The sequence below is a fragment of the Halichoerus grypus genome, chromosome 5 (genome assembly GCF_964656455.1).
Source record: "Halichoerus grypus chromosome 5, mHalGry1.hap1.1, whole genome shotgun sequence".
Taxonomy (NCBI): Eukaryota; Metazoa; Chordata; class Mammalia; order Carnivora; family Phocidae; genus Halichoerus; species Halichoerus grypus.
Window position 1 is genome coordinate 186,916,335 of NC_135716.1, and position 119,791 is coordinate 187,036,125.

Genomic DNA, 119,791 nt, shown 5'->3' on the forward strand with positions numbered 1-119,791 from the left:
GGCTGGGGGCCTCTGGTCTCCTTTGGGTTCCTTGGCCTCTGCCACCTCATGGGACGCTGAGTGGGGTAATCAGGAAAGGATGGCTGGGAGGGTGTGCTCTGGCAGGATTCGGGGTGGCTGAGAAAGTGGTGCTGTTTATGGAACTGGAGAAACCCTGGAGCCTTGGCGTGAGCCAGTGGACCACTGCATCCAGGCTTGGCGAGGGCTGGGCTGCAGGCAGGGGAGCTTGGTCGGAGTGCCATGAATGTGGCAGACGCTACTCTGCTCAGCCTCTGCCCTGCTCCCTGACGGCTGACTTAGAGGATAGGAAAAGCGGTGCATCTTTCCTGAGCTGTCCAGTAGAGACACGCGTGATGCTGGTGTCCTCCCTCGATCCCCTCCACCCTGTTAAGGGCAACACCACGTCTCAGCAGGTTGTGGGGATTTCTTGCCTTGTCACAGAAATGTGTCTGGGAGTGGGGTTGAGTTCTCTGCCAATCAGGCAGATCTTGGGGAGGGCTGGAGCAGGGCTTACCCAGCAGCTTCTCTGGAATGGCACAGACCACATTGTGTTGCTCACCCCACATTCTTTCGGTGCGCCAGGCGGGCCCCTGCCCTGTGCATGGCAGCCAGCCAGCTAGGTAAGCAGGGTTCTAACCACGGGGCCGGTCTGAGTCCCTGCCCGTTAGGGGACACAGCCCACAGAGGTGCTGGGTGTGGTGGAGGAGGGTGACGCTGGCCATGACCTGGGGGGGACCTGACACCATTGAGGGTGCAGGCCTGCTTCCACATGTGGCTGCAAGGGGGCAGCAGTTGGGCTCCCAGCAGCCCCTGGGGTTGGGGCTGAGGACCAGGACAGCCAGAGCACCCTGCCAGCCCAGTCACCTGGGAGGGCACCAGCTGGGGTCACAGTCATCCTTCCTGGGTCTTGGTCTCCCCATCTGGGGGTGGGGCGGGGGCAGAGGCGCCAGGGCCCAGTGGTGGAGCCTGCTGGGGTGGAGTGGACCGTGACCTGTTAGTACCAAGGCTGGCCTCCGCTCCACCTGGCCTCTCAGCTGGGCCTCTGTCTGCCGCTGGTGCCCTTGGCGGTGCCCGTGGCTGCCGGCTAGCCGCTCCCGTGTCTCCTCCCAGTCCTGTCGCAGTAGCTGCCCCGTGGCTCACTCCACCCTTCCCTGGCGGCTGAGAGGAGCAATGGGGTGCTAAGCTGATCTGCCATCTGGAAGCAGAGCCTCTGTCGGGAGCTTGGCTGGGCAGCGATTCCGGGAGGTATGACTGGCTGGCCTGTGCAGGAAGCCACAGACCCACACTCCTGGAGGCTGGCAGCTGGCAGAGCCCCACAGGGCCCTTGCTCCAACTTCTTCCACCGGGGTGGGTGCCAGCTTGGGGGGGTCCCTGGAGGTAGGGCCCCTGGCCACATCTGGAGACATTTTTGGTTGTCTCAGTGGGGGGGGGTCCCACTGACCACAGTGGGCGGAGACTGGGAATGCAGCTGTAAGTGCCCCATAACGCACAGGGCAGCCGACACCTGAAATGAGTTGCCCCAAACCTCGGTGGTACTACGGTTGAGATCTCTGCTGCAGATGTCACTGATCCTGTGGGGTCTGGTCCTGAGGCAGCCCGACCCCCACTCCCTTCTTTGTGCAGAGCTCGTCCTGTCTGTGGCTTGGATGTATCTGGGCCCCAACCACGACTGCAGGAGGCAATTTTGGTGCTTTTATTTTTATCTCTGCAGTTCCTCCCAGGCTGTAAGAAACTGCCCTTCCCTCTTCCCTATGGGGCCTCCACCCTGCCCCCCAGCCTGTGGGATGAGCAGCCCCTTTTCCCTGCTGGCCCCGGGCGGCCCCACAGTGAAAGGGCAGAGGCAGGAGGGGTGTGGCAGAGTGCCCTGCTGGCATCGCATAGGACTTGGGTTCTGGCCAGAGGGGGCCCCAGCCAGGGCCAGAGCTACTGGGGGTGTTCTTGGGCACTTGCTGGGAGCCCTGCCTCTTGGGCCCGATGTGGAGGCATCTCTGAGCTCAGCCCCTGTGCCTTGTCACTCTGCCGCTCTGTGCCAGCCAGTGTCTTCTGGCCATACAATGGGCCAAGGAAGGGGCCAGGCAGGCTCTCCAGGCAAGGGAGGATGCTGAGGCTGGATGCTGGGTCCTGGGAGGGGCTGGTTGTGGCCTGCCTACGGCAGATGCACAGGACACAGCATGTGAGCTGTGAACGGCTACGCTCCCTGCTGTCCAAGGAGTATGCAGGCTGGGGAGGGTGACAGAGGCTGGAGAAAGAAGCCTGCTCCCCGGGCCTGGCCACGGCCAGCTGAGCTCACGGAGAAGCTGGAACCTGGGTGGGCAGGGGTGGGAGGGAATCTTCCTCTCTAGGGCTGAGTTGTGGGAAAAGCCCTCGAAGGGCCCTTGAGGTGTCGCCCCTGGGATGGGGCTGAGGAGTCCAGAGCTGGGTCTGGAGTTAGCCTCAGGGTGGGGGCCAGTGGATGACACCCCCACCACCTGGCTGCACACCCCGAGGCCAGCCCATGTGCCCGTCAAATTCTGTCCCTTGCTGACCTCAGCCTCATAGGGCCATTTGGATTCTTAGGTAGGACTTGGGTTCTGGCCAGAGGGGGATTGGGTCACACGACAGCTGAGTGCTAGGGCTGGGACTAGAGTCCAGGCTGAGACCTGGACACTTCCAGGGGGTTGGGAGGGGGTTCTGAACAGTGTCTGGAGGCTTGGGGTTCTCTTTAGGATGTGGGGTGGCCAATGTGTGTCTGTGTGTATGTTGAGGACCACTCCTGGATGCACAGGGGAGGGAAGCACTGAACACTCCCCGGTGACCTGTGGGGTAGGGGAATGGCTCTGGGAATGTGTGTGGGGGGGCAATGGCAGGGCTGTCAGGGCTCCCTGAGGCCAAGGTGTGGGGAGGCCTCAGGCCGGGCACAAGCTTGTGCCAACTCCTAGAGAACCTCCAAAATGTGGCCAAGACCAGGTGGCATTAATTGCGCATGCATCTTGTAGAGTGTAAATTGTAGAGTATACTTGTCCCAGTAAATTTGGGAACACAGGGTTCAGCTACAACTGGACATGTGGTGAGTGCCCTGTGACCTGGCACCGTGTGCCCCACATCCTTGCCCACCCCGGGCTGGCCTCACTCTGCTGTGGACAATCTGGTCCAGGAGGAAACTGATCAGCCCAGAGTCCTGCTGAGCAGAGCTGGCCGACCTCCAGGATCTGCTGTGGGTGGAGGGGGCCTCTGAGGCCACCAAGACCCTCGCATGGACAGGGGTCTCCTGCCCCCCGTCTGTCCCAGCTGAGGTGGGTCCGGTAACCACAGGGTCCTCTGGGCTCAGACACGGGCCCTTCCCTCTGCACCCAGACAAGGGGGGCTGGGGGGGGATGCGCTCTGGGCCCCTCCGCTCCTCCAAGGGGAGCCCATTCACTTTGATTGGTCCTGTTGGTTGCATTACTTTGTATTTACAGTTAAATTTTTATTTTTTAACTTTCCAGCCAAGTAAGATTGTAGCTCCATGTGAAGTTGATGCAAAGCTAATAACAAAACAGCAGCTCTGCCTCAGCCAGTGGAGTCCGTCACAGAGGTGGTGCCCACAGCTTCTGCAGAGGACTCCCGTGCCCCCGGGTGCGGCCCGCCATGGCCTCTGGGCTCAGCAAGATCACACTTCCTTTCTCATACAACTGTTTGTTTTCCTGTTTTGTTTTTGCATGTTTGGTTTTTTTTTTTATCTATCAAAATTCAGCCCCAGACTTGCTGATAGAATTTAAAAAGTCATGGTTTGGTCCAGTTTCTCAAATGATTCTCCTGCTGTCCCCTGTCTGGGCTGCCCTGGGCCCCACCCGCTGGGTCCTGTTTCTGGGTCACCACATTCTCCTCTTGTGCAGTCTTCTCCCTTCTTTTCATGGAGTACATTTTTTTTTCTTTTCTTTTCTTTTTTTAAGATTTTATATATTTATTTGACAGAGAGAGACATAGTGAGAGCAGGAACATAAGCAGGGGGAGTGAGAGAGGGAGAAGCAGGCTTCCCGCTGAGCAGGGAGCCCAATGCGGGGCTCGATCCCAGGACCCTGGGATCATGACCTGAGCCGAAGGCAGACGCTTAACGACTGAGTCACCCAGGTGCCCCTCTTTTGTTTTTTTAAAGATTTACTTATTAGAGAGAGAACGAGGGGGTGGAGGGGCAAAGGGAGAGAATCTCAAGCAGACTCCCCACTGAGTGCAGGGCCTCGATCCCATGACCCTGAGATCATGACCTGAGCTGAGACCAAGAGTCGGATGCTCAACTGACTGAGCCACCAGGTGCCCCTCATGGAATGTTTTTCCGAGAAAGGGCACACGGGAGCTAGAGGGTAGAATAAGGACTAATTGATGTGTGTGAGTGGATTCCCTGCACCACAGGTGTTGTGCTGGGTTCCTTACAGGAGTGACTTCATTTCCCAGCAAATCTACGATCAGCTTCCAGAGGGGACCTTGCCTGCTGTCATGTAGGTAAAAAGCCATTCATGATTCAGCTACAAGTCTGTCTGGCTCTAAAACTTATTTTTAAAAATTATTTTAATAGAAGCTATGCCTGTGTATGCCTAACTAGTTCAGTAGTTCAGTAGTGCTGATGAAAAATAACCACACCACTTTTCCCAGAGGCAGTTTTAGCCCTCTTAGATGATTCTTTTGACAATACGATTTATTGTCATATCTTTAAATTGGTGGCTTTTAGATTTTTTTGACAAAAACTCAAAATAAGAAATACATTTGATATCACGACCTGGTATGTAAACACATACACACACACAACTGAAAGATTTCAAAAGCTATACTTAGCCTTCCTAAGTGCAATAATCTCAGATACATTCTATTTTGTTACCACCATGTACGATCGATCCACTAAACTGACTGTGGTCTGAGAAACTTGGCTGCACTTGCTTTCACTTCAGGTGTCTCAGTGGACTTCCTCCCCCACCCCGGTGACGCCCATGGTGGTGGGGGCCGTCGTCAGTGCCCTGTCACAGCCCTGACACCAGGCCATCAGCCCAGGAAGCAGCACAGAGAATGTGAGCCCTTGCATATCCGCAGACATCTGTATTGTGTCCTGTGACTTGGTCGGCGGTTTGGCTGATTCTAGAATTCTAGCCTGAAAATTCTTTCCGGCAAAACTCTGCAAGCATTTCTCCCGTGTCTCTGGCTCCCAGCTCGAGGGTTACTGCTGAGGAAACTGGACCCATTTTGAGTCCGAGCCTTTGTAAGCGACCAACTTTTTCTCTTGAAGCTTCTCTTTTTCTTCGTTGCAGCAGATGTTCACAGTGACATAGTTCAGTGTGGATCTGTTCCCACCCTGGAGGAGCCCGGTGCCATCTAGAAAGTCCTGACCTTCATGAAGTTCTGGGAACCCCCCCTGAGCTGCTGTGCTGTCACCCGCCCGCCCTCGCTCTCCTCTCTGAGGCTCCTGCTATCAGCGTTCTCTCCTCTCCCGCCTCCGATCTTATTGGCATCTTCCACATTTTTTTCTAATCCACTTAATGAATTTTTTAAAAAATATCTGTTACGCCATTTTTATTTTCTAAGAGACTTTTTGTTTTTTGGGTATTTTATGGGGGTATTTTTAATAGCACTCACCATGTTTATGTTTCACAGGTGTGATGTCATCTCTTCTGTGAGGGTATTAATGATACATGTTTTCTCGAGCATGCTGCCCCCATCACCCCTGTCCAGTTTCTGCTTCCCAGTTGATTTTTTTCTGTTTGTTGACTTTGGTCTCTGTTTTTCATGTTAGTGGGTTTCCTTTGGTAGAACTTGGTTGTCTACTTATGTTTGAGTGTGGTCTACAAAGCAGTAGCAAGAAATGTCCAAGACACCCAGAAATGGTCTCGAAGCACCCTTTCCACTTGTAGTGGAAGCCAGGATGCTTTGGAGACATGGCTGGTTCCAGGTGCAGCTGCCAACTTGAGGAATAAAAATACAGGCCCTCTCGCTCAACTGGAATTTCGGATAAGCAATAGTAATTTTCATTATAAGTATGTCCTGTGCGGTATTTAATCTGGCAACCCTGCCGCCAGGTCCATGGCAGGAAGCGTACAGAGCCAGGGTATCTTTTCGTACCAGATGGCAAGAGAGCTGTTGAAGACTGCTGTGGGTGTGCCAGGGGGCTCAGGAGTCAGGGTGGAAGGCTTTCACTGGTTAAGTGAATATTCAGGAGAATATTAACCACACTAGGTCAAAGCACAAATCATATTGGGATCCACTGGACGACTTTGGAGGACTGATCGAGAGGACTCGAGGCATCTAGCTCTCCTGAGATTGATTAGATTCTTTGATTGTATGACTGAGAACATTTTATGAGCATATTAGTAAAACTATCTTACTGGAAACCAAAAATAATGTATAAGATTATAAAGTCTCTGAAGTTTGATGCTTAAGTAGACTAATACATGCTTGCATAGATTTAAAATAGAGAACATGACAGTTCCAAAGGAAAAAAAAAAAAAGAAATTGAGCTTCTAATGCCTTAGGAATGTTCACCCTTTAAGAAAGGTCATTTTCTTGGGGTGCCTGGGTGTCTCAGATGGTTGACCGTCTGCCTTTGGCTCAGGTCATGATCCCAGGGTCCAGGGTGCTGGGATCGAGCCCCACGTCGGGCTCCTGGCTCAGTGGGGAGCCTGCTTCTCCCTCTCCCTCTGCCTCTCCCCCTGCTCATGCTCTCTCTCTCTCTCTCTCTGTATCTATGTGTCTCAAATGAATAAATAAAATCTTAAAAAAAAAAGGTCATTTTCTTGTAGAATCCACAGCTTAACCCCCCCCCCCCAAAAAAAAACCCGGGGATAATGGTTGATTGTTGGATAAGAAGCAAAGAGATGTAAATTCATACAGGGAGCAAATAATGCCAAGAAGACTTCATGCAAACATTAATTCAATGTTGTTTAAATGTCAGGCTGAAAAATGTGGAGTTTAACAATTTCTATTAGAAAAAGTTCAGGTCATTTTTTTTTTTTTTTTAAGATTTTATTTGTCAGAGAGAGAGCACAAGCAGGGGGAGTGGGAGAGGGAGAAACAGGTTCCCCGCTGAGCAGGGAGCCCGATGCGGGACTCCATCCCAGGACCCTGGACCCTGGGATCATGACCTGAGCCGAAGGCAGACGCTTCACCGACTGAGCCACCCAGGCGCCCCTCAGGTAATATATTTAATCAAGATGAATCCTTGGACAAATTAGACTGGTTTTATAATTTTGGTTTAAAACAACTATGTGGGTATAAGATAATAGGAAGTTATAGTGTCTGGAAAAATTAGGTTATTTACTGATGATGCAAAGCTCACTTAAACTTTACTAAATTTCCTGGTCTGGTTTTATGGGTCAGGTAAGTTATTTTTCTTGAACTCTTTTTTTTTGAGTAGTCTTCACACCCAGCAGGGGCCTGACATGGGGCTTGAACTCAACCCTGAGATCATGACCTGAGCTGAAATCAAGAGTCAGACATTAACCGACTGAAGTACCCAGGCGCCCCAGGTAAGTTATTTTTCCAAAAAATATTTAAGGTCATGTAAATGCACACATATATGTTTAACTATATTAAAATAAGTGTTCTCTGTCATTAAACGTGTCTTCTTAGAGACCTCAGTGTTCTGAATCTTTTGCATTTCATAATGCCACGTATCTCTCACCTCCTGTGGTGTATTATCTCTGAAGATGCCATAATTATCTCTGTGCACACTCTTTCCCTGTGCACACTCGGCAACAGGATTTTGCTGATTTTCCTCCTATTGAAAGCTGGGGTCTGTCTCCCCTCCCCTTGAGGGCTGGGTCCTGCTCTGACCCACTGAGTGTGGTGGAAGTTGCCAAGCCTAGGTGTTAGGGGCCCGGCAGCTTCCACCAGTGGAAGGAAGCCTGGGCTAGACTACTGAGTACCAAGAGGTTGTGTGGAGAGAAGGGGTCCATGGACAGAGAGGGAGTGGGTCACGCGGACAGAGAGGGCCATGTGGATGGGGGGCCATGTGGACAGAGAGAGAGGGCCTCGGGGAGAGAGGACCCACCTGATGGCCACTCTGAGGCCCCAGGTGCCGGAATGAAGCTGGCTGGATCCTCCAGCCCCAGTTGAGCCATGCCGACCAGCACCACGTGGGACACAGATGAACTGTCCTGCCAGAATTCCTGACCCACGGAATCACGGGTGGTAAAAGATCTGCACTGTGCTGTGTGGTGGGGGCTGGGATGCTGCACGCCACGGTTCTGCTTTATCTGCATATATTATCTGGGATTCTCCTGCCTTCATTTAATCAGTATGGACTCGTGGATGTTTACTTTATATTTGGATTATGATCCAGAACACCTGTACTGACTCTGTCCCTGGGGCCGTCAGTTGCCCCCTGTGCTCTTTGGCACATCCCATCATTCTCCATTAATTAATTAATTGATTAATTTGCACTTCCTTACTTTCGGGCACCACAGATTCTCCAGGCTTATCTTGTATGTTTCTTCCCCCAGTCCTAAAATTAGCCATTTCTCCAAGGAGCCATGGTTCCTTTTGTTGGAAAACAGTCTTAGAAACCAGGATCTGGGCGCTGGTGAGCTTGTTGCTTCCCGGACAACAGAGTTGTCTGCTCATGCGTGTGCTGTCCCGTGTACGCGCGCACGTCTGTGCTTCTGCTCGTGCGTGTGCTGTCCCGTGTGTGCGTGCACGTCTGTGCTTCTGCTTGTGCGTGTGCTGTCCCGTGTGCTTGTGCGTGTGCTGTCCCGTGTACGCGCGCACGTCTGTGCTTCTGCTCGTGCGTGTGCTGTCCCATGTGTGCGTGCACGTCTGTGCTGCTCGTGCGTGTGCTGTCCCGTGTGTGCGTGCACGTCTGTGCTTCTGCTTGTGTGTGTGCTGTCCCGTGTGCTTGTGCGTGTGCTGTCCCGTGTACGTGCGCACGTCTGTGCTTCTGCTCGTACGTGTGCTGTCCCGTGTGCTCGTGCGTGTGCTGTCCCGTGTACGCGTGCATGTCTGTGCTTCTCGTGTGTGTGCTGTCCCGTGTGCGCGTGCATATCTGTGCTTCTGCTTGTGTGTGTGCTGTCCCGTGTGCTCGTGCGTGTGCTGTCCCGTGTACGCGCGCACGTCTGTGCTTCTGCTCATGCGTGTGCTCTCCTGTGTACGTGTGCACGTCTATGCTTCTGCTCGTGCGTGTGCTGTCCCGTGTGCTGTCCCGTGTATGCGCACACGTCTGTGCTTCTGCTCGTGCGTGTGCTGTCCCGTGTGCTCATGCGTGTGCTGTCCCGTGTACGCGTGCACGCCTGTGCTTCTGCTCATGCGTGTGCTGTCCCGTGTGCTCGTGTGTGCTGTCCCGTGTACGCGCGCACGTCTGTGCTTCTGCTCGTATATGTGCTGTCCCGTGTACACGCGCATGTCTATGCTTCTGCTCGTGCATGTGCTGTCCCGTGTGCGCGTGCACGTCTCTGCTTCTGCTCGTGCATGTGCTGTCCCGTGTGCGCGTGCACGTCTCTGCTTCTGCTCGTGCATGTGCTGTCCCGTGTACGCGTGCATGTCTATGCTTCTGCTCGTGCGTGTGCTGTCCCATGTGCTGTCCCATGTGCGCGTGCACATCTGTGCTTCTGCTCGTGTGTGTGCTGTCCCATGTGCTCGTGTGTGTGCTATCCCGTGTACATGCACACGCCTATGCTTCTGCTTGTGTGTGCTGTCCCGTGTGCTCGTGCGTGTGCTGTCCCGTGTGTGCGTGCATGTCTGTGCTTCTGCTCGTGTGCGTGCTGTCCCATGTGCTCGTGCGTGTGCTGTCCCGTGTACACGCACACATCTGTGCTTCTGCTCGTGCGTGTGCTGTCCCGTGTACACGCACACATCTGTGCTTCTGCTCGTGTGTGTGCTGTCCCGTGTGCTCGTGCATGTGCTGTCCCATGCGTGCGCGCACGTCTGTGCTTCTGCTCGTGTGCACCGGTGTTTACCCCACACTGAACGCAAGCTGATACTGGATCTCCAGCTGTCACCCGTGACCGCACAGGTCATTCTAGCCGCCTCTCCTTGCTTAACCCCAAGTAGTGAGAAACCTGGCTGCCACTGTCTGCCACCCGCTTGCTGAACTGTTTGATTCTGGTGGACACATTAGAAATGATAAACCATAGCCCATGGGGAACAGTCTATCAGCTAGCGAGCAGGGCTGTGCACACTTCCGTGGCCTCTCGTCTTGCAAACTCTTCTCATCCCCAAAGTGACTTGGGTCAGCACTTCCCCACCCCCTTCACTGAGGTCATTTCATTTGAAATGTACTTTGTCTGCTTGCTTGCTTTTGCCACATTCTGATTCTCCCAACTTCCTAAAAGAGCTTTTAAGAATTTGCGTCCATTGGGGTTCACACCAAGCTATGCTGTTCTGTGAATCTTGATAAACACATGGTGCTACTTACCCTAGAAACAGCTTCCCTGCTCAACCCCCAACCCCGGTTCATAGTTGGAGGCCCGTTCGTTTCAAGGTGGTTTGTTCTGCATCAAAGGATACAGGAAATAGCTGGATAATTTTTTTTTAAAGATTTTATTTATTTATTTGACAGAGTTAGCGAGAGCAGGAACACAAGCAGGGGGAGTGGGAGATGGAGAAGCAGGCTTCCCGCGGAGCAGGGAGCCCGACGCGGGGCTCGATCCCAGGACCCTGGGATCACGACCCGAGCTGAAGGCAGCCCGCTTAACAGCTGAGCCACCCAGGCGCCCCTAGCTGGATAATTTTTAAAGATACTGAGATTCCCATAGACAGGGACTACAGAAATAGTGATCACTATATAAAAACATTTGTTCTTTTTTCAAATTGTGTCTAGTTTGGATGGTAAAGTTTGACATATATGTTGTGTCACATACAGTTGAATAGAGACGAACTAAAGCGGACAGCGTAGATATGTCATGTAGAACATGGAAACACATTCACAGAGAGGCAGACAGATGCTGTTAAACTGAGCAGGTGTATCTAGAATAATAAAGAGAAGGCAACCAGTTGCTTCCTGTTTGGATCAGGAAGAGCATCTCTCTCACCCAGCCTCGGCCTCCTTGGGGCCTCCCTGTGGGTCTCAGGCTGATGCCCACCACGGCTCGAATCTGTTACCAAATGGTCCTCATATCTTAGGGGGCAAAGGCTCCTGCTAATCATTTCAAACCCTGTGCTCGTTTTACATATCTCCACCGTGATTAAAACTACAGCTGAGACGACTGTGTTCCTACCAGGCCCCTTCTCACAACTCCCGGTGTTGCCTTCCCAAAATTCAGGCCTCATGTCAGAAATGGAAAAACGAACAGCATGTGCTCAACCTCACCTGTCTCTGTTGGCAAAACAAAGGCCACCTCTCTTGTTGTACAAAAGGAGGACTAGTACAGAGAAGTAAATGATTTATTAACATATTTTAATCACCTCATCACATAGTATGAAGCCTGAGTGATGGGAAAGTCAAGTAAGAAATGTTCCATCTTCCTAGGCTGTTTATATACAGAAGTCGTGCTGTTATCGTTGCTGTGTTTGAGCAGCTTTGCCGGTTTCTGTTGAAGTGAAGGACTGGCGTAGTCTTGTCCACAGACGAGCTTCGTTTCTGTTTCCGTGCTCTTGCTGGGCAGTCAGGACACCACGGGGCCAACTAAAAGTGCCTGGTAGTTTTTAGTGTCCTCCCAGCCCGTTAAGTGTTGTAATGCTCAGAGTCACTGTTGACCAAATCCTTGGAGAGTATGTTGCACCTCTCAAGAGAGATTCTGCCCTCTGACCTTTGCACGTTCTGTCCAGCTTGGTGAGCCAGTGGTGGTTTCTGCTTTCCTCACACTTACCTGCTACAAACTGCAAATCAGAAATGGACTGTTCTGGAAGAAAGATCAAAAGGGCCGGTATATGAGTGGCTGTTTCAGGGACTTTTGACTGTCGATACTGTGGGAAACAGCGTCCTTGGACAAGCTGCCATGTGACCATACCTGGACACCTGCCACACTGTCTCAAGGGACCACGTCAGGGCTCTGGGGCCCCTTTGTACCAGTTGCTTCCTCTTTGGATCAGGAAGAGCATGTCTCTCATCTAGACTCAGCTTCTTTGGGACCTCCCTGTGGGTCTCGGGCTGATCCCCACCATGGCTCGAAGTAGGCAGCCTAGGAACACATTCAGCTTAGCCCAAGATCCACATGATGAGGCAGAGTACGTGAGGGTATGGGTGGGGGTGCTGGGCATGCGAGGTGATGGGAACCTTCCAGGCTGCATGGGCCCGAGGCACACTGCGGAGAGGGGCGGGGTGCTGGTTTCCCTGTTGAGAGCACTGCAGGAAGATTACTGCGGCCAGGTCAAGGCTTCGAGATGGCCGAGGGACAGTGTGTCGTGGGCATGACACCACTGAGCAACCCAGCCCAGCCCGACACACAGGAGAACCCCTTCCTCCTGCAGCATTCCTGCTGGGAGAGCTCGACCCCACGCTCAATGTAAAGCTGAGATGCTCAAAGGAATCACGTGCACGGGGCGCCTGGGTGGCTCAGTTGTTAAGTGTCTGCCTTTGGCTGAGGTCATGATCCCAGGGTCCTGGAATCGAGCCCCGCATCAGGCTCCCTGCTCTGCGGGAAGCCTGCTTCTCCCTCTTCCACTCCCTGTTTGTGCGCTCTCTCTCTCCTGTCAAATAAACAAAATCTTAAAAAAAAAAAAAAAAAAAAAAGGAAAGTTTGGCTGGTCCATGACACAATGTTTCTATATTTCCATATTCTTGTCTGTATTTTTGCTTATTTTTTTAAGTGTTTTTTTTTTATTTTTTGAGAGAGAGTGAGGGCATGAGTTGGCGGGGGCAGAGGGAGAGAGAATCTCAGGCAGACTCTCCAGTGAGCGCAGAGCCCTCTACCCTGAGATCATGACCTGAGCTGAAATTAAGAGTCGGACACTTAAACGACTGAATCACCCAGGTACCCCTATTTTATTTTAAGTCCTCTCTACACCCAACTCGAGGCTCAAACTCACAATCTGGAGATGGAGAGCACATGCTCCGTCGACCGAGCCAGCCGGGCGCCTGTCCTCTCTGTCTTCTCAAATCAGTGTCTCAATGCCTCGACGACCTCTCAGCCCGACCTGACAGGTCATCGACCTGTGGTCCTCACCAGAAGGCAGCCAGAGCCCTCACAGTCAACAGCTCTCCTGAGGGACACACTCAGCTCTTCAGACCCCGGATGTGCGGAGTTCCCTGCCTCGTGGCGTGAGAGGCCACGGTGTGGCAAGCCCTCGGGCCTCCAGAGGAAGGGCCAATGCATATGCAAGTGGCCCTTCCCAGAACTGGTTACAACTGGCAGAAACTTGTCAGTGAAGTTGGGCGAGCTTGCGGTCTGTGACGTGGCTCTCCATGTGGCCTCAGCCTCGTGGCCTGCCCCGCACCACATGCTGCAGCCAGCAGCCAGCCCCAAACTGAGGAACCGGTCCCTTCTCCTTGTGAAATGTGTGCCTTTTGCTGGGTTAAGCCCTGGCCTCGCTCTGTTCCGGAGATAGTTATGTTTGTCTTCTCTTGCTGTACCACAAATTGCCACAAATTGAGCAGCTTAATGCAACACATTCACTATTACACGGCTTCCCTGGGTCAGACATGTGGATGCGAGTTTTCTGGGCCCTCGGCTCAGGGCCTCCCAGGTGAAATCGGTGTCCGCGGGGGCTGCGTCCGGGCCTGAGCGCGGCCCTCTCCCACGCTCACGTGGGGGGCGGGCGGAGTCCAGTTCCTTGTTGTTGTAGGCCTGAGGTCCACTTTCTTCTTGGCTGGTGGCTGGGGGCCGCCCACATGGTCCCTGCAAGGCCCTTTCAGAGTGGCCAGCTGACTGCAGGCAGCAGGACGGAGACCCTGTCGCAGAGTGGCGTCCCAGCACTTCATCATGTGGGTGCAAAAGGCCCTTCCGGCATTGTTTCGGCTCCTGCCCACACTAAAGGGGAAGACACGGGGTGTGCCCCCGGGGGGCCCGGACAGCACGCCACCTGGCCCTTGGAGGACTGTTTTCCTTGTGTGTTCATATAAACCCTACCAGCTCTAAGCCATCGCACACTCCTGCACCCCCAGACCACATCCTCCTCACTTAGACCCTCCAAGCCCCTATCTTGCTCACTGAGCATGAGAGCCAGACTGGGGTCCCCACAGACCTCCCCATGCCCCCAGCTCTGCTCTCTCATCTGGGAGGCAGCTTCCCCAGGCACCGGCCTGACATTTACCCGTGGGCGTCACTCCCTCGGAGGCCGTCCCGGTCAGTCCTGTGGAGGGAGAGTCTGCCCTGTTTTCGTCTCTTGACGACACTTCTCCCAGGGATGAAAACGATCTTATCTGTCCGTGAGCTGGCCTGCCGTCTGCCTGCCTCCCTCCGACAGCTTCCAGTTCCCTGGCACACAGTAGGTGCTCAGTGAATATTTCTCGAGTGACAGAACGGGGGGCGTGAGCACGTGTCTCTGTGTCTGGTGGCGTCTCTGAGTGCCTGTGGTTTCTCCTCCCAGTGAGCCTGGCTGCCTGGAATGTCCGAGTCCCCGGGAGCAGAAGCCAGAACCAGATTCTTAGCGGGGCTGGTTGGCTGACCCCTGCCTTGTCCAGCCACGCCTCCTAGAAGAGGGGAGGTGGGTACAGGGCTCCAGTCTGGCGGGGGGGTGGGGGTGGGGGGGGTTGGCCAGAGCTCAGGGTGGGACCATGGTGAGGTCAGTGGCTTTGTCCTGGTGTGTTCTCTTCCCGAGGAATGGACGTGCCAGGCGAGACTGGGAAATGAGCAGGAGGTCTCAAGCCTTGGCCAGGGGAGGGGCAGGTGGCCCGCTGGACCTCCACTCTCATCTGTGGCTACTAACTGCCAAGAGCGGGGACAGGACACCAGCTCTTTGCTGGCCTCAGGCAGAGAGGGGCTGGGAAGAGGGGGTTGCAGCTCTCCACTGCCTCTGTCCATTCCTGCCCAGTGGTGCATGGGGGCCAGCTTCCCCCCAGTGGCAGCCCCCGCAGACTTATGCATTTGGGCCGAGCTGAGGGCTGAGTCTCCACCGTGAGGGCCCCACAGGGCCCGAGGCCAGGGAACCTGCTGGGAGAGGGAGGGCGCCCACAGGCTCCTGGCTCAGGGCTGCGAGCTGACCCCGTCCCCTTCCAGACAGAGGGGCAGGCGCTGGGCCATTTCTGCCTCCCCCCAGCACTGCCTGGACATCTTCCCTCCATGGGGGAGAGACAGCCCAGCCGACAGAGGAGGGAACAGAGGACAGAGACGGAGAGACATGGGCGAGGCACAGAGAAGGGAGGTCACCAGCTAATAGAAACCAGTTAAAAAAACAGGAGGAGAGCCCAGGCCTCAAGGCCAGCCAGGCGGGGCTTGTTTTTCCAGAATGAAAGGCCCAGGGAGGGGCTGAGACCAGGATGGGCTCTGATTCCAGTTTGGAAACGGGGCTCCAACCCCAGGGGCCTGAGTCTTGCTGAGGAAATGGGTCCATTAGGGGGTGCTCCTCACATCCTCATGGCCGGTCCTCATTCCCTCTGCTGCAGCCCTGACAGTCTCCCCACCTTGCCTGAAGCTGGAGAGTCCAGCCACACTGGGGCCCTTGTTTGTCTGAGGAATTGGGAACCAGGACAGGGTTCAAGGGCGAGGTCCTTGCCCACCAGGGACTGGGGCCTGTGACCATAATTCTATTCAAATGGGTAGTCTAAAACATGCACTGTGGGTTTTGGTGGTTGTTTGCATTTTTTTTTTCCTTTTTTTCTTTTTGAGGTTTGCTTAACTAGAAAGAGTGGGTTTGGTACACAGTGTGTGATCTGTTATTTTGCATTTGTTTATGTGACTTTGTAAGTTTTCCCAGAGCTTCAAATTTGTGCCTTCCATGGGGGAGGCTCCCATACCCGCCTTCCCTCCTCCACTCTGGGCGGGGAGCATCTTAGCCAGGGTTTGGTTTCAGGGACACCAAGCTCTGCCCTTGATGGTGGGCAGATGCGGGTCCAGGCCAGAGGGGAGGGGCTGGTCAAACGCTGCCCCTCAGTGCTCAGGGTCTCCACCCTCATGCCCTGGCAGGTCCCTTTGGGTGGTAAAAATGACTGATGGACAGCAGGGCCCATCATGCTGTCCTAAGGGAGCCCCCTGCCCGGCTTACCACCGCGCCCCCCCCCCCCAGGGCTGGTGTGACTGTTCTTTTCCTTTCACAAATGAAGAGATGCAGCCCCCAGAGGAGGCTGAGAGGAAGAGGGGAAGAGCTGTAGGTGTGGCACCATGGGCTTCTTGGGGGTCCCAGCCCCCAGATGCCTTTCTGCTAGGAGGGATGCCTCAAGCTCCACAGCAAGCACAAAGCGGGGGTCCTGCCCACACTGTCCACACAGGGGAGCACCCTGGGCCAGGGTTCCCCGACAGAGGTGGACGTGAGGTGATGTCCACCCCAGAGCCCCAGCCCTGTAGCAGCCCCAAAGGGCCTCATAGGTCACAGCCGCCCCCACAGCATCCGGCGTCTGGAACCAGGCCCTCAGCCCTCCTGCCCCTCCAAGGGCTGGGCTCCTGGCCCCTCTCGAGGACCTGGGCCAGAGGAGGGGCAGGGTCTCTGCTCTGATTTCCCCTCACTTTGTCAGACACGGAGCCGTGTTCCTACCCCTCCCCACTGGGCCAGCCAAGGATCTGGGGAGGACTAGGGGCCAGCAGGAGCCAGAGGGGGCGGTCTGCAGACTGTCGATCCCGCCCAGGGCTCCGTGATGTCATGGTGGGTGCTAAGGAGGGGGAGGGGGCCGGGCTGTTTTTCTGGAGAGTTGGAGCAGAAGTGAGACAAAGCGAGGCAGGCGGGCCAGGCGGGCGCCATGGAGCTGCGGTCCCAAGTTACGGTCTGGGAACTTGTACTTCTGCAGAGTGAGTGCGGGGTGGGTGGGGGTCCGCACTGGAAGCCCGAGCGTCTTCGGAGTTTGTGTTCTGGTCAGAGCTGCCTGTCTGAGCTCGAGTTGGGAGGAGTGCGACGCTCCCGCTGCCGGGAAGGGGCTGGGTCGGGGTGGGGGTGGGGGGCTCAAGGTGGCAGCTCACCAGGAATAAGGGGCCCCCAGAACGCAGGAGGGTGTGAGGTTTTATGTTAGATCTCCACCACACGGATTCGGGAGCCAGAGGGCCAAGAAGGGCAGGGAGGCTGAGGTGGCGGGTACCTCTCCCTGGGGTCCCTCCCCCACCCCACTCTTCCAGGAAGCCCCTCAGGTGGCCAGAAGAGGAGTAGGTTGGGGACTCTAGTGGGCCTGGGAATGGTGGGGCTCACAGGGTCTGCTCAAGTCCCCCCTTGGCTCCCAGGCCCCCTGAGCCCGCCTCCTGGGCTGGCCTGCTGACCCGGCACATTCCTCCTGGTCCCGGGCGCTCAGCCCATCTCTGGAGCAGGAACTTGCCTGTGGGGTGCGGACAGTCCAGCCTGCTCGTGCTTCAGACCTCTGCCCTTCAGGACGGCTGAGGGGGCTCCAGCCCTGAGACCTGGGTGTGGGGCAGGGTACCCAGATGTCTGAGGACTCTTGAGGGCGTGTGTGGCATGGCTCTTGGCAGGTGCATGTACCTTATTGGATACGAATGTGCGGGAGCCCCCGAAACCAGCCTTGAGCTTCACGCTTTGGCACGCTGGTGGCCTTGCTGCAGGATGGTGACAAGGGCCACCATTCCCGAGGGTGGCCCTTGGTGACAAGCACACACTCCACAGCTGGTTCCACCATTCACCCCCTAAAGGGGAAGAGCCGTCCCACGGTCTAGGCAGGTGGCAGTGAGGATTAGGTGGGGACCATGGGAGACGTGCCTGCACCATGTGGGGCTAAAGGAGCCCCTCCCCCATCCTGTCTGCTTGGCTTCTCTGACTTTATCCCCGCCTATTAAGAGGGTGTCATTGCTGCACACACAGCGCCCCCACCCCCCCCGCCCCTCAACCTATGCCTTGCCCTATGTATCTCCTCCATCTGGCTATTCCTGAGTTGTATGCTTTGTAATAAACTTGTAAATGCAAAAAAAAAAAAAAAAAAAAAAAAGAGGGTGTCATTAACGGGGCACCTGGGTGGCTCAGCTGGTTAAGCGTCTGCCTTCGGCTCAGGTCACGATCTCAGGGTCCTGGGATCCAGCCCTGCCTTGGGCTCTCTGCTCAGGGGGGAGCCTGCTTCTCCCTCTGCCTCTGCCCCTCCCCCCCTTTGCCCTCGCATGCGTGCTCTCTCTCTCTCTCAAATAAATAAAACCTATATATGTATATAAAGAGGGTGTCATTAACACCCACCTCAGCAAGGACTATAATGGACCCAGGCAGCCAAGTGGGGGGCCCGGGGCTGGGTGGGTGACCTGGATGCAAAGGCTCAGGTCATCCCCTCCCCAGTGCGACTCTCTTCTTCTTCTAGGTTCTGCTGTCCTTCTGTCCTCAGGTTAGTGACCACCCTCCCCTGGAAACCACAACAGCTCCCCTCCTGTGTTGGCAGACCCACCCTACACCTTCTCCTTGGGTCCTATCCCTCGCCCAGTGACTCCTCCCCGCCCCCCCCAGTGCCCTCAGGGCCCGTGCCAGCCGCCAGCTCCGTGGTGTCCGAGTCCACCGTGAGCTGGGCGGCGGGCGCCCTGGCCGTACTGCGCTGCCAGAGCCCGAGAATGGTGTGGACCCAGGACCGGCTGCACGACCGCCAGCGCGTGGTCCACTGGGACCTCAGCGGCCGCCCGGCCGGCGGACCGGCCCGCAGACTCGTAGACATGTACTCTGCGGGCGAGCAACGCGTGTACGAGCCCCGCGACCGCGGCCGCCTCCAGCTGCCGCTCTCCGCCTTCCACGACGGCAACTTCTCGCTGCTCATCCGCGGTAAGGGGCCTGGGCACCGCGGCGGGCGACGCAGGGCGGGGTGGCGCGGGCCGGCTGCGCGCCTCACCGCCGGGCTGTCTGCCGGCCCGCAGCGGTGGAGGAGGCCGACGCGGGCCTGTACACCTGTAACCTGCACCACCATTACTGCCACCTGTACGAGACCCTGGCCGTCCGCCTGGAGGTCACGGACGACCGTGAGTGTGCCCCCCCCCCCGCCCGCCCCGGGACGTGCCCCTGCGGGCCCCCTCCCCGCCCGCCGGCGCTGACCCACCTGCACCCCCAGCCCGGGAGGCCGGCGCGCACTGGGACGGCGAGAAGGAGGTCCTGCTGGTGGAGCGCGGCGCGCCCGCGCTGCTCACCTGCGTGAACCGGGCGCACGTGTGGACCGACCGGCACCTGGAGGAGGCGCAGCAGGTTGTGCACTGGGACCGACAGCCGCCCGGGGTGCCGCACGACCGCGCTGACCGCCTGCTGGACCTGTACGCGTCGGGCGAGCGCCGAGCCTACGGGCCGCCCTTCCTGCGCGACCGCGTGGCGGTGGGGGCGGACGCCTTTGCGCGCGGCGACTTCTCACTGCGCATCGACCCGCTGGAGCCAGCTGACGAGGGCACCTACTCCTGCCACCTGCACCACCACTACTGCGGCCTGCACGAGCGCCGCATCTTCCACCTGAGAGTCACCGAGCCCGTCGCTGAGCCGCCCCCGCGGGACTCGCCGGGCAATGGCTCCAGCCACAGCGGCGCCCCTGGCCCAGGTGCCGCGTGGCCCCTCCCTGTCCCCCCCCCCGGACCTGGGTGTTAGCCGAGGGGAGGCCCCCTCCCGTCCATCCCCTCCTGAGCCCCGCGCCGCAGGGGCGGCCTCGATCGGGTGCACGCTTAGGGGGTCACGCGCGCGCTCCCTGACCCCGCCCCCGCACGGCCCGTGCAGATCCCACCCTGGGGCGCGGCCGCAGCGTCATCAACGTCATAGTGCCCGAGGGCCGGGCCCACTTCTTCCAGCAGCTGGGCTACGTGCTGGCCACCCTGCTCCTCTTCATCCTGCTGCTCATCACCGTCATCCTGGCCACCCGGCAGCGTCGCCGCGGAGGTGAGCTGGGGCTCCATCCCGCACGGTTGAGGCCAGAGCTAGGAAGCCTTCCCTGACCAGAGGCGGGGTGTGGGGTGCGGTGGCTTGAGCAGAGAGTAAGCAGGGATGGGAGGCTTCCTCAGGGCTGAGGGAGCTGGGGAGGGGGTGAGACTGGGCCCAACATGAGTCTTCCTCCCCAGGCTACGAATACTCCAACAAGAAGTCGGGGAAGTCAAAGGGGTGAGTGCCCCCTCCAGGCTCTCCTGGGGACCAGACCCCCACCCCCACCCCGCTCTGCTCTAACTGCCCACCACCCTCCCACCTCCAGGAAGGATGTGAACATGGCAGAGTTTGCTGTGGCCACAGGAGACCAGGCTCTTTACAGGAGTGAGGACATCCAATTAGGTGAGGGATGGCCCCAGAACCAAGGTGAAGGCTGTGGTTCCCAGGCCTGAGCTAGGGGAGGCACATCTCTGGGGGTTGAGCTAGGGGAGGCACATCTCTGGGGGTTGAGCTAGGGGAGGCACATCTCTGGGGGTTGAGCTAGGGGAGGCACATCTCTGGAGGTGGGGGGGCCTCACCCTGCTCTTTCCCTGCACCAGATTACAAAAACAACATCCTGAAGGAGAGGGCTGAGCTGGGCCACAGCCCACTGCCCATCAAGAACATTGACTTGGACAGAGGTGAGTGACTAGGAGGGCTGGGCCCATACCTCACCCACCCACACTCACTAGCCAGCCCCAGGGGCAGGAGTCCCTGGGCAGTCCTGCTAGATGTCTGCCTTGTGTTTACCCCTGTGACAGAGGGATAGAGGGCAGACACCCGCCTGTTCCCTTGGCTTCCAGAGTTCCGAAAGGAGTACTGCAAATAAGGTGATCCTGGGCTCCTGGCTGGGCCAGCAGCCCTGCCAACTCCTATCTGTCCATCTTGGAGGATGACCTCCTGACCCTCATGTGGCTCACCCGACCCCCTTCCAGCGGCTGGTCCCGCTGTCCTGGAACTTGGCCTGGACTGGCACAGAGCAAGGCTGTCTCCAGACCCCTCTCCCGGGAGCCATCCCAATCCTCACAAGCAGCAGCGGGCTCTGGGATTCTGCTGGAGCTGCAGCTGCCCCTTCACCAGCGCTCAGCAGGTGCCTGCTGGCTCCCACGCTCACTGGTGGTCCTGCCCTCCCCCAACCCAGGCACAGCCCTGACCCTGCTGATGTTCACCAGTCCTTCAGGCTCTCCTGGCCCCTGCCACTATGGGCTGGGGCTCAGTGGGGGCTCTTGGAGCTCAGGTCAGCCTCAGGGCTAGCACCCTGGCCCCTTCTTCACCCCTTTCTAGGGGGAGCCTACGGCTGGGATCTGAGGATTGCACACTCCAGGCCCCAGACTAATTCCCCTCTGCTCTGTGTTGGGCTACCTGGGGCTTCTTCTCTGCCTTCCACCCTATTCCAGCTTTGTTTCCAGCAAGTGCCTTGACAGTCACTGGGCTCCATGTGACTTTTGACTCTGACCCCCCTCCCGCAGCCCCTCCTTGGGCTGGAGTCTGGGGCTGGGACCTCATTTGGCTTCTGTTTTGCCTGAGGACAGGGGAGGGGTAAAGATGGTTCTAGAGTGGCTTGTGCTGCCACCCCCAACACCCCACATTTGCTCCTGGGAAACTGCCACCATCACAATAAAAACTCCATGGTTTTTAGACTTGGCCCCAGGTATGCCTCTGCGGCTCCTACTTCATGTCCTGGGGGGCGGAGTTTGGGCCTTGGGAACCTCGAAATGCTTTCCTTCATCTGAAGCCCTGCTGTCACCACCCATTTCTTGGAGTGGAAAGTCTGAGTCCAGGTATCCTGGGAAGAGCAACATCCGGTCCAATCCTATGGCACTATTCCTGGTTGTAAAGGAGTTCTAGATTCTCTTCTGAGGGCTTATTTGGACGTGGGGGGGGGGGGGGCTGGACATGCTCAGAGGACAGCCCTCTGAGAAGCAGATGCCAAAATGGGATTAGATGTGTGAGGATAAAGGGGGGGAAGCAGGAGTAGGCACCAAAGGCTTGTGAGGGGGATGGGAGGGGGCTGCAGGAGGAAGAAGCCCTTGTGTTTCCCCAGCCCTGACCCCATCCCCCAAAACTCTTCCAGGGCAGCAGGAAGCGGGAAAGGATGTCTGTCACCCTGTGCTGGAGACCCTGGGGTGGTGTGTGGAGAACATGCAGATTATGTCTGGCTGAATTAGGGGCACAAGCCAGCCACACGGGGCCAGCAGGTGACCTGGCATCGGAGCTCCCACTCTGGGGAAGTGAAAACCCCGGGGCCGCTGTGAGGAAGGCACAGGACACTCACGTGAAGGGAGTAAAGTCAAAAGATATGTTACTTACAGATCCGAGGACAGGGGTGCGGTGAGCAAGGCTTCAGAAGGGCAGTTCTCCATTCCAGATCAGGAGAGAGACAGCAGGGTAGCATGCTCCTATTACTTATAAGGTGGGTGGGATGGTGGTCACTAATTTTTTGTAGGCTCAATTCTGAGTGGTCATTTTAAAAGATACCGCAGGAGACACAAGGCAGGAGTTTGTGGTGGGCATCCTAGGTTCAGGCTTTTATCTGAATGTCCAGACTCTGGATGTGAGATGCTCAGACAGCACCTCAGTGTGGCTGTCTCCTCACTACACACCTGCGAGGGTCCCACAGTGGCAAAGGCAGGGAGGGAGGCTGGGCCAGGGAGCTGTGGCTTGCTTGACAATGTGCCTCCCTCCCAGCCTGTGACCCCTGGCCCCATAGTAGCTGCACTGCTCGGACCACAAACTCACTCCCCCTTGCAGTGTGCCTGGCTGACCAGAGAGTCAGCTCTGGCCTCTGGCTACCAGCCTCTCTCATAGGACTTGGGCAGCCAGGTGAGAAAGAGAGGCTTGGGGGGGCGGGGCAGAGCACAGATGGGGCATCAGACCCTACATCTGTGAGACCAGCAGTCATTCATGTCTGGCCTGGGGGATGCTGGTCCCCTGGGAGCTCTCAGGGGGCCTGTCTCCCTCCCCTAGATGCCCAGCAGAGAGCCAGCCACTACCTGGCTTCCTCAGATTACCTCTGGGGAAACCGAGACCCAAGGGGAGACGGTGCAGGCTTTGCTGAGCAGGTGCCCACCTCACAGAGCCCTGTCCACTCTCCCCACCAGAGCCTAGGGGGATGGAGGTCAGCGCCCTTGGCCTAGGCTGACCTGGGGATGGTCCCTAGCCTGGGCTCAGGGGCTTTCCTTCAAAGTCTGGCTCTTCCAGTCACTGGTGGACTGATGGGCTTTTTCCTGTGCGGATCCACTGCCCAAGGATGGTCATGACTAGGCAGCTAGGACAGCTCCAGGCTCCAACCAACTTCAGGGGGAGTGCTGGGCACAGGTCGCAAGGGGCATCATGCATCCTCCACCTTCATCACTCTTGGGGCCTATCCTAGAGACTCTCCTTCACTCTCACCAGTGTGGGATTCCCTCTACTGGCCTCAAGTCTTCCTCCTGGGATGGGGGAGACCCTCTACCTCCAGTGGGGTCAGCGTGTGGTTGGAGCCTCCACAGCCCGAGGGGCGCTGCTCTGGGTCTCCCTTGGTCCACACAGGACCCCAGGCTGGCTGGATCGACAGAGGCGGTGGTGGGGGTGGGGGTGATCTTCACCTGCTGCCAGCACCAGCTTCCCCGGGCACCTCTGTGCACACGTGCGTGCGCGCCGTTGCCCTCCGCTGTTGCCTTCAGCCGCACACACACATGTTCACACTCGCACCCCGCCTCCACGCGAGCACCCGCACGCACTTGGCCCGTGTTTCGCGGAGCCTCCGTGGGGCCCGGTAGAGGGCGCGCGAGCACGCAGTGGGCGCCGGGGCGCAGAGACCGAGTTGTCTTTGGCTCCCGGCCCGGACCGAAGTATCCTCAGCTTCCCGTGCTGCCCCCCTGCTGCCCGCGGATGTGACCAGGGCGCCCCCCGACTCTGAGCACCACGGACCCCGGAGCCCTCGCGAAGGGGCGGAGAACCGGAACCTTCTGGGTTCTGTAGTCGACCCCTGGGGGCCTCGGCGGGGGACTTGGCGTTGCCTGGGGCGGGGTCTCCCTTCTGACAGCAGGGCTGCTTCCGGAGGGTCCTCAGCCGTCTCCCTCCGGAGGACGCGCCCCTGTCCGCCCACGGGCCGAGACCCTAGGCCCAGCAGGGGCTACGGCCCGAGCACATTGTGGGCGCCCCCGCGCGCGGGGTGGGGGACCCGGGGCCCGAGGCAGGGGTCAGGGGCGGGGCCCGGGAGAGCGGAGGGAGTTCTGCGCGGGCGCCGACACCGCGGCCCCGCCACCCACGCGCGCACCCCGCCCTCCAGCCCTTCCGCGCGTGCGCAACCCCGCCCCGCGCCGCGCCGCGAGCGGCCCGGTGACGTCAGGCCCCGCCCGCTCTCGGGCGCCCCCCGGCGGGCGCGCTCAACCCGGGGCCGGCGGTCCCTTTAACTGCGCGGCCCGAGGGGGCGGCGGCGGCGGCGGGGCGCACGGACGCGGCCGGGCCTCGCACGCCCTCCCTGCCTGCGTCCCCGGGCCGGGGCGGATGGGCGGCCGCGGGCCGCGGGGCAGCAGCGGGGGCGCGAGCGGAGCCGGGGCCGGCGGGGCGGGTGGGGCCGGGGCGGCCGGGCGGGGCGCCGGGGGCCTGGTAGCGGCCGGGCGGGGAGCGGCGGGCGGGCGGGCGGGCGGGGCGCAGGCCGGCAGCGGGGAGGCGCCGGCGTCCGAGCCCCGGGCCGGGCCGGGAGCGCCGCGCAGGCCCCGCGCCGCCGCCGCGCCATGGCGGAGACCAAGATCATCTATCACATGGATGAAGAGGAGACGCCGTACCTGGTCAAGCTGCCCGTGGCGCCCGAGCGCGTCACGCTGGCCGACTTCAAGAATGTGCTCAGCAACCGGCCCGTGCACGCTTACAAATTCTTCTTCAAGTCCATGGACCAGGACTTCGGGTCAGTGGGCCGTGGGGGCCTGTGCGCGAGGACGGGTGTCCGCACCTGTCCGCGCCCGGGCAGGGTCTTGGGGAATCTTGGGACTGTCACCGGGGCAGTGCCTCCGCTCCCCGGGGGTGCTGTGCGTCCAACCTGGCTGTGCCCTGAGCTGGGGACGCATGGGGCCCTGGCTGCCTGTCCAGGAGCCTGAGAGCGCTGGACGGTGGGGAGGCGAGGGTCCTGGTTTCTCCACCCACTCTGGGCCTGGGCCTGTGTGGCAGAGTGTGTTTGACTTGCGGGTGGTCAAGGTCCGTGGCCAAGGGTGAACTGAAGTCCCACCTTGGCACTTGTCAGACTCAGGGTCCCACTGCCTCCCTTCTGTGGAGAGCAGGTGCTTATAGGGCTGACCTGGAAGGCTTGTGATTCATGGCGCCTGGAGTCAGAGGAGTGTCAGGGGGGAAGGTAAGGGATGGGGGCAGGGTCGTAGCCGCCTAGTGGGTCCACTGTAGTTAGTATGGGGGAAATGAGGTGATCTCAACGGGCACAGATTTGTCTGTTGGAGTCTGCAGAAGTTTTCAGAGGCTCAAGACAGCTTCTCTCTGGATCCCTCCTCCAGGGTCCTGAGGATAGGGCAGAGATCAAGGATCACTGGGGACTATGGGTTGTCACTCCACCTGCCCCTGCCTGAGGGTTGCTGTCTGTTGGGTCCCTATTCTTGTTGAGCCACATAGTACTTGGGTTCCTGGGAGCAGCCTGGGCCATCTGCTGACTCCAGCAGCCTCTGGGTCAGTGTCCCCATGTCCAGCCTTAGTGGTGGCTGTCTTGGCTGAGGGGACTTCCCGCCTGCACTGGGCAGGGCCTCTGGGACAGTGAGCTGGAGGCTGGCTGTCCGCTTGAAGCTCTGTCCGAGGCCTGACCCAGCACAGCCATGGGTAACTTGAGTCCCCAGCTCAGCAATGCTGTGGGGGGTGGTTACTCAGAGGCCTCATGGGCTGAGCAGGTGTGCCTGGCCGCCCTCAGGGAGTCTGTGTCCTTGTGTGTGACTGTGTCTCGGGACTTTGACATTGAGGCCATTTCCTGGATTCTCTGATTTGCATGGACCCTGGGCAGCCCCAGGTCAGGTCAAGCTGGGGCCATTCAGCAGTTCTCTGGGGGGCCTGAGGGAAGTTTGGACAATTAGACTTTCTTGTTCTCCACCACCACTAGGGAGAGGCAGAGAGGGAGCGTGTGTTCTCCGCAACCCTGGGTGGGCTGGGGAGCAGCCCGGCCCCACCATGAGAGGGGTACCCTCAGATCAGGGGCTGTGAGGACCACCCTGGTGAGCCTGGGCCTGCTGCCCCAACCTACCATCCCACTGCCAGGCCTTGAGTACCCCGAGCCTCCGTTCCTGGCCATAGTTGGCCACCTAGTAAGGGAAAGGGGAGTCTGAGGTGTGGCCACGGCCACCTGCTCTGGGCCGGGTCCCACTCCCATCTTTGGCCAAGTGGGTGGGGGGTCCCGTGCCTACCTCCCACTTTTCCCATGCAGGTCACGGCAAAGCTGGGGAAGGTCCCTGGGTCTATGGCGGGTTGGTGCGGTGGTGCCAGGCTTTGGCTTTGGTGAGCGGTGGTGCAGGGAGGAGTCTGGGCCCAGCTTTTAGACTGTGAGGCAGAGGTCGGAGTCCCTTGATATCAGGGCTGCCTTGCTGATTCCAGGCCTGGCTAGACTTGGCACTTAGCTCATCTGCCTGGCAGTGGCCCTGGTCCCTCCATCTCTGGGCCAGGAGTTCCGGTCTCTGAAGCCACCTGCCTGTGGGCCATGTGAGGGCTGCAGGGCAGGGGGTGGGGGCTGGGCCTGACCCAGCCTGCCTGGGTGAGTGCCCACTCTGCCCTTTGCAGCCGGTCTGTCTGGGGTCAGTGCCCCCAGTGGTGTTGGGAGAGTCTAGACAGGTACCTTTGGAGCTCGTGGCGGGGTGTAGATGGCTGGGACCCGCTTGCCCTGGAGCCTGCAGAGCTTCAGCCTGGGGGAGCTCTAGGGTCAGGAGGCGGGGGGGGGGGGGGAGAGGCAGCCAAAGGCATGGTGGGAGCTGAGGATCCCTGACTTGTGGGGGCACAAGGGGGGTCTCTTAGAGATCTCCCCTGTCATGTATGAGCTTGCTCTGCCATCGTCCTGCTTCGTGGAGGGGAGGTCTAGTGGGGGAACCCTGTGCCTCTGGGGACCCACTGGCAAGGGTTGCCCTGTGGCATGCTCTGGCCTCTGGGAGTCCTGGGGGTCCCCCTGTGGCTGTGCTTGGCTCTAAGGGCCCTGCTCTGAGCAGATTCCTTGCCAGGGCGAGTCTGCGGGGGCGGCGGGCGGGCGGGGCCGGAGAGCCACAAGTTTGAGGTTAACCGGGATCTCGCCAGGAATTCTGAGGTTGGGAGCATGATGCCAGTGGGGGTGCCCCTGGGTGGCCACCCCTCAGGGTCGGTGGAGACTGCTTCCGAGGTCTGCTCTTCCACCTGGTGAGGCCTGGCCCAGGAGGGAACCCCAGAACGGTTTGGAGGCATTTCCCCCAGGCTCCAGTGAGGCCTCCCCTGCCCTTGCCTGTAGCTCCCGGAGATTATGCTGGCCAGCGATGGGCTTCCTGAGGAGAGCACCTGCGCCCTTGTTCTGGAGGCGCTGGCGCCCCCTACCCTCCCCTCCTGGCTGTCTTGGCCTAGCTGGGTGGGGGTCTTGGTGCCCAGGCTTCAGATGGAGGGCAGGATGTCCTGTCGTGCTGGGTTGGGGGACTTGGGTTCCTCAGGCTGGGGGCGGGGCAGGGGAGCAGGGACTCTGGGCCCTGGGGGCTCATTTATGCAGGGGTAGGGGGCACAGAGGCTCGGGCAGCCCTGGGTGATTGGTCATCTGGAGGCGCTGGCCAGGTGGGCAGTCCAGCCCTGGGGGGGCCAGGTGGGCCCTGTGGTGTGAGGGCTGGGGAGCTCCTCTGCCTGCCTGGGGGTGAGTCAGAAAGGGCGGGGGCTTGGGAATGGCAGAGGAGGCTGGGCCACCCGGGCTGAGAAACAGGAATCGGGTCCCTCCCGAGTCTCGGTTGCTGCTTTCACTCAGAGACGTGCTCTCGCCTGCCGGGCCCCCAGGAGGGCTTGCTGCACGGCTGGCAGTCGGCTGCGGCTGGCAGGGCCCCAGGTGGTGCTGGGCCCCTCAGGTCTTCCCGTGGTGGCCCCTCTTGCGGGGACTTCAGCTGAGCGCCGGGCTGGGTCCCGGCCTCCCCGGGGAGTTCAGTTCTGTGGGGCTGTGATGCCTGCGTAAGTCAGGGCAGCAGACACGGGGGCTTCTCTTCCTGTTGGGTGCCCACCTCGCTGCCCCTGTGTGGCTGGCATGCCGGGGGTGTGTCTGAGGGGCTGCTGCAGGGTGCGGGCCACGTGCCCCCTCCTGCCCTGGCTGGCCCTGTCTTTTCTGTCCTCTGAGGCCTGGGTGGGGGGTGGTGGACCTGGGCCTTGCTCCCCTGGGGGAGTACGGGATGCCCGCTCTGTGGAGGCCTCCTGTTGCTGCCCAGGACTGGCAGAGTCCAGGCGTCCAGGCTCAACAGGTCACAAGGCTGCTTCCTGCCGGTTCTCCTGGCTCCTGTTTTTCTCCTGGGCCCGAGTCCCGGGTGTGGAAATCCCGCCGTGTTGGGCAGGGCTGGGCTCCCGCGGGGTAGGGCATCGGGGTGCCTCCTGCTGCAGGCCTGGCCCTGCCTGCCCTGATCCCTGGGCCTCAAGGGGGCCACAGTGTGGGGTGCGTCTGGGCCATAACCACTGCCCGCCCTGCCCCACGGCCCCTCCCCGGCGGCCCCTGCGAACCGTGCTGGCCGCTGTCCTCCTCAGGCCTTTGAATCGGACAGCTGACCCATCCCCCACCTGTGTCTGAGCACGGCATCGTCGGCTTCCCTCCCAGTTCGCGTTGCTTTGGCTCTCTGGGTCCTGCCTGGGTACCTTCCCCACCCCCAAACCGACCTAACTGGGGGCGGCACCAAGACGCCAGCCAGGGGCTGGATGCGGGGCGTGTGGCTGCTGGGGTTTGCTGGCCTCTGGGGCTGGGGCTTCTCCGTGGGCCCCGCAGCCCTGTGCCTGGCTGTCCTTTCAGGCCTTGAGTTGGGCCGTTGTAGAGAGTGGGGTCTGCTTCTGTCTCCTCGGCCAGGTGGACGGGGCAGGAGGGCAGTGGCCTGCCTTCCGTGTGCACGTACGGGTCTGCATGCAGTCCCATCTTAGTCTGCCTGTGTTCACGTGGTCTGATTGTCCTCACGTGTGTATCGAGGCCTGCTGTGAACCGGGCCCTGTTCTGGGTTGGGGCCAGGTTTGGGGGGTGGGGAGGTGGAGGGAAGAAGCCAGGCAGAGCCCTGCTGTCATGGATCCACACTCTGTGGGGCACGTAGACACAGAGCAAGGCAGGTACTTGCATTATAGGGTGTTACAGGAGGTGACCCTCTGCTGCTCGAGGGTCTGGAGTTTGGCCCTCCCTCTGACCTGGGCCCTGGAAGTGGTCTGCAGGAGGATGGCAAGGGTCCCCAGGAAGGGATTGCGCCAGGCAGGGGCATCCACACAGACGGATATCTGGGCATGTGGTTGGATGGCCTTGGCTGGCATGCACCCTGGACAAGAATATGGGGAGCTCTTCCCTCCAGGGCCCACCGGTGGGAGCCGTCCCTCGTGCAGGTGGTCTCACGGCACTGTCTGCCCACAGGGTGGTGAAGGAGGAGATCTCCGACGATAATGCCAAGCTGCCCTGCTTCAATGGTCGTGTGGTCTCCTGGGTGAGTCCATGGGGTGTTGGCAGAGGATGCTTGGCTAGGGTGGGGGCTGGGCTGGGCTGAACCCATGTGGGTGGGTGGGGGCTGGGCCTGCAGGCTGGCGGTGTCCCTGAGCCATTCCTGTCCTCTGCAGCTGGTCCTGGCCGAGGGCGCACACTCAGATGCAGGCTCTCAGAGCACTGATGGCCACACAGACCTGCCCCCACCTCTTGAAAGAACGGGCGGCATCGGGGACTCCCGGCCCCCCTCCTTCCAGTAAGGACTGTGTGTGGGGGGCTGAGCCTGGTGGTCCTGAGGGGCCTGCTGCCTACCAGGCCTGTTGGGGGAAGGGGCGACTAACCAGGGACCCGTGGTCAGTAGAAACTGGTCAGTGGAGGAGGGGCGGGCAGAGAGGCCCAGTCTGGGCAGGTGAGTGGGTGGGAGAGGAGGCAAGGAGCTGGGAGGGTGTCGCACGCAGTGTGGGTGGCCCAGCCTGCCCCAGCCCACCCCATCTTGTGGGCACAGCCCTAATGTAGCCAGCAGCCGCGACGGGATGGACAATGAGACTGGCACGGAGTCTTTGGTCAGCCACCGGCGGGAGCGAGCCCGACGCCGGAACCGCGAAGAGGGTAATGAGGCCGCACCCTAGACTTGCCCGGGCCCCATGGTGCACCCTATGACCCTGCCTACTCCCAGTTACTGCCCCCCCACCAATGGGGGTCCCAGAGTAGAGGTCCTAGGCCTGTCTGCCCAGGACCCCAGGGACCCCCCCAGCAGCCCCACAGTCACCTGGCCGGCTCCCAGGTCAGTTGGTGCTTGAGGCCACACAGGCGACCCCACAGCCAGCTCCCTTCTTGCTGTCCCCACAGCTGCCCGGACCAATGGGCACCCAAGGGGGGACCGGCGGCGAGACCTGGGGCTGCCCCCCGACAGTGCGTCCACCGTGCTGAGCAGCGAACTTGAGTCCAGTAGCTTCATTGACTCGGACGAGGATGACAACACAAGCCGGTGCGTGGGTGTGTGTGCGTGCAGATGCGTGTGCGCAGGTGTGACAGGTACGCGTGGGTGGGTGTGCCCCGAGGTATGTGCACAGGTGTGCGTGGACTCACATCCAGATGTGTGTACGAGTGTAACAGGTGTGCACGCACGTGCGCGTGGGCGTGCGTAGGAACAGATGTGCACGCCGTCACGTCACGTACGGGCGTGCAGGTGTGTGGGGGCTGTGAGTCCACGGGCGTGTGGACGTGGACGGGCGTGTGCACGCGTGCTGTGGAACAGGCGTGTGTGCACGCACGTGCTGGCCTCCTCGGTGTTCGTGTCTCCGTTTTGGCTGAGCACAGCTGCACGTAGCTGTGGGGTTCGCACGTGTCGTGTGCGTAGGGCCGTGTTCCGCCCGGAGCTGAGCCTTCTCCTGAGCCAGCTCTACCCCAGCTCTGTGTCCCACAGCACCCGACGCCCATCCTGTGCGCTCCCTGTCTTGTGTGTGTGTGTGTGGGGGGGTGGGGTGCCCTGCTCTCCACCCTGCCGCAGCCCTGCAGCCTCTGGCCTGGCCCCTGACCTTCATGCCCCCCAGACTGAGCAGCTCCACGGAGCAGAGCACGTCCTCCCGGCTCATCCGAAAACACAAGCGCCGGCGGCGGAAGCAGCGCATGCGGCAGGCGGACCGTGTAGGTGGTGTAGGGGGTAGCCAGGTGTGGGGTGGGGTCCGCCCCGGTGAAGCCCCTGCCTCCGTCCCCTCACTCGCGTCCCTCCGCAGGCTTCCTCCTTCAGCAGCATCACGGACTCCACCATGTCCCTGAACATCATCACCGTCACTCTCAACATGGGTGAGGCCTCACTGGGGTCCCCCGTGGGGTGCGGGGTCCCTGGGTGGGGTGCACCCCCACAGCAGGCACCTGCTCACCCCTCGCCCCTGCAGAGAGGCACCACTTCCTGGGCATCAGCATCGTGGGCCAGAGCAACGAGCGGGGGGACGGCGGCATCTACATCGGCTCCATCATGAAGGGCGGGGCCGTGGCGGCCGACGGGCGCATCGAGCCGGGCGACATGTTGCTGCAGGTGCGGGGCTATGGGGAGGGACTGGGGGGCCGAGGGGCCGGCACCCCTGCCCCGCCGCGCTGAACCCCTCGCCCCCCAGGTGAATGACGTCAACTTCGAGAACATGAGCAATGACGACGCGGTGCGGGTGCTGCGGGAGATCGTGTCCCAGACGGGGTGAGGCATGGCGGGTGGGCGGCATGGGGCGGGGCCCCATGGGGCCTCGCCCGTGTGACCTGCTGCACCCCACAGGCCCATCAGCCTCACGGTAGCCAAATGCTGGGACCCGACCCCCCGGAGCTACTTCACCGTCCCGAGGGGTGAGTGACCCTGCAGGGCTCCTGGGGGGGGGGGTTGAGGGCGCCCGCCCAGCCTGAAGGTCCTTTCCTCTGTGCCCCCGCGCTCCATCGTGCGCTACCATGCATCCGTCTGTTTGTCTGTCCATCCGTTACCACCCGGCGGCCACCCAGCTGACCCGGTGCGGCCCATCGACCCTGCCGCCTGGCTGTCCCACACGGCGGCGCTGACTGGAGCCCTGCCCCACTACGGTACGAGCCCCTGCTCCAGCGGCATCACGCGCACCAGCTCCTCCTCACTAACCAGCTCCGTGCCCGGCGCCCCACGTAAGTGGCAGCTCAGGAGAGCAGGGAACTGAGGCCCCAGGGCGAGGGGCCTGGCCGAAGTGCCCGCCCCGCACGGTCGCACTCGTGTGGCTGTGTGGCCAGCGCGCACACGTGGATGGACGCTGCTGACATGTGTGCGTCGGACCCAGCACCAACACACGTGTCTGCCCTCACGCACACCCTCCTTCCAGCCGGCTGTCTGTGTGCTGGGACTGAAAGTTGCCTAGACGGGCCAGGCCAGCCCTGGGGCCCCTTTCTCCTGGGGAGGAGAGGCAGTGCACGCGGGTGACCCCCACCCGGCTTTCCTGCGGCTAACACGACTAACAGCCCTGAGCTGGCGGACGGGGAGGGGGGAAGAGGCCTCTCCCCGTGGGGCTCAGGGTGGGGGTGGCCTCACCTGGGTTTGGGCCCAAGATCCTGATGAAGCATCTGCAGGGGTAGGGGACAAAGATTCAACCCCCCCCGACCCACCCCTGCTCCCCGCTGCTGTGAGGGTCCATCCTGTGGTGGGATTGGACCCTGCGGTCACCGGATGGCCTCACGGTCTGGGCTCCAGGACCACAGACCCGACCTGGAGCCTGGGCTCAGCTGGGCTGCCGCAGCGGGGCCTGCAGCCCATCCCAAGGCCTCCCCCTGCCCTCGGCTGCGCAGGGCTGAGGGGGGGGCTGTGCCTTACAGAGCTGGAGGAGGCACCTCTGACGGTGAAGAGCGACATGGGCGCCGTGGTGCGCGTCATGCAGCTGCCAGACTCGGGCCTGGAGATCCGTGACCGCATGTGGCTCAAGATCACCATCGCCAATGCCGTCATTGGTGAGGGGCCCGCCGGGCTGGCTCCGGGTGGGCGGGTGCGCCCCCCGGGCTCTGTGCCCTGATGCGTGCTCCGGGCCAGGGGCGGACGTGGTGGACTGGCTGTACACACACGTGGAGGGCTTCAAGGAAAGGCGCGAGGCTCGCAAGTACGCCAGCAGCATGCTGAAGCGCGGCTTCTTGCGGCACACGGTCAACAAGATCACCTTCTCGGAGCAGTGCTACTACGTCTTCGGGGACCTGTGCAGCAGTGAGTGGGGGCTGGGGGGCGGGGATCCCCAGAGGGCCTGCCCACACTGCCCTCACCCACCCTCCCCTCCCACCAGATCTCGCAGCCCTGAACCTCAACAGCGGCTCCAGTGGGGCCTCGGATCAGGACACGCTGGCCCCACTGCCTCATCCGGCCGCCCCCTGGCCCCTGGGTCAGGGCTACCCCTACCAGTACCCGGGCCCCCCGCCCTGCTTCCCACCTGCATACCAGGACCCTGGCTTCAGCTATGGCAGCGGCAGTGCTGGGAGTCAGCAGAGTGAAGGTGAGAGCCTGCTGGGCGCCCAGCTCCCCGCTGTCCCCGCCGCCTGGCTCTGCCCTGTGTGCCCACCCCCTCTGCCCCACGCGCTCCTCCCTGCTCTGTGTCGAGGCCCTGGGTGAGCTCCTTCTGGAAGGGGTGAGTGGTTCAGGGGGATGGGGAGAGCCCTGCAGACTTCGGGGTGTGTGTGTGTGTGTTGGGGGGTGCTGGTGTTCCCGGTGCAGCGGAAGCAAAAGGCCAGGAGATGGCAGAGAGGCCCCAGGCCACGGTGGAGGACAGACACTGCCCCCAGCACCTGCAGCCCGGCCGGGAGCTGGAGGTGGACAGTCCCACAGACAGCTGTGGACCCACCCTGGGATGTGTGGAGAGCTGAGCCGGAGGATCGAGGGGCGTCCCTGAGGAGGGGACTTGGAGGACTGGCCTGAGGCTGTCAGTGTCACTGAGGCCAGGGGGCCGAGGTCAGGCAGCTAGCCCAGTGAACCCAGACAGGGATGGGAGAGAGAGGAGAGCAGGTCAGAGGGCAGCGGTGCCCCAGGGGAAGCTGTTGCTGGGCGCCTGTGGACCCTGGACAGGCCCAGCTGGTGGCCGCGTGCGCCGTAGGTGGGAATGGGTGTCCGGGCCGGGCCTGCTGTGTAACTCGTGCTATCCCTTGCTTTGTGCTGAGCAAGCCTTAGACTGAAGGACTAGCGGAGTGGACCCTCCGGGCCGGTAAGCCAGGGTCCTGCCCGGCGTCCCTCTCGGCATGTTCCCAGCCAGCTGGCCTTCTCAGGCTCCCCGCTCTTCCTGGGAGCCCAGGACGGGGGCTGAGCTGAGTAGCTGGCCAGGGCCTTGGGGCTGGACGGAAGGTGGGTCTTGGGGGTGGGGGGGATGCCCAGGATGGCCGACGGGAGCACCGGGCACACAGGGCCTCACTTGTGCGTCAGGCTCTCAGCTGCAAGATCAGGCATTGGGGTGAGATGGGGGGCACTGAGCTGGCCCCAGAGTGTCCCTGCCTGCCTGCCACTGCCCGCCCCCGCCCCCCGGCCTGCTGCAGCTGTTCTCGCTTCTCGGAGTGGGGCCAGCCCTGCTCTCCTGTCTGCATGGCTGCCCCCCCCCACACCCGCCCTGCTTGAGACTACCAGGTTCTGCCCCTGGTTGCCCTGGCAATGGCTGGTCGTCCTGGAAGTGACGTGGCCTGACACTGACCATCTCATTCCTCTCCCTGTCCTTGACTCCAGGAAGCAAAAGCAGTGGGTCCACCCAGAGCGCCGGCGGGAGCAGCCGGCGGGCACTGGGCCGTGAGAAGGAGCGCCGGGCGGCTGGAGCCGGGGGCAGCGGCAGCGAGTCAGACCACACGGCGCCGGGCGGGGTTGGGGGCAGCGGCTGTCGGGATCGTCCAGCTAGTCAGCTCAGCCGGGGCTCGGTGGCCGCCCCGGGGCTCCCCCCATCGTATCCCTTAGCAAAGGCGTACTCGGTGGGGGGGGGCCCGCCGGGGGGGCCGCCCGTCCGGGAGCTGGCCGCTGTCCCCCCAGAGCTGACAGGCAGCCGCCAGTCCTTCCAGAAGGCCATGGGGAACCCCTGTGAGTTTTTCGTTGACATCATGTGACTGAGGAGAGAGTGCCTTCAGCTCGGCCCCACAGTGGGAGAGCCGGTGGTCCTACCCGCTCCTGCAGGAGGGCACCGCCTCTGGGGCTTCTGTGGGCTTGCCTTACTGGTGGCTGTCCTGGGTCAAGCGAGCCTGTGCTTGCCTGCACACGAGGGGTCGTGTCGGGGCACGGGCCTGGATGGAGAGCGGGAGCGGGCTGGGCGAGGAGCTGAGGGCAGCCCAGGCCACCGTGGTCTCAGTTTGGCAGTCCGTCCATTCCTGTCCGGAGCAGCTTGTGTCCGTGCAGACCCTGTGCCCTTGGGGTGTGCCTCAGGGACCCCCACGTGCCTACAGAGCTGTGCACAGGGCCCCAGACTAAGCTGAGAAGAGGCTGCTGGGCCTGGGCCCCCTGTTGGCCCAAGTCATAGGCCCCACCACTCTTGCCTGGGCTGGGTTGGCCCTTCCCGAAGGGGGAATCGGAGCCCCCAGGCCCCTCTGTGGACGTCCGGGGTAGGGATCTAATTTATTTATTTATTGCCTGGCCTTGTGTGCTCTGGGGGAGGTGGTGGCCAGGTCAGCTGCCCCCCACCCCCCACCGGGTCTCAGACTTAATGCAGGGACACAGGTCCTGTCGGAAAGTGGGAAGGGTTGGTGAGGGGAAGATGGGAGGGGACGTGCTTCAGCTGGTGGTGGTGGGGATGTGACAAGGGGCAAGGGGCCCGGGTGCACACAGCTGCTGCAGGGGCAGGGTGTGGGGAAGAGGGGGTAGCCAGCCCACCCCTCCTTGCTGTCCTCGGGTGACTGCCCACCCACTCACGCCGCTTCCTTCCTGGCGTCTCTGGCCTGCACACATCTGCGCTGTAGATATGTATCAAGTCGGAGTGTCCGTCCAGATAGTTAATAGAGCTGCTTCTGTGTAAATGCTATTTTAAAGACTAAAAAGCATTTAATTTTATGGGACTGATGTGTGGCCTGTGTCTCTTCTCTTCTGCCGGGTACCTTAGAAGGCTGGGGTGCGGCTGTCCTCTGGGTCCCTGGTCAGCGCCAGGCTCTGTCCCCCGTGCTGGTTGCCGGCGGGGTCCTTGGCGGCTGGTCCTCTGTCCGTGGTGCTAGCTCCTGGCTCCAGGGGTCTTGGCTGTGGATGCTGGCCTTGGTGCTGACCCCCAGGACTCTGTCCACGGTGCTGGTGGCCATCTGACCCCATTTTACGCGCTCGGGCCCGGCCACGGAGAGAGGAGGAGGTTGGGTGTGCGCCCCATCCCCCCTCCCCCCCCCCGCAAGGAGGCCTGTGCTCTGCTCATCATTCCCGTCCCACTCGGGCCCACGATCAGTCACATGTCCCTGCAAAGGGGTCAGAACAGCTCCCATCACCCACCAACCTCCCTTCCCTGTGATGCTTGGATGGGGTGCGGGCTGGAGGCTCCAGGCTGGGCCTGGCCAGGCAAGTAATGCCCAGCTTGGACTTCAAGTGATCTGACTGGGGGCTTTCCTGAGCTCTCGGCAGGAGCTACAGGAGCCCCAAGGAACCTTTTTATGGGCCTCTTTCTGGAACAGTGGGGCTGGATCACCTGGGTTGGCCCTGGCCAAGGCTTGGCTAGGACAGATACAGAGCTGCTCTCAGGCCCCAGGTGGGTGTGAGGCCCTTCGTGAATGCTGCAGGCCTGAGGATCACTGTGGTGTCAAGGTCAGCAGTCAGCCTGCAGTCAGGATCCACAGCTGGGGTGGTCTCAGCAGCTGGGGTACAGTCTGGGGGTTGCTTCATAGGAACTTGGTTTGGGGGAATCTCAACTAAGTCTGGGTTCACTGGGTGAGGTCACTGGGTCAGGGGTCACTTGTTTTTGCCCCGAGTCTCCTTCCCCCCGGTACCACTGCTGCCCCGCCCTCCAGCATCATCTCCCAGGAAGAACTCAGGGGTGTTGAGCTCCAGCCGCCGCAACAGCAGGTAGCACTTGGGCAGGTGGAAGGTGGCCAGGATGCCCAGGGCGCAGAGGAGGATGGCGCCCATCTGCACAGTGGGCTGGTGGGCCACGTGCACATTTGCAAAGAGGGGCACAAAGGAGATCCAGGTGACGAAGTAGGCCAGCATGGCAAAAGTGAGGCCGCGGGCGCCGTTGCAGTGGTCTGGCCGGCTCTGCACCAAGAAAGTGCCCAGGAAGCAGAGGAGGGCCAGCGTGGCATTGGCATGCGCCAGGCCAAAGCTGATCCAGGAGCGCACGCGGCATGCACCAGCGCCGTGTGGGCAGCACCCACCAGTCCGTCACCACCTCCGGCGGGAAGACCGCCAGGTACCAGGTACACAGTGCCGCTTCCGCCAGCAGAGCGAGCAGCACCACCAGCCAGGCCCGGGGCCCCTGCAGGCAGCCACGCAGCTGCTCTGCCCAGCTGGGTGGCAGCTCCGAACCCACAAATATCTGGGCCACCTGCAGGAAGAGTGTGCTCAGGCAGCCAGCGAGGAAGGTGGAGCAGGGGCTGCTAGGACAGGCAGCTGGCCGGGGAACAGGAGGACGCTGAGGCAGACGAGGCCCAGGCAGGCCAGGCCAAAGCAGGCCCGTGGCCCGCCTGAGGCCTGAACCAGCGGGCTGTCCCAGTACCAGATGAAGAGCCCCAGGGCCGCCAGCGCCAGGCCCAGCGCCAGACCCAGCAGTATAAGCAGTACCAGCACGCTGGCTCCCCCCACGCCAGGATCGTGGGCCTGCGGGGGAAGCAGCGTGTGCTCCGGTCTGGGGATCACTGGTCCTGGTCACACTGGGTGCAGAGGAGGTCATCTATGGTGTGGGAGCAAAGAGGGGACCCTGGGGGGGGGGCACGGGCTCCTCGGCCTCACTGCCCCCCACTTGCTCTGGCCTCAGAGTTGGCCTTGGAGCCGGGACACGAGGCCCCGTGGGTCTCTGCCCGCCCCCCCGTCCTCAACTTGTGCAGGCCTGGGAGAGGGGCTCACCTGGGCTGCGCTGGTAGCTGCCAGCCTTGCAGCCCACGCAGTCGTAACAGCAGGAGTGGAAGCCCTTCACTCGGCACACCTGGCCCTCCCGGCACTGCCGGGAGCCCTGGGACACGGGTGCCTGGCACGGGGCCTTGGGGCTCAGGTTGTGCTCAGCCGGGTGCACTGCCCAGACCTGGGGATGGTCCCCCCCGCAGCCCCTGCCCCGGCAGAACCAGAACTTGTTCGTGGCCGGGGGGAGCACAGCTGGGGCTCACCTGGTCCCCAGCCGTGTGCCAGGACAGCTGGGACTGCCAGAGCTCCAGCGGCCATCGAAGGCTCCTACAGTGTGCAGCTTGGGCGTCGGGTCCTGCCACACCCACAGTTTCAGGTCATAGTCCATGTTCACGTTCCCGCTGGTATCGAACCACAGCTCCAGGCCGCGAGCGCGGAAGCTCGTGTTGTACATGTTCTCCAGGAGCTGGTGGGTGGGTTGGAGCCAGTCGGGGGCGCTGGGCCAGTAGCTGCCTCCAGCGCACACTCCCCGCTGAAGCTCCTTCTCGGGAGTGCCGGGGGGCTCCCCGCCCTCACCTGCCAGGGCTGCACAGGCTCCTGCGGGGGCAGCCTGAGGCATTGCAGAGCAGCGTGTTGTGGGGGGCCTGGGCCACGGCGTACACGGCCGCGTGGGCAGCGAAGGTCTGGTGGTGCAGCAGCCCCGCAGATATGTTCTCCAGCGTGATGTGGTCACACTGGGGGCAGCGTGGCCCCACCACGTGCTCCTCCAGGCCCGGCTGTTCAGCGTCCAGGAGGCGCAGAAGGCGGGGTCGGCAGCCAGGGCCAGGCGGGTCCACACGTAGGATGGGGACTCGGGCATCGGGGCGCCCTGCTGTAGGAAGCCGAGCACGGTGCCCACCTCAGCCATGCCGGGCAGTGTCATGACCAGGTCCGAGGTCAGCCAGGCCTCACTGGCCACCCACACCTTGGGCGAGAGCCTGTAGCTGGAGGGTGCGGGCGGCATGGGCAGAGAACAGCACCACCACCCGCACTCTGCTCTGGCTCACCTGGTGCAGCAGGTCCTGGACGGTGCCCAGCCGCAGGCTGCCCGCGTGCGCAGTGCAGATGCCCCTGGCGCTGGCCAGGCTGGAGAAGAGGCTCAGGCCCTGCCGGCCGTCCTCATCACTGCCACGGCGGCCACCCAGTTCCAGCCGAGCTCCTGCAGCAGCTCCACCGTCACCACTGCCTGCACGCGGTCGCTGGGCACCGTGCGGAAGAAGGACGGGAAGATCTCCCGGTTGCTCAGCCGGTCAGTGCTGGCACCGTAGCTGACCTGCAGTGACCGGGAGGCAGCTCCTGATGCGGGGCTCCTGCGGGCAGGGCCAGTGGGGGTGGGTGGGGGGCGCACCTGCGGCCTGAGGAAGAAGCTGAAGAACTTGCCGGGGACGAGGGCGCGCTCGGGTGAGTGGGGTCCGGTGACAGCCAGCACACGGGGCTGGTACTGCGTGTAATTGCAGTGGGCGGCAACGTCGCAGCTGCCCGCTCTGGCCATGAACATGAGGCTGGGCTCCATGGCCACCACGGGCTCTGAACACGTGCCAAAGGGGTCGTAGCCCAGGTGCAGCCCCGGCAGCAGGGCAGACCCGTTGTTGATCTCCTCCACAGCCATCTTCATGGCCAGCGCCCAGAGCAGGCCAAGGGACGAGAACCTGGGGCCACACAGGGCTGCGGGTGCCGACACCTCGTCCCCACTCAGGAGCACCGCGGACCTGAGCCACCTCCACCCTCGTCACCCCTCACTCCCCACCTGGTGCACACGGCATTCCTACCTGGTGCACACGGTGGCGCTGGGTTGAGTCCTGTCGCCGAGACCTGCATCCTCGGCCGTGCCCAGGGGGAAGAGCCCGCCCAGCACATAGTCCCCTTGCATCCTGAGCTGCTGGGATAAGCACAGTGGGGTGCCTGCTCCGAGGCCCGAGAGAGCCATGAGGCCCGGGAGAGTCAGGCCTGGCATGGCAGGTGGCAGCTTCCAGCAGGGATGGCAAATGAGAGAACCGGGGGGGGGGGCCCTGATATGATGACTTGGGTCAGGGGAGGGCAGAGGATTTGCTTAGCAAAATCCTCACCTGTCCTCATCTGCCAAGCCCAGGGGCCCCTGGGGACACCCTTGCTTTCCTGGGCCCTGTAGGTTTGTGCTCCTTGGACTCTTTTATCCTGATGTCACCCACCCACAGGCTCTCTGGCTGAGTGACCTGGGCAGGCGGGCTCTGAGCAACCACTGACCATGATCTTGTTACCTGCCTGTGCCCAAGCCCCTTTGCACCCACCCCATTCCTGGAAAGGAGGAGGGACACTCAGGACTTCTCCGCCAGAGGGCCCTGGGGTCTCTAGCTGCCTGGGGGAGGTGCCAGCGCCCCGAGGAGTAGGTACAGAAACACCTCTTCCAGCCCTGGGGAGGACTCTTAGTAGCCGGGGGTGAGGGGTGAGGGGTGGGCCGCAGGGGTGGCTCCACCTGCAGGCTCGGGGGGCAGACCAGCCAAGAGGACAGCGGCCAGCCAGCCCGCCTGCTCTCCATCCTGTGGCTGGGGTGGGGAGGGCCCCAGGGTGGGGGCTGTGGCCTCCCAGCTTGTCTGAGAACAGGGCTGGGCTGTTGCCTAGAAACTTCAGGGACCCTGAGGCTGGTTCTGCCCACACCCTGCCTGGGCTCTTGACCCAGCAGGTGCCTCCCTCTGGGGACAGAGGGCACAGCTGGGCGCGCAGGGAGGAAAGGCTACAACCAAATGGGCCTCTGAAGCTGGGTCAGCACCAGGTGTGTGCGGGCGAGCCCCGAAAGATGTGCCAGCAGCAGTTCCTACTTAGCCTCTGGGTGCCCCGGGGACCTGACACGGGGCTCAGGTGTGGGGGTGCCCAGTAGGCACCCAGAGGAACTGGGGGAGGCTACCGATGCCCCTGGAGGGGAGTAGGAGGTCTGGGTGGTCTTAACGCTGGCAGATGTTTATAGGAGGTGGTCTGGGATCTGATCTCTGCCGCCTGTGGGGAGGGACCAAGCTGCGTGGCACGCTCGGGGCACGCACATACGTGTGCAGCACACACACTCGACACGCTGCACCTGCACACACCACACACACGCAGGACACCTATGCCGCGGGGCCCTGTACGTCTGCGTGCACCTGGGCGCACACGTGTGCGGCCCTCACGGTCATCTCCAGCCGCAGGATGGACGGCAGGCGGGCTGGCTGCGGCCCCTGCGGGACCGGGCGAAGCGGCAGGCCTGGAGGCGGCGGAGGGGACCTGGCATTGGACACTGCTATTTGGGTCTGACATTGGGGTGTCCAAGAGCACGCTGCCTGACACGTACCCTCCTTCTGTCCCAACCACTGCTGTGGCTGAGCAGCTCCCCTGCACAGGCTCTGTAGGTCGTTCTCCTCCCTACAGCCTGTGTGCTTGGCCTCAGACCTGCCCTTCCAACCCAGCCCCTTGGGTGACTCTGTCTTCTCACCTACAATGTGGGGATAATGACATGGACCTTGGTGGGGGTTCAGGGGACCAAGCTAAAGGCCACACAAGCACACACAGGCAGCATCCCCCTGCCTCATGCTGGCTGGGACAGGCCACCCGCCCCGTGGGTGACACTGCCCTGTGAGCCTGGCAGTAGGGCCTCAGCCCCATGGGGTCACGCCCCTCCTCCCTCCAGTAAGCAGCGGCCTGACACACAAAATACTGCCCCCCCCCGGAGTGCACTGCCTGCTCTGTCAGTGGCATTTATTGATGTTGGAAAAACAGTTACACATTCCCAGGGTCTCTGCAAGCTGACACGTACGCACATCTGCCGCACAGTGGGTACGGTCCCCTTGGCATCGAGGGGCCTGAGCTCACAGTGAAGAGCCAGTAGGACAGGCCAGGCCCCCACGTGCTGGGTGACGGCTGGCCTGTCAGCTGGGCATCTGGTCCAGGCTCTCTCCATGTGCCATCTCATCCTGGGTCTCCTGAGCTCTGTGGGGCTGGGGCAGTAAGGGACAGGCAGGAGGGAACGGCCTCTCCCTGGGTGGCGGGGAGGGAGAGGCTAGCCCTGGACCGGCAGAGCTGTGGGCTCCGTAGAGCTCTGGGCTGGGCTGCGCACACTCGCAGGCAGCTCCCTGGGCGGGGGGGCACCCGACTGACAGCGTGGCCGCGGGGGGGCAGCTGATGAGAGTGCAGAGAGGCAGGGCAGGCCTCCGCTCAGGGCTTCAGCTCCTGGCTGTTGCTGTCAAGGACATGTGGGCCCCTGGCTAGTAAGGACGTGAGGGACAGGGAGAGAGCCTACACTGCCAAGGGCTGCCCAAGGGTTCTATCCCTGTCCTGGGGATGGTCAGCCTGGGTGGAAGGGCCCGGGGATACCTGGGTACGGACACCGAGGTGGGCCAGGGATGGACAAGCACCTGCTGAATGTGCTTGCTGGCAAGCAGGATGAAGTCTCTGTGCCACAGGGACCTGTGACTTGGCCCCATTTCACGACTTGGCTCATAGGCAGCGGGCAGCTTCTCCGGCTTTTCCATGAATGCTGATCCTGCCCCTTCCCCGCCCTGCCTTCTGCACCTCACCGTCTGGGTGAGGCCTGATTGGACACATATGTAACTCAGCTGAGGGTAAAGCAAAGATGTCCCTGGGCAGAGCAAGGTGATAAGGGCAGAGCAGATTGCCAGGGCCCACAGGCCACAGGCCAGAAGCACAGCCCGAGAGGGCCGTGCTGTGCCCGTGGCTCTGATCGGGCTTGGCTGGCAGAGGAGAGTGTTCTTCCCATTCCTGGGGCACTCACAGATCTCCATGGTGAGACTGGTGGGTGCTGGCTGCCCCAGCCCAGCTCTGCAGGGGAAACCTGCCCCACCTGGCCCGCTGGCCCCTAGGGCAGATCCAGCAGGGAATGCTCAGCGTAGAGTTTCTGGGAGACATTGTAGACATGCTCGATGAAGGGCAGGGCCTCGCCCAGCATCTCCACAGCCTGCTCCGGGGACCCCACATTCATGGCCTCCAGGAAGACCTGGCGTGTGGGCAACGTACAGAAGGCCACAGTGACAGCCCGGCGGATGATCCAGGGGTGGTAGGCCGCCAGAGAGGCGTTGTAGGAGTCCGTGCAGAGGACGGCCGTGCGGGCATCCTCGGGGCTGGTGCGCAGGCCTTCTAGGAAGAGCTGCAGCCAGCGCAGGGCACGGTGCAGCCGAAGCACCGTCCGGCAGCCCGAGTCAGGGTGGCGGGAGCGCCGCTCCAGGTCCACCAGCTGGTTGCCCACCTCGTAGGCCACCATGGACTGCAGACTGCTGTAGTGCTCCCGCTGGGGGCCGCTGCGCAGATGCTCCATGATCTGCAGCTTCGTGGTGACATCCTTAGAGATGAAGGAGAAGATGGCTCCCAGGCTGTTCAGGAACCTGCTCGAGGGGAAGTAGGAGTTCAGCCCAGGTGCAGGGGAGACCGCCCCCGACCTCCTGGGGCACACGTCCCCCTGCAGGCAGGGGTAGGAAGGCTCGGTGCTGCCGGCCAAGTTGTGTGTGAGAACGGCTGACCAGCCCCAAGCGGGCGGAAGCTGGGTGTACACAGCGCCTAGCACAGCACGTGGGAAGTGTGGGGACCCCACAAGGCAGTGCCCCCCGAAGGTACCTGACCAGCCCCCTCCAGCCGGCGAGGTAGTGGTCCAGCAGCACCTCCTCCCTCTCATTGAGACACTGCTTGAAACTGACTAAGACGACTTTCAGGTTGAAGTCCGGCTCCAAGCCATCCATTTCGCAGTTCGTACTGAAACACACGGGAAGTCAGGCTGGCGGGCTGTCTCCCTGTGAGTCAGCTCCCTTCCTGGGTCACTATTTCAGGGTGGCGGGAAGAGCAGTCACAAAGCAACTGAAAGCCCACCGTGGGCCCCATCCCCGGGCAGCCCCTTCTCCCCGGGAGCCTACTTCACTCTGCCCGGGCCACATGCTCGGACACAATGACCTGGTGCTGCCGTGCCCTGGGCCTGGAACACTCGTCCACAGATCTTAGCACGGCCCCCCGGTCACTCAGCCTGGTCAAACCACTCTGCTCTATCTGACCTACGGCAGACATCTCCACTCATGTTTTCTTGCTTGTTCATCGTTTGTCTCTCTCACCAGAGCGTGTGTGTTTTTACCAGCTGGAGAAATATCTGCTGAGTCTCTGCCCAGAGCCAAGCACCCTTCCAGGGTGGATGCCCTATGAGACAAACATCCCCGCCTATCAGGGCGTTATTCTTGGAGAAAGCCAGGAAAGTCCAACATGGTAGGTAAAAAAAAGATAAGTGCTATGAAAAAAGAGACAGTAGAGCGAGGTGGAGGGCCAGGAAGGGGGGCCAGCCGGGCTGGGCCCTTCCTAGCTTTACTGCTGCATCTGGGCCCACAGCAGAGACTGCGAGGGCAGCACGGCCTGACAGACACCAGTCTTCACTCCTACTGCAGCTGTACAGGTGCCACAGGGAAGGGCGGCTGGGCCAAAGGTCTCCTACCCTCTGAGGATAGCCATAGGCCCTCCCCCAGCCCCAAGGAACCTTCGGGAAGTGCTCTAGGCCAGAGGCTTGCCCTGGATTCTGCTCACATTCATGCAGTCACTCCATAAATGTTCAAGGGCCCACACGCTGAATGGGTGCCACAGAGCAACCCAGCCTCTGCCCTCCTGGGTGCCCAGGGCGGGCACTGGGGGTGGGCTCTGACGGTCCCTGGAGACGCAGCAGCATCTCACCACCCAGGATGCCAGGAGCATCTGATGGGGCCTAGTGGTTGCTGAGGCCCTGGAGGCCCCGGCACTGGGCGGAGCTCCCAGAGGTGAGCTCACCCTGTCTTCAGGTGTGGGGGACAGTCGTGCCTGGCCTCAGGAAGACGGTGCTCCAGAGACTTCCGGCACGCCCCTCCCCTCTCTCAGGGCCTGTCTTCCGTCCACTGAGCAGATGGCCTCCGAGGCCTTCAGGGCTACCTTCCTGGACACCAGACATCCTGTGGGCCTGGACTTCCTGTCTAGAACCTGAGCCAGCAGCGCAGAGGAGCTGCTGGGAGCTTTTCAGAACTTGCAAACAACAGGAAGGACACTGGCTGTGCAGCCCGGGGCAGGCAGCCTGCCAGCTCTCGGGAGGTGATGCAGGGCACCACCAAGGCTCCCCCAGGGTCGGCCTACAGCCCCAAGGTCAAGTCTCGGCAGGAGGGCTGCCTGAGCCCCGCAGCTCTCTGGCTGACAGCAGGCTGAAGGCCCCCAGAAGAGGGCACCCCAGGCCCAGCGGGTAGGAGTCAGGCCCTGTCCAGGAAGCCCTGCAAGTCTTGCTCGGGAAGGGAGCTCCAGGTGGCGCCGGGCTCGGACCCCGGGCTCGGGTAGGGTGGGGCCCCAGTCCTGGGCGGGTCCCGCTCCAGCTGAGGCCCAGGGATCGAGCAGGGGCCCCGGGTCCGGGGAGGCGTGGGAGCCAGGCCCTCGGCCGCCCCTCCCGCGCCTGGCCCCTTGGCGATGCCCAGACCCACCTGCCCAGTTCGGTTGGGCTCTGCTCCCCGGCCCCGGGCCCGAGCCTGCCGCCCTCCCGCTCACCCGTACCGCCGCCGCTCACCTGTCCGGCCGCCACCGCTGCCAGGGGACTCGCTGCCCCGCCCCCGGCCACCTCCTTGACGCCCGGGATTGGTTGCCGGCTGCCCAATCGGAGGCTCGACGCGTGGGCCGGCGTTTCCGGCGGGCGCACCGGAAGCTGGCGCCGTTGGGGCCGCACCTGCGCGGTACGTCGCGGCGGGTCGTGGTCCGGCCGCGGTGGTTCTGCGGGCTCGGTGAGGGCAGAGGCTTCGGGGCCTGGGAGCGCGCCCGGCAGCATGCCCGAGATCAGGGTCACTCCCCTGGGTGAGTGAGGCGCGCTCGGCCGGCCTCGCGGGTGCGGGGCCGGGCGGTGGTCTGGGGACGAGCCGCGGGGACGCAGAGGGCTGGCCAGGTCCGCGGAGCCCCCGGCTGTCGTCAGCGGAGGCCTCGGGCCGGGCTCCCCGTCCCGAGGGAGGGCTCGGGGGTCGGCCCGCTGCTGTGCTGCTGCGTCCCCAGCTCTCCTCACCGTGAAAAGGGGGTGGGTCCGAAGGCGGGCAGCTGCTCCTGGGGGCCGCCCTTCGGACGCCGTCCCCGAGAGCCACGGGGTCTCTCCTCGCTGCGCCGGCGTCTGTCCGCATGGCCTGGTGCCTTACGTGGCCTTCGCTCCCCGCCTCTGCTTCTTCCCCCTCCTGCGTCTGTGTCGCACCCGCTACCTGCAGCTTCCCGTCTGCCCAGGCCAGCCGTCCACTCTCAGTTCAGCCTTGTCTTACTGTATCTCTGCAACGTTGTTTTTTTTTAAAGAAACATTGCATTTTGGGGCACCTGGGTGGCTCAGCTGTTAAGCGTCTGCCTTCGGCTCAGGTCATGATCCCAGGGTCCTGGGATCGAGCCCCGCATCGGGCTCCCTGCTCAGGGGGGAGCCTGCTTCTCCCTCTCCCACTCCCCCTGCTTGTGTTCCCTCTCTCACTGTCTCTCTGTCAAATAAATAAATAAAATCTTAAAAAAAAAAAAAAAAAAAAAAAAAAAGAAACATTGCATTTTGTAAAAGCTATAAATGCACACTTTTAAAAGCCCAGAGAGTGCAGAACAGTGAAGGAGGAAGGGTCGTTGAGAATCCAGGGTCCCAGAAACAACTGGGGTTATCATTTTGCATTCTGGTGGCCAGCCCTTAGAGCTCTCTGGGCACTCTTCCTGCACTCGTGCCCTGGGCTGTCCCAGAACCTGCCTCCTGCACTGGGCCATGTGTGGGAGCATTTTCTATACAGATGCTCCACACAACTCCGTATCCTTTCTCGTGGTGTGAGCTCTTCGTCACATAGCCCCCCCCCCCCCGCCCCCCAGCTCCCAGTGTGGACACTGAGCTGTTGGACACCCCTGCTCCTGGCCTTCTAGGTCAGGGTACACATCTCCACGGTGCCATACAGATCACCCTTGCAACAGCCTCTCCTAGCTTTTGGCACGGGGTCCCCTCTGGGTGCTGTGACCCCACACTCCCCTGCCTTTGGTGCCCTTCCAGGGGCCTCCTCAGATCACACTTTGCAGCCTGCCCCTTCACGATTTCGCCCACTTTCTCACCACTCACCCTCTGAACAGTTCTATCTGCCGCTTCTGTTACCCAGTCTGCACCTGGGCGTGCTCCCGAGGCCGTAGCACCATCAAAGCAGAACTCCTTCTCTATTGTCTTCCTTTGTCAGCTTCTGCCTTATGGGCTCCCTGGTCATGTGGGCCAGGTACAGAGAGTCCTGGGTCCCTCCTGCCACACAGCCTTTGCACAGCTGCCCCTCCCACCTCCTGACTGTCTCTTTCCACCCTGCTCAGGAGTCATTTTAAGGAGGACTTGCCGGGTGTGGGTCTGCAAGTTTCTGTGTCCCCTCCCCTGCCTTAATCTTCTCCAGGGCCTAAACTCTACCTGATGGACTCAGTGTGTGTCTTACCTACGTGGTCATTGTCTCCTTGCCCTGAAACATAAACTCTTGTGGATATGAAGTCACCTTTGTTTTCTCCTGAGTTCTGCCTCCTTTTGTGTGCTCTAGACTCTGTTTCCCATATCTGCTGCCCAGGGTGGGCCACTCTCCTTGCTCCCTGGGATGGTTGTGAGTCCTGCTGGGAGCAGGGGCCATCGCCTAAGAGCTGAGCTCTGGAGTCCAGAAAACCATCCCTGGCCCCATGCTTAGGAGCCATGTGTCCATGGGCTGATCCCATGACTTCTGTGCCTTCACGTCCTCTGTAAAGAGGGGCAGCCCTCCCCTTCCCCCGCCATAAATGTCTGGAGGCCTCTGCACTGGGCTCAGCTTTAGGGCTAAAGGTGCAGTAGGGAGCAGACAGCTGAGACCCTGCCGTTGTCCTGGTGGGGCGGGAGCAGGCTTATGAGAGACCTCCGGGCCTATGGCTGGGCTGCCTGAAGCACGCACACGAAGCTCTTGGCTGGGATCACCGACTGTTGTCACGGGTGACTGAAACTTCTCAAGGACCAGCCTGGGTCCTGTTCTGGGCCACCTTGATGTGTGTGGCGCTAACAGAAGGTTCAGGTGGCTGGCAGAGGGAGGCTTGTAGATCAAGATGGAAAGCAGGTCATTTGCTGTCATCAGGCCCTGCAAGGCAAGGCTGTGTCCCTTTCTTCTTGGGCCTCCAGACCCCAGAGGAGGTGACAAATGGCTAGAGGAGCTGGCTGGGATATGCCCTGCTGGGGCTGAAGCAGATGGGTAGGGCTTGAAGTCCGGAACATGGATAGGACTCAGGTTAAGTTCTGGGCTGTGGGTGGCCTGAGGGGGTGTGGTGGTGGGCCATATGCACTGTGGCTACTGTATTTGGTCATTGCTGGACGCTGGGGCTGTTTCTCGCCGTGGCTGGGCTAAAGCCTCACAGGTGTCCATCTGCAGTGAAGCCACCTGGAGGTGCATGATGCCTTCTGAGAGTAGGTCCTGGGGGAGAGGGCCCCATAGCCCAGATGTGACCCCAGTTGAGTTTTCAAGAGGGGTGGTGATGCCCTGTGGAGCGCCGGCTTACCCCTATGAAGTGCCAGGACCACAGTCCAGCACCTGTTACACAGCCCTGGCCTTTGAAGGCTCCGGTCAGCCGCAGCAGGTGGGCTGCTCCCTCAAGAGGTGAGGGTCTTTTTCCATCTGACCTAGGTGGTAGTAGCAGGGCCTGAGGCTGGAGGTGTAGTGGGGGAGGGCCTAGAACTGGCTTGGCAGTCTTGGCACTTTGCCCCTTCCCTGCACATTTCCCTGGCCTGTGTGTAGAGGGCCTGGTGATGGTGCCTACACATCATCTGCACAGCAGCCGTGGGGCTCTACTTTCCCAGCCCACTGAGGGCTCTGCAGCGGCGGGGACCCAGCGTTCCCAGTGGAGCTTCGAGGCAGGCGGCTGGGCCTTGGTCTTGGGGCTGGGGCCATCGCTCGCGGCAGCAGGAGAAGGATGTGGGGGTGGCAGCACCTCGTCCCATCTTCCTTTTCAGGGGCTGGCCAAGATGTGGGCCGAAGCTGCATCCTGGTCTCCATCGCGGGCAAGAACGTCATGCTGGACTGCGGGATGCACATGGGCTTCAATGATGATGTGAGTCCTGAGGGAAGGTAGCCTGGGGGGACCTCATTCAGCCTGCTCCTTGTTGCTGTTCTTAGCAGGATCCCAGGCCTCCGAGCCTCAGGCTCTGACCCATGGCATAGGGAGTCTGGGCAAGTGGGCAGTGGTAGGAGGCAGGTGGGTCTGGGGTCATTGCATTCCCTGGCAGTCCCCTCGCCTCACTTGACAGACGGGGTGCCCTCTGTGGAAGGCTTGGTCTGTACCAGAGCAGGGCTCTTGGCTCCTGCAGAGTCAGAGGGGGCAGCTCGGCACTCCCCAGGCAGGGCTTCTGGCTTGGTGACTGGTGCTGGCAGTTTGACCCCGCCCTGTGTACTTGGAGGCTGTGAGCAGTCAGTGGTCCCGGTGTGGCTGGCCAGGCTCAGCCTCTGCCCTCATTCCCCACTCCTGAGAGCCGTTCTCCGGAGCACTGGCAGACCCAGGGCAACTAACTGCATTCTGACCCTTTCTCTTGGCTCGTCAGAGGCGCTTCCCTGACTTCTCCTACATCACCCGCAACGGCCGGCTGACCGACTTCCTGGACTGTGTGATCATCAGGTGGGCACCTGTCGGCTGTTAGTGAGAGTGTTGTGTGGGCTCACACCTAGCCCCACCTGGAGGACCCTCAGGAGCCTAGGAGAGCCACTCGCGGCCCGGGGAGGCTGCAGCTGCGGGGTGTTGCAGGCCTGGGTTTTGTTCCAGGTTGTTGGCGTGGCACACCCCGGGGGCTGGCCCTCCCTGCCTCTGGACAGCGGTCCTGGAGGCCGTATATTTACATGAGGTTATAGGTATTCACGGTTGCTCCTTGATGGGCTTCGGTCAGCACCATGGAGCCAGGGGGCACACTGTGCTGCATGCGCCTATTGGCTCTGCCCCTGAGTGTCATGGATGAGAGCCCCAGCTACCCCAGGAAGGTGAGGCTGTATTAGGGCAACAGGCCTATGGCAGGGAGGCCGCTCCTCCCCCTCCCCCCCATGCAGAGGTGGTGCATTTCATGTGTGAGCGCCTGGGCTACTTCGCAGGCCTCCTCACTCAGCCTCTCAACAGCATTGGGCAGCAGTGACCATACCCTCCCTTTTGGTCCTCGATGCTCCCAGATTCCTGTACATTCCCATCCACCCTGCCCCTGACCTCCAGACTCATGGTCTGGCCCCCCTGGTGGCGGTCGACCTTCCCAACCTGGCTGAATGGGGCTTCTGCTTTCCTCCTATTCCTCACACTCCACCCAGACAGTCCACAGTTTGTGGGGTCCAGTCTTTTTCCTGACCCTGACCCTTGCCATGTGGCCAGATGACCACAGCAGCCTCCTGCTGGTCTTCTCCCTGCATCCTGCAAACCAGAGGAGCTGCTGACATGAGGCAGCCCCATCCTCAGCTGCTCTGAGGCTCTTGTGGTCTCGGTTCCTTCTTGGACATGGGCTGGCATGCAGCGGGTCTGCTCCATTCGTGGACACACAGCACTCTCTTCCCTCTGCCCCTGTGCCTTCCTGCTGTGGCTCCCATGCCATGGGGTCTTCCTGCCCATCCACCAGAGATGGTAACTGTCCCGATGCCCTGTCCCCTTCTTAGCTGTTTTTCGTTTCTCTATAGAACACGTGCCTGTCCGATGCAAGCATTACCTTTAACGCGCCCTGCTTTATTGGACATTTAGATTCTAAGTTCCAGGGAGGTAGTAGTTTTTATCTGTTTTGCTCACTCGTCACTCTGTGGTACTGAGAATGGCATCTGATACACAGCAGGCAATCAGTGTAGAAATGAATGAATGGGTGGAATGACCACGAGCCTATGCTGGTGTGGAGGAGCTGTGGGGGGCAGGCTTGTCGGGGAGCAGTGGCCTTGGACTGACCTGTGTTGCACCTGCAGCCACTTCCACCTGGACCACTGTGGGGCACTTCCCTACTTCAGCGAGATGGTGGGCTATGATGGGCCCATCTACATGACCCACCCCACCCAGGCCATCTGCCCCATCCTGCTGGAGGACTACCGCAAGATTGCTGTGGACAAGAAGGGCGAGGCCAACTTCTTCACCTCCCAGATGATCAAGGACTGTATGAAGAAGGTGGTAGCTGTCCACCTCCACCAGACAGTCCAGGTCAGGGTCCTAACAGACCCCATCTCGCTCTCTGTCGGGTACTGTCCACCAGGAGGCAGCATTGGGCAAGCACATGGGGTCCCAGCCCAGAATCTGGGTCCCAGCCCAGATTCAGGTGCACACAGGGCAGCTTGCCAAGCGCCCATCAAACATGTGGAACCTCTGCTGCTCACCCAGCTCTGAGCCTGAGTGCATCCAAGAGCGTGTGCCGGCCAGGGGCAGTGGGGGGCGGAGACTGACGGTGAGGTGGGCAAGCCCCGAAGGGCAGCCAGTCCTGGGCTGTGGAGTTTGCGTTTTGTCTCAGTAACTGGTGTGTGTGGGTCAGCAAGGAAGTGAAGGGTTTTAAGTAGGCAAATGCAATCAAATTGGGTAAAATTTATCACAAAGATTATAGATTGTCTGTTTCTTCTTAGAGTCAGCGGGTATTGCTTGTTAACAGGTATCTATGTATTTTCAGTTATTTCTGGTTGAATTTCTTGTCAACAGGAAGTATGTGTGTTTATCCTTAATGCCTTTTACTTCAAAGTCTGTGTTTCTGGTAACATCACACCATTCTCAGGTTTCCCATCTTTGGTTATTTGCGTATGTATGTCTTTTTCCATTGTTTTACTTCCAGCTTTACTGCATCATGTTTTAAATGTAGCTCTTTTAAGGGGCGCCTGGGTGGCTCAGTCGTTAAGCGTCTGCCTTTGGCTCAGGTCATGATCGCAGAGTCCTGGGATCGAGCCCCACATCGGGCTCTCTGCTCAGCGGGAAGCCTGCTTCTCCTTCTCCCACTCCCCCTGCTTGTGTTCCCTCTCTCGCTGTGTCTCTCTCTGTCAAATAAATAAAATCTTTTAAAAAAATAAATAAATAAATGTAGCTCTTTTAAGTGGCATATAATTTGTTTTTTTGTTTGTTTGCTTGTTTTTTGTGGGTTTTTTGGCATATAAAAATTTATTATTGTCATGTTTTCACCATCAAACTTAGGATCTGGGTTTTCCCTTCTTGCCTTTGTATGAGGGTTAGCTATAAGGGTTGGCTGTTTTGACAGTCCTAAAACAGACTCCAGGAATGTCACTGACAGCATGACCTTTGTGACCAAATCCAGCAACTACAGCTTCATCATTTTCCTCAATAAAATTCAAACATCCATCTTTGGGTACAAAGGCTGCAGTTTTTTTTGCCATTCTTGATCAGCTGGACCCTGACACACTTCCTGATGGCAGAATTTGGCTATTTGGCATCAACTCCTACTTCTTCCAGCACAATTCCCTTTGCATGGGAAGCGCCTCCAAAAGGGTTGGCCTTCAGGGCTGTGCCTAAATGGGTTTTCTCATACTGTTCATAACGTCCCTTCTGATCTCATCGGTGGCTGCGGAGCTTCCTGGCAGTGTGAAGACTGCAACTCTTGCCCATCCTGCCAGTGCCATGGGCCAGAGCAAAAGAGGGTTTTGTTGTTGTTGTTTTTAATCTATTCTGATAACTTGTCCAGATGCAGCATTTGGACTCTACATTTAATAAGAAAACTTTGAGTTTAGCTCTACTCTATTACCATTTGCTTCCTATTTGTCTTGCCTGTTCTCCGTTTTTTCTTTCTCTTACTGCTTTCTTTGGATTGATTTTTTAAATTTCTATTTCTCTCTCTCTCTTTTTAAAGATTTTATTTATTTATTAGAGAGAATGAGCGAGCGAGAGAGAACATGAACAGGGGGAAGGGCAGAGGGAGAGGGAGAAGGAGACCCCCCTGTGAGCAGGGAGCCCGACACAGGGCTCCATCTCAGGACCTCGGGATCATGACCTGAGCCGAAGGCAGACGTTTAACCGACTGAGCCACCCAGGTGCCCCTCTATTTCTCCTTTTATTTGGTTAGTAATTTTATACTCTTGTAATTCTCATAGTGGTAGAGTTTACAAATGCATCCATGACAACAAAAATCTAAGGTACTTGGAGGTTTTGCCTCTAAATAATGCAAAGGTCTTAGAACATTTTAAATCTTTCTATCCCTTCCCTGACTTAGACTATTATTTGCCCTTATTTTAATGTGCTCAGTATATGTGAAATCTAGCAGGACATCATTAATACTAATAAAGTCAGGTTTGCTAGGCGTCATCTCTGTATTTACCCTCTCTATTTCCTGTGTTCTTCACTTTTTATTTGAGATAATTTACCTTCTTCCTGAAGAACACCAGTATAGATCTGTAGGCAGTGAATTTGCTTTTATTTGTCTGCAGATGGATCTGCTTCACCCTCATTCCTCAGAGAGAGAGCACAAGTAGGCAGAGCGGCAGGGAGAGGGAGAGGGAGAAGCAGGCTCCCCACTGAGCAGGGAGCCCGATGCAGGGGTTCAATCCCAGGACCCTGGGATCATGATCTGAGCCTAAGGCAGCCGCTTAACCGACTGAGCCACCCAGGCACCCCTTCACCCTCATTCCTGAAGGACTTTTTTCATTACGTGTGGAATTCTAGTTTGGCAATTATTTCTTCTCAGTACTTTGAATATGTCTTTTTATTCACTGTTTGAAAGAGAATCTTTAATCTTAGGCTACTTGTAGGATTATGCCCTTTTCTTTGGTGGGAATGCTATGATGGACCTGCATGTTGTTCTTATTCAACCTATCCAGGTGTGAAGCCTCTTGCATCTGTGACCTGATGTCTTTCATCAGGTTCTTCCAGTGTTGCTCCTGCCCATTGTCCTCCTCCAACCCAGGGCCCCAGACCTTCCCTCATGCATTTGTCTTTCTGTGCTCTGTGCTAGATAGTCCTTTCTATATATTTTAGTGCGTTAATACTCTTCAATTATATATAACATGCTATTAAATTCATCCATTCAGTTTTTTCTGGCTTTAGAATTTCTACTTTTTAAAATAATTTCTAGTTTTTTGGTTAACATTCTTAATTCTATTTTTTATTTTTCTGAATATATTAATCACAGCACTCTTTTTTTTTTTTTTTTTTTAAGATTTTATCCATTTATTTGAGAGAGAGAGAGCACATGAGAGGGGGGAGGGTCAGAGGGAGAAGCAGACTCCCTGCCGAGCAGGGATCCCGATGCGGGACTCGATCCCGGGACTCCAGGATCATGACCTGAGCCGAAGGCAGCTGCCCAACCAGCTGAGCCACCCAGGCATCCCTGATCACAGCACTCTTAAACTCTGTGTCTGAAAACTCTAGGAGTCCTGAGTCTGCTTCTCTAGACTGTTGTTTCTCTTGTTTTTCATGGTGTTGTCTCATCTCGTATGTCTAGTTGCTTTTGGTTGAGAACTGGACATTGTGTGTGAGAAACAGGAAATGATGAAAGGCTTGGAACCATGTTTTTCTTTTCTGCCCTCTGCCTCCCAGGTGTCCACCTCCCTGGTCCCTCTGCCATCCTCTAACTGACCACCTACCCAGCATAGCCTGAAGACCTGACTTGAGCCCTCTCCTCTGTAGGTGGACGATGAACTTGAAATCAAGGCCTACTATGCAGGCCACGTGCTGGGGGCAGCCATGTTCCAGATTAAAGTGGGCTCAGAGTCTGTGGTCTACACGGTCAGTGGAAACACTTGGGGCACAGGGGTACTGCTTGGCCGGGGAGAGGAGGCACCCGTTTTACTGCCACATTCTTTGCCAGGGTGATTATAATATGACCCCGGACCGGCATTTGGGGTGAGTAGGCTGATGTGTTTGAGTGCAGTGATGCTCGTGGATGTGCTGGGTGCTTGAGCAGTCTGTGCACTGGTTTCTGCCACGTGTCCTCTGTGCACGGCAGAGTCTCTTCCTCCTGTCTCCCCTAGTGTGCTGCTTGACAGAGGGTCCAGGGAAGCTGTGGCTGGGGTCCGTTGTGTTGCTCCTAGCCTTGCAGCCATGTGGATTGTCCACCTCCGGTCACGCCCACCTCTGTTATAGAGCTGCCTGGATTGACAAATGCCGCCCCAACCTGCTCATCACAGAATCTACATACGCCACAACCATCCGGGACTCCAAACGCTGCCGGGAGCGAGACTTTCTGAAGAAGGTCCACGAGGCCGTGGAACATGGCGGGAAGGTAACTGGTGCAGGCAGGGTGCCAGGCAGAGCTCTGGGCCATGTGCCTACCCTGATCATGCTACGCAGTCCTTTGGCAACCTCTGGCATGTCAGGAGATGGGTGCTGTGTGTTCTGGGCATGCAGGGAGGAAGACTTGCTCAGCGTTAGGAAGAAAAACTTCTCCGAAGACTAGCAGGGTGTTTATTCACCCCTCACCTCAGATCCCAGACCAGGGCTGGCCGGAGTATCCACCATGGTCGTTTTGGGACAGACTGGGGCTGGGAGCAGGACTTGTGGGCAGAGTGTGGGCGCCTTACCTGTAGCTCACAAAGGGCCTCTGCTCTCAGGGATGCTGGCTGTGACCTCTCGGTGGACGCAGCCTCTGACCCTCAGCTACCAGCGGGGCCAGTCTTTACAGCAGCTGCTCCCTGGGAAGCCAGCCACAGGGCACAGCTGCCTGCCCATTATGGCCGGATGTGGGCTCAACTTGGGTGGGCAGCATGGCCAGGGATTCCTGCCTGAGCCAGCCTTGTCGTCCCCCTGCAGGTGCTGATCCCTGTGTTTGCGCTGGGCCGAGCTCAGGAGCTCTGCATCCTGCTGGAGACGTTCTGGTAGGTGCAGCCCGATTGGTTTCTGGGAACCCTGGCCTGAGTGGGCACTAGTGGGATGCCGGTGTCCGGGTCCTCAGTCCAGCTCTGGGCAGAGTGTAGGCGGTAGCACTGGCAGCTGTCGGGCACAGCCAGGGTGCCTGATCTCGGGGGGTGCCCGCCCAAGCCAGGAGGCCTGTGTCATGCTGTTCCACACCCCCCCCAACCACACTCTGTGTCCCTTCATCAGAACCAACGTTTTACAGAAGGAAGTAGGCTGAGGTGGGAGACATGCGGGAGTTGTTCCTCCCACCGGACACAGCCCAGGCTGTGGGTGTGAGGGGTGACATGGGCCGCTCCTTCCCTGGCAGCCTCCTCCACTGTGTCCCTGCGCTGTCCACAGGGAGCGCATGAACCTCAAGGCCCCCATTTACTTCTCCACGGGCCTGACGGAGAAGGCCAACCACTACTATAAGCTCTTCATAACCTGGACCAACCAGAAGATCCGTAAGACCTTCGTGCAGAGAAACATGTTTGAGTTTAAGCACATCAAAGCCTTCGACCGAGCGTTTGCGGACAACCCGGGTCCGATGGTGAGGTCCTGGCCAGGAGGGGCTGGGGATGGCTATCCTGTGCCTGCCCCAGCCAAGTCATGCCTGCCCCACACTGCGGCATCTGGGGCCAGTGCTGACTGTCCACACGTGTGTACTTCCTCCACGTCTGGGACATGCGGGGGGACCTTGCCTGCAGGTCTCCCTCAGGGAGCGGGGTGCACGGTGCTGGAGAAAAGACGAGGGGAGGTCAGAAGGTAGGGCCTGTGGCGGGTGCAGGGTCAGAAGGCTCTGAGGGCAGAGGAGGGGCTGGACCCATGGCCAGTACTGGTTCCCTGACAGACGGGTGCTATGCCGTCCCTACCCCACCCCACCCCTGCAGGTCGTGTTTGCCACACCAGGCATGCTGCATGCTGGCCAGTCCCTGCAGATCTTCCGGAAGTGGGCAGGGAATGAGAAGAACATGGTAAGAGGTGTAGCTCGCAGGAGGGCCTGTGAGGTTGGGCAGAGGTGTGGGAACAGGGGCTCTGCTTGGCTTGGGGACACTGCTGTTTGTCAGGACAGGGCTCGGTATCCTGGGGCCCGGTGTCTCACCCACGCGGCTCAGACTCTTGCTGTGTCAGCCCGTTGCATCAGGCAGTGAAGTCTTCTGGCCCCGAGCTGATGTGGTACTCGGCCTGGGTGGGCTTGTGCCAAGACCCGAGACTGCCTGGGTCTGTAGTGGGGCCTGGGATAGGGAGCTGCTGGCAAAGGAAAGGGGCTGTTGACGGTATAGGTTCTGATAGGAAGGGTAGGGTGGAGAGACATACAGGGAGGAAGCCCCCCCGAAGCCGGACGTGGGGGGGGCCGTGTTGCAGGGTGGCTGCCAGCTCCATCCCCCCTCCCCCACAGGTCATCATGCCTGGCTACTGTGTGCAGGGCACTGTGGGCCACAAGATCCTCAGTGGGCAGCGCAAGCTGGAGATGGAGGGGCGGCAGGTGGTGAGTCCCAGCTTCCCCAGCAGCTCGGTGGGCCCCCTTTTGGGTTGGTGGGGAGCCCCTGGAGCCTGCTGCTCGTGGTAACGGCCTGTGTGCACTGTGACGCTGCAGTTGGAGGTCAAGATGCAGGTGGAGTACATGTCCTTCAGCGCCCATGCCGACGCCAAGGGCATCATGCAGCTGGTGGGCCAGGCAGAGCCCGAGAGCGTGCTGCTCGTACACGGGGAAGCCAAGAAGATGGAGTTCCTGAAGCAGAAGATCGAGCAGGAATTCCGTAGGCAGCCCAGGCATGGGGTGGGCTTGGCCGATACAGGGAATGTGTGCAGGGTCTACCCATGGGGTCTCAGCATGGGCAGGGCCCGATGGCCTGGACTGAGGCTCTCTGCTCCTCCCACTCTTGCCCAGGGGTGAACTGCTACATGCCAGCCAACGGTGAGACGGTGACGCTGCCCACGAGCCCCAGCATCCCCGTGGGCATCTCGCTGGGGCTGCTAAAGCGGGAGATGGCACAGGGTATGCAAGGCAGGGCACACTGGGCAGGGGAGGGCAGCGGCACAGCAGGTGGGCAGCTGCCATCCCTGCCCCTTTCTCTGCAGGGCTGCTTCCTGATGCCAAAAAGCCCCGGCTCCTGCATGGCACTCTGATCATGAAGGACAGTGTGAGTATGTGTGTGCTTGGGCGGGGGTGAGGGGTGCCCGGATGCCCCCTGACCTGCCCCTGCCCCGCAGAACTTCCGGCTCGTGTCCTCAGAGCAGGCCCTAAAGGAGCTGGGCCTGGCCGAGCACCAGCTGCGCTTCACCTGCCGTGTGCATCTCCATGACCCTCGCAAGGAGCAGGAGACGGCCATGCGGGTCTACAGCCACCTGAAGAGGTGGGTGCCCCCACTCCTGGCTCTGGGGGTGGTAAGAAGTGGGGCACAAGGTGGGGTCTCACTGTGCCTCCCCGCAGCGTCCTCAAGGACCACTGCGTGCAGCACCTTCCCGATGGGTCTGTGACCGTGGAGTCCATCCTCATCCAGGCTGCTGCCCACTCAGAGGACCCAGGCACCAAGGTGCTGCTGGTCTCCTGGACCTACCAGGTGAGTGGTGGGTCCCAGGGAGCCCTGTTCCTGGCGGGTCAGGATAGGTGGGGGCTGCCCAGCTATGGTGGTCGGGGAAGATGTGATGACTTGCCTCCTTTTGTATCTGGTTGTAGGATGAAGAGCTGGGAAGTTACCTCACATCACTGCTTAAGAAGGGCCTCCCCCAGGCCCCCAGCTGAGGTCAGCTGGTCACCAAAGGGACCTAGGCTTTCATCCAGGGCCATGTCTGTGCCTCAGCTCTTCCCTCTGTCCCCGGATGTGGAGCCCCCGGCTGCTCACAGCCCTTGTCTGTGAGGACAGGACCAGTGTCATATGCCTGTTTGGCTGAGAAAAGAAATAGGCCTGGGGACTTGATCACTCTTTATTTCTATTCCTGAGCGCCCAAGAGATGGGTGGATGCTCCTGAAGTATTAATTTCCAGTAAAAACTGCACCAAAGGCTGCATGGCTGTTCCCTTCTCGACGTGCAAACCCTCTTCCTGCAGCTCACCGGTAGCAGACCGGGGTGGCGGGAGGCAGGAGGCCCGTGTGGCATGCAGAGCTGGGCAGGGTCCAGCGGCAGGGCTGTGTGTGTCATGGCCACCCTGACCTCAGCTGGGCATCTGGGGGTGATCTGTGGTTTCCGTGCGGTAAACACTGCAGGACACAGGAGATTTTCTACAGAGGCTGGGCCTGGCCTTGGGTCCACAGCTTCAGCTGCGCTGCAGAGCCCCTGCCTTTCAAGCTGCTCCCTACTCCCTGAGAGGAGCCCCCTCAATCCCCCTCCTCTACTAGGAACATGATCCTAGAGCCCAGGTCAGGAGTATGGCTCAGATCTAGGGATCCAGGGAAAGAGGTACCTTACTCCAGGCCTCCTGTTTTTGGCTTGCTGGTCTCCAGCTGGAGATTTTTTGGCCAACCTGAGGTTTCCTTGCCTTCCCGCTGAACAGAGGCTGGATTCCCACCTGCTAGCAGGACAGACAAGGGCTGTAGCTGTGCTGTTGCCAAGAGCCCCTCCTCCATCAAGCACCCAGCCTTAGGAGGGGTCAATCAGTGCGATGCACGCAGGCACCTTTCCAGGCAGCGAACTCTTACCGAGGCTCCCGTATAGCACTGACTTGAGGAATAAGCCATGGGCTGGGGCCACACGTGCCTGGTGCCTGCCCAGGGGGTCCCGGCTTTCCAGGATCACCTTCACCTGAGCAGGCATCAAAGCCCCCAGCCCCACAGCCACCAGCACAGATGTCATTCGCCGCACCTGCAACCCAAAGCCAAGAGTGCCACAGGGGCCCAAACCCTGGGGGCCACCCCCACCCCCTGGAGGCCTAGGGCAGAGCCCACCTGTCTGTACAGGAAGGACTGGCTCTCAAACTCCAGGTTCCAGAATTGCAACCTAGAAATACAGGCACTTGTGATGCCTGGGCCAGAGCAGCCCCTGAGTCCACACTGTGGCCCCAGACAAGGAGGTGGGCAGGGGGAGGGGTCTGGGGGAGACTGGTTCCCACTCTCTGCCACCACAGGGGCTTCCACTGACCACCCTACCCTCAAGTGAAGCTGAGGGGAGGAACACTGAGTGGCAGGGGCAGCAGAGCCTTCTAGGGACCTTGGCACTGGGGACAGGGCCCTCAGGTGGAGGTGCTGCTAAGGTGTAGGTCCTGGTGCAGGCTCTGGGGCAGCTGAGGGAGGTGAGCACGGTGTTTATCTACCAGAGACCCAAGCCTCAGGGGAGGGGCTCTGCAGCTGACCATGCAGAAATTCCTCCTTTCAGTGCTGGCTCAAACTGGGAAGGTTTTGGAAGTCAACAGCTGACACCTGGCCAGAGGCCCCAGGGACAGTGCCCGGGCAGTGGAACCAACCCCCTGCCAGGTAGGGCCCAAACCGCTAGCCTGGTGCTTCTCTTTCAGCAAAGCCTTTTCAGCAGCTAGGCAACCAACGCTGAGCTGGGCAGGGCGGGAACCCAGCCTGGGGGGAGGGCACAGCTGCAGGCTCATGGTTGTTGGGGTCATGCCACTCAGCTAACCAGTACCCCCCTTATGAGGGCTGATAGGTGCCCAGGGAGCCCCCAACCCCAGCCGTGTCCTGCCTCTGCACGCCCTTTGCCAGGGAAGGTGCTATGGCCAGTGTGCAGGGTGCCCTTCCTTACCTGTTCTCCTGGGCAAGGACAAAGGGGCTGCCTGGGTCAGGGGACACGGAGGCTCGGCGCAGCGTGCGCACTGAGCTGGTGGCTGGGCTGCCAGCTGACTGGAAGGCACTGAAGTCATGTGTCCCGAGGAGGTGCTGGGCAGCCTCCCGCATGGCATCCACATCCAAGCAGCTGCAAGGAGCCAGGTGACTGGTCAGGAGGGAGTAGCCAGCCAGGTGGGTCCGACAACCCTCTCCCACTCACGCACACCCACACTCACCCTGCCCGCAGTGCCCAGCATCGGTTTCGTTCAAACACTGACAGCTGGTCAGGCCGGTGGCAGCCTGTGACCAGGCGGTACAGGTAGGTCCGGGATGTGGCTGCATGGCGGGCATGGAAGTCACTGGGTACTCGGAAAGCCTGCAGGATCCTGTGGGAGCAGGGTTAGGCACACCAGAAGGATCCCTCCACCCACCCAGGTGACACCTTGGTATCTCTATCACTCCCAAAAAGTTTGTCCAGACACCAGGTCTTTCCCGACTTATGGCCTCCACCCACCATGGACCAGTCTGGAGACAGCAGATGGGTGCTCACCGGATGGCCGGGTGCTTCAGGTGGGCGTTGAGAGCCTCTGCCAGGACCTCTGGGGAGAAGGGAGGCTGGCCTGAGCGGCGCTGGACGTCCAGGTGAGCCGCGTTGCACAGGGCGTGGACCCCGGCATCCGTGCGGCTGGAGATAGTGAATTTGACCGGCACCACCGAATTCAGCCGCTTTGCAGCCTCCTGGGGGGACAGAGCCGCCTGGGGCGGGCTGGGCAGCGCGGGGCGAAGACCGGGGCCCAGAGGCGCGGGGGCTCCCATCTGCCCCTCCCTCGTGTCTCCCTCTTTCCATTCCGGGCGGCTGGCGGGCAGAGCTCACCTCCAGGTAGTTCTGGACCCCGACGGCGCGCTGGCAGCCTCTGACGGCCGCGACCCCGCTGTGGGCAGAGACCGGCTCAGGTTAGAGGGCGGAGTTCGGGCCCCGCCCCGCCCTCTGCGGCCCTCCGTGTCTGTTCCCTCCCCCGGGCGTCGGGCCTGGCTACCAGACGTGCGGGTCCTAAATTTAGCTCCCGCCCCCTCCCACGTCGGGCGCCCGGATACATGTCGGGGCCGCGGGCACGGATGGGAGGTCCGGAAGACGTACTTAAAGTCCGTGCCCAAGTACTGGAAGTACACGAGGTAGCGCGCCGTCACCGAGCCTGCTACAGGGCCCATGACCGGAGTCGGCGGACCGCGGCTGGGCTCACCGCGGCCGGGCTCAGCGCGGCCTGGCTCAGCGGGGCCGCACGTGTGCCCACCACGCGCGCCTGCGCGCGCGGGGAAAGCAGTGTGGCCACGCCCCCGGCTGCGCCCGCGCCCGCGCCTGCGCCTTAGCGTTGGTCCCCGCCTCGGCAGTCCGGCACTCACCCGCCCTACGGCTGCTAGGGGCGGGAGCGGGGGCGGGGCCGAACTAAGGGATTGGGTGCAAACTGCTGAGTCGCAGAAGAGCCCGTGGGCCGGATTCCGACAGCGGCGCCCAGGAGGGGCTCCCGCGGCAGTGCACTCATTCATCCATCCTCTCAACCCGCTCACCCACGACCCACTGTTCTGGAGTGGGTCCGTCCCCACGTTCCGCGCAAGCGGTTTTTGCAGATGCGCCGAGTTGCGCAACGGCCGCATCGCTGGAGCGAGCAGTCTCGCGGCCTCCCCGCGCCCCGCGGACGGGCCGACTGTGGCTGGGTCCGACTTCCTTCCCAGGCCCCGGTGGCCTGGGAACTAGAGGTTGGGACGACGGGGCGTCCGGGCCGGAGCCAGGCGTGGCTGAGCCGCAGGGAGAGGTGTTTGGCGACGCTCCCCGGCCGTGACAGCGGGAGGCGCGCGCGGGCGGCGAACATTGGCGACGCTCCCCGGCCGTGACAGCCGGCGGCGCGCGCGGGCGGCGGACTTTGGCGACATTCCCCGGCGGTGACAGGCGGGGCGGGGCGGCGGCGCGGCGGCCTCAATCCGGGGCGGGCGGGCGCCGAGCGCGGCGCGGGCGGGCCGGCTGACGGACGAGCGGGCCGGCCGGGCATGCCGCTCGGAGCGCCGCGGTCCTCGTGCCAGTGAGCGCACCGCCGCCGCAGCCATGACGGTGGAGTTCGAGGAGTGCATCAAGGACTCGCCGCGCTTCAGGTGCGCCCCCGGAGGCGGCGCGGCCCTTTGTGGTCGTCGGGGGTCGCCGCCCCCTCCGGGCACCCGGGGCCGCCGTGGGTGGGCGCAGAGGGGGACTGTCGTTGCCGCCTTTGTGACGGGCGCGGGAGCCGGTGATGGGAGCTGGAGGACCCCGCCTCGGACAAAGCCCGCAGCCCCGGGCCCAAAGGCCTTGAACAAAAGATGCCCCTTGTGCTGGTCACTTCGCGCGGAGGTTGTGCGCGTGGGGGTGGGGTGGCCGCCAGTATAGACACCTCTCCGTGGGAGTGTCCACCCCCACTTTGTGTCCGCACCTTCGTGCTGGCCACCTGCACAGGGCTGAGACCCTCCTGGCCCTGCAGTCCAGCTCTGGCCAGGGTGGTCTGGGTGCGAGGGGTGTCTGTCCCAGGGATATGTCTTCATCCGTGTGACCAGAGCAGTGCATGGGGGTCAGGCAACCGGAGCCACGTTTTCAGCCTGGGGCCAGCTGCTTGGCAGGGGTGACCTAGGGGCCTTGAGGGTGGGGTCTAGGCTGAGCAAGGCTGGGTGGGAGTTCCGGGTAGGGGTTGTGCGCTGTGCCCAGCCCTGGGTTGGTCTTTTTAGTCCTTCGTGGGAGTGCAGGCTTGCTCATCCATGTGCACCATGGAGCACCTTCTGTGTAGCAGGTGCATAGGTGTGAGCTCTGCTCCTCTGGACCCTCCCTGGAGGGGCCAGACCCTGAATGTGTGGGTGGGCTGCACCCCTGGGCTGGCCGGCTTGCTGTGTGCACGTGTGCGTGTCACTTCCTGACCCCTCTTGTGGGTGCATACTTGTACTATGTGTTTATCACGCACACAGGAGCTTTAGCACAAAACACCCACGTTAGTTTGTTCACGTATATTCCGGCACCGTGCATACGTGTCCGTACGCCTGTGTGTATGTCCTCTCCGTGAGCACACATGTCTGTGTGTACAGCGTGTCACTACACGCGGGTACATTTGCTTGCACATGAGCACATGTGTGTTTGGTCATGCGTGTGTGTGCCTGCTGAGTCTGTGGTGTGCCAGCAAGAGGACCTGCGTGTAGATGCACTGTGAGCCTCGGCATTGGTGCCCTTACCCCTGGGCCCCTTGCACGACCATCACACAGGGGTGTCAGCAGCAAAGGCTTGGGGAGACTAGGGATGAGGGGTCAAGGGTTGGCCCAGGGAGGGGCCCCAGGGCAGAGGGTTTGGGGGTAGTTCTCTGCCTTCTCCCATCCGCTGTTGCTGACTGATTGAGGGAGGGGGTGTGAGCAACTCAGGCACCCACAGTCCTGGGCCCCCACCACTGCCCACTGTCCTCCAGGACCCAGGCTGTGGGGGAAGATGTAGCTGGGGCCTCAGCTGGGGCCTTGGTCCTGACTGAGGTACCATAGTCTCACCCTGACCCCTTGCTCAGAAGCCCCGTGGTCGGTCCTTCTTCCCCTGAGTGGGGGGGTGCAGGCCCAACTTGCCTGGTTGGATGGGGGGCATGGCACCCCATTCACCTCCAGGCCTTCCCTCCTGTACTAGCTTGGTCTGTCTGTGGCCCACAGTGGCTGCAGTGGCTGCCTGGGTTTTGCCATGCTTCCTCTGGCAGGGATGGGCTACCCCAGGAAAGTGCCCATCTGGGCCTGGGGCGGGGGCTGAGGAGATTCATCTGAACCTTGGGCCACAGAAGCCACACTGTGTGGGTTTCGGGGTTGGGCTGAGATTTAACAGGGGTTTGAGGTTCTCCTGGGGTCCCACTGTCTCCTCACCCTCACCCTGCCACTGAAATGTAACCTGGGACTTCCTGGTGGCAGGCCTGGGGTGAGCCAGAGTGGGGCTGGTTGGGAGGCTGTAGGCAGTGATGTGGGGCCAGGTGGCCCCAGCCCTGGGAAGAGGGACCATGCCTACATGCTCTTGGCCTGGGGAGAGCCCCACAGCCTTGGGAGGCATGTGGGAGAGTCCAGACTCTTCCAGACAGGCCTGGAGGTGCTGCCCCCTTGTTCTTGGTGCCCCCTCCCCTGGGTGGGGCTTCAGGCGCTGAGTCATGGCTTTGGTGGGGAAGCCTGCCTCACCCTCCTCCTTGTCATCCAAGCCGCTGAAGAAATCCTGGAGGGAGGGCAGGAGAGAAGGCCTTAGGTCCTTGGAGGCTGAGGCTCCCAGGACAGGGTGCTGGTTCTTTGCTCTCTGCAGAGCACCCACCTTGCCCCCGTGAGCACATTCATCAGCATCTGGTGCGGGGCGGCCCCACCCTTGCGGGGGGACCCCCCTCCTTGCCCAAGCGCAGCAACTGCTCAGGGCCGCCTCTACTCCTGGGTGGGTGGTCTGTCCCTTCTCTGGAACTCAGAGTTCCCTTAGTTCCACTGGAAGGGATGGGCGCTGCCCAGGAAGGAGCCCATGTCCTGCCAGAGAGGGTGGTGGGAAGCTTCCAAAGTCCTTGACTGGGGCGGCCGGGTGCCCTCCCAATGGCTCCCAATTGTGGGCACGCAGAACTATACATCTCTTGTGAGGGACCAGGTCCCTGACCGCCGGCCTGGGAAACCCTGGAACACAGCGCCCCCCTGCGGGCCATGGGGGCAGCGGGGGGCCACTATACCTGGATGGCCTTCCCTCTGCCCCACCCCCACCTAAGACCTGTCCCTGGAGGCCTGCCTCTTACTCCTGGGCCCCCGTTGTCACCCCTGGCCCTCATGCCCAGTTGTCCTTCATCCCCAGGAGGCCAGATGGGCCCAGTTCACCAGCTGAGCGGATTGGGGGGGTGGGGGGGTGGCGCTGGGATCCTGGCCCTCTTTCCCTATTTCCTGTTCCCAGAACAAGGGAGGGGGGTCACGTGCCCGATCCATCTGCCTCGCCTTCCGGGGATTCTCCCGTCTGTGGCCTCTCTGGTGATGTCATTCCTTAACTCTTAGCTCCCTGAGGCAGCCCCACTGTCAGGCTGTTGTGGTGGGAGTGGGCGCCTCTGAAGCTTGTCCCACCATTCCTTTTGGGCAAACTGTGCTGTTCGGCATTCTGAGGTTGGAGGTGCCAGGGGGCACCCCTCCACAGTTAGTCTGGGGTCTCACGCTGCTGCCAGACCAGAGAAAGCAGCGGGCGCATGCTTACGGGCCCTGGGACTGGTCTGCCCCCGGGGTCCACGGGCCCAAGGTGGGGTCTGGGGTCAGCTCAGCCCCAGAGAAGTGCAGTGGCCCAGCCAGGAGAGTGGCCAGGAAGTTGCAGCCCCTCCCTCTGTCCTCGAGGGCTTGTCTGACCTCCTGTCCCTGGGCCCACAGCAGCCAGACCCCAGATGGGGACATCACAGCTGACTGGGCCTCTTCCTGCCTGGGCTGGTGGTGGGTGCTGGGTGGCTGTGGAGTCAGCTGGACCTGGGTCCCAGTCCCTCACCCTCTGCCCAGGGGGGCATCTGCCTTTCCCAGCTTCCGTTTCCTCCATGTCTGAGGAGCATGGGACAGCAGGGGGGCTGACCAGAGCAGGTAGCCGGACCCACTGCACATCCGCATAGGGAGGGGAGGTGCACGGGGCGAGGAAGCCCCAGCCTGACCTGACCCTCGGGCCCTGCGGCTTGCGGTGGGTTGGTCTGCAGCCACCTTCGTTCCTGTTGCAGGGCTACTATTGATGAGGTGGAAACTGACGTGGTGGAGATCGAGGCAAAACTAGACAAGGTGAAGGCGGGGCCCGGGGTGCCTGGAGGGTCCAGGGCTGCCTCTCCGCCCCCATGCCTGGCCCCGACTGGGTTCACGCACAGGCATGCGTGTGTGCGAGAGTGTGCGTGCGCGCGTGTGTGGTGCACAGGACCTGGGGCTGTCCCTCGTCCTCCTGGCTGTGGCCTGCCATACCTGTCCCAGGGTGCACATGCTGCTTGCACATGTGAGTCTCCCATGAAGTGGGGGTTGGCCTCGGTGGGGCCAGGGGGTGCCCAGGTGCTTCCCAGGGACTGGGTTGGGCGCCCAAGGGAAGGGGCCGGGGAGGAGAAGAGGGAGAAAGGAGGGGCAGCATCTCTGAGCGCCTTCGCTGGCCGGTCCTGCCAGCCCTTGGCCAAGACCACGTGCCCACTCCCGCCCTCGGTTCCCCCGCTTTGGGCTTCCCTGTCCTGCTCCAGCCTTCTGCTCTGGAGCCAAGCTCCTCACGGCAACTTGCTGTGGGTCAGGTGGGTTTCAAAGAGTGGGCTGGCTCCTCAGGGACAGCTGTGTCCTGGGCACAGGTGGGCCCTGAGCTGAATTCTGGCTGCCCCTGGGCGGTTCCCACCTCTGCGGGCTGGTCTCTTGGAGGGGAGGGCTGCCACTTGGAGGCGCGCGAATGTTGCTCCTTCTGTCATCCGTAGCTGGTCAAGCTGTGCAGTGGCATGATCGAGGCTGGCAAGGCCTATGTCACCACCAACAGACTCTTCGTGAGTGGTGTCCGAGACCTGTCCCAGCAGTGCCAGGGCGACACCGTCATCTCGGTGAGGGGGCACTGAGCTCGGACCTCTAGACAGGGGTGGGCACAGGCGGGCGTCTGTGCTGGGCTGCAGGGGCGGGTGGTTCCGAGAGCTGTGGACGAGGAGGTGCCAACCACCCTGGGAACACAGCTGTCTCATCTGAGCAAGGGGTCGTCCCTACCATGTCTCCCCCTAGGAATGTCTGCAGAGATTTGGAGACAGCCTGCAGGAGATGGTCAACTACCACATGGTAAGCCCTGGCCACAGTGGGGTGACGTGTGGGGGCCTGACCCAGGGCACATCCCTCTGGCTTCCCATCGCAGGCAGCCCCCCCACTGGCTCCCCTCAGGCCCCGCCCAGCCTGGAACTGCTCTCAGCTGGCTCTGAGGGAGCTGAGCTGGCCACTGCTGGGAAGCCACGTTCCTATTCCTCCGATCTGTGGGGGTGGGGGGATGTCACTGAGGTACTCTGCTGTGTCCCAGGTGGGGGCCAGACAGTGGGGAGGTACTTGGATTCTGGGGGTGGGAGGAGGGAGCATCATAGCCCAGGTCTGAGGGCATTGGGGTCTCAGGGTGGGGGATACCTCAGAAGCTCATCCAGGGTCCCCCAGTTAAGCAGAGGTATCTGGCCAGGCAGTAGGAGTATCTCCCAGGCTGACCCCTGGGCCCCTGGATGACTGCCAACCTCACTGCTACCCAGGCTAGATCTGGGTGACCTTGAGCCCCTCAGGGCCCCTAGCACAGACACACAGAATAGGGCCCAAGGCGCATGTGGGTGGTCAGACCCTGGCTTGGGAACCAGAGCCCCAGACTAAACAAGGAGCCCCACCCCCGCAGGGGAAGTTTAGAAATAAACCAGCTCAGGATAGCTCATTCTGCCCCGTCTGTCTGTCTGTCTATCTGTTCCTAGTTAGGGCCCAGCCCTCCTCCTGTGATGGGGGCATCTGATTCTGGGCCCAATCAGCGCTGTAGGGAGGCCCTTCCAGCTCCTGAAAACCACCCTCCCCTGTCCCCTAGGTCAAGTCCCTTGGGAGCTCTGGGTTTTGACCTGATCTTTCTACTGTAGGCCTGGCCATGCTAAGGTGGCCTCCAGGGTCGGGAGGCGGTGGGTGTCACCCAGTAGCCTGTGTGAGTCGGCATGGGGTGGTGCCGTAGGAGAGGGACCCGTCTGGGAGAGCTCTGGTCTCTCGTTTGGCTGAGAGCCAGGTAGGGGAGAGGGCAGGTGGTCACAGCTGTGGCCTCCGGGCACCAACCCAGGCCTGGGGCCACACCCACGCCCCTAGACCCTGTGAGGCTGGCTCTGTGGGGGCAACCAGCTGGGGCCCAGGCAGGGCTGGGTGGGCCTTTCCCTGGGCCTCACTTGGAGGGACAGGGGCTTGGCCCCTGGAGCTGCAGAGGAATAGACCCTAACACCACCTCCCTCCCTCGGCCCCCAGATCCTGTTCGACCAGGCCCAGAGGTCTGTGCGGCAGCAGCTCCACAGTTTTGTCAAAGAGTGAGTGGTCTTCAGACCCCCGAGGGAGGCCTAGCCTCTACAGGCCCTGGGAGGGGTTGGTGGTGACACTCGTGATGGAGTGGGGGGCAGACACAGCTGTGCTTGATTGGGGGGCGTCCTGGGGCCTGCGAAGGAGAGGCCTTGGCCAAAGGCCTCAAGACTCTGGGTGGAGGACTTAGCAGGAACAAAGGCTTGGAGGTGGGACAAAGCTGGGGTCAAGGAAACAGTGCCTGGAGGGCAGGGTGTGGGGTCAGGGAGCACACAGGGTAGCCAGCAGGGCCTCAGGCAAAGGGTGAGGGTTAGGGGGGGCTGTAGAAGGATTTAGGGTGGTGGAGGGAAGGGTGGGGGCTGGGTGGAGGTCTGAGCTCATGTGCAGCTAGGGTGTTTGTGGCACTCACCCCTGAGTAATGTTGAGTTGAATCTGAGTCTGGGGTCCCGGGTGAGGCAGGGGGTCTCCCTAGGCTGCATTGATCCTGGGAATGAGGTGGTGAAGGGCAGGGGGAAGGGGGAGTGGTGGAAGAGGAGGAGGGGGAAGAGGTGGAGGAGGAATAGGGAAGGAGGACAAGGAAGAGGAGGGAGAAGGAGAAAGAGGGAGAGGAGGAGGGGGAAGGGAAAAAGGAGAGGGAGAAGGAGGAAACGGAGAAGGAAGAAAAGTAGGGGAGCAGGGAAAAGGAAGAGGGGGAGGAAAAGGAGGGGGAGAACAAAGAGGAAGAAGAGGGAGGAGGGGGAAAAGGAATATGGAGGAGGAGAATGAGGAGGAGGGGGAGGAGGAGGGGGAAGAGGAAGAAGAGGAATGGGGAAGAGAAAGAAAAGGAATAGGGAGGAGGGAATAAGGAAGAGGAGGAGGGGAGGGGAGGAGGGGGGAAGAGGGGAGAGGAAAAAGAGGAAGAAGAGGAATGGGGGGAATGAGGAAGAGGAGGAGGGGAGGGGAGAAGGAGGGAAGGAGAAAGAAAAGGAGGGGGAGGACAAAGAGGAAGAAGAGGGAGGAGGAGAAAGAGGGATAGGGAGGGGGAGAATGAGGAAGAGGAGGAGGGGAAAGAGAAGGGGGGGAGGAGGAGGAGGGAAGAGGAGGAGGAGGGAGAGGAAAAGGAAAAGGAGGAGAGCTGGGCTGGGGGGTGGGGGTGCTGGGACAGGGCCGTAGGGAAGGGAGGGCAGTTCATGAAGGTGGAGACTTCCCAAGACCCCGACCTGACACCTGCTGGCCCCCAGGGATGTGCGGAAGTTCAAGGAGACCAAGAAGCAGTTTGACAAAGTTCGAGAGGACATGGAGCTGTCCCTCGTGAGGAATGCCCAGGCCCCACGGCACCGTCCTCATGAGGTGGAGGAGGCCACAGGTGCCTTGACCCTCACCCGGAAGTGCTTCCGTCACCTGGCACTGGATTATGTGCTCCAGGTCAGCCACTGGGCAAGGAGTGGTCAGGCCTGGAGGGGGTGGGAAGCTGCTCCTAGTTCCTGCAGACCGAGCTGGCCTTCAGAGGGAGGGCCCCTCTGGCTCCAGAAAACCTCAGATGCCAGATCTCGGGAAGGAACATGGTGGTGGTGGTGGTGCGGCGGTTGTCCAGGCAAAGGCACAGCAGTGGGGGTGGGCTGGGGACGAACGTGAGGCTGCAGGCCACAGGGGGTAGGCTGAGGGGGGCTTGGGGGGCCTAGGAGCAGGTGTGAGAATTTCTGTCTTTGCTCATGGGAGGAACCCAAAGTCCTGACGTGGGGAAGGACTCCATGACCATGGGCGGGTGAGGCTGGCACAGGTGCAGGGAGCCGAAGATGAGCTGGGGGTCTCAGGGAACCACAAACAGCCCGAGAGGACTCTGTGGTAAGGGACAGGCCATGGGCTACCTCAGCCCCAACACCCTTCACCTGTTCACCTGTCCCCTGGCAGATCAACGTCCTCCAGGCCAAGAAGAAGTTTGAAATCTTGGATTCTGTGAGTGATTGGTGAGGGGCTGGGGTGGGGGCACTGGCCTTGAGTACAGGCTTGTGAGGTGTGCGGGATGTGAGTACACCTGGTGTGTCCTCTGGTCGCTGCTGAGGGCCTGGCGTCCCCTGTGCCACACCCACCTACAGATGCTGTCCTTCATGCATGCCCAGTACAGCTTCTTCCAGCAAGGCTACAGCCTGCTGCACCAGCTGGACCCCTACATGAAGAAGTTGGCAGCCGAGGTGAGCCTGCGGGCTGGGGGGGGGCCCAAGACCCGTCTCAGCGGGTGAGTGGTCACCTCCCTCCCTGACGCCCCTCCCCCACAGCTAGACCAGCTGGTGATCGACTCAGCAGTGGAAAAGCGGGACATGGAGCGGAAGCACGCTGCCATCCAGCAGCGGGTGAGGCCCTGCAGCTCCTGACCTCCCTGCACGTTCGGGGGCCCCCAGGAGACCACTACGCCCTTATTCCCTCTCTAGGCCTGCCCACTCTGCAGGGGCTGATGCTGCTTCTCTTTGAAATGTGCACTCAGGGATAGAGGTCTCCATCCTTAGGAACCTCAACGTGGCCGAGCGGGAGGGACAGCCCTGTGACAGTCACTTAGAGGTCAGCCCTGGGTGGGCAGAGGGGCCAGCGTCCTCAGCTTACAGATGCTGGGGCTGGGGCTAGAGCTGGGACCTGGGATTTCCTTCCTTCGAGACTAGCAGTGGTCTCAGGAGAGGCCCAGACAGCCCCAGGGTAGAGGTGGGCCGCAGGTGGGAGTGGCTATTTTCAGAGCACTGGGAGCCTGGCGGCGGGTGGTGCGGTGGGCGGTCACTCACTGGCTCTCTCTCCCTCCTCACACCCCCTCCTGCTCCTGGCCCTCTCAGACGCTGCTGCAGGTGAGTGGGCGTGTACCCTGGGGGAGGGAGTGAGGGGAGAAGGGACTAGGCAGGGCGGGGCCTCTGCCCTCCCCCGCGCCGCAGAGCTTCAGCACCAAGGACACCTCCCGGCCTCCGCGTCCCCGCACCTGGGAGCCCTTTGCTGTCCGTGGTGGCTGGCACCAGCAGGACTTGGGCTGAGCTGGACCACGTCCCCCGCGGGCACAGGAACGGCAGCAGCTGTTCCTTTCTGCCCCCGCTCAGCCAGGGGAGCAGGTGGCTGGGCCTCCTGTCCTACCACTGGACACACAGGACGGCACTCAGTGTCTCCTCAGTCCCTGTGAATGGGGCTCTGTCAGGCTGGCTGGAGCAGGCCCAGCTGGCACTGTGAATGGGGGACTAAGGATGGGGGGGCAGCTTCCTTCCTGATCCCAGAGCCTGCTGTCCCTGCAAGGCTGCGGGTGTGGGGCGGGGGATGGAGCTCTTGGGGCCCTCAGCTGTAATGTGAGGCGTCTGCCCCCAGTGGGGTTTCGGGGCAACGGTCTCTGCTGGGGTCAGGAAGAGGCTGTGGAGAGCAGCGCCCCACCTCAGTGTTGGCTCTGGGGGAGCCTGGCAGGGCGGCAGCGTCCTCACAACCAGGGGCGGACACTCACTGGAGGCTGGGCTCCAACCACCCCCAGGACTTCTCCTATGATGAGCCCAAAGTGGAGTTTGATGTGGACGCGCCCAGCGGTGTGGTGATGGAGGGCTACCTCTTCAAGAGGGCCAGTAATGCCTTCAAGACATGGAACCGGTGAGGGAGGGGCCTTCTCAGGGGGTCTGTGGGGCAGACATGGGGTTGGCCCTGCCTGACCCCCTCCTGGCCCATCCACCTGCCCAGGCGCTGGTTCTCCATCCAGAACAGCCAGCTGGTCTACCAGAAGAAACTCAAGGTGCGCTTCGGGGCTGCTGGGGCTGGGTCAGTGACGGCTGGGACCCTCCCCACCTGGACCCTGGGGTGGGCTGCTCAGTGGGGGCGGTGGGGGGGTCGGACAGGGCCGAGGACACTGAACCTCAATGGTCAGGGGACAGAGACTGTTGATCTCAGTCTGAGTGCATAAGTAGAGCGATGAGCGGGTTGTCAGTGTGGGGCCCAGCTGGGCGCTGGGCACAGGGCCACGGTGGTGCTGGGCGCTGGGCACAAGGCCACGGCGGTGCTGCCCGCAGGACGTGCTGACCGTGGTGGTGGACGACCTCCGTCTGTGCTCTGTGAAGCCGTGTGAGGACATCGAGCGGAGGTTCTGCTTCGAGGTCGTGTCGCCCACCAAGTGAGGAGGCCCGCCGCGGCAGGGTGGGGGAGGGAGCCCCGCCCGCCTGGCCTGATGGCCCCCTCCTCCAGGAGCTGCATGCTGCAGGCCGACTCCGAGAAGCTGCGGCAGGCCTGGCTTCAGGCCGTGCAAGCCAGCATTGCCTCCGCCTACCGGGAGAGCCCAGACAGCTGCTACAGTGAGGTGCGGCCCTCTCAACCCCCTCCACGATGTGAGCACACGGCGGTGTGCGGCGGGGGGGCGGTCCCTGCAGGCTGCTCGCGTGCACATACGCGTGCAGTGTGAGCGTCCGTACCTGCGGGCGCGCCCACTGTGTGCGTGTGAGTATGCAGGCACGCACGGGCACGCGGGCTCATGCTTCAGCCACCCTAGCCTTGCTGGACCTCTGGCTGGGGGGGCCCCGGGGCGAGGGAGGCTGGAGCTCCGAGGGCTGAGCGGCCCCTCACGCCACCCCCAGAGGCTGGACCGCACGGCATCTCCATCCACGAGCAGCATCGACTCCGCCACGGACTCTCGGGAGCGCAGCGCCAAGGGCGAGAGCGTGCTGCAGCGCGTGCAGAGCGTGGCCGGCAACAGCCGGTGTGGGGACTGTGGCCAGCCGGACCCCCGCTGGGCCAGCATCAACCTGGGTGTGCTGCTGTGCATTGAGTGCTCAGGCGTCCACAGGTGGGCCCGCCGGGGGGCGGGGGGCTGGGGTGCAGCCGCGCCCTGACTCACCCTGCCTCCTCCCTGTCCAGGAGCCTGGGTGTCCACTGCTCCAAGGTGCGGTCCCTGACTCTGGACTCGTGGGAGCCAGAGCTGCTGAAGGTGCGTATGAGGCCATCACAGGCTGCCAGGCCACCGCGGCCAGGTCTGCAAGCCCCGGGGGCGGCTGGCCTACTGTAAGCTGGGGCTGATGCCCGCACCCCTGTCTCCTGCTAGCTGATGTGTGAGCTGGGAAACAGCACCGTGAACCAGATCTACGAGGCTCGGTGCGAGGGGCCAGGCAGCAGGAAGCCCACAGCCAGCAGCCCTAGGTGAGGTTGGGGGGCGGCCTAGATGGGGCCAGGGGAGCCCCCACACATGAGTGCAGCCTCACGTCCACCCCTGGTCCAGGCAGGACAAGGAGGCCTGGATCAAGGACAAGTATGTGGAAAAGAAGTTCCTGCGGAAGCCGCCCTCCGCACCAGCCCGGGAGGCCCCTCGGCACTGGCGGGCACAGAAGTGCCAGCGCCACCACAGCTCCCCCCGAGCCCCCGCTGCGCGCCGCAAGGTCCGCCTGGAGCCTGTCCTGCCCTCCGTGGCGGCTCTGTCCTCAGGTACCAGCAGGCCGTACCCTGTGCTCGCACACCCGTGCAGGGTTGGGAAGCGGGCTCCTGCGGGTGCATGAGCCACCAAACCCCAGGCCCCAGGAAGATCGGGGGGGGCAGGGCAGGAGGGAGGCAGGACTCCCAGCAGGACTTGGGCATCCTACTTTGCCTTGGGCCTCAGTTTCCCCACCTCCCTGCAGCAGGTGCTGTGGAACGCAAGTTCCGGAGGGACTCTCTCTTCTGCCCAGATGAGCTGGACTCCCTCTTCTCCTACTTCGATGCAGGGGCTGCTGCAGCTGGTCCACGTAGTAAGTGCTGTGAGGGCCCTAGTCACCCGTGCCCTCTTCCCTTGGCTCAGTTCCTCAGACTGGAGGGACCGGTGTTCCTTGCAGGAAGTACTGGGTCGGGGCTGGAGAGAGTTTGGGGGTCAAGCAGGGCTAAGGCTGAGATAGCATCTCGAGGGTCTGGGGTTACTTGGCCACTGAGTTGGAGGCTGAGGCCATGAACCTCAAGAGTGATGTGTGCAAATTGCGTGTGTGGTATGCCCACCAGAGTAAGTATGTCTATGTGAGTGCACGTGGGTGTGTATGGATACGTGGCTGAATGTGCATACAGGCATGTACGTAGGTGTGTGTGCATGTGCTCGTGTGCGCTGAGGGCCCCGCATGTATGTGTGCGCGTGCGTGCTGGGGGCCTGGACAGTTGTGTGCTGGAGCCAGCCTGTGAGAGACAATTGTGCATCTCTCCCAGCTCCTCTTGGAGTTGGGAGCCAAATGCGACAAGCAGGGTTTCCCACCAAGGGCTTCCTGTTAATGATTTATCGGCACCCAGTGGTCTGGGGCACCTCTAGAACCTCCCTGGGCAGTGTAGGCCGAAGGCATGGACCCAGGCCAAGAACTGACCGGGCTGGGGGCGGTGACCAGGGGGTGCCCTCTGGCAGCAGAGGGCGCTGCCTCACCATTCCTGAGGCTGGGGCTGCCCTCGGGTAAGCCATCTGAGATTCCGCTCAGTGTTTTGGGGGAGGGCTGGGGTTGGGGGTGTCCCCAGTGAACTCGCAGCATGCACTCGCCACAAACAGAGCGGAATGCCCACTGACTGCGCATGGTTCTGTTTCAGCCCATCCATCCTGCTAGGGCCGACCTGCCACAGGGTGGGCTTCCCCGGGGGCTGTGCTCTTGAGTGCATTACTTTGGCTCCTTTGAGCTGTTTTCTCCCCTTTTGCCCCATCCTAGGCAGGGCTCCCCTCCCCTAGTGAGGGCTGATTCTGTTCCTGGGGCATCCCCTGGAGGATGGGTGGGAGTTCTAGCCTTCCAGCAGAGCTCTGGGAGGAGTCAGGGACTCTAAGGGTCTCCATCTGTCCCCGCACCACGCAGGTCTGAGCAGCGACAGTGGCTTAGGGGGCAGCTCTGACGGCAGCTCGGACGTGCTGGCCTTCGGCGCAGGCTCCGTGGTGGACAGCGTCACCGAGGAGGGTGGGTGCGCGCCTCCCTGCCTCCGCTGCAGCCCAGCCCCCGCCCGCCCCCAACCCCACTCCAGGCCATGTCGCAGCCCCTGACCGTAGCCCTCCCCTCCCCGTAGAGGGTGCAGAGTCTGAGGACTCCAGCGGTGAGGCGGACGGAGAGGCTGAGGCCTGGGGCCTGGCAGACCTGCGTGAGCTGCACCCCGGGCTCCTGGCGCACCGTGCGGCGCGCACCCGAGACCTCCCTGCGCTGGCCACGGCCCTGGCGCACGGGGCGGAGGTCAACTGGGCGGACACGGAGGACGAGGGCAAGACGCCCTTGGTGCAGGCCGTGGTCGGGGTGAGCAGGCGCGGGGGGGGCTGCGCGGGACAGACGCGTCTGCAGGGCTCTCCTTATGGGACGAAGGCGAGGACCCCTCGTACCCTCCTGGAGACCAGCGAGGGGCCACTTCCCAGGTGAGTCTGAACTGTCCTCGGCTCCCCAGGGCTCCTTGATTGTCTGTGAATTCCTTCTGCAAAACGGAGCAGACGTGAACCAAAGAGACAGCCGGGGCCGGGCGCCCTTGCACCACGCCACACTCCTGGGGCGCACGGGGTGAGTCTCCGGCGCCCCTCCTGCCCTGGGGTGGGGGGCGGGGGCTCGCCTCTCCCGCCCCGGGCCGGCCCCGACTTGTCCCCTCCACCCTTCAGTCAGGTCTGCCTGTTCTTGAAGCGGGGAGCTGACCAGCATGCCTTGGACCACGAGCAGCAGGACCCGCTGAGCATCGCGATCCAGGAGGCAAATGCAGACATAGTCACGCTGTGAGCGTGGGCGGGGCCCCGGGGGTGGGGCTCGGGGGCTGCGCGGCGGCGGTGCCGGGGAAGGGGCGCAAGGGGCTCCGGCTCGGTCTCAAACCGCACCTCCCCCAGGCTCCGTCTGGCGCGCATGGCTGAGGAGATGCGAGAGGCCGAGGCGCCCCCGGGCCAGCCAGGCTCCCTGGCGGGTAGCAGCCCCACGGAGCTCCAGTACCGCAGGTGCATCCAGGAGTTCATCAGCCTCCACCTGGAGGAGAGCTAGGGCGGGGCGGACCGGGTCTGGACCGCCCTGGCCCCCCGCCCGCCTGCTCTGCCCTCCTCGGAGCTGCCCCGGCCCCTCGGGCTGGGAGAGACCCCAGCACTGAGTCTTAAGAAGCCCCACATTTCCCCCTGGGAGGTGCTGCGTCGTCTGGTGCCCCTCACCACACCTGGGGACCCCGTGTCTTCAGGTGACCCCTTTCTTGGGCACCTGGGTTGCTCATATCACAAACCACTCTGAAGGCCCAGTGTCACCTTGTGCCCCTCCGTCCGTCCTAGGACCTGTGTCACTTCTGTCCTCTCTGCCTTCAGGGCCTGTGTCACCTCGTGCCCCCACCTTTACTGCCGTAGAACACTGACCTGCTAGTTGGGTCCCTCCTACACACCCCCGGAGCCCCTCTGCTAGGCCCTGGGGCTGGTGGCTGGCCACCAGCGCCTTTTGAGGGCAGAAGGGGCAGCCCATCCAGGGAATCAACCCGTGTACCTCACTTAGTGACCGGCATCCAGACTGGGCTTCTCGGGTGCTGGGGGGCGGGCTGCGGCCTGGGGCCTCAGCCCTGGCTGGACGCAGGCGTCCCAAGGCCATGTGGCTGGCCACGCGGGCCCCAGTGCTGGGCGGCCAGAGACCTGTCCCTGCCTCCTCCAGAGGCACTTGGCCCCGAGCCGGTGCATAAAGGACTTTGGCACTTTCCACCCCTGCATCCGACATTCTTGGTCACAGACTGAGCAGATTTTCTACGACCTCTTTCTCACTTTGTCTGCGTGTCTTCTCCGTGGACTCTCGGGGACCACCTGGACGCCCCTGGCTCTGCCTGCTGCCGGGGAGGCTCCTGAGGTGTGCCTGCCCGTCGCCAGCCTCACCTCTCCGGCTGGGCCCTTGGGCGGGTCCACACGTCCCTCAGCTCACTCCCCAGGGCCCACCAAGGCGTTCACTCTGCAGTCCCCTTTCCTGGAGCCCTGGGGCAGTGGCTGGGCCTCTCCCCAACTTACGTCCTTGGTCTGGCCAAGGCCAGTTGGCTGGTCACTATGCAAAAGCTGTCCGGGAAGGCTCCATGGGCGGCAAGGTGGGTGCTGACTGAGCCCCCCCAACTCCCTTGCCTGTCGGCTGTGACCCCTAAAGAGCAGAATTAACTCCCTCCTTTCTCCCTGCTTGAGCTCTGCCCCTGCCTCCCACCCCACTACCCGCATCAGGGCCTCGGGCTGGCAGGACCCGCCCCTGCCCCAGACCACGGTGAATAAACTGCTGCTTGCACTCCTGCCTGTCGTTGGCTCACCTGCCTTACTCCACCCTCGCAGCTGGGGAGGGGGTGTCTGGGTCCTTTGCCTTCCCTGAGGGGTGGCCCTGAGTGGGGTAGCACCAGTGCCCCAAAAGGATGCAGTAAGCCAGAACCCAGCCCCTGCGTGCTGGGCTGGGGGGGGCCTGGGAGGGCCCTGGGGCTTCTCTGATGGAAACTGACTCCCTACACCCCCAGCCCCCAGCCCCTCGCCCCTCTGCCTTTCTCTGGCCTGGAGTGTGCCCCTTGGAGGGAGTAGTAGGGGTGGATGCTAACCAGGGAGGGTGGTCTGGGGCTGGTCCCATCTCCTGGGCAAGCCCTGACCCTGCAAGCTGGCCGTGGGCACCATGTCCTCCTGTCCCCCAGCCCCCCCAGCCCCCACAGCGTGTTTGTGGCTCCAAGGAGTGTGGAGGTTCAGCCTGGGGCTTTCCGCTTACGCGGGAAGGGTAACTGGGGAGGAACATACACCGTAGCCACCAGGTGGAATCGCCAGTTTTATTACAAAGCAGCCCAAGGTCACCAAGTGCCTTGGCCTGGCCCGACCCTTCTTCCCAGCTGCCCCGAGCTGAGGAAGGCTCCACCAGATGCCTGCACACACCTGCACACGGGTATACACAGGTATGTTGACACACTTAGAAACGTACACGTGTTTACACGACACCGACCAAACAGGCACACTCCCGTGTGGAGGCCCCCCCGCCTCGCACGCGCACACACAGCTACGCAGACTAGACTCGGGAATCCAGAGTGGTAGGGACACTCGCTCCCCGCCCCCTGCCCTGGTGCCTGAGTGAGGCCGCCACTGGGCAGGTGGCTGGGCACCCTGGTGCCTGCCTGCAGACCCCAGTGCTGCTTCCTGGGCCCTGGGCTTGGCTTGGCTGGCTGGGGCGGCTCTGTGGGGCTGGTCGGTTCACCCTGGGCAGCCAGGAGAGCCCACCGCTGCCATGTCCCTCAGGATCAGAACAAGTCCGGCTGGCTCAGGTGTGGGGAGGCTGGGCCCCTCACTTGGCCTAACTCTTCAGCAAAGACTCCTGCCAGAGCTCCGGGAAGCATCGTGGGAGATGAGGCCAGCAGGGCCCCCCAGATGATTAATGTCATCCCTGCAGTCAGTGGGCAACTGGTTGGCTTCTGGCGTGGTGTGGGATGGCACCGTGGCTGCCCCTGGCTGGGACCCCCGAGCCCTGCGGAGCCAGCGGCAGCCCCGTAGGAGCGTGAGGGCTATGGCGTCGAGCAGCAGCTCCAGCAGCTCCAGGACGGAGAGGACCGATGAGCCGAACCACAGGCTCCAGAGGCTGCCCGTGGCTGAAAGCAGCTGGGGCACCTGCAGGCCCCAGTGGGCGGTGAGCAGGTGCACAGGGCTGCACCCCAGGCTGGCCAGCCGCCGGTCCCGCCCCCACCACAGCCCCTGGCTCCCGGCTGGCTCACCGAGTAAACGGGCGTCTCGTCCACCGTACGGTAGTTGAGCTCCTGGTAGAAGATGTTCACCTTGGCCACGTTGCTCCTGGGGCAAGGCGGAGGTGTGAGGGGCTGGGCCCTGGGCCCGCACGGCAGGGCCCCTCCTTGGGGTACTGAGGACAAGGCTGGCAGAGGGAGGGGCCGGGACGTGGCCTCTGGCGGGGGCGTGCACCCACCTGAGGCCCGGGCTCTGGCTCAGGCTCCTGGGGCGTCGCTTGCCCAGCACGGCCAGGATCCAGTCCTGTGCACGGAAAAGGCTCGCTGGGGCCGCAGCTTCTCGCAGCCCTCGGGGCACTGTGCGGCCGGTGTTAAGAGCAGGGACCACGGGGCACAGCTGGTCTAGGCTGAGCCTTTGGGACCTGTGAGACCCACCTGCTTGCCCACCCCTTACCCACCCCTCCGGGGCACTCACGGCTGACTTGGAGGAAGGCCATCTGGAGGTCCCGGCAGAGAGCTTGTAGAAAGACTCCCTGGGAGAGACGGACCCCCTTACACTCCTGCTGGGGTGCTGTGGCAGTAACCCCTGGCCCCGAGCCCCCACACTCGCCACTCACCTGCAGGGCCTGGGGCAGCGTGAGGTACAGGGAAGCCGGTGGGTCCCCAGGTCCTTGTAGAGGCGGTAGAAGCAGTGACCTGGGGGGGGGTTGTGTGTCACAGATGAGCCCACTAGGCTCGATCTGGGCTGGAGGGGAGGTTGCAGGTTGACAGGGCCGCACTCCACCCCAGTGGCCGGGGTGGGGGCTGGGGGTGGTCTCACCCCAGGCCGGGTGCCTGGCGAAGCTGCAGTACTCGGCCCCTGACGGCAGGGGGTAGAAGTAGTAGCCGCAGGAGCAGGTCTCCACCATTAGCTGCTGAAAGCAGGACACGAGGCAGGCCTGGGGGGACAGCGGGGGACATGAGCTGAAGGTCCTGGGGCCTGCAGGAGGGCCTGGTTCACCTCCCTCTCAGCACTGCACCTGCCCTCCCTGCACCCTCCCCCACTCCCCTCCCCCTTGGCCACCCCTTCCCCTGGGCCCCCTCTCCTGAAACCACTCCCCTGGCCTCCTCCATTCCTGCCCCCCAACTCCCCAGCTCCATCTCCGCTGGCCTCCACCTCCCCTGGGCCCTGCCCCAAACCTCCCCTGGCCTCCCTCTCCCGGGGCCCCCCCCCAGACTCCAGATCCCCCTCCCCTGACCACCTCTTTCCTGGCCTCCCCCGGGCCCTCCTGAGACGCTCCCTTTGTCCCCCGAGGGCCCCACACTCACCTGCAGGGTGTACGAGGCATCGTAGAGCAGCTGCACGTCCACGCCCTCCCCACCCTTGGTGCAGCGGCCGTAGGGGCCCCCCAGCCGGTGCACCTCGTCCTGAGGGGAGGGGGCGTGCTTCAGTCCCACCGTCCCCGCCCTGGGGGCCCCGGAGTTGGGTAGGGACCTCGGGAGTGGGAGGCCTGGGGCCCTTCCTCTGCCCCGGCTCCCAGGGGCCCACCCACCTCTCGGATGCCGATTGTGGTCTCGGTGCCCGGCCGGACGCTGAAGCCCTGGTGCTCCAGGAAGGGCGTGTGGTCATGCCCATGAATCATGACCTTGATGCCAGCCTCCGTGGACAGCAGAGGGAGGTGGTCCTGCTGCCCAGCCCTGAGGACCAGGCTGATCCCTGGGAGGGGAAGGGGCTGAGGCCCGGCTGGCCTGGATGCCCCCTGCCCCACCCAGCCTGGGGCTGGCACTCACCATGGCTGATGCCCGGGTGCCGCGCAGCTGAGACGCCACTGAAGGTGTGGCAGCTACCGTAGGTGGGGTGGTGGAACGTTTGGAAGTGCCTGGAACCAGGGGCCACACTCGTAGCAGCCCATGACCCCGTCGCGTGAGGCCTGAGGGACTGCGGCCTGCCTCACCTCTGGGCGCAGCCGTGTGCAGCCAGCCGGACCCCAGGGTGGCACCCATGCCCGCAGTGGGGAAGCAGCTCGCTGCCCCGCGCCCACTCACCGGGCCTGGCAGTCCTGGCCGTCGAATCTGCAGGAGAAGACAAAGTGGCCTCCGTGGCTGTGGCGGCCGTCCTCGCGGGCGGGGGGCGTCAGGGCCAAGATGTTCACGTAGTGGAAGCGGTACCACTGCCGGACGGCCGTCACGGCTGACGAGAAGGCCCGGTAGAAGCAGTCTCCCCCTGTGCTGTTACACTGAGGGCAGCGGGGCCAGCTCAGCACGGCCTCCTCGTCCGTCCACGCCCAACTCAGAGCCCTGCCGGGTGACAGCGTGCCGGGACCTCGCGGGGCTAGGGACACTCACCAGGCGGAAACCCACTTTGCTCTGGCCGCCTGGTTGGCTCAGCCTCTGTAGGCGGATCCCGCGGTCCAGGTAGAAGGCAGGCTGTGGGAGCCGGGCGTCAGCAAAGAGGACGTTCCTGTTCTCGCTGGAGTTGAATTTGTAGAGAGAGCGGATATTCTCCTGGGCAAACTCATCGAGTACCTGCAGGTGGTAGCGGGCTGAGCGTGGCCTGGAGGGTGGCAGGGCGAGGGAGAGGGGTGGGTTCAGTCAGAGCCCCCACATCAGTCCCCAGGTATTGCTGGGGAGGGTAGTGCCTACCCCCGTGGTGCTGACCCCAGAATCAGCCGGTCAAGCCTAGAAGCCCCCCGCCCCCCGTGTGGACTCCACCGGCCTCCTGGCTTGGCCACAGCTCCCTCTGTCTTTGCTCCTGTTGCCTCCCCACCCGCAACGCTGCCCTGCTCCCTTCTCCTGCCCCCCCGCCCCCCACCTGAAGCCTAGCTGCAGGCTGCCCTTCCGGAAGGCTCCCTCCCACCTCCCCTCACCCTTCCCAGGCTGCCCAGCACCTGGCGTCTGGGGGGCACTGACCACGCCAAGCTCCAGCTGGCTCTTCTTGGTCCCTGAACACCCTCCCACCACCACCGTCCAGAGCAGAGGTCTCAGAGCTCCCGACTGGGTGCGGGGGTGCAGTGGGGTGGGGTCATCAACGAGCTGGTGGGCCCTCCACTGCGACCACACCGGGGAGGTGCCCCCAGGCTGCACAAGTGGGGAGGCAGCGCCACTCACCTGTGTGGGTTCATGTCGCACAGAGTGACGGCTGGGAAGAGCCTCAGCTCCGAGTGCACGGACACGGTCATGATGACCGGGTGGCGCCAGTACTGTGCTAAGAGGAGCCCGAACTGCCAGCAGAACACCCCCAGGGCGCCCACCAGCAGCAGCCCCCAGGACGCCGTCTTGAGGCCGTTCTGGCTGGAGCAGACGAGGCGGACGGCCCCGTGGATGGTGGCGTTGGCGCAGAAGAAGGTGAACAGCTCCCGGAAGGAGGTGTGCAGCTCCACCAGCCTCTCTCTCGGCCTGCCCTCCAGCAGTGGTGGCAGGGGCCGCTGGGCCTCACGGAACGTCGGGGAACCACCGGCTGCATGGGCCGTGGCTCCCACCTGCGGCCAAGGAGCAAGCCGCCGTGTGGCCCCCGCCTGCTGCCCGGCCTGACTCCCACTCAGGCCTCCTCACCTCGGGCTGGTAGGACTGCCATTCTCTGTCCCTGGGAACTCCAGGGACGGTCGTGTCCCCCGGCCACCAATGGCACCGCCCAGCCCGCTGATGCTCAAAAGAGGCCCTATCGGGGGCTTGGGACCGGCCCTGCAGCCACCCCGCACCACACTGGGCCGGGCACTGGGCAGCCTCCGCACGTGAGTCTTATTGCAGCCAGAGCTGGGTCTGCTGGTGGGGACAGGGACAGCAGAGAATATGGTGTCCAAGCCCTGCCCGGTACTGTTTGCACACAGCCTTACTGTCCACTCAAGTGGGGCAGGGGACTCTAGGGAAGGGCAGGCCAGGTGGGTGACCTGCTTGGGGTGGGGACTGTATTGTGTCCTTGGGCCTCGAGCCAATGTTGAAGGTCTAGGGGCCCTGCAAAGACTAGACTCTGGGCCTCAATGGTCTCTACCAACCCTTAGTGGCCACCATGGCCACGTTTGATTGGGACTGATGGAACCAGGCTGCTCCGGCCACGTCTGGGCCAAGGGTCGGGCCTGAGGACTGTTCAGTGCTCTGGGCGCCCGGTGAGGCATCATCTACCGAGGTTGTCCCCGGGGAAGCCCTGTTTGTGGACCTTAGGCTTCAGGAAAAGTGGGCAGGGGGCCCGTGGGCTAGCCAGTGGTGGGGACCTGAGGGCCCTAGAGAAGTAGAGCCACAGACCCAGGGCCCCCAGACCCCCAGGCCCTCCAGCACACAGGGACATGGGACCCTGACTAGGCCACGCCTGCTCTCCCCGAATACGTGTGGAGTCACCGCACAGGTTTCCGGGGGACTTCCCACACCGTCTGCCTCTTGGTCTGAATCACTGGGCCTTCCTGCACCCAGGGTGGGGCCTCCTGAGCTCTGGCCCCCTCCTGAGGAACCTGGGGAGGGGGCTGAGCCCGGGGGTGCATCTGAGCCCCTGCTGCATCTCAGCCAGCCCACGCCCAGCCTGGTACACCTGAGCAGGCGGCCCCCACGTGCTCTGGGAAACTGTGTGGGAGCAGGCCAGCCGGCGGCGTGGGGCCACAGGTACAGGGCGAGGGTGGGTTGGCCTTCCTTCCCGGCTTCAGGTCTGTGGGCCTCCCACTTGCTGGCCAGGAGCAGGTACCAGCACGGGGTGCTCACGTTGGGTCTCACACTGCGCAGAGCTCTGCCCACATGTGTGTCCACCAGGATCACACTGGGCCTTCAAGGTGAGACAGGCCTCGGCTGTGTGTTATAGGTTAGGCAAAAGGGGTTCCAGAAGGTTCTTTCTGACTCCAGTAACCACGTTTACCCTCCTCCAGACGTGTAGCCCAAACCAGCCCCCTCCTGCCCTGGCTGGGGCTACCAGGGTAGGAAAAGGGGACGCCCTGCAGATGGGGATCTTGAGGACCACTGAGAGCCTCCAGGGCCTCCTGAGGGAAGGGCAGGGTCCAGACACCTGGGAGAGAGGGCCCCAGACGCACCGAGGGACCCGAGGTGCCTCGGTTCAGACACAGCAGGCGCAGGGGTGCACTCCTGTCACACACACCAAGCCCTCAGGCAGTGGGGACCGCGTGACCCTCTTCTCTCGCCCTTTGTGCTCAAGGTGACGTGTGGGACAGCACTCCCTGCACTTCGGGTTCGAGAGACCCCGAGAGACCCTGCGAGAGACATGACCTTCCCTCCTTGCCCCCCAGCATGGGAAAGGAAGCCCACATCAGGTGCCCTCTGGTACCTGGAAGCTGGAGCCTCCTTCTGCAGGTGCCTCCATTCTCCCGTGGTGGGTGGCCTCAGTGATGGCAGCTCCAGCAGGTGACAAGACAAAGTGGGATGTGGCCGACACTGGCCAGGCAGCCTCCTGTTTATAACAGGCTGGCTGGGCGTGGGATGAGGCAGGGCAGGGCCTGGCTGGCAGGGGCAGACACACCCACTCTGGACCCGGAAGGGGAAGCCATGGGGGCAGGGATGGGGGTCCTGCCCCTGGGTGAGATTTTCTTGCCCAGAGCCCTGGGGATGAGCGGTTCCTGGTTCCTAGAGGGAGAGGAGAGGCCTGTGTTGGCTGAGACCCCCTTGCACGGCTCAGCGGCTTCTCGCCGAGCAGACCCTCTGCTCCCCCACCTCCCGAAGCTCAGACCTCTCTTGGGTCCAACAGGAGCTCTGCCTGCTCCCAGCAGTGTGCCCTGGCCACTCACCTCTCTGCCTGCTCTCCTTCCGACAGGTGGCGAGGGATGCCTGCCCGGCTCACGCTGTCAGCGCTGACCACAGGTGTTTGTGACCAAGGGACACCGGGCAGGGGCCTCCGGTCCCAGAACCCAGGTGTGTAGGGCCAGCCACTGGGACAGGCTCGGACCGTGGGAACAACTCAGCCTGGGTGTGGAGAGGACACCTGGTGCCATGTGGCCCACAGTTCACTCTTCCCAGCAGACGAGAAGGCCACCGCTGACCACACCACTTACTAAGACAACACCCCGCCCGCAAAGATGACACACCCATGTCTTGGCCACATACGTGCTAAGACCACACAGCACACGCTAAGAACACACAGCACACTCAGGGTCCGGATCACACCGTCTTGGGGGTTGAAGTCCTTGGCCTCAGTGTGGCTGAAGGCAGGACACCCAGTTCACCCCCGTCCCAGGATGACCCACCACCTCTGGCCCCAGTGGGGGATCCAGCATGTCCCCAGGATGACTCGGAGGTCTCACCCTCCCTAATAAGCAGACCCTCAGCCTGGTCCCAGGTTTGAGGGTGTGGCTCAGGCCCTACTGCCCCCCACCCCCCTGGGGCAAGCTCTAGTTTCTGACACCCCACCCCAAATCAGTGCAGAGGGCCTGGACTGGGATGAGGGAGGGAGCCTCACTTCCAATAGGCCCTGCTGGTGGGGCCTTGGCTCTGAGGAGGGGTGAGGTCATCAGCCTGTGGCTTTGGAAGGAGGCAGATGGTCACTGGTGATGTCTGGGAGGAGGAAGTCATATGCCTGGGGAAGAACAGGCCCTGGGCTCACCTGGCTGTGGATGCGCATCGTGGCTCTGTCACTTATCGTGTGACCTTGCCCAAATTAATCAACCTCTCGGAGTCCATTAGCTCAAGTGCAAAATGGGCCTCACTTTCCTCTTCCTGCTCAAGGCTCAGGGGTGGGGCCAGCTGGTATCACTGGTGTGGCTACCCCCTCCCTGAGCCCCGCATCAGACCCTCCAGACTCAGCACAGGCCTGGGGTGTCTCAGGCCTCTGCCACTGAGCAATTTTCCTCTGTGGGATAGGGGGGCACACTGTCCTGGGGGAGGCCTGTGAGCATCAGAGGAGGGTCCCGGGTGCTCTGGGTAATGAGAACAGGAGTGACCTGTGGCTCCCAGCTCAGGAGGTTGAAGAAGGGAGCTGCCAGGAAGGAAGGGCCTGGAGACCCCGGGCTTGGGGAGCTCAGGTCTGGCCAGAGTCCCCGTCAGCCAAGGGCGGCTCACAGGGGACAGGAGCCCCCACCTTCCTGTGGGAGAGGGAGCCCTGGCCAGGGGCAGAGGCATGCCTGTGATGATGAGGGGCTCGAGTCACAGATCATCCAGGCAGAAGGCACAAACCTCCCTTCCCTCCTCCTGGGGAAATAGCTTGAGAACTGCCGAGGGGCCAGCATAAGGCGCCTGGGCCAGGGATCAGCGACCAGTGGGGAGGGGAGGAGGTCACCCCAGAGCCCACCTCTGGGAAGGCAGAGAGGTCTCTGGCTGCCTCAGCAGGACAGAGAGACCGCATCCAGGGGCACTGAGGTTGAAAGCCCCCTCCTCTCTTCCTGGTGCATCCCTTCTCCTGCCTCCCCAGGCCTCACTGGCCCCGGGAAGAGCAGGCTAGGGCAGGACAGGGTGACCCCAGCTCCTGGCACAGTGTAGGCCCACGTGGTCACTCCTCAATAGCTGTAGTGAAGGGATGTGAGAACGCCTCAGAGAAGGGACAGGTGGGTGGTCCCACGTCTTCCACCCTCTCCCCAGAAGGACAGTAGGATGGCTGGCCCCAACCTCCTGAGCACAACCCCTCTTTGGGACTTTGAGTGGGAGCCTTCATGCGGCTGGGCCTAGGGGCCAAGGCATCCCCTTCCAGGCTGGGGCTGTCCTGGAGACTGTTGGTGCCTGGAGTTTCATGGGCCCCCAGGCTCAGCTTATTCATCTGTGGGTGCCCCCCCCCCAGGGGCAGCTTAGAGATGGTCCCAGGGGACTCTGGTGCGACAGAATGAAGTCTGAGCCCGTGGGCTCTGCATATGTACCGGGTTCCTGGTGGGTGTGGGCAGGTGGGGGTCGTCCTCCCTGGGCCTGGAGGCTGGCCCACCTGCTTCCAGGAGGGTGAGGGGCCTTCTTGGTGCAAATGTGGAACCTCTCCCCCCCTCCAAACACTGACCACAGGGTTAAGCAGCAGCTCCAGTGAACACAGAGGGGACTCCCTGAGATGCCTCCAGCCAGCTGGGGGTCGGTGGGGCTCGGGGTCTGGCCAGGTGTCTCCCACTGGAAGGGCTGGGGTGTGTGCACACTTCCTGCCTGGTCACCTCCAGGCTGGCTCTTTAGGACCCTCTCTTGAGCCCTGGCCAGGCGGTCCCTCCCGGTCAGATGTGACTGAGGCCTTCAAGTCCCGCCCTGGGGAGGGGGTAGCAGCAACTGGTAAGGGGGATGTTTTCTTGATTCTAACCCTCTTGGTTTCCTGGTAGCTCTTCCAACACAGAGCCATGGGCCCCCCCCCACCCAAGATGCTCAGGAGAGAAGACAGCCACCCTCTTCCTGCAGCCTGGCCGTTGGCAGCGGTGGGAGGGGTGGGAAGGAAGTCTGGCAGAAAGCGCTAGCTCCAGCTTCTGCTCCAAAAGGGTGGCTTTGGGGTTGGAGAAGGTCTCAGTTGTCATTTGCCGCCAGCCTAGCTGCCCACTCCTGTCTCGACTGCTGAGGCCATCAGCTCTATGGCCAGAGGGCTGGGCAGCTTGGGCCTTGCTGACCTGGAAGGCAGCCTGTGTGGGGCTGGTAGGGTGAGGGTCTTGCAGCACCTGCCGGCCACATCTGTCTTGGGCACCTTCTTCTCCCTTAGGTGTGACTCAGGGGTGCTTATGATCAGGAGGTTGGGGACTGATGCTGAGGGGTTCTGAGCTGAGTCTTCCCATCAAGACGCTCCCACATGAGTCGGCACCCCCATTTTACACAGGGACAAACTGAGGCAGGAGAGGGCCTCTACCTGCCCGAGGCCCCAGCCCCACACTGTCACTGCCTGGGCTCTGCAGGTGTGTGTGGGTGTGTGTTAGACGCACCTGGGCTTGAACCCCAGGTGCCCTGGAGTGGCCTCCCTTACATAACTTTCCATGTGCTAAAAACAGCCGGGCCTGCCCCGTGTGGGGATGGCGGAGCCCCTGGGGGAGGTGGAGGAGTGAAGGCACCATGCTGAGTGTGGCAGCAGGCGGCTGAGCTCTGGAAACTAACAGCCCCCAGAAGGAAGGCAGGCCAGGGACGGGTGATGTGGTAGGAGGCAGAAGCAGGCTGGATTCCCGCGGGTTGACTTGCCTGGCTGCGGACGATAAGCACACCTTCTGGGTTCCGCCCAGGGCCTGGGGCTGCTCAGATCCTGCCTGAGATGCCCTGGTTGGGCCAGACTCAAGGGTAAGCATGGTGCCTGTCTTCCGCCAGTGGCCACGGCTGGACCTGTCGGTGCTCGGTGTCCACTGTCAATGGTCGTGTGATCAGTCACCTCGCTGACCTGTGGCCCAAGCCGAGAGGCAGTCAGGGGTAATGGTGAAGGGTTTGGAACCCTAGCTCTGTCCCACAGGGCCAGACAGTCCAACACAGCAATGGCCTCTCCAGATCTGTCTGGACTGATGACCACCACCTGCCTCATAGTTGATATGCAGCATTCCCCCTGACATAACCTACGAGGGGACACTCCAGGCCCCCACTTGGCCCTGTCCTGGATTTTCTCTCCAGGGAGGGCTGTTCGCAGTATGCTGGCTTGCTCAGCCGCCTCGCCCACCCCGCATTCAGACACCAACTTTACGACCTCCTGTGTGTCATCCTCATGTCCCTCCAAGCCTTCCCTCATGGCAGACTTGAGGAGGTGGAGGGGACCAGCTCCAGGCCTCCGCAGTCAGGGTCCTTTCCACGGACACTGGCCCTTGGAACAGTATCCCCACCTGCCTGCTTCAGGCATACTCCCATGGCCAGGTGGCCAGCTCTGCCTCCCCCTCCCCTAGGCCAGGGAGGGGACCGTGGGAGCAGAAAGCAAGCCTCAGTGCAGCGTCCACTGTTGCATAATGACCCTATTCATGGGCTGGGTGGAAAATTCAGTTGGGGAAACAGTGGAACTATTTTTATGAGGCGGGCTCTCCCCCACGGGCAGGGGCTGGGCAGGCTTGCCCAGGGCAGACCCCACCTGGCACAGGTCCTCGCAGGGCTCCCCGTCCCCGCGCCCCACTGGTGGCCAGACAAGGCCAATCAGGACGTGACCCTCGGGGGCCCGAGCGGGGTTCAGTCACTGATGGGGCCGGGGGACCCTAGTGCCTCGGGTGCTCTCCTTTACATGGCACAGGACTGGGCCCGCCAGACCGGATTGGCCCCATCCTTTGGAAGGTAGCCGGTGGGACAGTCGGGGTCCCAGTGAACTCAAGGCAGAGTTCACGCCGGCACCTCGGGGGTCACCCTTGGCCTGGGCTTGTCTGTCTTCCCCAGGATGGCGCGCCCCGCTCTGGGACGGACCGCATCGGCCGCTGACAAGCCCTGGGGCCGCCCGCCGGACCGCATTATGGCGGAAGGATGCTTCGCAGCGCCCTGACCGCCTGACCAGGTCACCTGAGAGACCAGGGGTCCAACACCGCCCCACACCCGCTGCGGCGCTGACCGCCAGGGCGCACGCGCCGACCGTCCGCCCTTGGGCCCCGCCCCACGGAGCTGCCCGCCACTGCGCACGCGCGGACGTTCCGGGCCGAGAGGGGTGGGAGGTGGCAGCGAGACGCAGGCGACGACCGCCCGGCCGGCTAGAGCGGCCGCCCCGGAGCGCGGTGCACCGGAAGCGGAAGCGGGGATGAGTCTCCCCCGCCCCGCGAACAGCCATCTTGCAAGCTGAGGCGGCGGCGGCGCTGCGGCGGTTTGGTGGCCTCGGTCCCGGCGCGGTGAGGCTCTCCGGCGCGGGCCACGCTCTTCCTTCCCTGCTCCGGCCTCGACCACGGCGAGCCTGAGCGCGGCGGCGGCCCACGCGCGGCGACGGGGAGAGGTGAGAGCGCGGCGCGGGCCTGAGCCGGGGCTTCGGCCGCGCGTCCGCTCCGCCGGGGCCGGCCCGCGCGGAGGGCACGGGGCCGTCGCAAGGCTTGTCCCCGCCCGATCTGCCGCTCGAGGGGCCCGGCCTGGCGCTTCCGTGCGCGGAACCTGAGGTCGGTTACGGCGGGGCGCCCGGGGCTCCGGGCCGGGGTGCTCCTCCGGCCAGCTTGGCGGTTTGCTTGGCCCCCCGGCTGGGCTCCTGCGGAAAGGCCTCCCGTTAGTGGCGCGCTTGCGGGCTCCTCCAGGACTAGCCGGCGTAGATCTTGGTTTGTAAACGACCCCGGGAGTCGCTGTTGGGGTGGCTGCCATTGAGCCCGTCGCCGCTTCAGCGCTCAGCAGTACCCCGAGCTGGACCCCAGCAGGAATGAGCGTGCTTGGGGTTGTGCCTGGTGGGGTGATAACCGAGAGGAAAAGCGGGCGGTAAGAGTGGGAAGCCGCGGTGGGGTGGCTGCCCTCGGGCCGGGCCGTTGCTCGTGTGTGCCTGCCCACTGTGCACGTCTGCCGGTTACCTGCAGCCTCAGCGTCCAGCCCGAGGTAGACGCCGGGCCCCCTTTCAGTCGATGCCACCTGGCGGGTCTGTGTTTCATTCACATCCAGTGCCCGGCGTCTGTCGGGGCCCAGGCTCGGAACAGCTGGAGAGGCAAGGCCACGGCCTAGGGGGAGTAGCGCCCGTAAGCGCGTGAGAAGACCCTCCGGCAGCGGGGGGGGGGGGGGTGCCCTGTCCGTTCCGGGTGAGGGAAACAGTGTAGTCTGGCTCTGGTAGGAAGAGGCCTCACTGAAAACCTGGCTGTGTCCATGAGGCCCGGTTGGGTCTCGGTGCCTAGAACTTGCGGTTGGTCATCTGCACTGTCGTGAAGGGTTGACCTCTGGGGCAGCTCCCCGCCCAGGCCGGTGCACAAACTTCCGTGAAAGTCTTGGGCTTGGACGTGTCACGTGCCCAGTGGGTCAGTCTGGCCAAGGTCTCCTGCCACACGGTCACCTGAGTTTACGCGTACACGGAGCAGAAATGTGCGGAGAAGACAGGAACGGGGAATGGATGCGGGGCAGGTGGCAAGCCTGTGTCCACGTGAGGCTGAAGGGACTCATGCCCTGTGATATCGGTTCGGGCTGCTTTCCTTCAGCTTCTCTATGTGAAAATGTTTTATTCATGCCATTTTTTCTTAAGTGTCTGCACTCTGTTTCGTTCAGCATAATGCACTTCTGTGGGCCTTGTCTGTGGGATTTGCAGGGAACTTGAGACATGCTTCCTAGTGTGTGTAGGTGCTGTAGACTGAGGGGCTGTGAGACCACTGACTGCAGCACGGAGGGGTCAGTTGGGAGCCCTTCCTTGCCACGAACTGAGGAGTTGAATCCTAAATGTGACTTTGGAGCAAGAATGAGAGGAGACGTTTGTGACTGGCCAGGCAGGATCCATTTATTTTTGTGGCTGTCCAGTAGCCTTCATTAAGCATCCAGCCTGGCCACGTAATTAAGTGCCAACACAGTGGTATTTGAATTATCCAGTGAATTGTTTTGTATATGGCAGAGTGCTAACTTTATATGAACATTTAAAAGAAACAAGTCCAGTGTGGTGGTTCTGCTTTTGGGTTGTTGCTGTTTGTTACTAGGTGTTGGTCCCGGGTGAGCCGCCTGGCCCACTTGGCTTGGCCAGGAGCTTGGGGGCAGTGCTGTACGGGAAAGCATCCCTCTCCAGGCTGTTCTGTAGCCTTCTCCCGCTGTGGGTTCACCAGTATCTCTGCTGGGGCCTGGCAGGCACCTGAGTGGTGTGGAGCTGGATCGCAGGGAGGCTGGTGGAGGCATTTGGCAAGGGAAATCAGGGAGGCTTTTGAGGGACTTAGCTTGGCTAGGCCAAGAAGAGCTAGGCCAGGAGGAGCCTAAGTGAAGTTTTTGCGAGTAGAGACCAGGCTGAGAAGCAGCCATCTGGTTAGGATGAGGAGGGGATTTGGGAGTGGGGAACTAGGAGGGGGCTGGCTGGGGCTTCTTTGTCAAGGGCTTGGCTCTGGGGGAATCTTGAAATGCTGTGATCAGAACTGTGGGTGGAGAAAGTTAATCTGACTTAAGTGTACAGAAATGGGGTGAGACTAGAAGCTGGGAGGCCAGTTGGGAGGCTGCTGTGGTGGTTAATGGGAACAATAGTGGGACCCTGCATTAGGGTGAGAGGAGTGGGGACGGGAGAAGGAGGAGAACAGAGACCCTGAAGTTTAGGGGCCCCAGAGAAGTGCGGTGGGCAGTGGTGTGTGGAGGACTGCTCTGCAGGCCTTGGGGTGTAGAGTGAGCACACTGAGCCCTGGCTGTCGCCTAGGGGTTTAGTGCTCTGAGGGGAATTCAGCCTGCAAAGGGGCAGTCCACAGACCTCTGACCTGATGGAGCTGTCGCTAGGGAAATGAGCACACAGAGGCCCTGAGGTGAAGATGAGGAGGGGCAAGCACTGTGGTGGGGGATGGGGGTGGAGTGACTTCAGGGTTGTGCAGGTCAGAGGTCAGGGTGGAGATCCTGACCGCTGATGTGCAGTGCTGTGGCAAGATGGGCTGAGATTGCTGAGTGGCAGCGTCCGTAGCACGGGGGAGAGCAGGGCAGGTATGGCTCCGATTGGCCACCACTGTCTCCTTTCCATTCCTGCGTACCCCTACGTGTCCTCTGTCTCTATCATATTTTAGACCAGTGGCTTTCACACTTTATTTTTAGCAGCAGAACTTTTTTGCCTTGCTATCTTATGGGAAACTTCAGTGTATAAAGCAGTTTGAGTTGGAGCTGTTCTGATGTCTGTGAGGGTGGGGAGCTCTGTATCTTCTCTCACCATCCCTCCCCTCTGCCTCTGAGCATAGCTGAAGTGTCCCAGGGCCCCCTAAGCCAGGCCATGTTTCTTCTCTTGAGGCCTCGCTCCTGGTCCTTAGCCTTCAGTGCTGTCCTGTCCCTCCCATGCCATCTCATCTGTCCCATTCGACCTTCACTGAACTGTTCAAGTGATCTTTTTTTTTTTTTTTAGGATTTTTTAAATTTATATGAGAAGAGAGTGCCCACACACATGAGTGGTGGGGATGGGGTTGCAGAGAGAGAGGGAGAAGCTGACTCCCCGATGAGCAGGAAGCCCGATGCGGGACCCTGGGATCATGACCTGAGCCGAAGGCAGATGCTTAACTGACTGAGCCACCCAGGCGCCTCATGTCCAAGTGATCTTTCTAACAGAAAATCTGATCTCCCTCAAGGCTTGGGCCTAAAAACTTTCCGCTCTGCTGCTTGGCCGCCTGGCCTTGCCTCCCTGGCCAGCCTCGTCAGTCGCCGTTTACTGTGCTGTGGCTCCGTACACAGTGGCCCAGTACTCTTCCCTGGACCCATGATGCTGCCCAAGTCCCTGTAGCTCCTTCTGTCCCTCTTCTCAGCATGGGTGTCATACTTTCAAGGGTCCCCTCTCTCTCCAGTCTCAGGGAGAGGCCCTTTCTCTGCTCCCCTGTTCCTCCCGTCCACTTTTGTGCAGCGGTAGATATGTTGGAAAATGTTTAACAACAGGCTTTCGCGGGGGGCTGGTTTGGGGTGCATCCTGATTTCCATGGTATAAACATTTCATTAGCACAGAGTTGGAGAGATGTGCACATTCAGGAGCACTGGTCCAGGCTGGCTTTAGCACACCTCTACTTAGAACCCTTTAAATAAGATTTTTTCGTGGCGCCTGGGTGGCTCAGATGGTTAAGCGTCTGCCCTCGGCTCAGGTCATGGTCTCAGGGTCCTGGGATCGAGCCCCACATCAGGCTCCTGGCTCAGCAGGGAGCCTGCTTCTCTCTCTCCCTCTGCCTCTCCCCCTGCTCATGCTCTCTCTCTGTCTCTCTCTATGTCTGTGTCTCAAATGAATAAATAAAATCTTTAAAAACAAATAAATTAGATGTTTTTCTTCCCATTTTGGTTCTTTGAGGACAGGAGTGAGGCTTTGGGTTTTTTTTTTTTCCCCTTAATTTTTGTATCTGATATTACATAAATGAAGGTTGTGGCAGGGCAGACGGAAAAGGAGAATCTGCAAGTCCTGCAGGCGTCTGAGTGGGTGGGCAAGTCAGGACAACCCACAGGCCTGGGTTCTGGGTGGCTGGGATTGACTGTGCATGATGATGGGCTGCAGAAACGAAAGCAAAAGTGCGGGGCTGCTGAAGCTGTCTGCGGGTAAGGAAAGCAGTGGCGTGCCTTTTCCTTCTTTGTAAACAGAAATGTTTGTTTTCCATAGATGAGCAGCAACAGCAATAAAAGAGCTCCAACAACAGCGACCCAGCGGCTGAAACAGGACTATCTTCGAATTAAGAAGGACCCGGTGCCTTATATCTGTGCTGAGCCCCTCCCTTCCAATATTCTTGAATGGTAAGGCTCTTCGTTGCCATTCACCTGACACTGACTGGCACCTGGGTTCTCTGCTGGCTCCCATCATGGCATTGGGAAAGGTGCACTTGCTTACTGCCCCTACCCAGTGTTCTCAAATCGGGCACCGGAATTGGGAGCAGTGAGAAATTAAGGCCATGTTCCTGGGTGTGTCACGTGCTTAGCTCTGAGGGTTGTTCCTGGTCTGCCAACATAGGATGACAGTGTTTTTGGAGTCAAACTATCAGCCAGCAGATAGCGGGTGTTGCATGGTCCACAACGGGAAGACGGTGTTTGTGGGACAAGGGGTTTGTGAAGGGATGGTCTGGTCTTGCATTTCTGGCTGGTTCTACTTTCTCCTTTGTGCTTTTCTGTTTTGTTTGCAAATCTTTGGGTTCAGACACCTCTTGACGTACAGCTGAAGCTCTTTGTTTGCGTGGGCAAGTGGGGTCTGTGCGGGGGCTTCGGTGACGGGCATGGGCTGTGCCTGTTCCCCCGCTGCAGGTCAGCCCTCGGAGGTCGGGCCTGCTTCTCCCAGAACATCGACGCGGGGGGCACAGAGCCACCTCATGTCACCAGCTGTTCGCTGCTTGGCCTACTTCGTAATACTTGGGCACACCGAAAAATGCAGGTTTCCAAGTACACCTCAAGAATGTATGTGAAATTAACATTGGGAAGATTGTCATTTGGCTATAATGGTTAGAGAGGATTCCTTTCTTGCATATTGTGGACATAAAAATACTTTGTGGAAAACTCACAAGGTCCGGTGTTTAAGATTCTGTTACAAAGTGACTACACCATCTACAGTGCAAGTTCACCTATTCAATATTTGTGAATATCTGGTGTTGGCTGGACCCTACAAACCCCAGCCTTGGAGTGATTCTAAATTTGGAGAATTTGTCATCCCCAGAGCTAGCTGATTTTCTTCTCTCCCTCAGGCACTATGTGGTCCGAGGCCCAGAGATGACCCCTTATGAAGGTAAGTGTTTAATCTGAGAGGAACAAGAGGCCGTTTGACCTTCTGAATAGACCTCACCTGTCAAACACTTGGTATTTGTGAATCACGCCCTATTTTGGATGTGCATTAGTGAGATTGGACTTCCTTGGAATCCATCCCAGTATTTCTCCAGGTCCTAGAAGTGTTTGGTTTTGCCATTGTGTTCAGTCTTTGGGGGCTATCTGTAAGTCTTAGGGTTTACCCAGCCTCTGACATCAGTAGGATCAGAGCTGGAAGACAGACCAGGTGAGCAGGACAGTGCGGCCAGTTTCTCCCGGGGTTTGTTCAGACCAGCATGAATGTTGTCGGAGGAAGGAAAGGTGTATTTATGGAGCACTCACTCTGCTGCGCCCTCTGAGCTAAGTGGTTGGGCCCCTTTGTGGATGGGGCACTGAGGCTTAGGGAGGATCTGCTCTGGGTCAGCTGGACACCTCTGCTCTCCTAACTGCTGCTGAGGCTGATCCGGTGATGCCACTCAGGGTCCTCTGGTGTCATTTACAAAGTAGACCTGGGACTAGCCAGCACATCGGGGGGCTGCAGGGAGCTTGGCACCAGCCTCAGAGTTTAGGCCAGGGTGAGAGATGAGCCATGGCAGGACAAGCCCAGGGCAGAGCTGTGGCCAGGTGGGCAGTACCTTCAGCTCTCTAGCCACTGGGTCCTCACTTCAGGTGACATGTCCCTCCACATGGGGCTTTTGCATAAGATTTCACTAGAAAAGAGTCCGGCTGCTGGAGGAGAACGTTTGGCCTATATGTCACTAACTCTCCTTTGATGCGGGAGTCCCTGTAATGGGAAGATGTGTCCTAGGGAGACAGGTGCAGAAGCCTCTCTGTAGGTTGGGTGTGTTCATAGTGACATGCCGGGGACTGCCCGAATGCCCAACAGCGGCATGTGGGCTTGATGGGCTTGCAGTGGGTTTCCTAGAAATGCAGCAAAAGACGGGCTTTATGGCCGTTTGGACAGATCATGCTAGAATGCTTGTTAAATATGTGTTTCTGACACACTAGGACATGAGTGTGTGCTCTCTCTCACGAGGGGCATTGTGCCTGGTTTTTAAGTTTATTTTTTTGTAGTTTTAGTATTTTCCGAATAAATAGTGAGCATTTACTAATTTTTGTATCCAGGCCTGTTGCTGCTGGAGATGAGCCTGGAGGGGTGCAGGCAGCGGGAAGAGGAGAGGGCAGGCCCCGAGCGAAGGCATGCAGGGCTGGGACTACAGGAGACCCCCATAACCCCCAGGCCCTGGCTAGCATGGGGTCTCCTGTCTCTGCAGAAAGAGGTGCCCTCTTTTCAGACCCAAGCCTGTCACGAATGCTTCCTGGTGTCTGGTGCTCCCCTGTGCATTTCCCTGCTGGTTCTGGCCCTCAGGCTGCCGGCAAGATTCCCTTCAGAGACAGAGCTTTTCCTGCTGCCCCTCCTCCCCTTTCTTTCTTCCTCCTCGTTCTCTGCCTCCTCTCCCTTCACTGCCCACTTCAGCACCTACTCCTGTCCCCTCCCCTGCTGCCCATCCCCTCCTCAGTTCAGGGCTATACTCTGCAGCCTGCAGCCCTTCCTTCTGCTGACCGCTCTCACCTGGGTCGGTAAGGGACCCCTCTGAACTACCAGTCCGAGGGACAGATCTCAGGCCTCAGTGTCTGGGGTTCTGTGGACTCTAGTGGTATCGACTCTGGCTTCCTCCTCACTTGCTCCTCCTCTGACTTCTGGGTGTCCTGACCCTTCCTTCTCAGTCTCTCATGGCTCCTGTCCCTGTCCCTGTCTGCTTGGCACAGTGTACTCCAGGTGCACCATCCCTGACCGTTCTGAAGCGGCCTCCTGCTAGTGCGGGTGTCGCTGAAGATTCTCCCTGGATTGATTTGTAGATTTTACACAATCCTATCAAAGTCGTAATAAAAGTTTCTTGTAGGCATACACAGATTTATTCTGAGATTTTTATTCTAGAACATACACGGAAAGGCAGAGGATCTAGAATAGCTAAAACAAGAATAAAGTGGGAGGAGTCACTCTGCTTGATTTTTCAGACTTGTGTAGTTTCAGTGAGCAGACTGGAGGGAAGTGTGGAAATGCAGGTCAGTGGAACAGAGTGGAGAACCCAGGAACGGTCTGGCACAGCTGTGGCCTGTGGATTTTTTTCTTTTTTCCCCACTTCGTTACAAAAGCAGTTCAGTGGAGGAAGGGCAGTGTTGAAGGGCAGCATCGTGCTGGGTGCTCTCCCTGGCCTCCTTCCAGGGCCACAGTGCTCTCTGTAGTTTCTGTCCCCAGGGCTTGGCCAAGGCTGTGCTCGCTCCGTCCCCTGTGGACACTTGGAATGAAGGATGTGGGAGCTGCTGGCCTTGCACTGCTTCCGTGCCCTCCCTGGAGGCTCTGTCCTCCCATGTTCCCTGCTTGGCCTCTTCACCTCTCAGGATGAGCCCTCCTGGGCCCCCCTCCAGCACAGATCCTCCCAGGATTCATCTTCTGCACTGTAAGGGGCACCGAGATGTGGAGGATGGCATGCTTCTGTGGCTCTGCGTGCGCCGCCTGCCACATGTCGTGCAACTTGCTGTTCGCTTCTCCGGTTTGCTCCCTGTGTTGCCTCTGCCTGGCTCCTGCACGGAGCCCTTCCCTCGGTGGAAGGTTTTCACCTAGCATCTGTCCAGTAGATCGCAGGAGGTCGAGCCGCCGGGTCAGCGCAGGTATTGAGAGTTCTGTTTCCCCGGCAGGTGCACACCGTGCCCCGAGGCAGTGTCTTCCCACTACCCCACCCCCCGAAGCTACACGGGGCAGCCGTTTCTTGTGTAGCGCTGAGCCAGACCGTTTCTTTTTTTTTTTTTTTTTTAAAGATTTTATTTATTTATTTGACAGAGAGAGACAGCGAGAGCAGGAACACAAGCAGGGGGAGTGGGAGAGGGAGAAGCAGGCTTCCCGCTGAGCAGGGAGCCCGATGTGGGACTCGATCCCAGGACCCTGGGATCATGACCTGAGCCGAAGACAGACGCTTAACGACTGAGCCACCCAGGCGCCCCCAGACTGTTTCAAACGCGCATTGACTCTTCCTGCTTCCTCTTAGGAAAAGCCCTTGTTTGTATCACTTGCCTATTTCCCAATTTGGCTTTCTTTTCTTTTTTTTTTTTTTTTAAAGATTTTATTTATTTATTCATGAGAGACAGAGAGAGAGAGAGACAGAGGCAGAGGGAGAAGCAGGCTCCCCGCGGAGCAGGGAGCCCGATGCGGGACTCGATCCCAGGACCCTGGGATCACGACCTGAGCCGAAGGCAGACGCTTAACCGACTGAGCCACCCAGGCTTCCCTTGGCTTTCTTTTCTTAGTGATTTTGAGTGTGTGCGCTCTGAGTGTCATTTATAGTGTTAGTTTGTCACTGGTGGACTTGTTGGCCTGTTGGGTTGGCCTTACGAGGGACACTTGGCTCATATCATCCGTCCACCACTGGCAGAGCTTGGAGTAGAAGACCGCTCTCCCGTGAGGGGGCTAGGGCTCTGGTGGGGAGCCCAGATGAGGTGGTGGGGAGGCCCTACCCAAGAGTGGCTTTGGAGCAGCGATGTGTGACTCTTTGGGACTAGTGTGCCCCAGTCCTTGAAGTGGGACCACACCCAGGGTACTGGGGGCAGCAGGGAGACCAGGTGGAGGTGAGGGCAGCTCGTGAGGCCTCACTGTGCAAGCACGTGGGCATACAGACATCCCCAGGTGTCCCGTCAGTGCGTGTCCTACTTCTACTTAACGTGCCCGTGATGGGCCCAAGGTTCTGCATTTCCAAAAGGCTCCCAGGTGCAGCCCTGAGAGGGTGTGAGGCCTCAGGTAGGCATGGCCAGTGGGACTGGGAGCTGAGCGGGCGGGGCTGAAGGCCATGAAGCTAGCAAGGTCGCCCAGAGTGTTGGTCCGGATCAGTTTGAAGGTGTGGCCAACAGGATTTGCTAATGGAATAGATGTGAAATGGCGGCAGGGCCAGGGGGTGGGTGGGTGGCAGTGGGGCCTCCCAGATTTTAGTCTGAACGCCCAGGAGGATGGAATTGCTGTTTGGGGGAACTAGCTGGGATTCTCTCTTGGACCCGTCTGGGCAGTGTTGCCTACATGGCCTTGGCAGGGTGGACTTGGGTGTAGCTCTCCGGGAATGTCACAGAAAGAAGAGGGAGCCATTGGCAGGCGTCCCAGGGAGGTGGCGGCTAGAGTTTTGTTTTTTTGTGTTTTTACGGTGGGAGAAACGATGGCAGGTTTGCTTGCTGCTGGGTGTAGTTTGGTGGGGAAGGAGAAATGAGTAGCGCAGGAGGGAGGGGATCTGAATAGGGGTGACCTCAGCTGACATGCTGGGGAGGGCGGCAGGCGGGGGCCAGGGAGGAGCTCGGTGCAGCTTCTTTTCTGATGCTGTGCTCTGAGTGAGAGAGGGGATGTCATGAGCCCCCAGTGAGACCTCCAGCAAGACTCTTGTGTTCCAGGGTGGTCAGCTGGTGGGCACAGAGATGGGGGAGAGCGGGTGGGGTGGGATGGGAGGCCAAGGGTATTGACGCCAGCCTGAGGGCTGGAATGGGGCTGAGTGGGAGGGGTTTGCCCCCACAGGAGTTGCACTGTGGACCATGACCAGGCTCTTTCTCTGTTTTGATATAGGTGGTTATTATCATGGAAAACTAGTTTTTCCCAGAGAATTTCCTTTTAAACCTCCTAGTATTTATATGATAACGCCCAATGGAAGATTTAAGTGCAATACAAGGTAAGGCATTTTTGCTTCTCAAGTGTTGAGTGGGGTCAGGATTGGGGTGAGCTCTGTTGAGTGGGTCCCTGTTTTTCAGGCTGTGTCTTTCCATCACGGATTTCCACCCAGACACGTGGAACCCGGCCTGGTCTGTCTCCACCATCCTGACAGGGCTCCTTAGCTTCATGGTGGAGAAGGGCCCCACCCTGGGCAGCATAGAGACGTCGGACTTCACGGTGAGGGCCGAGAGCATGGCCGCGTGCTGGGGGGCTCCCTCTCATGTCCTTGCTCCCCAGGAACACTCGCTGCTCTGGGGTTCCTTGTTCTCATCAGCAGGGGGAAGAACAGGCCGAGCTTCCTCAGGGGTCTTGGGAGGGGCGGGCAACACCACTGGTTTTATTTTTCTATTGTTTAAGTAGGAATCAAGTTTAATGTTACTAATTGATGATAATGGAAAGATAAATAAGCCTTGATAAGACTAAATTAATTTGTTGTGAAGAGTGAGTTTATTCAGTGTTTTCAGCAATGTGAAGATAGCAGCTTTTGAGGATAAAATAGTCTTTAGAATTTGAAGGAATTGAAGTTTATCTTCGGGCTGATTATTTCCCTTCTCTTTCTTCCTAGAAAAGACAACTGGCTGCACAAAGTTTAGCATTTAATTTGAAAGACAAAGTCTTTGGTGAATTATTCCCTGAAGTCGTGGAGGTAAGGAACAGAGGCTGCCAGTCAGTTCTACCCCCTTGCACATCGGAATCTTCCAAAGAGAAGACGGTGCTGCTCTGCGTCCCTGTGCTGCAGACACACAGCACGGAGGGCACCTGTGCCCACGGGCACCTGCAGGAGCTAACTGGCAGGCGCAGCCCCGCCCCTCTCCTCCAGGTGCCCAGGGTCTGGGGGGCTTGGACGCTGGGGTTGGAGCTGGAGAGGCCAGGGAAAGGGAACTGGACGTCAGGGTGTGGAGCTCCTCAGGTGGGCTGCTGAGCTGCAGGGAGGGCCCTTGGCCAGGAGGGGCATGGGGAGCTGCACTAAGGTTGAGGCCACGGTGATTCCGTGTCACTTGGACCTGCTCGGTCTAGGCCCTGAGAGGTGCAGGCTTGGTGATTTTGACAAGTCCCTGGGCCCCCTCATCTGTAAGACAGAGTTAGCAGCAGCCTCTACCTCCGACAGCGGGTATCAGGATTGAATACATGGGGCGGGCGACCGCTGGCCCCGCAAGTCTTTGTGGTGGATCTTAGAACCCTCCCTAGTCTTAAAGGAACTCGTTTGTTTAGACCAACCGTTGTTTCTTTTTGTTTTTATCTTAGGAAATTAAACAAAAACAGAAAGCCCAAGATGAACTCAGTAGCCGACCCCAGGCTCTCCCCTTACCAGATGTGGTTCCAGATGGGGAAACACACCATGGTCAGAACGGGCTTCAGCTCCTCAATGGGCACGCGCCAGGGGCCGGGCCACACCTCGCGGGGCTCCAGCAGGCCAACCGGCACCATGGACTCCTGGGCGGCGCCCTGGCGAACTTGTTTGTTATAGTCGGGTTTGCGGCTTTTGCCTACACGGTCAAGTACGTGCTGAGAAGCATAGCGCAGGAGTGAGCCACATGCCACGGCCGGCAGAAGTGGTCAAAAACGAGGGACACTGGGCCCGAGCTTGCCATGGGCTGGCTGGACATGCCGCCGAGCGCAGGGTGGACCTGCCTGACTCCTGGGGTTAGCTTTTTAAAAACCTTGAAAAGGAAAACAAAAACCAAAGTGTGTAATTTGGATTTAGAGGAGATGCAAGATTCTCAGCTCCCTGTCCTCGCTCTGGGGTCGTTGGGGACCATGGAGCTTGGGTGTCGAGGAGGAGGGGCCTCACGCTTTGGTTTTATAGCTTATCTCCTGTATCGTCTTTTGGACCTGTTTTAGTAAACCTGTTTTTCATTTTATTAGATTTGGTCACTTAAAAATACAAAACTCGATTATCAAATACTCTGCGTGCATTCTTGGTCCAGCGGAGCCCTGGCTCAGCAGGCAGGAGGAGTTTTCACAGCTGCGCCCGGCTGGCAGGGGCAGGGGGCCTGGCCGTGGGGCCCAGGGGCTGGCCAAGGACAGCCACAGATGGGGTCCAGGAGACGTGGGGCTTGGCCTCAGCATTTGAAATGTGTTTTGTTCACTTGGAAAGAAGCAGTCCCTCGTAGGAGAGTGGGTTCTTTGTTTTGCTAACGTTGAAATTCAGCAGCTGCTTGCTGTCTGACCACAAGGTGGCACCCTTTACTTGAAGAGCCACCATGTCCTGTGCGGTCCCTAAGGCTGCTTCCAGTTCACCACCCCCCACCTCCTTGCCTCCACACCCGAGCCAGGCTGGGCCCCCCACTGCCACCTCCAGGTTCCCGGAAGCTGCAGGGGGTGGCCCCTGGTGCCCGCAGGACATTGCCTCTGACCCTAGCAGCCCCCCGGGGATCTGCACCTGACAGGCAGGTTCTGTGCACTTTGGGGCTCCCCTCACACTTGGTCCAGATCTTTGCTTTACCCTAAAGATAGGCTCACATGTTCCTTTTCGCAGCTGATCCATGTCTGCTATGGGCTCTGCCCTGGAAGATCACACACGGACTGGGCATCACGGGAAGTGAAGGCTGCCCAGGAAGGGCAGGGCCGGTGGGGTGGAGCTGGCCCCCTGGCTGCCGACGTCTTCCATCAAGCGCCTGTTTGATGATTTCACTTGCACGTCATCTGAAAGCACTATGTCTGTGGGTCCCGGGCTGAGGGGCTGTGATCTCACTCCAGGGGCCACAGTGGCCTCAAGTGCAGCCACGCACTTGTACATCTTCGACATTCTTTGGTTTTTGATCGGTTTATTTAAAATTGCTCTATAATTTACCACTTGTGTGTATTTAACCCACTCTTGTGAAAAAAATCTTTCATTATATCTTTGTTCCTAAATGTTGTGCTGTTTGAGTCTCTTGGTGGAAATGCAAGTCCATCTCAGCCCAGTGCCAGGCTCGCCCACAGGCAGGCCAGCGGCTTGGCCCGTGGGGGGCGCCCCGTGACTAGCCATGGGCCCCGGCAGCAGCGCCACACTGCTGGGCCTGGACCCCTGCGTGCAATGGTAGGCAGGGGTGGGCTCCGCCGGGCCTCCTCTGCTGTGCTGGATGCCGGGCCTTACCCTCTGTCCATGGCCGGATCTGATCCAAACACTTAATGTTTCCTGAGGTTTTGAGGAGGCAGATTACATAGCAAATATTTTACTTAACGTGGGTTATTTCTGCGCCGTATGTGAAATCTCAACTATTAAAAACCCTTTGTCAGCGGTAGAAATGACCCGTGCTGTACAAAGCCTTCACCCAGTGTCCAAGGCAGCAAGCTGTCTGCAGTGACCCAAGGTGAAAGATGACCTTGGGATGCCTGGCTGGCCCATTCGGAAGAGCAGGTGATCCTTGATCTCGTGGTCGTGAGTTTGAGCCCCACGTTGGGTGTAGAGATTGCTTAAAAAAAAGATGAACTTGTCCTGTGGGTCTACACGTCTGACCCCGTGTCCATGTTGCTGTCCCTCGGGGGGGTCACCGGCCCCTCCCTCTTGTGTGGAGTCCCTGGTGGATGTTGGGCGTCCCCAGTAGTTGTCCCAGCTGAACCGCTGAGTGCAAGCTGTGTTTGGAGTCTCTTAATTCAGGGAGAAGGCCCCTGACCAAACTCAGGCTGCATGGACACAGGTGAAGGGGTCCTGGAGGTGTGGAGAGGGGTCTTGCAAAGGGCGTTGCCAGCATCTCTCCCCCGGGAAGCTTCCCCAGGCCCGAGTCTGGGACTGGAAATTGCAAATGCAGCCGAGGGGTCTGGGTCTGGGTCTGAGGCTGGAGCGACCGTCATGGGGGGCAGACTGCTGTGGGGACAATGCCCAGTGTCTGGGTACAGAGAAGCGGCCGCTGGCCTGGGCCTCCCCTCCAGGGGCAGTGGGTGTCTGCGGCAGTAGGGCGTGGAGGACTGGGGAGCAGGGTCTCTTTGGTGGTTTTCCAGGCAGCTCCTGTGCTCACGGGGGGAGCCGGGCCGCTGGGAGGAACCATGGGATGCAGGGGAGAGGGGGAGGGGGCACTGAAGAGCAGAGAGCTGCTTCCCTGACACTGGACCCGAGCCCAAGGGGGCCACGTCCCCCTGCAGAGCACAGCTTGGCTGAGACTCATGAACCAGTGGGCCAGCGAAGTGGCTCCTGCTTCCTGCTGATTGTCGAGGTGCCTGGGGACGGGAGCAGAACCCACGGTTCAGCCGTGGCTGGGCCTGTTTGAGGCCCACTGCCGTGTGGCTCCCCCGTCCGGCTTCAGAGGTCATCTGCTGTAGGTCGAGCCGCCTGGAGGACCGTGCTGGAGGTGCCCACACAGCAGCCAGTCGGAGATGGTGCGCTGGCCCTGGCACTCTGACACACTGAAGCCCTGACGGATCGGGCCATCAGGTGCCCAGCCTCCTGGGCCCCGCAGGAGGCGTCTAGCAGCTCAGTGGGAGTCTCCTGGGCTACCTTCCTGACCTGGTGTTGGGTGCAGGTCACATCCAGGGTTCCAGCCGGGCAGAGCACAAGGGGATCTTCCGCAGCGTGGCCCCCTTCAGGACCCAGGCATTGGGAGCCGGCTCACCAGCTGGACACCCGGAAGAGCTGAGGCCCCAGCAGCGAGCTCGGACTTCGCCATAACCGCCCGCTGTTGTCCGTGGACCGGCCCACCTCTGCCTGAACCAGGAGGGGGGACGGGTGACCCCAGGCCGACTCTCCTCACATCTTCCCCACCAGGCTTGTCTCTGGGGCGGCTCTGCTTGTAGCGGCCATGGACACGGTCTGGGGCTGGGGTCTGCCTTCATCGTTCCTAGTGGACGTCTGGAAATTGAGGAGTGCCGGGAGGAGGACTCTTACGCTGTCCACTAGGACCAGTGTGCCCGCTTCCTCTAGACTGGACTGCAAGCAGCAGCTCCTCTGGGGGCTAGCCACGGCTCCGACCGTTCCTAGTCCTGGTCCACTGAGGGGCAGCGGTCAGCCCCCCCGGGCCCCCGTTTTGTGGCGACTGACTGCAAAGTTTTGTTGGCTTGAGCTGGCCCCGGTCATCCTGTTGCCTGCAGTGGGCAGGTGGTTAAGGAAGGGCCCTAACTCTCCCTGGGGACCCACCCACTGGTTTTCAGGTCCAGCTGGGGGGAAATCTTGTGCTCCCTCTCCTTGGGCTGGACAGCTGTGGAGGCAGCAGGCTCCTCTGGCAGGGCTCACCGTCGTGCTGACCTCCGGATTGCAAAGGCCTGGGGACTCATGTCCCTTTCCCCTGCTGGCTTAGGACAGCAGGAAGCCGAGAGGCCTGCTTGGGTGAGGGCACCCCCTCAGGCTGTAAGGGTTGGCCTTGTGCCCCAAGAAGAGGAGGGGGTAGAGGGACTCGGGCACCCTCAGCTAGGCCACCCACCATGCCTTTCTCTGAGGTCAGTCAGTCCCTCCCCTCGCTAGCCATGCTCACCCCCAGTGGAGGGCCAGTGCCCAGGGTCACCTAGGCCAGGACAAGGCTGGGAGCCCGGTAGGTCAGCTGTCCTTCCTAGGTCCCGCCTTTCTCAGGAGCAGGGTCTGAACCAGGCTTCCGGGCATCACCGGGACCCTGGGGTCGGGAGGCCTCTGTCAGAGGGCCTGGAGGGGGCCTGTGGTGGGGCTGGAAGGATCCGGAGGGGCTGAGTGAGGTGGGTCATATGTAGGAAAGGCAGATGGGGCTGTCGGTTCTGATGGAGTTTGTCCCTACCCTGGGACCTCCTGGGCCACCACCCTGAAGGGGCTGGGTGTGAGGTGCCGGGAGCTTAGCTGGGAGGCGGGTGGAGTGAATTCATGTTAACAGTTTCCAGGGTGAGCTGGCCCTCCTGGAGAAGGGTGGGGGCTGTTTCCAAAGGCAGGGAGCGCCCCGGGGAGGTGCAGCCCCTTGCAGCAGCCTAACGCCCCCGTCCACGCCCCCGGGCTGGCGGGGGAGCCCTTGTTGGCTGGCAGACCAGCAGAGTGTGAGCCCTCCCCCTTGGAGTTTTGGGGAGGAGGGGAAGGCTTATTTGGCGGCGTGCGCGGGCAGCCCGGGCACTGCGTGTGAGGGGAGGCCGGCGCCGGCCCCAGCCCGCGGGCTCAGGAGCGCGTCTGCCTCTGCCGGGTCCCTTGTGTCATCCGCCCGTCGTGGTGCCCGTCCTACCGCTGTCCAGGCTCGCCCTGCCCGCGCATGCACGGGGGGCGGCTAAGTGCCCCCTGGGGCTGTGTCTTCCCCCGGGGGCCCTGAGTGCCGGCTGCAGTGCCGCCCCCATGAGCACACCTGGGAGTCCCCGCTCGCCGCGCTGAGCCGCCACCAAGGTCTGGAGCCGCTGGGCGCCATGCGCTGGGCTTGGGCCGCCGCCATGGCCCTCTGGCTGCAGGTCACGCTCCTTGGGGGCGTCGGGGCGCAGCGGGAGCCCAAGAGGCCACGGCAGCCCAGCCAGCGCACTGAGCCCCCCACGGCCACCGCGTCCAACAGCGAGGGGCTGCTCCGCTCCCCCAAGGTACGCACGGGCTGGTTGCTCGCGGGTGCGGGTGTGCGCGCACTCCCAGGCTTCAGGCGGCCCCCGGGCTCTGGGCTGTCCTCCCACTCGCAGGCTCTGCCCTGCCCGGCTCTCCAGGCCTCCCCATCCTGTCTCGGCACAGTGGGGCTTTGGGCAGGACTTGCAGCAGCAGCTCTTGGGGCAACTACTGGGTCCCCCGGGCCCAGGGGAAGGGTGGGGGGAGGGGAGGGGCTTCCCAGAGGGGCTGCAGCGAAACCTTTGAAGCCCCGGGTCCCACGTGCCTCTAGTAGCTTGCTGCCGTTGGGTGTAGTTGCTAATTCAGGCGTGGGGCGGGGGGGGTGGGGGGAGCTCTAGACCCCTTGTTGGGAACCCAGGTATCCCACAGCTTGAGCGGCTGGAGAGGCTAAGGCTAGCCTGGGCTCTGTGCTTGCCGGAGGTCCTTGCCCTGACCCCCACTGTGTAGCCAGGACCCCCATGGCCTCTGGCACGGGCTGTGTTCTGGTCGTTGGAGTCCCTCTGGCCTCAGTCGGCCCCTGGGGTCCTCTCTGAGACAAGAGATCCCTGCAGCTGCCTCAGCCCTGGTCCTCCACCCTCTTGGGCCGAGCATCTCCTGAGGGGGTCTTGGCGCTGACCCCACCCGCACAGGTCTGGTGCTTTCACACAGCTGCCCCACTGGGGGCCGCAGGCCTGGAAAGGGAGAGGCAGCTGCTGGGGCAGGCCCCCCACCCCCCAAGCCCTCATGCCTTTGATCCTGGCCTCCCGCCTCCCAAGGGCGTCTCTGCGGCGGCCAGCCCGGCTGCTCTCAGCCCACGCAGCCCATTGGAGCCCGAGGCCCCATTTTCCAGATGGGCAGGCTGAGGAGAGTGAGTCCTTGGGCCCTGCCAGCCAGAGAAGGGTGGGCTACCGACAGCTTCTGGGGGCAGGCACGGGTCCATCTGGGGACAATCAGGCAAATCTCTATTCCAGGAGTGGCCTCCATGGTGGGGGGCTGCCATGGGACACATATCCCAGGACAGCCCTCCCCAGACATTGGGACCCCTGCTCTTCCTGCTAGGGGTGGGCTCATCTTCCACCTGCCCCTTGGCCCCTAGACACCACTGATGGACTTGTCTCTCCAGGCTCCTGGGTCCCTCAAGCATGGCTAGGGCGGGTGGCAGCCAGGGGATCAGGCAGATAACAGATATGCGAGGAACCAGGACATTCAAATATTCTTGGCTTTTCTCTCTTCTCTGGGTGGGGCCCAGATCAGGGCTGGGAGGCACCCCACCCTCCTGCCCCTCCCATCCCCCAGGATAGAGGCCTGTCTGGTCTGCTGAGAGGCCCTAGCACCTGCCCCGGGAACCTGGCTCTTGCCATGTTTGGGACTGAGGGCAGACTGCTGGACTGGACCTGCCTGAGTCAGGACCTCTCAGCTTGCCCTGCCGGGAACAGCTCTCCGAGAGTGGCCAGGGCTCTGCTAGCCCCATGATGGTGGCTCTCTCCCAGCCAGGCCAACATCTGCTGTGTTCCTGCCCATGAGCTTCCTGTTGGCATGCAAACTTCCTCAGAGGCAGGCCGACTCTCTCCCCAGCCCACGCCCCCTTACTTGGCGTGATGTGCTCCTTCTTTGACCTTGGGGCTTAGGGTGCTCCTGCCTCTCCTGCCTGTCCTGGTGCAGAAACTGGGCTTAGGAGGGGGTGGTTGGAGGGTGGAGGGGGGCATGGTCTTAGGCAGCTCCACTCTGCCCCTCCCAGACCTTGCTTGAACAGCCAGGTGGGCTGGCCAGCTGTGGCCTGGGTCCCAGCCTGAGGGGTGGGGCCGGCGGGAGTGCCAAGGCTGCCCGCTTGCACCCCTGATGCCCAGCACAAAGCAGAGCCTGTGCCCATCCTCGCCGCAGCTTGGCGTGGCTCTGAAACTCTTGGGAAGCCCCCCCACCGCCCCACCAAAATTTGCTCCTGCTCTTTACCGCCCACCTGCTGGGGCGTGTGCAGCTGGCCCCATGTGTACATGGGTGTGCCTGTCTGCTTGGGGGTAACCCGGCACAGCGGGAAGGGACACAAGTGCTCCAACACAGATCCAAAACCAAGGTGCCTGGACATCAGGTCCTGGCTTCCACAAAGGAAGCCCTTGCCGTGTGTGTCCAGGCCTGGGTCCCCAGGGTGGCCTGTGGTGCCCCACTGCCACGTGTCTTGTGCGTGCCCTGAGTCCTGCCCAAGGTGGCCTGGGCCCTGAGTTTCCCCACTCCCCACTGGGGGCAGTAGGGCAGGACTCCCCGGGGCCCCGTGGCCAGCACACTAGCTCTGTCCCCTGGCCCTGCAGCCACCTGAGGCCCTGGGGTCTGAGTTCTCAGACGCCCACATGACATGGCTGAACTTCGTCCGGCGGCCAGATGAGGGGGCCTCGAAGACACGGTGCCGGGGCCGGGACAAGAAGTCGGTGAGCCCCGGGGTCTGAACCCAGGGCAGGGGGGGCTGTGGTTCCCACTGGGACCCTCACTTTCTCCTGCCTCCCCCCAGCGAGGCCTCTCTGGCCCCCCCGGGCCCCCCGGGCCTCCCGGACCCCCTGGACCCCCCGGTGCCGCAGTCACCCAGGAGGCCCTGCTTCGAGAGTTTCAGGAGATGCTGAAAGGTGAGGCTGCTGTCCCGGACTCTTCCTGCCTGGGCCCTGGGGGTGACCACCCCAACCCCAAGACGCTGCCCTCACCCTTTTCCCCACAGAGGCCACCGAGCACCGGTTCTTGGGGCTGCTGGGCCCGTTGCTGCCTGAGGGGACTGGTGGGCGGCTGGTGGCCGAGGCTTTCCACTGTGCACTGAAGGGCCCCATGGTGGTGGACCAGAAGACGCTGGCGGAGCTGCATGGCTTCCAGGCCGTGAGTGCGCGTCAGGGCGAGCCCTGGTCTGCTCGGGGCATCTGCTGAAGGCCGTCCTCAATGCCAGCAGGGGCCAGCGGTGGGGGGGGGGGCAGGGTGCTGGGTCAGCACATACACGCAGGGGGCGCCTGGGGGAGCCAGGCGCGGGGGGCGGGGAGGAGGTGACCTGGGTCAGGGTTAGCAGGTCCCGTGTGCCACGACTTAGGGTGGGGTCCAAGGTGGCCAGGAGCCAGGGATGCCCTCCCTGGTGGGGGCTCTTGAGAGTTCACCCATCCCTTCGGGCCTGGAGCCTGTGCCCAGAGGCCCAGGTGGGTGAAGACACACAGGTTGCCCCCACCCCATCCTGCCCACCTGGGCCCTGCTTGGTGGGGGGGGGGGGCAGCTGTTGGTCATAGGCGCCTCCCCCAGGCTGGATGTGCAAGATGAGGGCCCAGGCCCTGCAGCCGGCTCTTCACCTGCTATCCCTCCAGCCCACGGCCCAGGGCGCCTTCCTGCGGGGGTCTGGCTTGAGCCTGGCCTCGGGCCGGTTCACAGCCCCGGTGACCGCCATCTTCCAGTTTTCTGCCAGCCTGCATGTGGGTGAGTGGGGGCCAGCCCCCAGGCCTGGGTCCCATTGAAGAGGTGCCTCCTGTTCCATCCCCACCTCCCGCAGGGGAGGGGGGTTCTCGCTCAGGGCCCACTCCCCCCCAGGCCTCAGCGGCTCCTGGGCCCGCCCCTGGCAGTCTAGCCACCGCCCCGCTCTGCTCTGTCCTCCCTGGGGGAGGCTGGGCCTGTCTCCACAGACCACAGGGAGCTGCAGGGCCGGGCGCGGCCGCGGGCTCGGGATACAGTGCGGGTGCTCGTCTGCATTGAGTCCCTGTGTCATCGACACACGTGAGTGGGCCTTCCTTGCGGGCACTCTTGATGCTGCGGGGGCCGTGGGTGGTGGTGCCCAAGCCTGGACTGTCCTGCCCGGGGAGAGCTGTGTACCCGGTGGGGGGGCTGGCCCCACAGCCAGCGGGCCCTCACCCTCGCCCTGCGGCGCCGCGTCCAGGTCCCTGGAGGCCATCTCGGGCCTGGAGAGCCGCGGCAGGGTCTTCACCGTGCACGTGGAGGGGCTGCTGCAACTGCAGGTGAGGCCGGAGGGCTGGATGGGTGGGGAGGGGTCCTCCGCCTGGAGCCTCGGCCTGGCACTGCTTAAGCCAGCGAGTGGACGGACATCGGCCACGTGACCCCCGGGGTGGGTGCTGCCTGGTGGGGCTCGAGCTTCATTCCTCCATATGCTGCCCCCTGGGCAGGCGGGCGCCGTGGGTGGTGGTGCCCACTGTGGGGTGTCTGCAGGCTGGACAGTATGCCTCCGTCTTCGTGGACAACGGCTCCGGGACCACCCTCACCATCCAGAGTGGCTCCAGCTTCTCCGGCCTGCTCCTGGGCACGTGAGGGCCAGACAGGGGCCCAGAGCACCTGCTGGCCCTCACGCACCCACTGTCCTGTTAAACCTGTGCTCACAGCAATAAAGAGCTCTCAGCCCTCCCTGTCGCCTGGTTACTGAGTCGTCGTGGAGGTGGGGGTGGGGGTGCAGCCCCGGAAGGACGTGCGGTCTCATGTCCAGTCCCGGAGGCTGGGGCCTATGACACCTGCAGGGCCAGGGGCCCAGACCCATTCAGCCTGGGAACCAGAAGTCCCAGAAGCTAGTGAGTCAGACGGCAGCCGGATGCCGTGCGCTGTCCCTGTCTGGGGGGCAGAGAGCAAGGTGGGGAGCCCTTCGGAGGGCCTTGTCCGGCGGGGGCAGGCACAGGGAGCACACGGGTGGGGGCCACGCACAGGGCTGCGCACGTGACCCCGGAGGGCGGTGCGCCTCCCCCCCCCCCCGTGTGCTAAGTGCGCATGCGTTTCCGGGGCGGAGCCGAGGGCACGTCTCCACTCCCGGAGGCCCGTGCAAACCCCAGGTGGGGTGGCCGAGGCCCTGCCTGCGGCTCCTGTGGATTTGGGGCCCTCTACCCCCACCCTGTTTTGGCTCCAGCGAACCCAGACCAAAGAATGTAAATTGGTCTTGGGATGTCCGGGCCCCTGCAGGGCTGCGGAGATACGATCTCTGGTTGGCACCTGGGTCCTCAGCAGGCAGCCCCACCTCGGGGGCCGGGGGCCAGGCCAGGCCCCTGGCCCCTCCACAGATGCCTGGGAGCCGGGGGCAGGGCCTGAAGCCCCCTCTCCAAGGCTGAGCAGGGATGGGCAGGGGGCGGGGAGGACAAGGGCTCCCGGTCGGCCTGCTGGCTCAAGGGGCAGGGAGGGGAGGCAGGGCGGGAAGAGATCGGAGCCGAGAGCCATTATCCAGCCCCTCCCCTTGGGGACCCTCCCTGCAGCCCGCTGAGTAATGAGGCAGGAGAGTGCTGGTGCCGGGCTGGCGCCAGCCCCCACAGCAACAGGCTTGGCCGATGACCCGTCCTCACCTCGCTCCCTGGTCGCCCCAGGGTGGCGTCAGGGGCTGGGGGCCGAGTTGGGGGTGTCTGTGCTTCGCGGTGGCTGCAGGCGCCGGCCCGGTCTGAGCGGGATATTCTGGCAGCTTGCGGGGATGGGGGGCGCGGCCCGGGTGCCTTTCTGGGGAGGTTGGGAGAGGAGGGGCACACCGGGGAGGCAGAAACTCAGGAGGGGGCACTGTCTCCCACTTCCCATCATTGAGGTCCTGCGCTAGGCTTGGCTGTGGGCACTGTCCATGCCGGACACCCGTTTACAGAGGGAAACAGGGGACGGGGATGCTGAAAGATAATGGCCAGCACCCAGCCGGACTCTCAGCTGCGCCTGGGGCCTCACTGCATCCAGGGGGCTCCCCACTCCCCTGCAGGTCCTTCAACGCCAGCCAGTCCCCTACCTGGTCAGGTCCAGGCGGGGACAGGTCTCATGGTATCCAGACGTGCTTTGGGGACTGTGATGACAGAGATGGAGACCCAGACCCAGAGATGGGGCCCAGGGTCCACAGAGAGTGACAGACAGGGGATGACAGATGAGAGGCGAGGACAAGAAGGACAACCAGGCCAGCCCCTTGGAGCCCACGGTGGGCAGGTGGCCAGGGCCCTGGGCCCGCCGCCCGAGTGCACCTGCCTCCAGGTCTGTCTGGTCTTCCTCCCTGTTTCTGCCACCCTAATCAGAGGTCATTAGCCACTTAGCTATAATTCCCCTGGAATGTGCTGTCTCCAGTTGAGCCTCCATGGCTGAGGGTGTGGGAGCAAAGGCATGGGGGGCTGGGGTGGGCCAGGGCTGTGAGCTGAGGGGCCCAGGGTTCAGGCCCCAGGCTCAGACAGGCCCCCAAGGACACGGGCTGGCCTCCCAGTGTGAGCAAGGGGCCGGTGCAGAGTGAGGCTCCCAAAGGCGTAGCCTGCCTTCCAGGGCCCGGGTACCGGCCCCACAGATACAAGGGAAAGCAGTCTTCTGTCACATGGAGAAGATGAAGATTCTCAAGTAGCTGACTCTGGGACCTGCTTCAGTGGAACAGTGCTGCTGTGTTGTCCTCAACCCAAACTGTGGGTTTGAAAAGCTCCCTGCGGCCTGGGGAGGGGTCTGGAGCCCCCTAGGTGGCCCTGGGCCCTTGTGGTGATGCCCAGCCTGAGCGGGGGCTCCAGGGAGTGGGAGAGCCTGGGAGATGGGGTTCTTGTCCCGGCCTGGCCTCTCTGGATTTGTAGCTGTGTTTTGGGGTGGCCTGAACGTCTGGCTGGGGCCAGAGCCAGAGTGGCTGCACAGCTCTGGATGGCCTTGGGTTGACCCTTGACCCCGAACCCTACCCGGGAACAGCGGGAAGTAATGGGCTGACCTCACTGACCTCCTCTAGGGTCCACTTCCCAGAACCTCCATCTGACCCTGGGGCTTGCCAGGCAGGGCTCGGGGCTCTGCTCTACTAGGTAGGGGCTCCTGGGAGGGAGCACGCTTCCTCTGGGATCCCCTAGCCCTGCACTGCCACTGACTGGCCCCTCTTGGCCCCACGGTAGGCCTTGGGACCCTGGGGGCGGGGGCGTCTCAGTGTCGGGCCATAGCCTGGCCTTCCAGCACCCTGGGCGCGCTGTCTGGTTTGAGTGCAGACAGGAATGTGGCTGTCTGGTTCAGGACAGCTGGGAAGTGCTCTTGGGGGCCAGGAGAAACCGCTATAGCTTAGCAGCCAGGCCCCACCCTGGTCTGGGGGGCCGGAGCCTGGAGGGGCGTTGTGGGGGCGCGGTTCCAGGCTTTGAGCGAGAAGGCCGCCCGTTCCCTCACCCCATGATTCTCTGTGGGGCTGAGGGATGGGACAGGGTAGGGGTGAGGCTTACAGAAGAGGCCCCCCACCCTCACCTGGGCCCTGGGGTCCCTGCTAGAAGTGTGGACATTAGCATATAGCCGGGCCAGGGCCCAGCTTTGGGTCTCACTTCACCCCTTCAGGTTGGGCCTGTGGCTGGTAAGCGGGGGCTGTTCCAAGGGCGGCTACCTATCCCCAGCCAGGTTCCTCCGAGCACACCTGGGAGGTTCTCACTCCCAGACCAGACGTCCTGACTCCTGTGACCTGGGCCAGGGACTGAGATTTGGCCTGGGGGTGCAGGGGTCTCGGGGGCAGTTTCTGTACTTCTCTCTTTGGGTCTGCCTGTCCCCAGGCTCCCTGTCCTGGCAGTGGCTGGGATGGTGTCTCTGACTTGGAGCGGTGGTCTCTGTGTCTCCTCTATCCCTGCCTGGGGCAAGGACTTTCTTTGTTAAGCTGGAATTGCCAGGACCCTTGGGAGCAAACACAGGACAGGTGTCCAGGACCTAGTGGCTGGAGCCCCTGGCCAGCCGGTCCCTGAGCTTGGGAATGGCTGTGCTTGGGGTCTTTGGCGTCAGGGAGGCCAGCTGGCTGGACCATGCTGATGGTCACAAAACCGCGGGACCCTGAGGTGGGGAACCTCAAGCTGGGCTCACTGTGATGGCTGGGGACTCTGGGGGATGGCGGCAAGGGACAGGGATTCCTCACCCCCAAGGAGGAGCTCCGAGCACACTGCCCTGACGCAGAAGCTCACTGCGGGCAGCAGGGAGCCTTATCTCGCCTGAGGTCTCTGTCCTGAACACAGAGCGCTGATCTAAGGCCAGGGAGCCCTCTTGAGACAGGAGCTGGGGGGCAGGGTGGGGCGCTGCCTCCCTGGGGTCTTGCTCACTGACTGGGCTTGGCCAGTGCGCCCTCTGGGCTCTGAGCGCTCCCTGACCTGAGGGTCCTGCCCCAGGGTCAGCCAGCTGCTGGGGCTCTAGCCCCGGGCACCTGAGCTGACCCGAGAGCGGAGGCCTTCAGCACCCCGGGTCTCCCAGAGCCCAGACCGTGCAGCTGGGTCCAGGAGGGCTGGGAGGCATGTCCAGGTGTCAAGAACGCAGCCCTGACCTGTGCCCCTGCCTCCGGCTGCCGTCGGCATGTCTGCCCGCTCGTGAGTCTGACCGTGTGCAGGGCAGGCCTGGGGGCGGGGGTGGTGGAGCTTGGGGACAAAAGGCCTTTGTTCAGGAGGGTTTGGGGTGCAGCCCGTGCTCCGGGGCAGTGACTCATGGGTTCCTCTGGTGTGATAACGTCAGTTTTGCAACAGCCGGCATGTCACACACACCCAGGCGGCTTCGAGGGTAGGAGGGACCCCCAGCTGCACTTGCGGCCCCTCCAGGCTGCTCTGTCGGAACCTGGGTATGTGAGGGGGTGGCAGCGCGAACAGGAGCGAACAGGAAGGGTGTCAGAGGGCCAAGCAAAACTCCATTTCTGACGTAAAGCATCTCCAGAAGCAAGCACTCAGCCTCCTTAGAGCCCCTTGCCTGCCTCCCGGCCCCTGCTTGCCCCCTGCTGTAGGCCTGAATCCCTCCCCGCCGGGCGGGCCCAGCAGCCTGGGGTCCCTCACAGCAGGATGCGCCTTCACCGTGGGGTTGTCTGGTCCTTCTTCCCGTGGCGGGAGGGCCTGACACGGGCCTTGCTGTTGCGGGCTCGAGCCTGGCTCGGCCTTCTTTCCGTCACTCCCTTTGTAGGATCAAGTGGGTGCCTGTGTCAGGGTGCAGGGGCCCCTTGGGGGCTGGGCCGTCGAGATCCAAGGCCGCCGCTGGAAGGAGCGGGCAGGGCTTGGATTTCCTTCTCCTCGGGTCACCAGGCTGGGTCAGGCCCTGGGTCGGTGGGAGGCGGGATCTGGGTGAGGGTCTTCGCAGGCTTCCTGTCTGGCCGGCCACTGCCTGTGGTGTGTGGTCTGAGCACAGAGCAGTCCAGGGTCCAGCCTCCATCCAGTGGACAGAGCAGTACGCTGTCCAGGCCACTCGTGGCCCTGGCTTCGCCCTGGCCTGGAGCAACACCCAGCACCACAACCGGCTGAGCTCTGCTTGGTGGACCCCGCTGGCTGTAGCAGAAGGGGCCTAGGGCCATGTGCAGGGGAAGTGCAGGGACCTGGGGCCAGGGGCGACAGGGGCACCTGTGCATGGAGGCCACTCTGGGCACCACCACCTGCTGGCCACAGATGTGTGTGGGAGGGCCCCTGACCGTCCTGCTGAGTGGCCAGCCGAGCTGCTGCCCCTTGCCTCCCCCGCCGCTCCCATCTGCCCAGGCCTCCCCAGATTCCAGTTCTGGCTGCCCACCCAGCTGCCAGGGTCCCTTTCCTAGGATGGGGGGTGTGTTCTGGGGTGGTTTTCATCTCCAAACCAAGTGGAGACCGCTCTGTAGAGACCCTGACCCTCATCACTTCCTGGGTCCCCCCCGCTCCCCCACTCCCAAGATGGCCCAGGTGAAGCCTTCAAGTCTCTGTTAAGGGGAGGGGCAGGAGCTACTCTCTCCCCATCTCCGCAGAGGCCGGGTCTCCTGAGAGCAACTTGGCTGACACCACCGTCCCCCCTCAGGCTTGGTACTCTCTCCAGGACCCCACCAGTTGGACGGGGCTCGATGGACCCCTGGACACCCTGGTGCTCAGACCGAGGGCCACACCTCTGCCCGGTCTTCAGACTTGGGCACCTGAGGCTAGCATCCAGAATGGCCTTCCAAATCCCTGGGACCTCCCAGAACAGGCCCCCCGGCCCTGGGGCCCTGCCCTAGCCTCACGGAGCTGCTCATCTGTCCTGTTTTCACTCATTTCCATGTCCTGTTCTGGGCCCCTCAGGGGTCTAGGGGAAGGTCAGGAGCTGGGAGTGGCTGCCCTGCATTGATGGCCATCAGCCTCTGTGATCCCCACCAGCCCCAGGCCCTGGGCAGAGCAGAGCGCTGAGCAAACACCTGAGGCTGTCAGTCCCCCCTCCCACTCTCCTTACCTGCTACCACCCCTCAGGCCGCCCCACCCACGGCAGAACCTCCCGTGGGACCCCACAATGGGGAGGCTCAGGGTCCTCGGGGAGGAAGGGGTGGTGGCTCCAGAGATGCCCAGCAGAGGACATTGCCCGGGGCATGCGGGCCCCAGGACACGTGGGTGGTGGGTTGTTCTGTTTGCTTTGGGAAATCTCTGAAGCAGTCCGTGCAGTGTGGCCGTGGAAGCTCGTGCTAGGGCTTCTGCTGGAGGCTGTGAGGGTCTCAGAGGGGGACTGGGGAAGGATGGGGAGCTAAGAGCACCATCTACAGGGGAGATGGGGGTCAGGAAGGGCGGGGAATGGGGCTGGGTCAGAGGAGACCGTTGGGGGTGAGTGGGAGCGGCTGTGTGAGGGGAGGGGGGAACTCTGGGGGTAACCCCGGCTGGCAGTGAGCCCACCTTGGCCCTGAAGAAGGGGGTTGCCCGTAGAGGCCAGGTGACAGGTGAAGGGGTTATCTCAGCTCTCAAGGCTGTGGGGAGGGTCATCTGGGTGGGGGCTGGGGGGGTGTAACCCCTGGCGGGGAGACCCAAGGGCGGAGGGCCATAGGGTCTCAGGAATGAGGAGACCCCCAGGGCCTGGGCTGCAACCCTTTAAGAGCCCAGTGTTTGTTCTGAGGCCGGGTCCTGGTGTTAGGACAGACACAGGAGGCCTTCCGCCTGCTCCCTGGACTCCGGGCAGGCTCTGAGCTGCCCCGCAGCTCAACCTCGAGCATACTTAGGAGGAAAAACAGCCCAAGCCTCTCTCCAAGCCCCTGGGACCAAGTGCAAGCACCAAGGAGCAAATTAGGTGTAATGCGGTCTTCACTGGGCTACCTGCAGCCCAGGTGCCCTTGAACGCGGTTCTCCATGGTTCCTCCGGCGGTCCTGAGCTGGGCTGGATGCTTGGCCTGCTTTAGGCCTGTCTGTGGCCATCGACCCTGTGCTCCCTTGGCCCCAGACGGCGAAAGGTCTCACAATGGGGACCAGGTGCCTGGGTCAGGTGGGGGCTGAGGGGCGCACTGGCCATCCCTGTCAGACCCTGCAGATTCTGGCCATGACCCAGCCAGCCCCTTCCTCCCACTGCAGGACCCTGTCCTCCCAGCCCAGATGCTGGACAGAGGGAGGCCTGCCCCTGTGAGGCAGGGTCTGTGCTGAGCTCTGGGATGCCCACCCAGCCAGAGGCGAGGGGTCAGGGATGCGCACGCAGCTGGGAGGGATGAGGGCCACTGGGCATCAGGAGCTGTGCTAGTCTAGGGCTCAACCATGAGCCTGCAGCCTGGTTGGCACATGGTCTCCTCCAGCAGGTGTGTGTCCAGGGGAGCCCCCCCCACACTGTAGGCCCCATCTCCTTCAGTCCCTACCATGTCCCTGACCCTTCTCAGCTCTTGCCAACTCTGTTACACCAGGTGGACCCAGGCTTTTGGGGGGTCTGAGGGGGCAGGGGAGGTCTTGGCTCAGATCTGGGGGGGGACAGGGCAGATGGTGGGGTACCACACCAACTCCCATTCACCACAGGGCTCATGGCTTGCCTCTGGGAGTCACACTACCCTCTCCAGCATGACTGTGTGGTCCCTTCCTGGTGCCCGGCCATCCTAGGGCGCCCTGCCTCCTCCAGAGTCTCTCTCGGGTCCCACGTTTCTCTCTTTTGTATTAGAATTAGTGTTGTAGTATATATTTTTAAATTTTAAATTTTGGGATGATTGTAAATTCAATGCAGTTGTGACAAATAGAGGTGCCGTGCCCCTCACCCAGTCTCCCCCAGTGGCAGAGTCTTGCAAAACTACTGGACAACATCACAAGCAGGATGTGGACATCCAAGCCAGATGCGGGGCAGTCCCAGAACCAACTGCCGTCTCCCTTTCCACCTCGCCTCCTTGACCCCTGGCAGCACTGATCTGCCCTCCACGTCTAGAACCATGACCGTCCAAGAATGTCATGGAAATGGAGGTACCCAGTATGCAACCTTTTGGGATGGACTTTTCTTGCTTGATGTTAATTCTTGGGAGATGCATCCTGTTACTGCCAGTATTGAAGTTTCTCCCATTTTCTAGCCCTGGGACTTTGGCCAAGGCGCTCAGGCTCTATGCCCCCATCTCTTCCTCCTTTCTCAGGAACATGAAGGGGCTGTTGCCAGGGCTCTCCACATTGGCCTTAGGGGAGGGAGGGGCAGGACCAGGGCCCTCCACGAGGAGAGGTGCACCCCTTGAGGTGGTGCCAGATGCCCCATGCCCATCTGGTCCTGATGCCCTGCAAGGGTGGGCTCTGACGGCCACTTAAAGAGAGATACTAGTTTGGCTGGGAGAAGAGTTAGTGGTCCTATATCCTAAACCCCCCATAAAAACCAGTTTGGTGGTCTGACTCCCCATCTCCCAAGAGCCTACTGTCACCTGGGCCCTGGGCCGGTGCCGGGCTCACGGAGAGCCTGAGCTCAGCCGCTGGTCTATAGGGCACACGTGTCCGGATGGTGTGGAGCCCACAGTGCATGCCTCAGTGGGTGGGAGGTACAGTCTGGGGAGGGATACCCCGACCTGGAGAACCTGCCAGCTGGACTGGAGGAGGGCAGGCTCTATCCACAGGCCCTGGGGTCACAGATAAGGTGATGGCTGAGGGTCAGTCTAGGAAGGGGCCTCTGGCCTTTAGCCCCAAAGTGTGGTCTGAATGCGGACATCACAACCGCAGTAATGATGCGCAGTCAGCCCAGCGTCTGGTTTGTTCTGTTTTGAAATTTAATGATTTACGTTGAACAATATGAACTTTCCATTTTTGTCAAACCTGACTGCATATGGGCACTTCCATGTGATTCAACTGAGTGCTAACGCTCAGGGACCCTCCCCCGCTCCTCCAAAGAGACATGCCTCGATTTTTAGATTTTTTACTAGGAGGTCTTGGACATTGGTGCCATGCTTTCCATGGGGTCCATTCCAGAGAAACCCGGAAGCTACAGCAGGACTGTAGATGCTGGGCAGGGATGTGGAGGTCCAGCCTTTGGGTGGGATCCTGGCTCTGCCGCTGGCATGTGGCCCCGGCAAGCTGTCTGTCCACGCACTGTCTCCTCGTCTGAAAAACGGAGACGTGCACACGCCAACTCCAACGATCCCGACGTTCAGACAAGACATCCGGGTGAAAATGGCCAGCAGGAACCAGGTGCCACTGTTCTCAGCATCCCTTGGGAACCTGCCCCCAGTTGGCAGGGTCCCATTCTGCTCACCCCAGTGTCCCCAAACCTGGACCCTCTCATGAATCCTTGTCTTGGAAATGTGTTCACAGGGGCAGTCAGGCCTGCCTCGAGGCGGCCGATCAGAAAGCCCACAGTCACCTTATAATCAGAACTTTGTTACATCTTGGGACCTCTCTGGCCCAGCTTCTACCTTCTAAAGGCAGTAGAATTGCAACCACAAGACCATCGTCCCTTCCTTCTGACCCAAGACTCCAAATTCTGGGTACTCTTCTACCTTTAAACACAAATAACCCAGACTGCTGCTAGGATGATTG

At 61.4% G+C, this 119,791-nt stretch overlaps 10 protein-coding genes, 1 long non-coding RNA gene and 1 pseudogene across 34 annotated transcripts; 6 read left to right on the forward strand and 6 right to left on the reverse strand.

The window, feature by feature from the left end:
• Nucleotides 1-11,302: 11,302 nt before the first annotated feature.
• On the reverse strand, nt 11,303-24,335 carry LOC118534091 (uncharacterized). Of its 2 annotated transcripts, none has more exons than XR_013448434.1 (2): nt 22,111-24,335; nt 11,303-14,288 (listed from the first exon to the last, which is right to left on the reverse strand). It is a non-coding gene; the product is annotated as an uncharacterized LOC118534091 (long non-coding RNA). The 2 variants fall into 2 exon arrangements; XR_013448433.1 differs by having other exon boundaries at nt 11,303-14,503.
• On the forward strand, nt 16,638-21,438 carry MXRA8 (matrix remodeling associated 8). Of its 2 annotated transcripts, none has more exons than XM_036089675.2 (10): nt 16,638-16,751; nt 18,245-18,268; nt 18,388-18,693; nt 18,786-18,887; nt 18,977-19,447; nt 19,621-19,779; nt 19,959-19,998; nt 20,087-20,163; nt 20,361-20,441; nt 20,562-21,438. In XM_036089675.2, exons 1-10 carry the CDS (start codon nt 16,703-16,705, stop codon nt 20,567-20,569), a joined length of 1,317 nt encoding a protein of 438 aa, XP_035945568.1. In that variant the 5' UTR covers nt 16,638-16,702; the 3' UTR covers nt 20,570-21,438. The 2 variants fall into 2 exon arrangements, with proteins under 2 accessions (XP_035945568.1, XP_035945567.1); XM_036089674.2 differs by having other exon boundaries at nt 20,604-21,438.
• Nucleotides 24,336-24,431: 96 nt separating the features above from the next.
• DVL1 (dishevelled segment polarity protein 1) lies at nt 24,432-35,911 on the forward strand. Of its 3 annotated transcripts, XM_078073928.1 has the most exons (16): nt 24,432-24,691; nt 29,348-29,417; nt 29,548-29,669; nt 29,919-30,022; nt 30,263-30,401; nt 30,967-31,060; nt 31,150-31,219; nt 31,312-31,451; nt 31,531-31,607; nt 31,683-31,750; nt 31,901-32,053; nt 32,732-32,863; nt 32,943-33,110; nt 33,187-33,393; nt 34,056-34,095; nt 34,605-34,744. In XM_078073928.1, exons 1-15 carry the CDS (start codon nt 24,522-24,524, stop codon nt 34,064-34,066), a joined length of 1,725 nt encoding a protein of 574 aa, XP_077930054.1. In that variant the 5' UTR covers nt 24,432-24,521; the 3' UTR covers nt 34,067-34,095; nt 34,605-34,744. The 3 variants fall into 3 exon arrangements, with proteins under 3 accessions (XP_077930054.1, XP_077930053.1, XP_035945565.1); XM_078073927.1 differs by lacking the exon at nt 34,056-34,095 and having other exon boundaries at nt 34,605-35,911; XM_036089672.2 differs by lacking the exon at nt 34,056-34,095 and having other exon boundaries at nt 31,901-31,978; nt 34,605-35,911.
• On the reverse strand, nt 35,905-41,553 carry TAS1R3 (taste 1 receptor member 3). Its single transcript, XM_078073931.1, is given in 15 exon segments — nt 35,905-37,182; nt 37,184-37,402; nt 37,404-37,436; nt 37,438-37,615; nt 37,618-37,716; nt 37,890-38,010; nt 38,147-38,193; nt 38,196-38,349; nt 38,460-38,488; nt 38,491-38,676; nt 38,679-38,869; nt 38,871-39,051; nt 39,054-39,195; nt 39,271-39,571; nt 39,692-41,553. Coding segments are annotated over 15 exon segments (2,469 nt in total). The 5' UTR covers nt 39,877-41,553; the 3' UTR covers nt 35,905-36,779.
• Nucleotides 41,554-41,609: 56 nt separating this feature from the next.
• Nucleotides 41,610-45,684, reverse strand: CPTP (ceramide-1-phosphate transfer protein). Of its 3 annotated transcripts, none has more exons than XM_036089677.2 (3): nt 45,347-45,684; nt 43,494-43,628; nt 41,610-43,264 (listed from the first exon to the last, which is right to left on the reverse strand). In XM_036089677.2, exons 1-3 carry the CDS (start codon nt 45,682-45,684, stop codon nt 42,742-42,744), a joined length of 996 nt encoding a protein of 331 aa, XP_035945570.1. In that variant the 3' UTR covers nt 41,610-42,741. The 3 variants fall into 3 exon arrangements, with proteins under 3 accessions (XP_035945570.1, XP_035945571.1, XP_035945572.1); XM_036089678.2 differs by having other exon boundaries at nt 45,430-45,560; XM_036089679.2 differs by having other exon boundaries at nt 45,411-45,488.
• On the forward strand, nt 45,581-58,659 carry INTS11 (integrator complex subunit 11). The gene is made up of 17 exons (XM_036089673.2): nt 45,581-45,710; nt 48,844-48,941; nt 49,429-49,502; nt 50,807-51,035; nt 54,447-54,545; nt 54,628-54,662; nt 54,903-55,041; nt 55,569-55,633; nt 56,013-56,202; nt 56,543-56,626; nt 57,052-57,141; nt 57,250-57,412; nt 57,544-57,651; nt 57,735-57,796; nt 57,867-58,009; nt 58,087-58,216; nt 58,333-58,659. Exons 1-17 carry the CDS (start codon nt 45,683-45,685, stop codon nt 58,396-58,398), a joined length of 1,803 nt encoding a protein of 600 aa, XP_035945566.1. The 5' UTR covers nt 45,581-45,682; the 3' UTR covers nt 58,399-58,659.
• Nucleotides 52,001-52,454, reverse strand: LOC118534089 (small ribosomal subunit protein uS12 pseudogene; annotated as a pseudogene).
• On the reverse strand, nt 56,766-62,156 carry PUSL1 (pseudouridine synthase like 1). 7 transcript variants are annotated; one of them, XM_078073929.1, is made up of 9 exons: nt 61,502-61,693; nt 61,238-61,295; nt 60,914-61,101; nt 60,600-60,749; nt 60,341-60,511; nt 59,539-59,590; nt 59,293-59,455; nt 59,058-59,162; nt 56,766-56,903 (listed from the first exon to the last, which is right to left on the reverse strand). In XM_078073929.1, the coding sequence occupies exons 1-8, from the start codon at nt 61,570-61,572 to the stop codon at nt 59,059-59,061; spliced, it is 957 nt and encodes a 318-aa protein (XP_077930055.1). In that variant the 5' UTR covers nt 61,573-61,693; the 3' UTR covers nt 56,766-56,903; nt 59,058. The 7 variants fall into 7 exon arrangements, with proteins under 7 accessions (XP_077930055.1, XP_035945576.1, XP_035945579.1 ...); XM_036089683.2 differs by having other exon boundaries at nt 59,058-59,165; XM_036089686.2 differs by having other exon boundaries at nt 56,774-56,900.
• Nucleotides 62,157-62,281: 125 nt separating this feature from the next.
• On the forward strand, nt 62,282-77,542 carry ACAP3 (ArfGAP with coiled-coil, ankyrin repeat and PH domains 3). The gene is made up of 24 exons (XM_036089669.2): nt 62,282-62,508; nt 66,093-66,150; nt 66,810-66,929; nt 67,102-67,155; nt 68,341-68,399; nt 69,609-69,792; nt 70,279-70,323; nt 70,464-70,559; nt 70,644-70,718; nt 71,187-71,198; nt 71,858-71,970; nt 72,058-72,109; nt 72,384-72,484; nt 72,556-72,667; nt 72,942-73,150; nt 73,222-73,291; nt 73,406-73,500; nt 73,580-73,782; nt 73,974-74,081; nt 75,147-75,245; nt 75,352-75,572; nt 75,718-75,827; nt 75,923-76,033; nt 76,142-77,542. The coding sequence occupies exons 1-24, from the start codon at nt 62,462-62,464 to the stop codon at nt 76,287-76,289; spliced, it is 2,502 nt and encodes an 833-aa protein (XP_035945562.1). The 5' UTR covers nt 62,282-62,461; the 3' UTR covers nt 76,290-77,542.
• A 498-nt stretch (nt 77,543-78,040) lies between these two features.
• Nucleotides 78,041-89,361, reverse strand: SCNN1D (sodium channel epithelial 1 subunit delta). Of its 10 annotated transcripts, XM_036089745.2 has the most exons (14): nt 84,648-89,361; nt 84,191-84,486; nt 82,039-82,409; nt 81,277-81,484; nt 80,977-81,167; nt 80,722-80,810; nt 80,484-80,647; nt 80,260-80,358; nt 79,772-79,889; nt 79,569-79,647; nt 79,427-79,484; nt 79,191-79,255; nt 78,985-79,060; nt 78,041-78,880 (listed from the first exon to the last, which is right to left on the reverse strand). In XM_036089745.2, the coding sequence occupies exons 2-14, from the start codon at nt 84,224-84,226 to the stop codon at nt 78,578-78,580; spliced, it is 1,857 nt and encodes a 618-aa protein (XP_035945638.1). In that variant the 5' UTR covers nt 84,227-84,486; nt 84,648-89,361; the 3' UTR covers nt 78,041-78,577. The 10 variants fall into 10 exon arrangements, with proteins under 10 accessions (XP_035945638.1, XP_077930060.1, XP_077930059.1 ...); XM_078073934.1 differs by having other exon boundaries at nt 78,985-79,255; nt 79,427-79,480; nt 79,569-79,889; nt 84,648-84,822; nt 86,834-89,361; XM_078073933.1 differs by having other exon boundaries at nt 78,985-79,255; nt 79,427-79,480; nt 79,569-79,889; nt 84,648-85,432; nt 86,834-89,361.
• Nucleotides 89,362-89,536: 175 nt separating this feature from the next.
• Nucleotides 89,537-102,646, forward strand: UBE2J2 (ubiquitin conjugating enzyme E2 J2). The gene is made up of 7 exons (XM_036089748.2): nt 89,537-89,671; nt 93,926-94,056; nt 94,992-95,032; nt 99,647-99,749; nt 99,829-99,967; nt 100,356-100,436; nt 101,036-102,646. The coding sequence occupies exons 2-7, from the start codon at nt 93,926-93,928 to the stop codon at nt 101,318-101,320; spliced, it is 780 nt and encodes a 259-aa protein (XP_035945641.1). The 5' UTR covers nt 89,537-89,671; the 3' UTR covers nt 101,321-102,646.
• Nucleotides 102,647-105,624: 2,978 nt separating this feature from the next.
• On the forward strand, nt 105,625-110,579 carry C1QTNF12 (C1q and TNF related 12). Of its 3 annotated transcripts, none has more exons than XM_078073938.1 (8): nt 105,625-106,219; nt 108,518-108,634; nt 108,715-108,826; nt 108,916-109,067; nt 109,538-109,646; nt 109,758-109,940; nt 110,101-110,179; nt 110,345-110,579. In XM_078073938.1, the coding sequence occupies exons 1-8, from the start codon at nt 106,055-106,057 to the stop codon at nt 110,484-110,486; spliced, it is 1,059 nt and encodes a 352-aa protein (XP_077930064.1). In that variant the 5' UTR covers nt 105,625-106,054; the 3' UTR covers nt 110,487-110,579. The 3 variants fall into 3 exon arrangements, with proteins under 3 accessions (XP_077930064.1, XP_077930065.1, XP_035945640.1); XM_078073939.1 differs by having other exon boundaries at nt 105,643-106,219; nt 109,850-109,940; XM_036089747.2 differs by having other exon boundaries at nt 105,668-106,219; nt 109,850-109,940; nt 110,388-110,579.
• Nucleotides 110,580-119,791: the final 9,212 nt, after the last annotated feature.

Coding starts and splice junctions, on each gene's coding strand:
- MXRA8 (XM_036089674.2), top strand. CDS start 16,703: ATGGAGCTGCGGTCCCAAGTTACGGTCTGGGAACTTGTACTTCTGCAG. Junction 19,999..20,086: donor AAGTCGGGGAAGTCAAAGGG/GTGAGTGCCCCC, acceptor TCCCACCTCCAG/GAAGGATGTGAACATGGCAG. Junction 20,442..20,603: donor GAACATTGACTTGGACAGAG/GTGAGTGACTAG, acceptor CTTGGCTTCCAG/AGTTCCGAAAGGAGTACTGC.
- DVL1 (XM_078073927.1), top strand. CDS start 24,522: ATGGCGGAGACCAAGATCATCTATCACATGGATGAAGAGGAGACGCCG. Junction 29,670..29,918: donor TCCCGGCCCCCCTCCTTCCA/GTAAGGACTGTG, acceptor TTGTGGGCACAG/CCCTAATGTAGCCAGCAGCC. Junction 31,220..31,311: donor CACCGTCACTCTCAACATGG/GTGAGGCCTCAC, acceptor TCGCCCCTGCAG/AGAGGCACCACTTCCTGGGC.
- INTS11 (XM_036089673.2), top strand. CDS start 45,683: ATGCCCGAGATCAGGGTCACTCCCCTGG. Junction 57,413..57,543: donor GAAGATCGAGCAGGAATTCC/GTAGGCAGCCCA, acceptor ACTCTTGCCCAG/GGGTGAACTGCTACATGCCA. Junction 58,010..58,086: donor GTCTACAGCCACCTGAAGAG/GTGGGTGCCCCC, acceptor GCCTCCCCGCAG/CGTCCTCAAGGACCACTGCG.
- CPTP (XM_036089677.2), bottom strand. CDS start 45,684: ATGCTGCCGGGCGCGCTCCCAGGCCCCGAAGCCTCTGCCCTCACCGAG. Junction 43,629..45,346: donor AGCCCAACCGAACTGGGCAG/GTGGGTCTGGGC, acceptor CGTGTGTTTCAG/TACGAACTGCGAAATGGATG. Junction 43,265..43,493: donor GGCTGGAGGGGGCTGGTCAG/GTACCTTCGGGG, acceptor CCCCTCGAGCAG/GTTCCTGAACAGCCTGGGAG.
- PUSL1 (XM_036089683.2), bottom strand. CDS start 61,572: ATGGGCCCTGTAGCAGGCTCGGTGACGGCGCGCTACCTCGTGTACTTC. Junction 60,512..60,599: donor TGCTGGGCACTGCGGGCAGG/GTGAGTGTGGGT, acceptor GGCTCCTTGCAG/CTGCTTGGATGTGGATGCCA. Junction 59,166..59,292: donor AGTGCTATACGGGAGCCTCG/GTAAGAGTTCGC, acceptor CTGTCCTGCTAG/CAGGTGGGAATCCAGCCTCT.
- ACAP3 (XM_036089669.2), top strand. CDS start 62,462: ATGACGGTGGAGTTCGAGGAGTGCATCAAGGACTCGCCGCGCTTCAG. Junction 73,151..73,221: donor GAGTGCTCAGGCGTCCACAG/GTGGGCCCGCCG, acceptor CTCCCTGTCCAG/GAGCCTGGGTGTCCACTGCT. Junction 73,292..73,405: donor GGGAGCCAGAGCTGCTGAAG/GTGCGTATGAGG, acceptor GTCTCCTGCTAG/CTGATGTGTGAGCTGGGAAA.
- SCNN1D (XM_078073935.1), bottom strand. CDS start 84,226: ATGGAGGCACCTGCAGAAGGAGGCTCCAGCTTCCAG. Junction 81,485..82,038: donor TGCGACATGAACCCACACAG/GTGAGTGGCGCT, acceptor GCCACCCTCCAG/GCCACGCTCAGCCCGCTACC. Junction 80,811..80,976: donor GGCCAGGACTGCCAGGCCCG/GTGAGTGGGCGC, acceptor CCCTGGTTCCAG/GCACTTCCAAACGTTCCACC.
- UBE2J2 (XM_036089748.2), top strand. CDS start 93,926: ATGAGCAGCAACAGCAATAAAAGAGCTCCAACAACAGCGACCCAGCGG. Junction 94,057..94,991: donor CCTTCCAATATTCTTGAATG/GTAAGGCTCTTC, acceptor TCTCTCCCTCAG/GCACTATGTGGTCCGAGGCC. Junction 100,437..101,035: donor TATTCCCTGAAGTCGTGGAG/GTAAGGAACAGA, acceptor TTTTTATCTTAG/GAAATTAAACAAAAACAGAA.
- C1QTNF12 (XM_078073938.1), top strand. CDS start 106,055: ATGCGCTGGGCTTGGGCCGCCGCCATGGCCCTCTGGCTGCAGGTCACG. Junction 109,068..109,537: donor AGCTGCATGGCTTCCAGGCC/GTGAGTGCGCGT, acceptor CTATCCCTCCAG/CCCACGGCCCAGGGCGCCTT. Junction 110,180..110,344: donor AGGGGCTGCTGCAACTGCAG/GTGAGGCCGGAG, acceptor CCCCCTGGGCAG/GCGGGCGCCGTGGGTGGTGG.